Raw genomic sequence first — 144,179 nt, 5'->3', positions numbered from 1 at the left:
AAACAGGATACCAAGATGCAAATGCCTGGCTGGATGGATTAAATATTCCATCTGCACCTTGAATAAGAGCAACTGTTACCCTTGTGTGCACGGCAGGCCAGGGGCCCAGACTGTCCCCTTTCCACTCAGATGGTCCCTTCATCAACCAGGTATGGACTGTATGGTGGCTCTTTTTCAGAATCCCACAGCCTAGAATAGTCCATTGTGCTGAGTTCTCTCTCTCTGCTGTTTCCTGGAATTTGACACCCTGTGGGTCAGTTCCGGAGGGCAATCCAGCTTCCACCTCTAAATGCTAAGTTTACTTAGTGCCTCTCAAGGCAAGGGAAGTATTTGGTGTTCCTTGGAAGCATAAAAGGATGCAAAGAGCTCAAGCCCTTCCAAGAGCTTACCCATCAGTCTGCCCTCAACTATCCCTGAGCGGATGTATGGTGGTACTGTGGAGGACCTTTACTGGACACTCTGCCAGATAATTGGAGCGGTACTTGTGATCTAATCCAATTGGCAATCGCTTTCACCCTGGCATTTCATCAGTTTGAGAAGATAAAAACCAAGCATGGCAAACCAAGAGACATGCCTTATGAATCTTTCGATCCTCAAGTTTATATAGATGTCATTGGAGTCCCACGAGGAATGCCAGATAAATTTAAAGCACAAAATCAAATAACTGCAGAGTTTGAATCTACATTGTTCTGGTAGGCAACCATTAATAAAACTTTAGACTGGATAAATTATATTTATTACAATCAACAGTGCTTTGTGAATTACTCTAGGAACACTATCAGAGCAATAGCTGAACAATTAAGAGCCATCAGCCAAATGGCTTGGGAGAACAGAATATTCTTAGACATGATATCAGCAGAAAATAAAGGAGGTGTTTGTGCAATAATTAAGATCTAGCGCTGTTAATTTATTCAAAATAACACTGCTCCAGACCACGCCTGGCAAATTTTGTATTTTTAGTAGAGACGGGGTTTCACCCTGTTGGTCATGCTGGTCTCTAACTCCTGACCTCAGGTGATCCACCCTCCTTGACCTCCCAAAGTGCTGGGATTACCGGTGTGAGCCACCTCGCCTGGCTCCTCCTTTTTTTTTTTTACATCTCATGTTGGTATTTTTAGATCTTGGTCAAGTTTTTCTTTCTGATTCACAAACATAGTCCCCTGCATCTTCTTTTTTTTTTTTTTTTTTGAGACGGAGTTTCGCTCTTGTTACCCAGGCTGGAGTGCAATGGCACGATCTCGGCTCACTGCAACCTCTGCCTCCTGGGTTCAGGCAATTCTCCTGCCTCAGCCTCCTGAGTAGCTGGGATTACAGGCACCCGCCACCATGCCCAGCTAATTTTTTGTATTTTTAGTAGAGACGGGGTTTCACCATGTTGACCAGGATGGTCTCGATCTCTTGACCTCGTGATCCACCCGCCTCAGCCTCCCAAAGTGCTGGGATTACAGGCTTGAGCCACCACGCCCGGCCGTCCCCTGCATCTTCTATTAATATTATTTTAGCAAGGCCAGGAGCAGTAGCTCATGCCTGTAATCCCAACACTTTGGGAGGCTGAGGCAGGTGGATCACGAGGTCAAGAGATGAAGATTATCCTGGCTAACACGGTGAAACCCTGTCTCTACTAAAAATACAAAAAAAAAAAAAAAAAAAAAAAAAAAAAAAAAAGCTGGGCGTGGGCGTGGTAGCAAGTGCCTGTAGTCCCAGCTACTCAGGAGGCTGAAGCAGGAGAATCACTTGAACCTGGGAGGTGGAGGTTGCAGTGAGCCAAGATTGTGCCACTGCACTCCAGCCTGGGAGACAGACCAAGACTCCACCTCAAAAGATAAAAAAAAAAAATTATTTTAGTAGATAGTAGAATCCAGTTTGAGTCCCCTTCACACAGGGTAAAAACAAAGAATTCAAGCTTGATTTTTCTCTGTAAAACTGTAAGCCAGATTTATCATGCCACCTAAGAAACAACCCATCCTTTCCATATTGTTTTGTGGTGCTACCTTTATCAAATATCAAGACTCACTCTTGTAATCCCAACACTTTGGAAAGCTGAGGCAGGAGGATCACTTGAGGCCAGGAGTTCAAGACCAGCCTGGGCAAAATAGCAAGACCCCCATCTTTACAAACAAACAACAAAAACAAATTGTTTTTATTTAATCACACTTGTTTCTCCCAGGAATTAAACGATTACTAATCATATCATGAGTGTCAGAATGTCTTCAGATATGTATCAAGCCCCTAGAACGCTTGTCTATGTAAGTCCTTTCACACGGATTTTTTTTTTTTTTTTTTTTTTTTTTTTTTTTTTTTTTGAGATGGAGTTTCACTCTCGTTGCCCAGGCTGGAATACAATGGCACGATCTCGGCTCACTGCAACCTCTGCCTCCCAGGTTCAAGCGATTCTCCTGCCTCAGCCTCCCTAGTAGCTGGAATTACAGGTGCCCACCACCACACCCAGCTAATTTTAGTATTTTTAGTAGACACGGGGTTCGCCATGTTGGCCAGACTGGTCTCAAGCTCCTGACCTCAGGTGATCTGCCTGTCTCAACCTCCCAAAGTGCTGGGATTATAGGCATGAGCCACTGTGCCTGACCCTTTTCACATGGATTTTTCAGGCTTAGGGGTTTCTTCCTTGTCCTTTCTTCGGACTCCACAACACAGGTGCCAAGAATATGGGGTACCTTTATCAGGTACCCTAGTTATTGTATGGAATTGGTTGACAATCTCATTTTGCAGGAACTCGTGTCTACGCTTCCATTCCTTTGATTTGAATTCTTAGTACGTCTCATTTTCCATGAACTGGATTATTTCAAGTTTTTGATCTCTAGCCTAAAACTGCTATGTTACTGCTGATACTTGATCTCCAAATGTTAATCCCCTCACTAGGAAGCTCCATATCCCGCCCAGTTTGTCTTCTCTCTGGTAGGTCCCTGTTAAATCTCTCTCACTCTACCTGCCTGTGCAAAGATGAGATAAAAATGAAATTTTCAACCATAATGTCTATCAAAGGAGGGTAGAGGCTGGTAAATAAAAGCCTTTTTGTCTACTGAACATTTGGATGTGTTTGGATATGCAAAACTGGCTCCAGATCTTAGCTTGGAAGTAGACAGCAGTGAGAACTGCCGTGTTCTGTATAAAGAACAAGAATTTGCATTTGGGGGCTGTAGTTTAGGAAGGAGAAGGTGCTGAAATAATACAAGACCCAGCAGAGAAGAGAAACAAGCTAGCCAGTGTGTTGCTGAGTACCTATATGAGCTGGAAGCCAACAGAAAAATTCCTTGGAAAAGAGCTTTTTTTTTTTTTTTTTTTTTTTGAGACAGGGTTTCGCTTTTGTTACCCAGGCTGGAGTGCAGTGGCACTATCTAGGCTCACTGCAACCTCCACCTTCTGGGTTCAAGCAATTCTCCTGCCTCAGCCTCCCGAATAGCTGGGACTACAGGCGTGTGCCACCATGCCCAGCTAATTTTTTGTATTTTTAGTAGAGATGGGGTTTCACCATGTTGACCAGGATGGTCTCGATCTCTTGACCTCGTGATCCACCCGCCTTGGCCTCCCAAAGTGCTGGGATTATAGGCATGAGCCAACGCACCCAGCCCAGAAAAGAGCTTTTAAGAAATATGTAGGCCAGGGGCCAGGCGCAGTGGCCCAAGCCTGTAATTTTTGTTTTTTTTTGGGAGGCTGAGGAGGAAGGATCACTTGAGGCCGGAAATTCAAGACCAGCTTGGGCAGCATGATAAGACCTGGTCTCTAGAAAAAAAAATGTTAAAAGTTTAGCTGAGCATGATGGCATGTGTCTGTGGTACTAGCTACTTGGGAGGCTAAGGTGAGAGGATCACTTGAGCCTAAGGAGTCAAGCCTGCAGTGAGTGAGCCATGATCTTGCCACTGCACTCCAGCCTGGGCAACATACCAAGAGCCTGTCTTAAAAAACAAAAACAAAAACAAAAATGCCTCATGTTGGCTGGGTGAAGTGGCTCATTCCTGTAGTCCCAGCACTTTGAGAGGCCGAGGCAGATGGAACACCCGAGGTCAGGAGTTTGAGACCAACCTGACCAATATGGTGAAACCCCATCTCTACTAAAAACACAAAAATTTGCCAGATGTGGTGGTGTGTGCCTGTAGTCCCAGCTACTCAGTAGGCTGAGACAGGAGAATTGCTTGAACCTGGGAGGCAGAGGTTGCAGCAAGCCAAGATTGAACCATTGTACTCCAGCCTCGGTGAGAGACTTCATTTCAAAAACAAAGAAACAAAAAAATGCTTCATTTTAACAGATACTAACATCTGTGGAGGTGGGCATGGGGTGGGAGGTGAGCAGTGGGGTGGGTGAGTAGTGGTGTCATAAGCATGTATAAATTGAAACAGGTAATGAAATTAACCAGTGGATTTACATGGTGCAGAATGGAAACTTGTGTAAGAAATAAGGTGACAATCCATGCTCAGTGGAAGTCAGAGGCAGAGGAGAAGGACAAGGAGAAGGAGAAGGAGGAAGAAGAATGAAGAGACGGAAATACCTAATACTTAGAAGGCATGCAAGGATTTGTTCTAAATGCTTTGTTTATACATGTAAGAGTGACTATGAGAATGTCATACCTTCCCCAGCGCCTACCTCCACCCTCCCAGAGAGTCACAGAAATCTTAGGGAGGGCCTTGAACTTCCCATAGTAAGTAATTAGCATTCAAGCCAATCCTGTCTAGATGTCATTTGTAGGAGACTTCAGATAACACCTGGGTAACATTTAAACTTTAGCCCTTACTTCTAAGAATGCTCCAAGGGAGGCTTAAGCCATGGTACAATGATATATCACAGCTTCCTTCTAGCATCTATCTAGCTCTAAAAGTGTCCGAAAACTCATCATTAGAACATACGTTTCTTGTATTTTCAAGTGTATCATAACAATTGTGTGTATTTAAATAGACAAACGTTCCTTTTGTGGACCTTTATTATGTATACATACACACAGTTTTTCTTTTTTTAAGAAACAGGGTCTTATCGCTCACTGCAGCCTCAAACTCCTGGGCTCAAGGGATCCTCTTGCCTTAGCCTCCCAAGGTGGGCACAAGTTTGACTTTCCACAATGAACCAGAACCTCCACCCCCTCCACTTTTTTTTTTTTTTTTTTTTTTTTTTTTTTTTTTTTTTTTTGAGGCAAAGTCTCACTCTGTTCCTCAGGCTGTAGTGCAGTGGCATGATCTAGGCCTACCGCAGTCTCCGCCTTCTGAGTTCAAATGATTCTCCTGCCTCAGCCTCCTGAGTAGCTGGGACTACAGGTGTGCTCAGCCATGCCCAGCTAATTTTTGTATTTTTAGTAGAAACAAGATTTCACCATACTGGCCAGGATGGTCTCAATTTCTTGACCTCATGATCTGCCCGCCTCGCCTCCCAAAGTACTGGGATTACAGGTGTGAGCCACCGTGGCCGACCTAGAACCCCTTTTAAAGTCACCCTTGAAGCACTCCTGTCTTTCTTCAGTGGTTAAGGCAGCTCTTGGCTGCCCTCTTCTGGGATAAGGTCTCCAAGCCACCCATTCCTGTTGACGAGCAACCCTTTTAGGTCCCACCCTGCCTGTGAGCTAGGGCTGGCGGGACCATCACAGCTGTACAGCTTGATTTTCTTTTACTGTACCATAGGATCTGAGCAGTGCTATTTTATCTATAAATACAACCTCCTGGGCTCAAGCTGTCTTCCCGCCTCAGCCTCCCAAGCAGCTGGGACTACAGGCATGTGCCAATGCAGCCAGTTTATTTTTTATTTTTTCATTTTTTATAAAGATGAGTCCCCCTATGTTAAACCAGGCTGGTCTTGAACTCCTGGAATCAAGTGATGCCCCCACCTCAGCTTCCCAAAGTGCTGGCATTACAAGCGTGAGCCAACCTTCCCAGCCAGCATATATATTTTTGTCTTTTAAATGTTTTAGCTATCTTACCAACAAAGAAGATTTTCTGGGGGGAAAAAAAGAAATACTGAGGACTCTCAGATGATAAAACCTTAAGCGAACTCAATAAAAACAGATAACATTATCTGGCACTATCTATTAAATTTTCTTATCTAAAAATATCACATGTAGATTGTGTGCCATAACCACTAATAAATATCTCAGAGTTTTTTAAAAAAATAATTTCTCACATCATTCTGACACGGCTAATTTTTGTCTTTTATAATTTTTAAAAATATCTATATTTTTTTCTGGCCAGGTGTAGTGGTTCACACCTGTAATCCCAGCACTTGGGGAGGCTGAGGCAGAAGGATTGCTTGAGTCCAGGAGTTTGAGACCAGCCTGAGCAACGTAGCAAGACCCTGTCTCTACAAAACATTAAAAAATAAAAAAAATTAAAAATAGCCAGATGTGGTGACACATGCCTGTAATCCCAGCTACTTGGGAAGCTGAGGTGAAAGGATCACTTGAGTCTGGGAGGTCAAGACTGCAGTAAGCCCTGATCTTGCTACTCCACTCATTCACCCTGGGTGACAGAGGGAGACCCTCTCTCAAAAAAAAAAAAAAAAAAAACAACTATGCATCTATATATTATTAGTACTTTTTTTTTTTTTTTTTTTTTTTTTTGCTTTTGAGACAGAGTCTTGGTCTGTTGCCCAGGTTGGAGTGCATTGGCACAATCTCGGCTCACTGCAACCTCTGCCTCCTGGGTTCAAGCAATTCTTGTGCCTCAGCCTCCCACTAGCTGGGATTACAGGCATGTGCCACCATGCTTGGCTAATTTTTGTATATTTATTTATTTTTGAGACAGAGTCTCACTCTCACCCAGGTTGGAGTGCAGTGGCTTGATCTTGGCTCACTGCAACCTCCACCTCCCGGGTTCAAGCAATTCTCATGCCTCAGCTTCCCAAATAGCTGGGATTACAGGCATGCACCACCATGTGAGGCTAATTTTTGTGTTTTAGTAGAGACGGAGTTTCACCATGTTGGTCAGGCTGGTCTCAAACTCCTGACCTCATGATCCTCCCGCCTCAGCCCCCCAAAGTGTTGGGATTACAAGCATGAGCCACCTCACCTGGACTTTATTTGTGGTTTTTTTTTTTCTTTTTGAGATGGAGTTTTGCTCTTGCTGCCTAGGCTGGAGTGCCATGGCACAATCTTGGCTCACTGCAACCTCTGCCTCCCAGGGTCAAGTGATTCTCCTGCCTCAGCCTCCGAAGTACCTGGAATTACAGGCATCCTCCACCACACCTGGCTAATTTTTTGTATTTTTAATAGAGACGAGGTTTCACCATGTTGTCCAAGCTGGTCTTTAATTCTTGACCTCAGGTGATCCACCCGCCTCAGCCTCCCAAAGTGCTGGAATTACAGGAGTGAGCCACTACACCTGGCCTCATTTCCTTTTTGTATAAGGTGAGAGACACAGATCAAATTTCATTCTTCTGCATATGATATCCCATTTTCCCAGCACCATTTATTGAAGAGATTTTTTTCCCAATGTATGTTCTTGGCACATTTTCAACAATAAGTTCATATAGATGTATGGATTTGTTTCTGTATTCTCTGCTCTGTTCCACTGATTTATGTGTTTCTTTTTCTGCCAGTACCATGCTCTTTTGGTTAGTATAGCTCTGTAGTATGATTTGACATCTAGTAATGTGATTTTTCAGTTTTGTTCTTTTTGCTCAAGATAGCTTTGGCTATTCTGGGTCTTATGTGGTTCCACACAAATTTTAGGACTTTTTTTTTCTATTTCTGTGAAGAATGTCGCTGGTATTTTGATAGGAATTGCGTTTAATCTGTAGATGGCAGCAATATTGATTCTTCCAATTCATGAACATAGAATATTGGAATAACAATATTGATACTTTCAGTCCATGAACCTGGAATGTTTTGCCTTTTTTGCATATGCTCTTCAATTCCTTGCATCAGTGTTTTGTAGTTTTCATTGTAGAGACTTTTCACTCATTTGGTTAATTATTCTTCTTGTTCTTCTTTTTGTTAATTCTTCTTCTTCTTGTTTTTTTTTTTTTTTTTTTTTTTTTTTTTTAAGACAGTCTTGCTCTGTCGCCCAGGTTGGAATACAATGGTGTGATCTCGGCTCACTGCAACCTCCAACTCCTGGGTTCAAGCAATTCTCCTGCCTCACCCTCCTGAGTAGCTGGGACCACAAGCACACACCATCATGCCTGGCTAAATTTTTTTGTATTTTTAGCAGAGATGGGGTTTCACCCTGTTGGCCAGCTGGTCTCCAACTCCTGACCTCAGGTCTGCCTGCCTAAGCCTCCCAAAGTGCTGGGATTAGAGGTGTGAACCACTGGGCCTGGCTGATTAAGTTAATTCCTATGTAATCAATTTTATTTATAGCTATTATAAATGGGATTCCTTTCTTGATTTCTTTTTAATATTGTTTGCTATTGGCATGTAGAAATGCTACTGATTTTTGTATGTAGATTTTGTATCCTACACTTTACTGAATTTATCAGTTGTAATCGTTTTTTTGTGTGTGTGGAGTATTGAGGTTTTTCCAAATACAAGATCTCTGCAAATAGGGATAATTTGGTTCCTTGCTTTCCAATTTGTTTTTTGATTTTGTTCATTTTGACACCGTGTCTCAGTCTGTCTCCCAGGCTACGGTGCAGTGGCATAATCTTGGCTCACTGCAGCCTCCACCTCCCACCTCAGCCTCCTGAGTAGCTGAACCTGCAGGGGTGCACCATCATACCCAGCTAACTGTGTGTGTGTGTGTGTGTGTGTGTGTGTGTGTGTGTGTGTGTGTATTTTGTATAGAGATGGAGTTTCACCATGTGGCTGGTCTTGAACTCCTGGACTCAAGCAATCTGCCCGCCTTGGCCTCCCAAAGTGCTGAGATTTCAGCTGCGAGCCGCTGCACCAGCACTTTCCCATTTGGATGCCCTTTATTTCTTCCTCTTGTCTCTTGTCTGATTGCTCTAGCTGACACTTCCAGTACTATGTGAAATAAAGTAGTGGAAGTGGGAATTCTTGTCATGTTCCAGATGTTAGAGGAAAGGTTTTCTTTATTTTATTTTATTTTTTCTTTTTTTTTAATTGCATTTTAGGTTTTGGGGTACATTTGAAGAACATGCAAGATAATTGCATGCTATCTCACCCCAACTCCCCACCCCCCGCTGTCCCTCCCCTATTTCCCCTTAACAGACCCCAGTGTGTGATGCTCCCCTCCCTGTGTCCATGTGTTCTCATTGTTCAACACCCGCCTATGAGTGAGAACATGTGGTGTTTGATTTTCTGCTCTTGTGTCAGTTTGCTGAGAATGACGGTTTACAGGTTCATCCATGTCCCTACAAAGGACACAAACTCATCGTTTTTGATGGCTGCATAGTATTCCATGGTGTATATGTGCCACATTTTTCCTGTCCAGTCTGTAATCAATGGGCACTTGGGTTGGCTCCAGGTCTTTGCTATTGTAAACAGGGCTGCAATGAACATTCGTGTACATGCGTCCTTATAGTAGAACGATTTCTAATCCTTTGGATATATACCCAGTAATGGGATTGCTGGGTCAAATGAAATTTCTATTTCTAGGTCCTTAAGGAATCGCCACACTGTCTTCCACAATGGTTGAACTAATTTACACTCCCACCAACAGTGTAAAAGTGTTACTATTTCTCCACATCCTCTCCAGCATCTGTTGTCTCTAGATTTTTTAATGATTGCCATTTGAACTGACATGAGATGGTATCTCAATGTAGTTTTGATTTGCATTTCTCTAATGACCAGTGATGATGAGCATTTTGTCATGTTTGTTGGTCTCATGTATGTCTTCTTTTGTAAAGTGTCTGTTCATATCCTTTGCCCACTTTTGAATGGGCTTTTTATTTATTTATTTATTTATTTATTTTTGTAAATCTGTTTTAGTTCTTTGTAAATTCTGGATATCAGCCCTTTGTCAGATGGGTAGACTGCAAAAATTTTTTCCCATTCTGTTGGTGGCCGATTCACTCTAATGACTGTTTCTTTTGCCGTGCAGAAGCTGTGGAGTTTGATTAAGTCCCAATTGTCTATTTTGGCTTTTGTTGCCAATGCTTTTGGTGTTTTGGTCATGAAGTCCTTGCCTACGCCTATGTCCTGAATGGTTTTGCCTAGATTTTCTTCTAGGGTTTTTATGGTGTTAGGTCTTATGTTTAAGTCTTTAATCCATCTGGAGTTAATTTTAGTGTAAGGTGTCAGGAAGGGGTCCAGCTTCTGCTTTCTGCACATGGCTAGCCAGTTTTCCCAACACCATTTACCAAACAGGGAATACTTTCCTCATTGCTTGTTTTTGTCAGGTTTGTCAAAGATTGGACGGTTGTAGATATGTTGTGTTGCCTCTGAGGCCTCTGTTCTGTTCCATTGGTCTATATCTCTGTTTTGGTACCAGTACCATGCTGTTTTGATTACTGTAACCTTGTAGTATAGTTTGACATCTGTTAGTGTGATGCCTCCAGCTTTGTTCTTTTTGCTTAGAATTGACTTGGCTATGCGGGCTCTCTTTTGGTTCCATATGAAGTTTAAGGTGTTTTTTTTTTTTTCAGTTCTGTGAAGAAGGTCATTGGTAGCTTGATGGGGATAGCATTGAATCTAAAAATTACTTTGGGCAGTATGGCCATTTTCACAATATTGATTCTTCCTAACCATGAACATGGAATGTTTCTCCATCTCCTTGTGTCCTCTCTTTTTTTTTTTTTTTTTTGAGATGGAGTTTCGCTCTTGTTACCCAGGCTGGAGTGCAATGGCACAATCTCGGCTCACCACAACCTCCGCCTCCTGGGTTCAGGCAATTCTCCTGCCTCAGCCTCCTGAGTAGCTGGGATTACAGGCACGTGCCACCATGCCCAGCTAATTTTTTGCATTTTTAGTAGAGACGGGGTTTCACCACGTTGACCAGGATGGTCTCGATCTCTCGACCTCGTGATCCACCCGCCTCGGCCTCCCAAAGTGCTGGGATTACAAGCTTGAGCCACCGCGCCCGGCCTTGTGTCCTCTCTTATTTCGTTGAGCAGTGGCTTGTAGTTCTCCTTGAAGAGGTCCTTTACGTTCCTTGTTAGTTGTATTCCTAGGTATTTTATTCTCTTGGTAGCAATTGTGAATGGCAGTTGATTCTTGATTTGGCTCTCTTTAAGTCTGTTATTGGTGTACAGAAATGCTTGTGATTTCTGCACATTGATTTTGTATCCTGAGACTTTGCTGAAGTTGCTTATCAGTTTCAGGAGATTTTGGACTGAGACAATGGGGTCTTCTAGATATACAATCATGTCGTCTGCAAATAGAGACAATTTGACTTCCTCCTAGAGGAAAGGTTTTCAATGTCTCACCATTCAGTATGATACTAGCTATGGATCTGTTGTATATGGCTTTTACTATGTTGAAGTACATTCCTTATGAGCCAAGCCTTTTTGAGGGTTTTTGTCATTAAGGGATATTGAAATGTATCAATGCTTATTCAGCACCAAGTGAAATGATCATATGGTTTTTGTCCTTTATTCTGTTGATAGGACGTTTCACATTGATCCCAGTATGTTGAACCACCCTTGCATTGCCAAGATAAATCCCACTTGGTTATGAAGAATGATCTTTCTAATGTGTTGTTGAAAATGGTTTGCTAGCCAGGTGCAGTGGCTCACACCAGTAATCTCAGCACTTTGGGAGGATGAGATGGGTGGATCATGAGGTCAGGAGTTCAAGGCCAGCCTGGCCAACATAGTGAAAACCCGTCTCTACTAAAAATACAAAAAATTAACCAAACATGGTGGCAGACACCTGTAATCCCAACCACTTGGGAGGCTGAGGCAGGAGAATCACTTGAACCCTGGAGTTGGAGGTTGCCGTGAGCTGAAAGCATGCCACTGCACTCCAGCCTGGCCAACAGTGTGAGACTCTCTGTCTTAAAAAAAAAAAAAATCGATTTGCTAGTATTTTGTAGAGGATCTCTGCATCAATATTAATCAGTAACATGGCCTGTAGTGTTTTTTTGTTTTTGTTTTTTTTTTTGAGATGGAGTTTCGCTCTTGTTACCCAGGCTGGAGTGCAATGGCACGATCTCGGCTCACCGCAACCTCTGCCTCCTGGTTTCAAGCAATTCTGCTGCCTCAGCCTCCCAAGTAGCTGGGACTACAGGCATGCGCCACCATGCCCAGCTAATTTTTGTATTTTTAGTAGAGACAGGGTTTCACCATGTTGACCAGGATAGTCTTGATCTCTTGACCTCGTGATCTACCCGCCTCAGCCTCCCAAAGTGCTGGGATTACAGGCGTGAGCCACCGCTCCCGGCACATTTTTTTTTTTTTTTTTAATATGTCTGCTTTAGGTATCAGGGTAGTACTGGCCTTATAGAATATGTTTGAAAGTGGTCCCTCCTCCTCTATTTTTTGGAATAGTTTGAGTAGGATTGATATTAGTTCTTCTTTAAATGTTTGGTAAAAGTCAAAGTCAGCAATGAAACCATTGGGTCCCAGGCTTTTTTTTTTTTTTTGGTGGGAGAATTTTTATTGCAGCTTTGATCTCATCATTATTAGTCTGTTTCAGTTTTGGATTTCTTTATGATTCAACCTTAGCAGATTGCATGTGTCTAGGAATTTATCCATTTCTTCTAAGTTTTCAGGTTCATGGGCGTATAGTTGCTCTAAGTAGCCTCTAAAAATCCTTTGAATTTCTGCAGTATTGGTTGCAATGGCTCCTTTTTCATCACTGATTTTATTTGGATTTCTCTCTTTTTTCCTTAGTCTAGCTAAAGATTTGTCAATTTTGTTTACCTTTTAAAAAATTAACTTTTTGGCCATACACGGTGGCTCACGCCTGTAATCCCAACACTTTGGGAGGCTGAGGCTGGCAGATCACCTGAGGCCAGGAGTTCAAGACCAGGCTGGCCAACATGGTGAAACCCTGTCTCTACTAAAAATACAACAAATTAGCCAAGCATGGTGGCAGGCACCTGTTAACCTCGCTACTTAGGAGGCTGAGGCAAGAGAATTGCTTGAACCCGGGAGGCAGAGGTTGCAGTGAGCCAAAGTTGTAGCATTGCTCTTGAGCCTGGGCAAGAGCGAAACTCCACCCCCCCCGAAAAACCAAAAAACCTAACTTTTTGTTTTGTTAATCTTTTGTATGTTTTTCTTCATTTCAATTTTATTTGTTTATGCTCTGATCTTTATTATTACTTTTTTTTATACTAATTTTGGGTTTGGTTTGCTCTTGCTTTTCTAGTTATTTAAGATGCATCATTAGATTATTTGAAGTTTTTCTACTTTTTCTTTTGTTTTCTTTTTATTTTTCTTTTGAGACGATCTGCCTCGTGTCACTGCACTTGCTCTGTCATCTAGGCTGGAGTGCAGTGGCACAATTTTGGCTCACTGCAACCTCTGCCTCCCGGGTTCAAGTGATCCTCCTGCCTCAGCCTCTCAAGTAGTAGCTGGGATTATAGGCAGGCACCACCATGCCTGGAAAATTTTTGTATTTTTAATAGAGATGGGATTTTGCCATGTTGGCCAGGCTAACCAAACTCTTAACCTCAGTTCATCTGCCCACCTCAGCTTTTCTTTCTTTTCTTTTCTTTTTTTTTTTTTTTCGAGAAAGAGTAAAGAAGAGGAAGAAAGAGAAAGAGGAAGAGGGAGAGAGGATGGGGGTATTGCTTTATTGCCCGGGCTAGAATGCAGTCTAAATATGGGTATGCCTATAATTGTCCTTAATAATGGAGACATAAAAGAAAATGAGGGAAGAGAATAACAAACAAGGAGCCAACCAAGATTTCTTTTAAACTTCTAAGTTGATATGATGTGGTACTGATAAGAGTGTATATTTTGTATATTTAAAGTGCAGAGTTCTATAAATGTTAATTACATTTACTTGTTCCAGATCTGAGTTCAAGTCCTGAATATCGTTGTTAATTTTCTGTCTCATTGATCTGTCTAATATTAATGTTGAAGTCTCCCACTATTATTATATGGGAGTCTAAGTCTCTTTATAAGTCTTGTATGTCTGCGTATTCCTGTATTGGGTGCGTATATATTTAGGATCTTTAGCTCTTCTTGTTGTTGCATTGATCCTTTTATCATTATATAATGTCCTTCTTTGCTTCTTTTGATCTTTGTTGCTTAATTGTAACTTTTGCTTTTTATTTATTTATTTTAGCTCTCTGTTTGGTTGGTAAATCTTTCTCCATCCCTTGTTTGGAGTCTTTATGTATCCTCGAATGTGAGATGGATCTGGATGCAGCATACTGATGGGTTTTAGTTTTTTATTCAAATTGCCTGTCTTTGGATTGGGGGATTTAGTCAATTTAAATTTAGAATTAATAATAATATATGTGAGTTTAATACTGCCATTAGCTGGCTATTTTGTCCATTAGTTGATGTAAATTCTTCATTATATTGATGCTCTTTTTGATAATTTTTTTAGAAAGGCTGATACTGTTTGTTCCTTTCTATGTGTAGTGGTTCTTTCAGAAGCTCTTGCAAAGCAGGCCTGGTGGTGATGAAATCTCTGAGTGCTTGCTTATTCACAAAAAACTGTATTTTTCCTTCACATGTGAAGCTTAGTTTGGCTGGATGTGAAATTCTGGGTTGAAAGTTCTTTTCTTTAAGGATGTTGAATATTGGCCCCCACTCTCTTCTGGCTTGTAGGGTTTCTGCTGAGAGATCTGCTGTAAGTCTGATAGGCTTCCCTTTGTGGGTAACCTGACCTTTCTCTCTGGCTGCCCTTAGTATTTTCTCCTTCATTTCAACCCTGGTGAATCTGACGATTATGTGCCTTGGAGTTGCTCTTATTGAGGAATATCTCTGTGGTGTTCTCTGTATTACCTGGAGTTGAATATTATCCTGCCTTACTAGGCTGGGAAAATTTTCCTGAATAATGTCCTGAAGCGTATTTTCTAGCTTGGATTCATTCTCTTCGTCACATTCAGGTACACCTATCAAGCGTAGATTAGGTCTTTTCACATAGTCCCATATTTCTTGGAGACTTTGCTCGTTCCTTTTTACCCTTTTTTCTCTAATCTTGTCTTCTTGTTTTTATTTCATTGAGTTGGTCTTCGACCTCTGATATCCTTTCTTCTGCTTGATCAATTCGGCTGTTAAAACTTGTGCATACTTCACGAAGTTCTCCTATTGTGTTTTTCAGCTCCATCAATTCACTTATATTCCTCTCTAAATTGTGTATTCTTGTTAACATTTCGTCAAATCTTTTTTCAAAGTTCTTAGTTGCTTTAGATTGGGTTAAAACAAGTTCTTTTAATTCACAGAAGTTTCTCATTATCCACATTTTGAAGTCTGCTTCTGTAATTGGAACACACTCGTTCTCCATCAAGCCTTGTTCCGTTGCTGATGAGGAACTGGGATCCCCCGCTGAGGGAGAGGCGTTCTGATCTTGGGCATTCTCAGCCTTTTTTGGCCGTTTTCCTCCCTTCGTTATAAATTTATCCATCTGTGGTCTTTGAATTCACCGTCTTTGTAATTAGGTTTCTGAGTGGACGTCCAACTTACTGATTCTCAGCGCCGAAATCTGAGCAACCCACTGCACCGACCAAATCAGCGGCGTTAAGATTGATGGTGCTTTTCCGACTCTGCACCAAGAACCGTCGCTCCAAGGCGCTGGCAAAACCGCCTCGCCGGTCACAAGAGTCGTGCTGGCGACCCGTGGGGCTCCTCCGCTGGGAATATCCTGGTGCGTGAGCAACAAGAATTCACGTGAAGGTGTGGCGTCCTCTCATTCTTTGCGCTTTCAGTGGGAGCTACAATCCCGAGCTATTAGTGATCAGCCGTCTTGGATCTCTCTCCCACCTCAGCTTTTCAACGTGCTAGGATTACAGGCCTGAGCCACTGCAGCCACCTTGAAATTTTTCTACTTTTTTGATGTAGGCACTTAAAGCTTTGAACTACCCTCTTAGTATTGCTTTCACTGTATCTCATAGGTTTTGGTATGTTGTGGTTCCATTACCATTTGTTTCAAGAAATTTTAAGATTTCCTTTTTAATTTAATTCATTGACCCACTGGTCATTAGGAGTATATTGATTAATTTCCATGTATTTGTATAGTTTCCAAAATTCCTTGTTATTGATTTCTAGTTTTATTCCATTGTGGCCAGAAAAAAATTCTTGATATTATTTTGATTTTCTTGGATGTTTTAAGACTTTGTTTTGTAGGGCCAGGCGCAGTGGCTCACACCTGTAATCCCAGCACTTTGAGAGGCTGAGGTGGACAGATCACCTGAGTTTGCGAGTTTGAGACCAGCGTGGCCACCATGGTGAAACCCATCTCTACCAAAAATACAAAAACTAGCTGGGCATGGTGGCAGGCCCCTGTAATCCCAGCCACTCAGGAAGCTGAGGCAGGAGAATCGCTTGAACCCAGGAGGTGGAGGTTGCAGTGAGCCAAGATGGTGCCACTGCACTCCAGCCTGGGCAACAGAGTGAGACTCCGAATCAAAAAAAAAAAAAAGACTTGTTTTATCACCCCATATAGGTCCTATCTTTGTGAATGATCTATGTGCTTAGGAAAAGAAAGAAAGAAAGTGTATTCTGCAGTTGCTGGATGAAATACTCTGTAAAAAACTATTAGATCCATTTGGTCTATAGTGCAGATTCAGCCCAATGTGTCTTTGTTGGCTTTCTGCCCGGAAGATCTGTCCAATGCTGAAACTGGGGTGTTAAAGTCTCCAGCTTTTATTATATTGGGTCTATCACTCTCTTTAGGTTTAATAATATTTGCTTTATGTATCTTGGTGCTCCAGTGCTGGGTGCATATATATTTACAATGGTTATTTATATTCTTTTGCCTAATTGATCCCTTTATCATAATATAATGACCTTCTTTGTTCCTACTTAAAGCCTTTGTCTTGAAATTTATTTTGTCTGATATAAGTATAGCTACTCTTGCTCTTTTTTGGTTTCCATTGGCATGGAATATCTTTTTATGTCTCTTTATTTTTATTCTATGTGTGTCTTTATAGGTGTAGTGTGTTTTTCACAGGCAAGAGATCACTGGGTCTTTTTTGTTTTAAATCAATTCAGCCACTCTGTGTCTTTTGATTGGAGAGTTTACTCAATTTACATTCAATGTCATTATTAATAAGTAAAGACTTACTCCTATCATTCATTTTATTTGTTTTCTGGTTGTTTTGTAGTCCTCTCTTCTTTCCTCCTTCCTGTCTTCCTTCCTCTTAGTAAAAGATTTTCTCTGGTGGTATAATTTAATTTTTTGCTTTTTATTTTTAGTGTGTCCATTGTATTTTGTTAAATTAGAAATTACCATGAGACTTGCAAATACTATCTTACCACCCATTATTTTCAGCTGATAACAACTTAACTCTTCCTGCATACACAAACAAACAAGGGGCCAGGCCGGTGGCTCATGCCTGTAATCCCAGCACTTTGGGAGGCCAAGGTGGGTGGATCACTTGAGGTCAAGGGTTCGAGACCAGCCTGGTCAACATGGTGAAGCCCTGTCTCTACTAAAAATATAAAAATTAGCCAGGTGGCAGGCACCTGTGATCCCAGCTACTTTGGGAGGCTGAGGTAGGAGAATCACTTGAGGCTGGGAGGTAGAGGTTGCAGTGAGCCAAGATTATACCACTGCACTCCAGCCTGGGCAAGAGAGTGGGACTCCATCTCAAAGAAAAAACAAAAACAGAAAAAGACTCTGATGCATTCTTTAGTATGTTAATTGCATTTTTTAGCTCCAGAATTTCTGCTTGATTCTTTTAAATTACTTTGGTTGCTTTGATTCTACTTGATTCTTTTAAATTACTTTGATCTTTGTAAAATTTATCTGATCAAATTCTGAATTCCTTATCTCTTTTATTTTGAATTTGTTTCCTCAAAACAGCTTTTTTAATTCTGTGTCTGAAAAGTCACATATTTCAGTTTCTCCAGGATTGGTCCTTGAGTCCTTATTTAGTTTATTTGGTGAGTTCATGTTTTCCTGGATGATATAAATGTTTATGGATATTTGTCAGTGTCTGGGGATTGAAAATTAGGTATACATTTTAGTCTTCACAGAGTGAGCCTGTTTGTACCCATCCTCCTTGAGAAGACTTTCTGGGTATTTGAAAAGACTTTGGTGTTGTGATCTTAGCATTATCTACATAAGGGGGCACCCCAAGCCCAGTGACATTAAATTTCTTGCAGACTCATAGAAGTACTGACTTAGTAGTTTATATGGTTTGGATTTGTGTCCCCACCCAAATCTCCTGTTGAATTGTAATCCCCAGTGTTGGTGGTGGGGGCCCAGTGGGAGGTGATTGGATCATGGTGGCAGATTTCCCAGTTGGTGCTATTCTCATGACAGTAAGTTCTCACAAGATCTGATTGTTTAAATGTCTGTGGCACCACCTGCTTCTCTCTCTCTCTCTCTTCCTCCGCTGGCCATGTGAAGTGCTGGTTCTCCCTTTGCCGTCTGCCATGACTGTATGTTTCCTAAGGCCTCCCCAGAAGTTACTTTGCTTCCTGTACAGCCTGTGTAACCATAAGCCAATTAAACCTCTTTTCTTTATAAATTACCAACTCTCAGGTATTTCTTTATAGCAATGCAAGAACTGACTAGTACAATGGTTTTGTATAAGATCCAGAAGAATTCTTCGGATTACCAAGCAGAGATTCTTGCTTTCTTCCCTTATGTTCTCCCACACACAAAAAAAGTTTCAGCTGGGTGCAGTGAAATCCTATAATTCCTGCACTTTGGGAGGCTAAGGCAGGTGGATCACTTGAGGACAAGAGTTCCAGACCATTCTGACCAATGTGATAAAACCCCCATCTCTACTAAAAATATAACAATTACCTAGCCATGGTGGTGAGCACCTGTAATCACAGCTACTCAGGAGGCTGAGGCAGAAGAATCACTAATCACTTAAACCCAGAGGTGCGGGCTGCAGTGAGCTGAGATAGCACTATTGCACTCCAGCCTGGGTGGCAGAGAGAGACTGTCACAAAACAAAATTTTAAAAAAGAATTTCTCTGTGCTGAGCTGGCTGGAGCTGGGGGGTAGGTTGACACAAGAAGCCCTGCAGCTGCCACCAATGGGACTGCACTGGGTCAGACCTAAAGCTAGCACAGAACTGGATCTTGCCTAAGGCATGCTGCAACCACTACCTGATTACTGGCTGTTTGCTCAAGACCCTAGGGCTCTACAATCAGCAGACGGCAAAGCCATCCAGGCTTGCATTGTTCCCTTCAGGGTGGTGAGTTGCCCCAGGCCCTGTTGGGATGGGGTTGGGGGGCGTCCAGAGATGCTGTGCAGGAACCAGGGACTGGAGTTAAAAACCTTAGAGATCTACCTGGTCTTCTACTGTGACTGAGCTGGCACACAAACAATGAGACACAGCACTTCCCACTTGTCCCTTTTACCATAGGCGAGGGAGCCTCACCCCATGGCTGCCACCACTACAGGCCCATGGGGAATATCGCCAGACTACTGCCGATGCTTACTTAAGGCCCAGGGGCTCTTTAGTCAGCTTGTGGTGAATGCTGCCAGGCCTGGTATTCACCATTCAGGGCAGTGGGCTCCCCTCCGGCCCAAGGCAGATTCAGAAATACCATCCAAGAGCCAAAACCTGGAACTGGGGACTTCAAGAGCCCGCTTGGGGCTCCACCCCACTGTGGCAGAGCTGGTACCTAAGCTGCAAGATGAAGTTCTTCCCTGCAACCTTTTGTTTGTTTCCTTGTTTTGAGATAGGGTCTCACTCCAACACCCAGACTGGAGTATGGTGGTGCAGTCATGGCCCACTGCAGCCTTGACCTCCTGGGCTCAAGTGATCCTCCTACCTCAGCCTCCTGAGTAGCCAGGACTACAGGCGCATGCCACCATGTCTGTTTTTTTTTTTTTTTCTTCTTCTTCTTCTAGAAATGAAGTTTCACCATGTTTCGTAGGCTGATCTTAAACTCCAGGGATCAAGTGATTCGCCCACCTCAGCCTCCCAGAGTATTGGCATTATAGGCATGAGCAGTCATGCCCAGCTGAGAAAGTTCCTTCTGCTTTTCTCAGGGAGAAGTAGTCTCTCACCATAGCCACCACTGCTGGAAATGTGCTAGGTCACACCTGCAGCCAACACATCTCAAAGTGTCACCTAAGACCCATGGCACATAACAGTATTGCTGCTGGTTATCCAGGGCCCAGGGACTCTTTAGTTACGAGGGGATGGCTCCTTCTTGATCCGTTCCTTCAGGGCAGTGGTTTCCCTTCTGGCCCAGAGTATGTCTAGAAATCTTGTCTGGAATCCAGGGCCTGGAAAGGGGGCCTCAAGACTCTGCCTGGAGCCCTATCCTACTGTGGCTTAGCTGGTATCCAAGTTGAAAGACAAAGTCCCCTTTCCTCTTTCTTTCCTCTCCTCATGTGAAAAGAAGGGATGTCTTTCAGAGTCGTGAGCTGTGCTGCCTGGGGTTGGGGGAGGAGTGGCATAAGCCCTTAGCCACGCCTGCTGGTGTCTCAATAGTTTGCATTCCCCCCACGTCCACTGGCTCTGGGCCCAGCTCAACACTAGGACTTGCCTAGCAGTGGCAGTCCTCATGGCCTAGACTGCCTTTCAATTTCCTTTAGGGCTTCAGAGCACTTTATCCCGAGTCGGTGACACTTGCTAAAACTCAGGTTCCCACCGCTGGGGTGGGTGATTCCCCTCTGGCTAGGTTTTGTCTAAATGCTCCCTCTCGGGTATCAGCTGAATTCAGCCCAGTTTGCTTTCCACTGTGACATGACTGGTCTGTTGTTCTTTACTTAAAGCAACAAAATACCAAGAGAAGTAAGAAAGAGGCTGTAAGACCGAGTGTGGTGACTCATGCCTGCAATTCCAACACTTTGGGAAGCCAAGGCTGGCAAATCGCTTGAGGTCAGGAGTTCCAGACCAGTCTAGCCAACATGCTGAAACCGCATCTCTGCTAAAAATACAAAAATTAGCTGGGCATGGTGGTGGGCGCCTATAGGCTCAGCTACTTGGGAGGCTGAAGCAGAATTGCTTGAACTCGTGAGGCAAAGGTGTGAGCGGAGATCATACCACTACACTCCTGCCTGGGCAACAGAGCAAGACCTCATCTAAAAAATAAATAAAATAGAATAAAAAAGAAAAAGACTATAAAAGAAAAGAAAATAAAAACCATATTTTTGTGTTCTTAAGGGTACGTTATTCTTACTTTTTGAAAAAGGAATCCCAACTTTCATTTTGCACCACTTAGCCTCCTAAATGATGTAGCCTGTGTTGCCTCGAATGGAAGCTTTCGAACAAATTGCCTTTTTAGGAAAGAGGGGAGCAATGAGGAAAATAGGAAGATGGGTAGAGCAGGGACCTAGGGGCTCCTCTTAACCTTACAGACTTCATAATGTCCTGGCGGCCAAAGGGACATATCCTGATATAGGAGAGTTAGAGAGCACAGACAGAGGCAAGTAATGACAGGGGGTAGTCAGCAGGGCAGTTTGATATTGAAAGTTGTATTGTGTCCAATCTAGTGTCTTCTGACCAGGCCAACAAGATGATGGCTCCAAGTGGCCCCTCATGAGAAAGTAAAAGAGTGGTTCAGAAAAGTCCTACAACACGAGGACTCTTATAAATGGCAGGAAACTCATGATCTAAGGTTTAGGGCCTAATACCACTGCTGACACTGGAAAAGCATGAGGGGGCTCCTCTGAATTTGGATTCTGCGTTTGCTTGACCAATAGAATATAACAGAAGTGGGCTGGGTGCAGTGGCTCATGCCTGTAATCCCAACACTTTGGGAGGCCAAGGCGGGCAGATCATGAGATCAGGAGATCCAGACCATCCTGGCTAACATGGTGAAATCCCATTTCTACTAAAGATACAAAAAATGAGCCGGGCATGGTAGCATGCGTGTGTAGTCCCAGCTACTCAGGAGGCCAACACAGGAGAATTGCTTGAACCCTGGATGCAGAGGTTGCAGTGAGCTGAGATTGCACCACTGCACTCTAGCCTGGGCAACAGAGCCAAGACTCCATCTCAAAAAAAAAAAAAAAAAAAAAAAGAATATAACAGAAGTGATGCTACAACAATTTCTACCCCCACACATTAGGACACTAGCAGGATCCACTTTCTGTCCCTCTGAGATGGTGGTCCTTGGAATCTATCTATTATGCCATGAAGAAATTGAAGCACTTGGAAAAAGGGCTACATAGAAGGGAATTATGGCCCGGCATGGTGATTCACGTCTGTAATCCCAGCACTCTGAGAGACAGAGGCGGGCAGATCACAAGGTTAGGAGTTCAAGATGAGCCTGGCCAGCATAGTGAAACCCCATCTCTACTAAAAACACAAAATTTAGCCTGGCATGATGGTGCATGCCTGTAGTCCTAGCTATTCAGGAGGCTGAGGCAGGAGAATCACTTGAACCTGGGAGGTGGAGGTTGCAGTGAGCCAAGATTGTACCACCTCACTCCAGCCTGTGTGCCAGAGTGAGACTCCATCATAAAAAGAAAGGAAGGAAGGGAGGGAGGGAAGGAGGAAGGGAGGGAAGGGAATAAAGAAATTATGTCCCCCAGTTCATCTCTGGCTAAGTTCTAAGCAACGGTTTGTACCATATTAACAGTCATGTGAGTGAGCCATCATGGAGTGGATCTTTCAGCTTCTGGCTGAGCTGCTCCAGTTGACACTGCGTGGAACAGACATGAACCTCCCTGCTGAACCTTACTCAAACTGCAAGCTTAAGCATCAAGTAACTGATTGTTGCTTAAGGCCACTGAATTTTCACATGTTTCGTTATGAGGAAACAGATACTGTAATACACTTCCCTGAATTCTACTGTGGGAAAGACAGATTTGATGTGGAGCTGGGGTTCTACCATTTCTACCTATTAGAAGTCAGTAGAGTATAGTGGTTAGGCACATAGATGCTGGAGTTATACTATCATGATTAATATTCCCAGTTCCACTACCTTCCAGTTGTATGACTGTATGCAAGCTACTTGTACTCTCTATACCTCAGTTTATTTGTTTGTAAAATAGGGATATAATGACAATAATATTTTGTCAAAGTTAAAGAAGGTAATGGCTGGGCACGGTGGTTCATGCCTGTAATCCCAGCACTTTGGGGTCACAAGGTCAAGAGTTCAAGACCAGCCTGGCCAATGTGGTGAAACTCTGTCTTTACTAAAAATACAAAAATTAGCTGGTCATGATGGTGGGCACCTGTAATCCCAGCTACATGGGAGACTGAGGCAGGAGAATAGCTTGAACCCAAGAGGTGGAGACTGCAGTGAGCGAAGATCACACTGTTGCACTTCAACCTCTGGATGACGAGAGTGAAACTCCATCTCAAAAAAAAAAATTTGTATTATTTTGTTAGTTATGAACATTACAGATGAACTCTGCATTGTGGGAACACAAAACACAGGTAGTTTATGCTTTTTTCTGCACATTTCTGTATTTTAACATCTCTCGAAGTTAAAAAACTAAAAAATGTAATATGTGTTTATTATTCAAAATCTGGGAAATATAAAACAGTGAAACAGTTACCTATAATTTCACAGCCTGGAGGTAATTAATAGTAAAATGTCAGTATCAACTTCATATTGAGGGGAAAATGTACTGATCTTCCAGAGATTTTATGAAGATTGAAACAGCGGCATCTGAAAGCACAGGAAAATATTTGTCCAAAGACAAAATTACTACAAATTTAGTTTAAAGATGTCATTGGTTTTTATTTGTAATTCTAGAAAATAGAATGAGTACTCTGAGGGGCTGAGCAGAGGAGATTGTTCTTTTTTTTTTTTTTTTGAGACAGTGTTTCACTCTTTTTTGTTTTTTTTGAGACAGAGTTTCGCTCTTGTTGCCCAGTCTAGAGTGCAATGGCGCGATCTCGGCTCACCGCAACCTCTGCCTCCTGGGTTCAGGCAATTCTCCTGCCTCAGCCTCCTGAGTAGCTGGGATTACAGGCACATGCCACCATGCCCAACTAATTTTTAGTATTTTTAGTAGAGACGGGGTTTCACCATGTTGACCAGGATGGTCTCGATCTCTTGACCTCGTGATCCACCCACCTCGGCCTCCCAAAGTGCTGGGGTTACAGGCTTGAGCCACCACGCCCGGCTCAGTGTTTCACTCTTATTGCCCAGGCTGGAGTGCAATGGCACAATCTCGGCTCATTGCAACCTCTGCCTCCCAGGTTCAAGTGGATTACAGGAGCCCACCAACATGCCCGGCTAATTTTTGTATTTTTAGTAGAGACAGAGTTTCACCATGTTTGCCAGACTGGTCTTGAACTCCTGACTTCAGGTAATCTGCCTGCCTCTGCCTCCCAAAGTGCTGGGATTACAGGCGTGAGCCACTGCATGTGGCTGAGATTGTTCTTAAAAGCAGAAAAGAGCTGAAGAAAAGAGAAACATAGGAAAAAAAGGAGACAGGCCATTTCAAAGTTGTTTTACTTGCAAAGGTTAAATCAGAGATAACTTTATCTTGCTAAAACTGGTTTGCTTGGGGATTCAGCACTTCTCTCTTTCCTGATTTCTCAGAAGATCAGATAAACAACTTAGTTTCCGGTTAGTGCCATGGAACTTGAGCATGAGTAACTCCATTTTGATTTGGTCTGATGGCCTAGGATGGAAGCTCAGTCCAATCCAATGACCTCCTTTAAGTTTTATTTAATACAGGCTATGTGAAGAAAAGATATCAGATCCTTCAAATTAAGTCAGGTGACAGGATGGGATAGTTAGCACAGAGACAAAAGAGCAAAATTCTAAACAAATCACACCATTACAACACGAAACTAATAATATACAGCACACTTTTAATTTCATATAAATGCTTCAGAACTTTGCCATTTGAATTAACATAACTATTCATTTTATGAAATATCCACTTGCATAAACAAATTTAAGTTTTCCTTCAGGTGTACAAATGGCAGAACACTTTTTGTTAACTTATTTCTTCACCTTCTTTATTAGTAATAAAATTATCTCTTGGGAGGCAGAGCAAGATGGCTGAACAGAAGCCTCCATTGATTGGCTTCATAGGAATACCAGCTTCTGACCAGGCAGTGGCTCACGCATGTAATCCCAGCAATTTGGAAGGCCAAGGCAGGTAGATCACCTGAGGTCAGAGGTTCGACAACAGCCTGACCAACATGGTAAAACCCTGTCTCTACTAAAAAAAATTTAAAAATTAGCTGGGCGTGTTGGCAGGCACCTATAATCCCAGTTACTTGGGAGGCTGAGGCAGGAGAATTGCTTGAACCCAGGAGGCAGAGGTTGCAGTGAGCCAAGATCACACCATTGCACTCCAGCCTGGGTGACAAAGCAAGACTCTGTCAAAACAAACAAACAAACAAAAACAAAAAGGAATACCAACTTCTACATCAGCAGTAGCCTAACAGTACTCACCCTGTGCCTGTGGTAGCTGTGGACAATGCAAGAAACCCCCGTGCCTAGGGAAAGAGGAGGGATGAGTGAGAAGGACCTTGTCTCAGGCCTTGGATGCCAGCTCAGCCATAGTAGAGCAAAGCATCAGGTAGATTCCTAAACTTCCTTCCTGAAGTTTCAAACTTCAGACTCCCAAATGGCATCACTGAACCCACCCACGGCCTGGGACTACTCATGGCCCTGAAGGGAAGGACACAAGCCTGGCTGGCTTTGCCATATGCTAATTGTAGAGCCCTAGGGTCTTGAGCCAACATAGCCAGTAGCCAGTTAGTGGTTACAGCATGCCTTGGGCAAGATCCAGTACTATGCTGACTTTAGGTCTGACACAGTGCAGTCCCAGTGGTGTTGGCCATGTGGCTGCTTGTGTTACCTCAACCCCAGCTCCTGGCAGCTCAGCAAAGAGAGAGAAATTTGTTTTGTTTAGGGGAAAGTAAGGGGAGTGAACAAGAGTCTCTGCCTGGTAATCAAGAGAATTTTTTTAGATCTTATTCAAGACTACCCAGGGGGTACCTCTACAAGTCTGCAAGGATGACAGCATTACTGGGCTTGGGGTGCCCCCTAATACAGATATAGCTGCAATGACCAAAAACTTAATAGCAACACCCAAGTCCCTTCAAATACCTGAAGAGAAGCCAGGCACAGTGGCTTATGCCTGTACTCCCAGCACTTTGGGAGGCTGAAGCGGGTGTATCCCTTGAGCCCAGGAGTTTGAGTCCAGCCTTGGCAACAGAGCAAGTTCCCCGTCTCTACAAATAAATTTGTAAAGGAGCTGGATGTGGTGGCTTGCACCTGTGGTCCCTGCTACTCAGGAGCATCTTTTAAGCCTCAGACATCCAGGCTACAGTGAGCTGTGTTCATGCCACTGCACTCCAGCTTGGGTGACAGAAGGAGACTCTGTCTCAAAAAACAAAAACAAAAACAAAACAAAAAAAAAGAGAGAGAAAGTACACAGACCCATGACAGCTGAAATTATAAATTGTAAATGTGGAATCAGGCCAATCAGCATGATTCTGGGATTTTCTACAGAAAAAAACCCCCAAATGTAGAGGTAAACCTCTGAAAACAAAACCATTATTAAGGAATGGTTGAAAACAGTCATTTATGATAATAAGCATGTGATAGACCAGGGAGTTTTAGAATATCCGAATTCAACCAAGATTTGGTTATTATGAGATACTCAGATTTAGTTATCTTCTTAATTCATTAGCATTTCTAAAATAAAAATACTGTAAAGAGAGTTCTTATCAGCCTAGGAATTCCCTGCAATGAGGAAAGGTAAGAGGAAGGGCTAAGCAGGAACTGAGACAGCCTGCGGAGAAGTGGGAATGGATGATCTCATAGACAACCTACCCAGTGCTGAGTGGTACAAACTTCCCCTGAGGGTAATCTGGGAATTTGTGAGGGTGTTTTTGATTGTTACAAAGAAGGGAATCTACATGTAGTCAACTTAATTTTGTTTAATATATAAACAGTAAGTATTTCTTGCATGCCTTAAATGTACACTGAATTTTCTAAGAATGCAACTACTGAATAAAACTGAAGAACTGTACTTCCTTTTATGGGAAACTTTACCAAGAAACATTCAGAACTTCAGAAAATAATACCGGTAGACTGAGGCAGGTAGATTGCCTGAGGTCAGCAGTTTGAGACCAGCCTGGCCAACGTGGTGAAGCCCATTCTCTACTAAAAATACAAAAATTAGCTGGGCATGGTGGTGTGTGCCTTAATCCCAGCTACTTGGAAGGCTGAAGCAGGAGAATTGCTTGAACCCAGGAAGTGGGGGTTGTAGTGATCCAAGATCATGCCACTGTACTCCAGCCTGGGCAACAAGAGCAAAACCCCATCTCAAAAAAAGAAAAAAAAAAGGAAAGAATACCAGTAATAACATGTCACCTAATTTTATTTAAGTCAATACCGTTAGAAGCAAAATGCTTGTTCCTTGGTGCCAAAAAGAACTAACACTCAAACAAAGAGTTTTCTCAGCAAGGCAATTTTACTTTCTGCAAAAAGGGTGCTTCTCAGAAGCCTGATTGTCACAAGAACACCACTAACACAAAGCAGAGGTGTTTTATCCCTGACACATTGAGTTCTGACTTCTGTGTCCTATCTCCATTGGCAGAAGCTGGACTGCACAATCTAGACTGATTACGATTGGCTAAAAACTTAAAATTTTCCTAAATAGGTAAACTCTCAATGGAGAACAAAGAAAGGAAGGGGGTTGTTTATGGGAAACTGGGAGAAAAATAACATTTCCAAATAAGGAAGAGGTGTAGGCTGTAAGCCGAGAAACGCCTGACCATGTTCAGATATGTCTGAGCAGGCTATAGACCAGAACAAATAACTTGGTTAAAGTACAAGGACATAGAATGTACTTATTCCCTTACTGTATTTTAACAGCTACATAGAGCTTAACAAACAGTTATTCGCAAAATGCAAGGAAGCTTGAAGGTAGCTAGTTTTTAAAATAAACTATTATTTCTAACACTTATTATTTATTCTTTTAACAATAAGGGAAACTTTGAAGAGGAACTTTTTTTTTTTACTTTTCACAGTCCAGTATACCTGCTTTTGTGCACTTGTAGCTTTTCAATGAGCCACATATGTGCACAGATGTATGTCTACCCCATTATGCATTCTTTGTGTGTGTGTGTGTGTGTCTGTGTGTGTGTGTGTGTGTTTGAGATGGAGTCTCGCTCTGTTGCCCAGGCTGGAGTGCAAAGGCATGATCTCAGCTCACTGCAACCCCTGCCTCCCAGGTTCAAGTGATTGTCCTGCCTTAGCTTCCCAAGTAGCTGGGATTATAGGTGTCTGCCACCATGCCTGGCTAATTTTTGTACTTTTAGTAGAGACGGGATTTCACCATGCTGGCCAGGCTGGTCTCAAACTCCTGACCTCAGGCAATCCACCCACTTGGCCTCCCAAAGTGCTGGGATTAGAGGTGTGAGCCACCGTGCCCAGCCCCCATTATGCATTCTAGTGAAACCATGACTAAGGCTTTACACATTGAACTGTGTGTTTTACCAATCACTTCCGGTTTATTTACTATAGTGAAGAGAACAACGCAAACGTTTATTATTTAAAGAAAAGGGAGGTGTTAGATCTGTAGAGTTGGCAGGGCCCGGTAGTTCACACCTGAAATCCTAGCACTTTAGGAGGCTGAGGCAGGCGGATCACTTGAGACCAAGAGTTCAAGACCAGCCTGGCCAACATGGTGAAACCTTGTCTCTACTAAAAATACAAAAATTAGCCAGGCATGATGGCGCATGCTTGTAATCCCAGCTACTCAGGTGACTGAGGCAAGAGAATCACTTGAACCCGGGAAGCAGAGGTTGCAGTGAGCTGAGATCAAGCCACTGCATTCCAGCCTAAGTGACAGAGCAAGACTCCATCTCAGGAAAAAAAAAAAAAAAAAAGAAATCTGTTGAGTTGAGACCCACTGGCCTAGAGTAACAGCTTTTCACTTTGGGACCAATAGACTCCTTTCAGGACAGAATGAAAATTAGTAACAATCCCATCTACACATAAGCACAAACCTTTGCATAAACAGTCTGTGCTTTATTATGTGCAAGTGAGCCTACTCTTAGTGGGGATATTTGGAAGATATGGTAATGAAGGAAGGCATTATAAATAGTTTAATAACAGAAAACTTTTTTTCTGAGACGGAGTCTCACTCCTGGTTCAAGCAATTCTCCTACCTCAGCCTCCCAAGTAGTTGAGATTACAGGCACATGCCACCACACCTGGCTAATTTTTGTATTTTTAGTACAGATGGGTTTTCACCATGTTGGCCAGGCTAGTCTCAAACTCCTGACCTCAAGTGATCCACCTGCCTCTGTCTCCTAAAATGCTGAGATTGCAGGCATGAGCCACCAAGCCCGGCCAACTATTTCATTCTTTCTCAGTTTGTACACTTAAATCTTTTCTCTAAAATGGTTCTTGTCTGTCCCAGGACAAAATCTTAGGCATTTTCTGTAGTTTTTTTTTTTTACTGTCAGTTTCAGACAAGAAAAAAGCCGGTGTAGTCAACTAATCCATATTCCAATCTCTCACCAATTCAAGTTCTCCTTGCCTCAAGCTCAAATATATTTCATGTTTTATTGGTTGTAAGGAAGGAAGCAGAGATAAGGAATGGAAAGGTCTTACACAGTTATAGTCTAGTATTGGTGTCCTCTAGATTGAACAGGTTTTAAATGCTGATTCTTTCCTATAAAGAGCTCTTCTAGATACTCTCCCACTTGGAAAATTCCTTTGTAGAGATGAAGTCTCTCTACGTTACCCAGGCTGGAGTATAGTGGCTATTCATAGATGGGATCCTGGTGCTCTACAGCCTCGAACTCCTGGGCTCAAGGGATACTCCTGACTCAACCTCCCAAGTAGCTGTGGTGTTTCAGGGGTAGGACACCACACCCAGCCACTTTGCGAATTTCTAATGTTAAAAACCTTTCTTTTTGTACCTATCTCTCTGCTGGAGTCACCACATCCTTACAAGTGGTCTTCTTGGTGCAAATCCAGCTCCCTTATCCAAGTCCATATTTGGCTTTGGCTTACGGGTAACTCATGCATCCTCTACCTCACCAACCACTGGGTGCAGACTGTTCCCAACACAGTCCCCACCCTTAGCTCTTTTGTCAGAAAAGCAGGTCAACACAGCCTTGCTGAGTCAGGTGCTGTGTGGCTTCCAAGCTTCAGAGGCAAATGTGAACCTAGCTCACTTGTTCTTCTAAAGCCCTTTAAAGAGGAGGCTTGGCTAGAGAAGGGACTAAGCTCTAGCCTCCCCTTCCCCATTGCCCAGGGCATTTGGCTAGTGGGGAGAACACCACCACACTAATATAGTGTGTGTTTAAGATTCATTTCGTTCCTTCTTAGAACCAAATTTTGACTTTTATAAACAGAGATGAGGCCATGGGTGTCTTACTGCTTGTTGCATCCTCAGCATTTAGCCCAGTTCCTAAGTCAGAGTAGGTTGTATATGACTAATTGTCTAATGGACGAATTACTATGCCATTACTAACTAAGTTTTGTGCATGTAAACTAAAGCAAAAAACAACACAGAAAATCTTAGGTAATTTTTCTGTTTTCGTTTTCTTTCTCTCATCCTCCAATTTTACTTTTCATTCCAATTCTACTTTTCTCTCAACCTTTGATTCACCAACTTCGTTTCCTCCCTCAAAGTGACAGTCTTTTTTCACCCATTCATTTTACACTTCTAGAAGTCTGGCTGGATTTATCGTTTGCAGTAGAAAAGAATGCAGTAGAAAAGAAAAGGAGACGTCCCAGAGTCTTTTTCAGATTCCCTTTCATTATGCTGAAGTGAAAAGAGCTTCTGCTCTGGGCAATAGAGAAAAACTGGATAAAATAAATTGCTTCCTTTTCAATTATATTCCACAAAAGGGATCCTGCTTTTAAGGGAAACTTATTTATAAATAGAGCAAGTGAATCTGAATCTTCTTTGGTCTAGCCATGCTGTTGACACAAAAAGAAAGAAAAACACCAGAATTGTTACACTTACCTTATGGGTTGTGTGCAACGGCCAGTTTCTTTACCAAAAGCTGAAGGTCTTCCTCAATAGACTTTGGAGATCACGGATGAAAGAAAACACTGCATTGTATTAGTCACTTTATAGGACAAAGGCCCTGAATTTATAGGTACTCCTTAGAATGAAAATAACAGAAATCCAATACAAACTAGTGAAGAAGTAAGAAAATTTATTTGCTTCCATTACTGTGAAGTCCAGAGATGATGACTACTTCAAGAAGGAAGGACTAGATTCAAGGAATAAAAGGATGTCAGGGCTCTGATTATTTTTGTTTCTGAGAGCTACATGGCAGACGGAATAGAAATCTCAGATTTTGTCCACTGGCGATCCCCAATTTACATCGTCTCAGTTTTAGTAACACCAGTAGAAACTGAGAGTGTCTTCCTGATAGCATCTGTGGCAAAATCCCAGACAAAATTATAATTGGGTCAAGCTTGAGTCACATCCTCAAATTGATACCATGGCCATGAAGATGGTAGATTTTCATTAGGCAGGTCTAATACATATGTCAACACCTTGAATTGGAGTGGTGGGGGAGAAATTAGTAGTCAGGTGGGGTCAGTCCCACTAATATACACAATGGATTTTCTCAAGAAATCAGCATTCTGTTTTCAGAAGAAGCAAAGACGTACTGGTCAGCACCCCTATTTTTTTTTTTTTTTTTGTAAAGTCTACACTTTAAACTTCTTCCAAGTTTGAGGATTTAAAAGACAGCAATTCCTCAGACTGCTCTGTTATCCATTTTTAAATTTTTACTTATTTACTTGTTTTTTAGACCGAGTTTTGCTCTTATTGCCAAGCTGGAATGCAATGGTACGATTTTGGGTCACTGCAAACTCCACCTCCTGGATTCAAGTAATTCTCCTGCCTCAGCTCCCAGGTAGCTGAGATTACAGGTGTGGGCCACCATGCCCAGCTAATTATACATACATATTTTTTAGTAGAGACTGGTTTTCACCATGTTGGTCAGGCTGGTTTCAAACTCCTGACCTCAAGTGATTCACCTGCCTCGGGCTCCCAAAGTGCTGGGATTACAGGGATGAGCCACTGTGCCCAGCCTTATTTTAATATTTAATAAATTCCCCTCTCTTTGGAGGTCTAGACCTTTGAGAAGGCTCAAAAAAAAAAAAAAAAGGAAAAAATATTTAATAAATTCTATTCTATCAGAAATCACCTCTGGGCCAGGCACGATAGCTCATATCTGTAGTCCCAGCGCTTTTTGTTTTGAGATGGAGTCTGACTCTGTCATATAGACTAGAGTACTAGCTCACTGCAATATCCCCCTCTTAGCCTTAAGCAATCCTCCCACCTCAGCCTCCCGAGTAGCTAGGGCCACAGGCAAGCACCACCACGCCCAGCTAACTTGCATTTTTGGTAGGGGTAGAGACAGGATTTCACCATGTTGCCCAGACTGGTCTTGAACTCCTGAGCTCAAGTGATCTTCCTGTCTCACCTTCCAAAGTGCTGGGATTACAGGCATGAGCCACTATGCCCAGCCTAATGCTTCAATTTTTAAGGTGGAAAATCACTTGAGCCAGGTGTTTGAGATCAGCCTGAGCAACTTAGGAAGACCTCACCTCTACTAAAAATTGTTTTAAAAGAATAAGCTGGGTGGGATGGTGTGCACCTGTGGTCCCAGATGCTGAGTCCCAGGGCTGAGGCAGAAGGATTGCTTGAACCTAGGAGTTCTAGGCTGCAGTGAGCTGTGATTGAAATACTGCATTCTTGAGACCCTGAATCAAAAAAACAAAGAGAGAGAAAGAGAGAGAGAGAGAGAGAGAGAGAGAGAGAGAGAGAGAGAGAAAGGAAGGAAAGGAAGAGAAAGAAAGAATCTATTTCTAATAAAAATCACTAATACTCTGATTTACAAGCACTTTTAAATTTTTTTATTTTTATTTTTTTATTTTATTCTTTGAGACAGTATCTTGCTCTGTTGCCCAGGCTGGAGTGCAGTTGTGAGATCTTGGCTCACTGAAGGCTCCACCTTCTGATTTCAAGTGATTCTCCTGTCTCAGCCTCCCAAGTAGCACAGATTACAGGCACCTGCCACCATGCCCAGCTAATTTTTGTAGTTTCAGTAGAGACAGAGTTTCTCCATGTTGCCCAGGCTGGTCTTGGACTTCTGACCTCAAGTGATCTGCCCACCTTGGCCTCCCAAAGTGCTGGGATTATAGGTGTCAGCTACCAAGCCAGGCCTTATTTTATTTTATTTTTAATTTATTTTATTTTTTCATTTTTTTGAAACAGTCTGTCTCTGTTGCTTGGGCAGAAGTACAATGGCACGATCTTGGCTCACTACAACCTCTACCTCCCGGGTTCAAGCGATTCTCCTATCTCAGTCTCTGGAGCAGCCTCCGGAGTAAGCACCACTATGCCTAGCTAATTTTTGTTTGTTTGTTTCTATCTTTAGTAGAAACAGCCTTTCAGCATGCTGGTCTCGAATCTTGACCTCAAGTGACCCACCTGCCTCAGCTTCCCAAAGTGCTGGGATTATAGGTGTGAACCACTGCACCCAGGCTATAAGCACTTTTAAACATTTCCCTTTTTTTTGTTGTTGTTTAATCTTTTTTATTTTTTAGCTCAAGTGATCGTCCTACTTTGGTCTCCCAAAGTGTTGGGGCATGAGTCACCATGCCCAGCCTGGAATCTTGATGGAACTATCAAACAGTTGGGACAAGCTTTGGTAACTTTATGGCTTGGAAAAACAAAAAACTAGAAAGGAAAAAGAAGGAGGGAAGAGACACAAATAGATGCCAAGTAGCTGTAAAAATGAAGTGACAATCAGTAGTCTTAGTTATTATTGGAGTAAATGCCGGCAATGTAGGACAAAGACTTCCATAGTAACACTGAATAATACTGATGAACAAAGGAAGCAATCCTTTATCATCCACTGGTACACCAAAATAGGAATAGGAAATCCACAGATAATCCAAGCATTTCATTTTAATAATGCTTCCAGCTTCTCTCCCAAGTCTTTAAACAACATTTTGACAAGCACAAAAAATATTCTATATGAGTTTCAGTTCCTGTTTTTTCCCTGCCAATTTTGCGACATAAGTGCTAATAAAAAAGAAAAGCTAAGAACCTTTATTGTTCACTAAATGGATCGCTGCTGAAAAGAGAATAGGGATATAGATAGGGGAAGGTGAGATGACTATAAAAAACTTTGAATAAAGTGGAGATTTAGTGATCTACAGGTTATTTTATATATAATTAGATACTAGTGTTATGCACAAAATTATTATTTTTCTTTTTTGTACAAGATTTATGCATAAGGATATTCATCATAATATTAGCTTTAATTGCAAAAAATTTAAAACAGCCTAAATGTCCATTGACATGAAATCAGTTATTTAAATCAATATTGATGCAATTGTACTACGGAATACTAGGTAGACATTACAAGTAATAATGCAGATTTACAATAATTTTTCAGCTTTTTTTTTTTTTTTGAGACAGAGTCTCACCTTAACACCCAGGTTGGAGTACAGTGGCACAATCTTGGCTCACTGCAACCTCTGCCTTCTGGGTGCAAGGAATTCTCCTGCCTCAGCCTCCTGAATAGCTGGGACTAGAGGTGCATGCTACCATGCCTGGCTAATTTTTGTATTTTTAGTAGCGATGGTGTTTCACCATTTTGGCCAAGCTGGTCTTGAATTCCTGTCCTCAGGCAATCTGCCTAGCTCAGCCTCTCAAAGTGCTGGGATTACAGATGTGAGCCACCCTACCCTGCCTTTTTTTTTTTTTTTTTTTTTTTTTTTTTTTAAAGACAGAGTCTAGCTCTGTTGCCCAGGCTGGAGATTGCAATCTTGGCTCACTGCAACCTCTGCCTCCCAGGTTCAAGTGATTCTCCTGCCTCAGCCTCCTGAGTAGCTGGGATTACAGGAGCATGCCACCATGCCCAGAAAAAATGACTGACGTTAACACTGGAGTATACAGCTTACTGTGAAAATTTCGCCAAGTTTCATTTCTTGCTGACTTCAGTTTGTGATCTGAGATTCATACTATGTATTTCCATAGATATAGGAAAACAAAACTAAACAAAACCAAAGTGTTTTTTCTACTGTCTCACTCAACATGACTAGACTAAAGACTTCTGTGATCTCTGTTCGTGAAGAAGTGTGTGGAGATTTCTCCCTACCAACAACCAATCAATTCTGTCGTGGAATCTTCAGGGGACACTAGTGCCCTTCCATTCAATTCTCACCCTGTCTACCTGGTTGTTTTATCTGTGCTTCTGACCTCCTGGTTGGCTATAAATCTGAGTTCCCATGGCCCTCTCCTTGAGTTTGATTAATTTTCCAGAGTGATTCACAGAACTCAGAGAAACACTTACTTATGTTTACTGGTTTATTATAAAGGATAATACATGGGAATCAGTAAGGGGGAAGAAGCTTCTGAGACCTCTTTGAACACACCACTCTCCAGGAGCCTCCACATGTTAAGCTGTTCAGAAGCTTTTAAAAACTTGTCCTTTTGGATAAAACGAATAAAAACAACAAACGAAAAACTTGTCAGCTAGGCATGGTGGCTCATGCCTGTAATCCCAGCACTTTGGGCAGCTGAGGCAGGTGGATCATCTGAGGTCAGGAGTTTGAGACCAGGTTGGTCAATATGGTGAAACCCCATTTCTACTAAAAATACAAAAATTAGCCAGGCATGGTGGCAAGTGCAGGTAATCCCAGCTACTTGGGAGGCTGAGGCAAGAAACTCACTTGAACACAGGAGGTGGAGGTTGCAGTAAGCCGAAACCAAGGTGCCACTGCACTCTAGTCTGGGCAACAGAGTGAGACTTTGGGTTTTTATGGAGGTCTCATTACATGGGCATGATTAAATCATTGGCTTTTGGTGCTTTGGTGATCAACTTAACCTCTAGCCTCCCCGGAGGTTGAAGGATGAGGCTGGAAAATGTCAACCCTCTAATTACAAGGTGGGTTCTCTCTGCAACCAATCCTATCCTAAGGCTATCCAGGAATACCTAGCCATCAGTCAATTTACTAGCATACAAAAAGTCACTTACCAGTTTAGAGATTTCAAGGATTTTTAGAGTTGCATGCCAGGAAGCTGGGACAAGACCAAATATGTATTTCATAATATCACAATGTCCCAAATTGAACTCATGATTTTTGTCTTCCATCTAACTTGTTTTTGGGCCTCAGTTAACTCACCATTAACAGCCACCCGAGTGCCTAAATTAGAAACTGAGTGTCGTCATTGACATTTTTTTTCTGCCTTGTCTTCACAAACGTTTGAAACATCACATTTTCTGAGTTCTATATTCTATTCTTGAATCGATTCATGTTGCTCCACCACTCTCTGCTCATTCATTTATTTACTCATTCAATTCCCATCAAACCTAGAGTGTAGTGAGTGAGGCAGGTATTAAATAAATAATCGTATTTTATTTTATTTTACTTTATTTTGAGACCGGGTTTTACCATTTTGGCCAGGCTGGTCTTGAACTCCTGATCTCAGGTGATCCGCCTGCCTCGGCCTCCCAAAGTGGTAGGATTACAGGCATGAGCCACCTGGCCTGGTCAATAATCTTATTTTAAAATGTTTCTTTTCTTTTCTTTTTTCTTTCTTTCTCTTTTTCTTTTTCTTTTCTTTTCTTTTCTTTTTTTTTTTTGAGAAGGAGCTTCTTCTTGTTCTCCAGGCTGGAGTGCAATGGCTCGATCTGCCTCCCAGGTTTAAGCGGTTCTCCTGCCTCAGCCTCCTGAGTAGCTGGGATTATAGGCACCCACAACCACACCCAGCTAATTGTTGTATTTTTAGTAGAGACAGGATTTCATCATGTTGGCCAGGCTGGTCTTGAACTCCAGACCTCTGGTAATCTTCTGCCTTGGCCTCCCAAAGTGCTGGGTTACAGGTGTGAACAACCATGCCTGGCTAAGTAAACTTACAAATTATTAATAACTTTAATTTATAATTATGATCAGTGCAATAACGGAGAGCAGGGGAACCAGGTAGTCAGTACAGCTGTCTATAAAAGTGACATTTAGGCTGAGACCTAAACGCTTGTAAGAGCTGGTGACACAAAGTGGAAGAGCACATGTGTTTCAGGCAGAAGCAACAGTGTGCGTGATTTTTCATCAGGGATAATCATGGTGTGTGGGAAAAACTGAAAGGAGGCCAGGGCAGTCCCAGCCACCATCATCTTTCACCTGGATTACTGCAATAGGGTCTTAGCTTCTTTCTCTTCCTGTAGTCTCATTTTTCCAGGGGATCACAAGAAGTCTCTTTTGAAAGCATAAATCAGGTCATGTCTTTCTCCTGCTTAAAAGACTTTCCAAAGACTTCATGATAAACATCTAATCTTCCTAGCACAGTGTTGAGGCCCTTGTGATGCTATCTCAAACCTCTCTGGGTTCCCAGCAGCCTGGGTAGTAACAGTTACTTCTCATCTTTGGAAATGCCTTGCTGTGGGTATTTATTTATTTATTTATTTGAGAGAGAGTCTCACTCTGTCACCCAGGCTGGAGTGCAGTGGCATGATCTTGGCTCACTGTAATCTCCGCCTCCCAGGTTCAAGTGATTCTTCTGACTCAGCTTCCCAAGTAGCTAGAATTACAGGAGCACGCCACTACACCCAGCTAATAATTTTTGTATTTTTAGTGGAGATGGGATTTCTCCATGTTAGGCTGGTCTACAACTCCCGATCTCAGGCGATTTGCTTGCCTTGGCTGCCCAAAGTGCTGGGATTACAGGCATGAGCCACCTTGCCCAGCCCCTTTGTGGCATACGTTCATCCTTGTGCTTCTAGTTATGCAACAATTTCTACCTGGAAGGCCCCTGCCTCCTGGAATTCTGTTCAATTTGCAAGACTTAGCTTATAAAGCTTTTTCTTGAAAAGACATCCCACAGCACCCTGTACATGCCTCTATAATATCACCCAGCAAAACATCTTGAAATGTATTCACTTGACAAATATTTATTGAGTGGCTACTATTCTATGTACTGTAGGGTACAGCAGTGAACATAGATATTATGTCAGTTTTATCCCTCAGGTGGTAGGAATTTGGAGGCAGGAACTATATCCTAATCATTTCTGTATCCACAACACATAGCACAGCAACAGTACCTAACATGAAATAAATCTGAACTGAAGTGAGACAGGATTCAAGCCTAGGTCTGTTTTAACTCCAAAGCCCATGCTCTTTCCACTACTATGTGGAAACCATATCAATCTAAGTCTATTGAAGTGAAAATAGTAGCATTCTTAAGACAAACAAACCATAGGATAGCTTGAGCAGTGGGTCACTTGAGCCCGGAAGTTTGAGATCAGTCTGGGCAACATGGTGAAACCCAGACTTTATAAAAATACGAAAACCACTGTATTCTAGCCTGGACCACAGAGTGAGACTCTGTCTCAAAACAATAATAATTTAAAAAGTTTAATTTTGAAGTAGAGTAGGATCTTACTTCTAACATACACTTTTTCTTGATTTTTTTTTTTTTTTTTTTTTTGAGACAGGGTCTAACTTTGTCACTTAGGCCGCAGTGCAGAGGCGTGATATCTACTCACTGCAGTTTCCTTGACTTCTGAAGTTCAAGCAATCCTTCTGTTTCTGTCTGTCAAGTAGCTTGGACTCCAGGCACAGGCCACCATGCCCTGTTAATTTTTGTATTTTGTGTAAATACAGGGTTTTACCATGTTGCTCAGGGTGGTCTCAAACTCCTGAGCTTGTCATCCACCAGCCTCGGCCTCCCAAAGTGCTGGGATTAAAGCATGAGCCACTACACCTGGACTGAATTTTTTAAAAAGCTGGTTGGTGTGAAAACAAGTCCTAGTCTCACTAAAGTTGAAGTGGTCTATGACAACACTAGTTCTGAAACTTAAACCTCAATACTAGATACAAAAATGAGAAATCTTTTTAAAATGAATATTTCTTAGAGGCCAGGGGCGGTGGCTCGTGCCTGTAATCCCAGCACTTTGGAAGGCTGAGGTGGGTGGATCACGAGGTCAAGAGATCAAGACCATCCTGGCCAACATGGTGAAACCCCATCTCTTAGAAATACAAAAAATTAGCCAGGTGTGATGGTGCTTGCCTGTAGTTCTAGCTACTGGGGATTGCTCTAAACTAGAAAATGGGAGTTGCAGTGAGCTGGGATCCTGCCACTGTACTCCAGCCTGGTGATAGAGTGAGATTCCATCTCAAAAAAAAAAAAAAAAAAGTTTCTTAGAATAGAGACGGGGTCTTATTATGTTGCCCAGGCTGAGGTCAAACTCCTGGACTCAAGGGATTCTCCTGTCTCAGCCTCCCAAAGTACTGGAATTGTAGGTGTGAGCCATCCAGCCCACCTCAAAATGAGAAATCTTTAGTTTTAATTTGATCTCCATTTTCTTTGATTGGCTTTTGACCATGTCGTTTAGCTTGTCTGTATCCCTATATGCTCATTAGGCAATTAGACTCAATATTTTAAGAAATAGCCGGGCGCGGTGGCTCAAGCCTGTAATCCCAGCACTTTGGGAGGCCGAGGCGGGTGGATCACAAGGTCAAGAGATCGAGACCATCTTGGTCAACATGGTGAAACCCCGTCTCTACTAAAAATACAAAAAAAATAGCTGGGCATGGTGGTGCGTGCCTGTAATCCCAGCTACTCAAGAGGCTGAGGCAGGAGAATTGCCTGAACCCAGGAGGCGGAGGTTGCGGTGAGCCGAGATCGCGCCATTGCACTCCAGCCTGGGTAACAAGAGCGAAACTCCGTCTCAAAAAAAAAAAAAAAAAAAAAAAAAAAAAAAAATATTTAAGTAGAGTCGTTGGGAGGGTTGCCACTTAGTTGCACTGGGAATCTACGAATTCAGTCAAGTTTCTGAAAGATATGATGGATTTCCTTTCCTAAAATGGGTAACCAAAGTTAAAAGTGGAGGATGCTATGCAAAACTGAACTTGGAAACCTAAGAAAATAAATAATAGGGAAATTCCACCACCTGTATTTCCCCTTCTCTTCAATCATTCATTGGCCATACTTCATTTCTTTCATTCCGGAGTATATTAGATGGAAACAGGAAGTTGGGGTTGCAATGTATGGTGCCATATCTAGAGGACATAACAAACAGAATACTCCTAAGACCTGCCCCACATGTTTACTGTATACAGAGTCAGGAAGGAGCAAAGTAGCCCAGTGCTGGACTGGGTTTCTCCTTGTGTCACCCAGTCTTTAACAAGGTTCAGGGAGTCAACTACGTCTTCAGGGTTCCCTGTATTCTTTTCCATTTCCAGAGATGCAAGATATAACCTATTGAAATAGACCACAACTCTTTTTAAACACTATAAAATGTATTCTTCACCTTGCCTACAAGAATTTACGTTTATATTCTTGCTGTAGGTTCAAAATAATAAACCCACGTATAGAGGCAGTGTTTTGAAAGTAATATGTTAGAAAAAAAATTTAAAAATTGTTGCTGGTAATTGTGAACATGTTGTGTGTTCTTGCATACCTCCTAGTACAGAGGGAGAGGCACAGAGGTGGATGTGCCAATTAGGGAAACTGGGCCACCCGTAACTGGAGTAGGGAGGAATATTTGTCAATACATGCATCTCTTTGGATTAAGAAACATGTAGTAAATCTGGGTGTGGTGGGTGACACCTTTAGTCCTAGCACTTTGGAAGGCCGAGGCAGGAGGATTACTTGAGCTCAGGAGTTTGAGCTGGGCAACAAGACCCTGTCTCTACAAAAAAAAAAAAAAAAAAAAAGGATCACTTGAGCCTGGGAAGTCAAGGCTTCCATGAGTTGTGATCATGCCACTGCACTCCAGCCTGGTTTACAGAATGAGACCCTGTGATAAAACAAACAAACAAACAAACAAAAAATTCATTGGCTAAAGCAATGTTAGTTCTCTTCCCTTTAACTACTATAATGCTATGTGCATTAACAGATTAAAATAATATATTATGTGATAAGTCCCTTGTTTAGATTTCACTAAATGAATAAAATAAAATAATGGAAAACATGTTACTGGTCGGAGATAGGAGACAGGTCCTTGTATTTATTAAGTAGCTTTCTTTTTCTTTCTTTTTTTTTTTTTTTTTTGAGATGGAGTCTAGCTCTGTCACCCAGGCTGGAGTTAAGTGGTGTGATCTTGGCTCACTGCAACCTCCACCTCCTGGGTTCAAGCTATTCTCCTGCCTTAGCCTCCTGAGTAGCTGGGATTAAAGGCACATGCCACCATGCCCGGCTAATTTGTGTATTTTTAGTAGAGACGATGTTTTACCACGCTCATCAGGTTGACCTCAAACGCCCAACCTCCTGATCCACTCTCTTTGACCTCCTAAAGTGCTGGGATTACAGGTGTGCTTTGTTTCTTAAAATTTTTTTTTTAGTCCCCTCAGAGTGGATACAGATATAGCTTTTTTTTTCCTATAATTAGAAAAGTAGGCCAGGCACACTGGCTCATGCCTGTAATCCTAGCACTTTGAGAGGCCATGGTGGGTGGATCACCTGATCCTGGATTGAGTCCAGGAAGCAGAGGTTGCAGTGAGACAAGATCACGCCACTGCACTCCAGCCTGGGTGACAGCAAGATTCCATTTAAAAAAAAAAGTAATACACTCCGTCTCAAACAAACAAACAAACAAACAAACAAAGGGAAAAAAAAAGTAACCTGAAAACTATTTGCCGGGCGCGGTGGCTCAAGCCTGTAATCCCAGCACTTTGGGAGGCCGAGGCGGGTGGATCACGAGGTCAAGAGATCGAGACCATCCTGGTCAACATGGTGAAACCCCGTCTCTACTAAAAATACAAAAAATTAGCTGGGCATGGTGGCACATGCCTGTAATCCCAGCTACTCAGGAGGCTGAGGCAGGAGAATTGCCTGAACCCAGGAGGCGGAGGTTGCAGTGAGCCGAGATCGCGCCATTGCACTCCAGCCTGAGTAACAAGAGCGAAACTCCGTCTCAAAAAAAACAAACAAACAAACAAAAAAAAAGTAATACATGCTCTTAGTGAGTATGAAGAATAAAGAACTTCTACTAGTCTGCCATCTAGAAATAAGCATTGTTAACATTTTGTGTCTAGTCTGTCAAAACTTTTCCTTTGATAATACTTTTTTATTTGACAATAATGGGATATTACATACACAATTATGTAATCTATCTCCTTTTTCTTTTTTTTTTTTTGAGATGGAATCTTGCTTTGTCAACCAGGCTGGAGCGCAGTTGCTAGTGCTTGGCTCACTGCAACCTCTGCCTCCTGGGTTCAAGCGATTCTCTTGCCTCAGCCTCCTGAGTAGCTGGCATTACAGATGCGCACCACCATGCCTGGCTAATTATTGTATTTTTAGTAGAGACAGGGTTTCAGCATGTTGGTCAGGCTGGTCTTGAACTCATGACCTTGTGATTTGCCCGCCTTGACCTCCCAAAGCTGTGGGATTACAGGTGTGAGCTTCTGTGCCTGGCCCATTTTTCTTAATAGTATGTTGTAAGCATCTTTTCATGTGACCATCTTTTTTTTTTTTTTTTCTTTGAGGTTTCGCTCTTGTTACCCAGGCTGGAGTGCAATGACGCAATCTCGGCTCACTGCAACCTCTGCCTCCTGGGTTCAAGCAATTCTCCTGCCTCAGCCTCCTGAGTAGCTGGGATTACAGGCACGTGCCACCATACCCAGCTAATTTTTTGTATTTTTAGTAGAGACGGGGTTTCACCATGTTGACCAGGATGGTCTCGATCTCTCGACTTCGTGATCCACCCGCCTCGGCCTCCCAAAGTACTGGGATTACAGGCTTGAGCCACCGCGCCCAGCCAATGATTATCTTTTTATAAGTATCATTGTTAATGGCTTCATATTCCACTCTATGGATGTAATATAATTTACTTTGTCAATTTCTTTATTTATAGACATTTAGGTTGTTTCTCTTTTTTTGTGTGGTTTTCTTCTTTCATTTTCTTTTCTTTTCTTTCTTTTTTTTTTTTAAGGCTAGTCAAGTGAAACAGTGGGAGTGGAGAAGAAACAAAAAAATCTGTAACCAGTTGATTAATTAGTTGAAAACAACACTGCACTTGGACCAGCCTATTTTTCGTGTCAGATTTTAAACAAGTTATCAATGAACAGCTTCATAAATTCTTGGGCACCTTTCCTATTATTTTATTTTATTTTTTATTTAATTTAATTTTATTTATTTTTTTTTTTTTGAGACGGAGTTTCGCTCTTGTTACCCAGGCTGGAGTGCAATGGCGCGATCTCGGCTCACCGCAACCTCCGCCTCCTGGGTTCAGGCAATTCTCCTGCCTCAGCCTCCTGAGTAGCTGGGATTATAGGCACGCACCACCATGCCCAGCTAATTTTTTGTATTTTTAGTAGAGACGGGGTTTCACCATGTTGACCAGGTTGGTCTCGATCTCTTGACCTCGTGATCCACCCGCCTCGGCCTCCCAAAGTGCTGGGATTACAGGTTTGAGCCACCGCGCCCGGCCTCCTATTATTTTATTAAAACAAATTCCAAGATGTAAAATAACTGCTTAAAGGGTATCTTAAAGACTTTAACGTTTTTATGAAAGCCAAATTATCTTCCAGAAATGCATGCTCATATCAAGAGTTTCATTCTTTATATGGTTAATGTAAATAAGTGCCTAGTGCCTAGCCCTTATATCCGTCTTTTTTTTTAGACAGAGTCTCACACTGTCACCCGGGCTGGAGTGCAATGGTGTGATCTTGGCTCACTGCAACCTCCACCTCCCAGGTTCAAGTAATTTTCCTGTTTCAGCCTCCCGAGTAGCTGCGATTAGAGGCGCCAACCACCATGCCCGGCTGTTTTGTATTTTTTCTTTTTTTGAGATGGAGTGTGAGAAGTAGAGAAATTTTTCTTTAAAGTTTCCAATCTTAAGGTCTGAAGGTAAAGTAATTTCTCACTCCAAGACTCTCTATCCGCTATTATCCCCTAAAGGCCCCTATACTTTTCCAGTTAGTTGCTTTAGCCTACTCAGGCAAGGCTCAGGCCTGGGCAAGTCCCAGCCCATAGTTCATGCCATTCCTTGTTTGGAAGCACTTCCCTGATCATCTAGTGAGCAACTTCCTTTTTCTTTGTTCTCTCTTTCCCTAGCCTATTTAGTAAAGTCTTAAGCTGTTAGCCAATGGGGTCAAGTATAGAATGTGAGGTCCCATTCCAGCCAATGGAAACCAGACACAGCAGCAGGGTAGACGTGTCAGATTATAAATAATCCTGACTTCTTTGTCCAAGTGTGCTGTCATACTCTTGTGGCAAGACTGCTATCAGGGGCCAGTCTTTCTGCATAAAGTAAAACTGACCTCTTTGTCTCATTGTTGATCCTTTTTGTAATACCGATAACCCATTTCCAACACGGAGTTTCACTCTTCTTGTCCAGGCTGGAGTGCAATGGCACCATCTCAGCACACTGCAACCATCTTGGCACACTGCAACCTCCGTGTCTTGGGTTCAAGCGATTTTTCTGCCTCAGCTTTCCGAGTAGCTGGGATTACAGGCATGCACCATCATGTCCGGCTAATTTGGTATTTTTTGTTTGTTTTTTTTCTTTGAGACTGAGTCTCACTCTGTCGCCCAGGCTGGAATGCAGTGGTGCAATCTCAGCTCACTGCAACCTCCGCCTCCCAGTTACGAGCGATACTCATGCCTCAACCCCCTGAGTAGCTGGGATTACAGCTGTGTGCCACCATGCCCAGCTAATTTTTGTATTTTTAGTAGAGATGAGGTTTCACTATGTTGGTAAGGCTGGTCTTGAACTCCTGACCTCAGGCGATCTGTCTGCCTTGGCCTCCCAAAGTGCTGAGATTAGAGCTGTGAGCCACTGCATCCAGCCTAACTTTGTATTTTTAGTAATTTTATTTCTCCGTGTTGGTCAGGCTGGTCTGGAACTCCCAACCTCATGTGATCCGCCAGCTTTGGCCTCCCCAAGTGCTGGGATTACAGGTGTGAGGCACTGAGCCTGGCTGACTTTGTATTGAGACAAGGTCTCCTCTGTCACCCAGGCTAGAGTGCAGTGAAGACTGAGGTAAGAGAATTACTTGAACCCAGGAAGCAGAAGTTGCAGTGAACCAAGATCACACCTCCAGACTAGCTGGGACTACAGGGGCCTGCCACTATGCCCAGCTAATTTTTGTATTTTTAGTAGAGAGAGGGTTTTGCAGTGTTGGTCACCTGACCTCAAGTGATCCTCCTGCCTCAGCCTCCTGAAGTGTTGGGATTAGGAGCGTGAGCCAACGGGCCTGGCCTGCCCTTAACTTTTTAAGAATGGGTGTTGGTTATCTTTTCCTTAATAATTTGTAAGAGCTCTTTATATTTTATTATGCAAATAAAATCTACACTGAAGATAATAACAGAATATATATATTAACTTGTTTGTGATATATTACAATTGTTTCTCTGTTTCACTATTAGTTATTCGGCTTTATAGTGTCTTCTGTCACATGGAAGGCAGAAATTGTCGGTCCAAGTTAGCAGTTTTATCCTTGTTTTGTTTCTTTTATTTTTTCTTGGTTTGACATCATGCTTACAAAAAAAAGCACGAGCAGGTCCTCTCTTAATACATAAGTTGCTTCTACAGAAACAATGTGGTGTAGAGAAAACAAAGTGGATCAAGCCCCTATCAGACTTGAGTTTAAATGGTACAGCCAAGTTGTGACGCCCAACCTCCATATTCTGTAAGTTAAATATGTCAATCTCAACCAGTTTCCTTACCTGCAAACTGAGCAAAATAGTACTCACCTCAGAGGGTGCTGTAAGGATTCAAATGCCTGGCTTGGGCAAGGCATCCAGCAAGTGTTAATTCCCTTTCCTTTGCTCCCCAGAGGAGCATTATTAATTGCTCCAAGTGGCCAACTCCCGATAAAGATTAAAACAAAAGGTTGGGGACAATAAATTTTGGTGAGTTTACTTACATTCCACCAGTTTTTCAGGTATCTCTTAGAAACATTCCACTAAACGACAGACCCCATAATGCATGCACAAATACCATGAAGTTTCTACGTTACGAAGTCCTTGTGGCTTAGGGGAGAGCCAAAATCCAAATGTTTTTTATTTTCCAGACTTTCCCTCTTTGAGACAACCTCCCCACACCTTCCCTCTAAACAAATGCCAACTTCCCAGGTTTTAAAGGGAGGCTACGGTTGGTTATAAGGCGAAAAGGTGTCACAATCAGAGAAACAACTGTGAACATTATTGATTATTTTAGACATTCGAATGGGCTGTGTGGTGGTCTGAGACTCTGGCCGTCGAAATAATTCGCCTACGTGGAGATGCAGCAGAAAGAAATACAGCACGATTGTATCTAGCAGCCATTTGTACCCTCGGAGTCTGGGTTTGGCTCGCAGCAGGTCGGCTTTCCTCCGCTGCAGGCCTCCCGTGCGCAGCTCTCACGCCAGACACTGTCCGCGTTCGCCCGCCACGGCGGAGCTTCCCCTCGGCTCGCCCGATCGCTCCGGCCGGCCCGGCCGACGTTCCGCGGCGCACGGCTGGGCAGAGGCGCCGTGCGAGCGCAGATTCACCCAGGCCCGAGCGCGGTACCCGGCGAGGGGCGCTCGCCGCAGCGTCTTCCGAAGCTCAAAGCTCGGAGGAGCTGCAGCGCGGCTTCGGGAGCTTAGACCGCGGGGAAGACGCTGCGGCGCGCGCGCTACCCGAGCCCGCGCGGCGGCCTCCCCGCGCAGCACCCCGCTCTCGCCCTCCCCGTGCAACACCCCGCTCTCGCCCTCCCCGCGGCCCCACCAGCCCGGGCTCTGAGGCAGTCCGGGCGGGGGGAAGTGCGGGAGGAGGGGCTCCTCAGGGAGCGGCGGGGAATTCCCCCTTCCACCGAACGTTCCGGATTGTTCACTGTCCTCACGTCAGCAGCAGGGGGTAATCCCCGACTCCAGCTGCTCCTGACGTCACCGCGCGGAGCCACCGCCCCCCGCGCGCCCCTACTCCGGGGCCTCCTCGAAGCCCCGCCCCCAGCCAGAGCCACGCCTTCTCCCCCTCCCCCAGGCGCCCGACGTAGAGGGCGGAGCTTCTTTGATCGCGGCGTGAGCGGTTACTTGGGCCAGAAGGTTCTCTGGTGGAAGCGCTCTTCCTGCTGTCCCGCCCAGTAGGTTCGTTCGCACCGCTTCTTCCACTCCCTTTCTCCCTCCTTCTTCTCCTCGCCCCGCCTTCCCCCGTTCTCCTCAACCCCTCTAGTTCCTTCCCCGCCTCGCCACCTTCCACGATCTCGCGAGACTTGGCCCAGAACATTGCGGATCGGGTCGGCGCCATTTTGGGACTGAAACTGGTTGTGGGGGAGGGAAAAGCGGCAAAAGGGGATTATTCAAAGTACCGAAAACCTTCTCCCGGGATCGAGCGCGGCGGCACCCCCAGGCCAGGGGCACCTCTGGTGCGGCGGAAGGTAACAGCGTCCTCTAGGCTCCACGCCCGAGTCCGGGGGAGGAGGGGGTGCTCGTGTCCGTGTTGGGGTTTGAGGGGTCGGGAGCGGCGTTGGCGGCGCGAGGGATGAGGCTGCCCGCGGACGGAGGGGCGGTGGGGAGCAGGGAGTGAGAGGGAAGGGAGGCGCAGGTAGGCCCCGGTAGCTATTGACTCGGCCCGGGCGGAGCGGAGGTGGCGGTTGTGAGGAGGGGGTGGGTGGCGGAGCCCCGGCGGCCGGGCGGGGGGCGTTTGGCGTTTGGCGGAGGCTGGGAGCGGGTCCGACGCCCCCCGTGCCCTGCCCGCCTTCCCCCGGCCTCTCGCACACGCTCGCCTGCGCTGGCACCAGTGCCCCTCTCGGGGCTGCGGGAGTCGAGGCCGAGTTGTGGCCTTCGGCGGTTCTTCAGCAGCGCCTCAGCTTTCCCCGCCTCTCGCGGGTCGGTGGCACTCGCCTTGGACTGGGCCGAAGGCGACTTTGTTTCTCCGAGTCCCGCGGGGTCTGCGGGGGACCTGGGCTTTTTTGGGAAAGAACTGTTCTTTCTGTGGTTTATGAAAAGGGCCCGGTACCTTCCACCCCCACGGTTTGAGGGGAGAAATCTGTTTTCTGTATTCGAGGAAGTGGGAACCTACACCGTTTAGCCCCCTGCGCCCTCAGAGGTGGGGGAGTCTCCTCAGGAGCATTTAAGAAGCGGGTTCGTCCCACTTCCCGATCACCTCCCTGGCCTTCCTGGGGGAAATATGTGCCTCCTCTTGGAGACGTTCGGATTTGGAGGGAGCGTCTCTATACTTCCCATTCTGAGTTACGTTTACTAATGCTCCGTGGCAGCACACCTGTCTATTCCTTTTCCTTTGGTACCTCGACTAGGGTTGGAGAAGGTCTTTTGTAAGATTGTGTGTCAGTTTCATAGTTTTAATATTTATTCAAGAGGTGTAAGAAGGTTTGCTTATATAATCCCACAGTATTGGGTCTACACCCCTTCCCAGGTGAAATCAGCCCTTGCCCTCCATAATACCGTCACCTACCGTTTTTCCCTCCCTCTACTCCGATGTCGTGTTAATTCAGTAGACTTATCGGGTGCTTGCTTGGGCAAAGCGCTTTTCCCTCCTGCAGGGTTGTACAGAAGTGATTTTCTTTCCAGAGGTTTTTTAAGGTGGGTATTGATTTCTTTTAGCTCAAAATCAAAACTCAATATATAATTTTTTTTGTGACTTTTACAGGTGATTGAATTACTCAGATATGAAGATCATCTTCTAGGTTTTGTGTAGAAGGCCCCGGATATTTTAAGTGGCCATTTTGGATTTACAATGTTTTTGGATAATTTTGCCCCAGAAGTTTATTAAAATTGGCAAGAATCGTCTATGAAGTGAATTGATAGTAGTGAACAATTCAGCAAGCCACTTAAAAAGAGACCCAGGCAGCCTTTCTTCAGTATTTTGGTTCAAACGGATTATATAACTGGTTACAGTATTTCAGCTGGTGGTAATTTTTTGTCTTCCCCCTCCCCCACTCCGTTGTTGGGGTTCTTCAGCCGAAACTGTGAGAGACGTTGATTTGTATACTGAGTAGTTGCAGCAGTTTCAAATGACTGAGTATTGTTGAAGTTTCATGGCAGTTTATTTTTACCTTTATTGAAAGTTTTAGGAATTTTTGACTTCAGCTCTGTCATGTCACAATGGGACACTTTTTCTAAATGAAGACATTGAAAGAATCCACCGTTTTTTTCCTTTTATCTTTTACTTACGTGGAAATTTAAGATGTTGCAGTTTCCCAACAGCATGGTAGTATTGAGATAGCTATGTGTGTCTCTGTAAATGCTGATGTTTAGGAATGCTCTTCAGATGTGAAATTTTCTTTTTGTTTCTGCTTTTTGGCTCATAAATTGGATATTTCATCTAGAGTGGACAAGTACAACAGTGGCAAGTACATGGAATAATACAGAAGACTGATCTTAAATCTAAAGAACTTGGCTTATTCGGGAAATAGCCATATGAAAACTTTAAAACAGAAGTATGGGTAGCTGACTTGAAGTAACTCTATGTCAAATAGTCGTAGGTTAAATATCTTCAAAGAACTTCGGTATTATTTCAGAGGATACAAAATAAAAATACAAACTGGAAAACATAAAGATTACAGAGAAAAAACCAACACCTTCCTGTGCAGTCCTGTTGGAATTTGTAAGTACTATTATGGTGAGCAAATCAAATGTTCATTTGTAAACTGTAATGAGAGTCGAGTTTATCCTGTGTTATTCTTGGAAGCCTTTCAGTTTCTTGCGAGTATTGCTTGGTTTCAGTTTCCTGGACAGTCTGAAAACAGCTATTAACCATTGAGTAAACTGAAATTCAGAAAAAACATTTAAGGTTTTGGAATATTTCAGATTGAAACAGTCCTAAGCTACAAGTTTTTGTGCTTTTAAGTAAAAATCTAAACTCATATGGTCAGTATTCGCCTTAGGCTTTGATGATTCATTCATAGTGGTAGTAAGGTAGAAAAAAATCCAACAAATAATTCACCACGTGTCTTCCTGGCCAATTTACATTCTAAATATATGTGTCTTGATAGCCAGTTTACTTTTCAAATGTGAGTTTAGCCTGTATTCCAAATGCAGTGTAGTGTTGCATTTGGAGTCACATAGTTGGTTATATTACAGGTAGTGGCTTTTAATGTATTTCATCAACCCGCTTGTTTTAAGGCTTAACTGTTCTATAGAAATTAAGCTTTTGAAACAGTTTGTTGAAATGGTTTTGTATTTCAAATTATTCCTTAAGACATTGCTTTCAAAAAAAGAGGGTATTACCAGGACCAGAAGTTGAGAGGAACTGCACAACTAAATTAAGAACCTTTAAAATAACTTAAAAAAATATGAGTATACTTTTTTTTTCACTCAAGTGGTAATGGTGGCCTAAGTTTATAAACAAAGCTTTTTTTAAAAAAAGTTGTGAATATTAATTGCTATAATAGAAATTGTTTTGACAGGTGGGAGAGTTATCTTTAGTGTTTGTATTTTTCAGGATTAAATGGTGTTTTCAGTTACCATTAATTACGACATTTAATTTTTCAGTGAATCACAGACATTCAGGAGTGTTTTTTTAAAGAGATACACTAAAATTTAATTATTTTCCTCTATTGACAAAATTTAATTTTTAGGCAATTAATACTAGTATTTCAATTAATTATCTTTCTGAGATGAAAGATTGTAATTTTTTATTTTTTTGAGGGGATGGAGTTTTATTCTTGTTGCCCAGGCTGGAGTGCAATGGCACGATATCTCTGCTCATCTCAACCTCTGCCTCCTGGGTTCAAGTGATTCTCCTGCCTCAGCCTCCCCAGTCGCTGGGATTATAGGCATTTCACCACCACATCTGGTTAATTCTGTGTTTTTGGCAGGGTTTCTCCGTTTTAGTCAGATTGGTCTCAAACTCCTGACATCAGGTGATCCCCCTGCCTCGGCCTCCCAAAATTCTGGGATTACAGGTGTGAGCCAGTGTGCTTGGCCAAGATTATAATTTTTGAACCTTTGCCAAGGTGGCCTAACATAGTAACTTGTCAGTTGCTTATTTTGAATTTTTTTTTTTTTGTTGTTGTTGTTGCTTTAACTCTTGAAATTCTGTTAGCAGTAGAGCCAAAGAGGTGGTAGCGTAAAATAGAGCATTTTTCTTCTCTGACATTTAGAGAGTTCAGTAATTCCTTTTGTCATAATAGACTAGGTACTATGTGTTTTCTCTGTCAGACCTGTGTGTAGTAATTCTAAATGTCAACCTTGATTTATAAAATTCGTGAGAAGATTCTACTCCCTTTCATTTGGGAGAGTCTGTATGTTGTGCATTCCTCAATTCAATGACTTTTTCAAGTCACTTGTCTAAGACTGCTTCTTAAATATGATTAAGAAGTTGAACTGGAGTCAAATGATCATTATTCCTAGAAAACCATGTAGCATTTATTATTTGTGATTTTTTTTTTTTTTTTTTTGAGATGGAGTCTGACTCTTGCGCCCAGGCTGGAGTGCAGTGACGCAATCTCTGCTCACTGCAACCTCCGCCTGTGTTCACGTGATTCTCCTGCCTTAGCCTCCCAAGTAGCTGGGATTACAGGTGCCTGCCACCATACCCGGCTACTCTTTTGTATTTTTATTACAGTCGAGGTTTCACCATGTTGGTCAGGCTGGTCTTGAACTCCTGACCTCAGGTGATTTGCCTGCCTTGGCCTCCCAAAGTGCTGGGATTACAGGCATGAGCCACTACATCCGGCCTTCTTTTCTTCTAAATTGCTATTACTGAAATTGTTACCTTAAGCAGTAGTGTCAGGATAAAGATTACTCCAGAGATGGTTTTTTTTTTGAGATGGAGTTTCCCTCTTGTTGTCCAGGCTAGTGCAATGGTGCGATCTCAGATCACCGCAACCTCTGCCTCCCAGGTTCAAGTGATTCTCCTGCTTCAGCCTCCCGATTAGCTGGGATTACAGGCATGTGCCGCCATGCCTGGCTAATTTTTCAGTATTTTTTTTTTAGTAGAGACAGGGTTTCTCCATGTTGGTCAGTTTGGTCTCATACTCCCAACTCAAGTGATCTGCTCACCTTTGCCTCCCAAAGTGCTGCGATTACAGGCGTGAACTACCATGCCCAGCCGAAATCAGAATTTTTAACAATTAAATTTAATCCGTAAATAGTCCATAACATTTGTGAACAGTTCTTCAAGGACAGATTTACTTGAACATTTTGACAGATTATTTTCAATATTTTTTCTGGAGATTGAAATAAATAGTTCCACCCGTTAGTAATTGGAGCTATTGCTGGACTGCTGCTTTTCCCCAAAAGTCAAACCACATTTTCTTTTATCTTCCCTACTCTTTATGTTTTCCTTTTTTCTCCTTTTCTAAATGGTAGGTCTAAAAATAATAGTGGCCAACATTTATGGATGGTGATGGTGTCATATGTTTTGCTATGTAATTTATGTGGCATATTTTACTTAATTCTTAATCCTGTGAGGAAAGTACTATTATAGTCACTGTGGTATGGATGAGAAAATAAGGATTTAGGGAGGCAGAGACTGGGAGAAAATTAACTTTGTTAGAATTGTCATCTTGACCAAATAAATGTTCAGGCAGTTCGATTCCAGAGCATATTACTCAGCACTATGCTATACTTGCAGTGCTTTCTTTAGGATTTTACTTTATTCATTTGTTGATTTGAACACTGTCTTTGATATTTTTGGTTTTTTTTCATGTACTGCTTCTCTTTGGTTGATGTTGTTTTACAGACTACTAACGGAATTTGGAAGTAGTTTAAGAGATAACTGCTGTTTTTGCTATTTGCTAGTAACTTTGGGTGATATCTTTGGTTAGCTAAAATTAAATGTGGATGTGTGTGTGTGTGTGTGTGTGTGTGTGTGTTTTATGTTTGAGACAGGGTCTGGCTCTCTTACCCAGATTGGAGTGTAATGGCATGATTGTAGCTCAGGCAGTCTTGAACTCCTGGGGTCAAGGATTCCTCCTGCCTTGACCTCCCAGAGTGCTGGGATTAGAGGCCTCAGCCAGAGTGCCTGGCCTTAGTGTATTTTTCTTTCACCCATAGCCTCTTTCCACAGGCATGGAGTATATGCATAGCTTTATTTTGCTGTGTCTCTGTTTTTTGTCTTTTTTTTTGAGGCAGAGTTTTACACTTGTTGCCCAGAGTTTACACTTGTTGCAATGGCTTGATCTTGGCTCAGTGCAACCTCTGCCTCTCCATTTCAGTCGATTCTGCTGCCTCAGCCTCCTAAGTAGTTGGGATTACTGGCATGTGCCACCAGGCCCAGCTAATAATTGTATTTTTAGTAGAGATGGGGTTTCACCACATTGGTCAGGCTGGTCTTGAACTTCTGACTTCAGGTGTCTGCCTACCTCGGCCTCCCAAAGTGCTGAGATTACGGGTGTGAGCCACTGCACCTGGCCCCTTATGTCTGTTTTTTGAATTGCAATAGTTACATGAATTTTTTTGCTTGAAGCTGCTGATATGTTAAAATTGACGAAGAGAGGAATAATGTTCAGAACAGGAAGACTGAGCAGAAAGAAAAGATTCGGGCGAGCTGCAAGAAAGGGATAATTGAGGAGGACTTCTAATCTGAAAGTAGAATAAGCAAGTGAGGAAAGATTCTAAAACCAGGCCAGATTATTTAACTTTTTTTTTTTTTTTTTTAAGGCAGTCTCGCTGTCATCCAGGCTGGAGTGTGGTGGCATTGTCTCAGCTCACTGCAACCTGTGTCCCAGGTTCAAGCGATTCTCATGCCTCAGTATCCCGAGTAACAGATTTTAGGTACTAAGCACCACGCCCAGCGAATTTTTTGTAATTTTTGTAGAGACGGAGTTTCACCATTTGAACTCCTGACCTCAGGTGATCACCTGCCTCAGCCTCACAAAGTGCTGGGATTATAGGTGTGAGCCATTGTGCCTGGTCAGTTTATTTAACTTTGTTTAACCAGACCATCTTTTCTGTTTCTTTTTTGATAAAAATGTTTATCAAATGCTTAGGTATTTTATATCTATCAGTGTTGAGGTAACAGTTTAGATCCAGGTAAGGTAGTGATGTAGAAAAAGGGTAATGGCTTAGAGTTTGAAAGGGGACTTGGTTTAGGATATGGAATATCTAGAAAAAGACCTGTGTGACTATATATTCACCTAACCTCTTTTGGCCTTGATTTCTTCATTAAACTGACGGAAATGTATATGGAGGATTTTTGTAAATTGTGAAGTGTAATACAGAGGTAAAGATTTTTTTTGTTCTGAGACAATGTCTCACTCTTGTCGCTCAGGCTGGAGTGCAGTGGCACAATCTCGGCTCACTGCAACCTTTGCCTCTTGGGTTCAAGTGATTATCCTGCCTCAGCCTCCTGAGTAGCTGGGATTATAGGTGCCCACCACCACGCCCAGCTAATTTTTGTATTTTTTAGTATAGACAGGGTTTCTCCATGTTGGTCAGGCTGGTCTTGAACTCCTGACCTCAGGTGATCCACCCACTTTGGCCTCCCAAAGTGCTGGAATTACAGGTGTGAGCCACCATGCCCGGCCAGATGTAAAGTTTTGATCGTATATTAAGATTCTGTTTAATACATTTTACATGTCAGACCAGTACTTATCATACTCTCTCAAACAAGTTCTTCCTTTTTGAGATGGAGTCTTGCTAACTGTTGCCCAGGCTGGATTGCAGTGGCTAATCTTGACTCACTGCTGCCTGCCTCCAGGGTTCAAGCAATCCTCCTACCTCAGCCTTCCTAGTAGTTGGGACCACAGGCATACATTACCGTGCCCAGCTATTTTTTTGTATTTTTGGTAGAGATGGGGTTTCATCATGTTGCCCAGGCTGGTCTTGAACTCCTGAGGTCAAGCAATCTGTCTGCCTCAGCCTACTACGGTGCTGGGATTACAGGTTTGAACCACTGTGTCAGGCTCGATTTCTTCCTTCTGTATTATTTCTGCTATTGGCATTACCTGCATCCCATTTATGCCAACCTGAAGATGGCGTTGCTGACTTCTTCTCTTTTATGTTTATGACATCTATGCCTTCCCATTTCTAGTTTCATTTATTATACTAGCTTGGTCCTTGACTCAGGAAGCAAGTTATTAACTCACCTCTTTGCCCTCAGTCCCATTCTCCCTTTCCAAAGTCTCTTCCATGGCCAGAGAAACCTGCCTACAATGTAGATCTTGATTGAGTTACTTAACAGCCCATAGGCTCACATATTTGTCATATTTAGAGCAGGTTGAAAAGAGATATATTCCCTGCCCCTCACCCTCTTTTTAAAATGTTCACTAGGCTGTTTTAAACCCCTGCCTTAGGTGAGTCTTGTGCCTCAGGCTCCCAGAGCGTTAGGATAATAGGCATGAGCCACTATGGCCTGTCGCCCTCCTTTTTAAAAATAATGTTTGTATGTTAGAGATTCTTTTTATTTTTTATTTTTGAGACAGAGTCTTGCTCGGTCACCCCAGCTGGAGTGCAGTGGCACAATCTCAGCTTACTTCAACCTCTGCCTCCTGGGTTCAAGCAATTCTCCTGTTTCAGCCTCCTGAGTAGCTGAGACTACAGGTGCCTTCCACCATGCCTGGCTAATTTTTGTATTTTTAGTAGAGGCAGGGTTTCACCACATTGGCCAGGCTGGTCTCGAACTCCTGACCTCAGGTGATTTACCTACTTTGGCCTCCCAATGTGTTGGCATCACACGCGTGACCTACCTCACCCAGCTGGTTCTTTTTTCTTCCTCCCCAGCCTCTTAAGTAGCTGCAACTATAGGTGTGCGTCACCACGCCTGGCTAATTTTTGTGTTTTTAGTAGAAATGGGGTTTCCTCATGTTGGCTAGGCTGGTATTGAACTCCTGAGCTCAGGTGATCCACCTGCCTTGGCCTCCCAAAATGCTGGGATTATTTTCTTCTTTTTTTTTTTTTGAGACAGAGTCTCACGCTGTTGCTCAGTCTGGAGTTCAGTGCTGTTCCCGGCTTGTCAAAGATTCTTAACACAAATTCTTTTTGGTTTTATGGAATGGGAGACTGTAGTTTCTTTTTTTTGTTTTTGAGATGGAGTCTCACTCTGTTGCCCAGTCTGGAGTTCAGTGGCATGATCTTGGCTCACTGCAATGTCTACCTCCCAGGCTTAAGCAATTCTCATGCCTCAGCTTCCCAAGTAGCTGGGATTACAGGCATACACCAGCATGCCTGGCCAATTTTGTGTTTTTAGTAGAGATGGGATTTCACCATGTTGGCCAGGCTGGTCTTGAACTCCTGATTGCAGGTTATATACCCGCCTCAGCCTCCCAAAGTGCTGGAATTACAGGTGTGAGTCATCATGCCGGACTGAGACAGTGGTTTCTGAGAGTTCTTTGAAATTGGTAATTTTGTGGGCATTTCAATGCATTTTTCTGGAAAGTAGGTCCATTACCTTCAACAGAAATGTTGAAAAACAAAATGTTAATAGTTACTTATAAACTGTTTTATGGTTGTGACTGTTTTTCAGTTTTACCTGCTGCTTGCTTTTCCCATTTTGTCAGCTCCCCACCAATCAGAATAGTTAACAGACTTTCTGCTGTATAGCCCTGCAAATAATTGCTAGTTGTTGGATCTTTCTTTTTTTGAGACAGAGTCTTGTTGCCCATGCTGGAGTGCAGTGGCCCCATCTCAGCTCACTGCAGCCTCTGCCTCCTGGGTTCAAGCGATTCGACTGCCTCAGCTTCCAGAGTAGGTAGCGTACAGGCGTGTGCCTCCATGCCTGGCTAATTTTTGTATTTTTAGTAGAGACCGGGTTTTGCCATATTGGCCAGGCTGGTCTCAAACTCCTGACCTGGTAATCTGCCCACCTCCACCTCCCAAAATGCTGGGATTACAGGCATGAGCCACTGCGCCCAACCCGTTCTGCATCTTTCTGTATAGAAGATATGTCATTCAGTTTCTTGTTCTTTTTCTTTTTTTCACAGCCTGGTGGGTGCAGTGCTTTTGATCTTTTCATTTTCTTCCCTTTAATTATTTTATTAGTTTTTTGAGACAGAGTTTCCCTCTTGCGCAGGCTGGAGTGCAGTGGCATGATGTCGGCTCACTACAACCTCTGCTTCCTGGGTTCAAGCGATTCTTCTGCCTCAGCCTCCTAAGTAGCTGAGATTACAGGCGCCTGTCATCATGCCCCCGGCTAAGTTTCATGTTTTTAGTAGAGATAGGGTTTCACTGTTTTGGCCAGGCTGGTCTTTCCCTCCTCATCTGAAGTGATCTGCCTGCCTCGGCCTCCCAGAGTGCTGGGATTACAGGCATGAGCCTCTATGCCGGCCTCTTCTCTTTAATCCTTATTTGTTTGTTTATTTTTGAGCCAGGATGTCACTCTGGCACCCAGGCTGGAGTGCAGTGGTACAGTCATATCCCACTGCAACCTCGACCTCCTAGGCCCAAGCAGTCCTCCTGCCTCAGTCTCCCCAACTAGTGGGACTACAGGTACATGTCACCATGCCCAGCTAATTTTTTTTTTTTTTAATGTTTTATAGAGACAGAGTTTTGCTGTGTTTACCAGGCTAGTCTTGAACTCCTAGGTTCATGTGTTCCTCCTGCCTTGGCCTCCCAAACTGTTGGGATTACAGGCATGAGCCACTGTGCCCAGCCCACTTTAATTCTTAATTCAGTTTTCAAATTATAAAGACATATTTAAATTTTTTTCCTACACTTTTTGTGCAAAAATAAGTTTTTAAGACTCTTTAAGTTTTCTTTGAAAGTGAGAACCTGGTCTTGGCTTGTGGCTCATACCTGTAATCCAGCACAAAAAATTTAAAAATTAGCCCAGTTCTTTCTTGCAGACCCCCAGCTACCTGGGAGGCTGAGGTGGGATGGTCACTTGAGTCCAGGAATTTAAGGTAGTAGTGAGCCATGGTTGTACCACTGCACTCTAGCCTATGTGCCAAATGAGAACTCCCCATCTCAAAAAATAATTATGATCAAAGTGTATTATAAGGGAAATACTATTCTATGCTTTGATATTAAAGATTAACATTTCAAGAGTTGGTGTCTGCTTGCTAATATTTTTTAATAGGGGGATATGAATTCAATTTTTTTTTTTTTTTTTTTTTTTTGGAGATAGGGTCTCACTCTGCCATCCAGGTTGAAGTGCAGTAGTGCCATCACAGCTCACTGCAACCTCAACCACCCAGGTACAGGTGATCCTTTCTTTCACCTCAGCCTTCTAAGTAGCTGGGACCACAGGTGAGTGCCGCCGTGTGCAGCCGATTTTTTATTTTTTGTAGAGATGTGCTGCTGCCGTATTGCCCAGGCTGGTCTTGAACTCCTGGGTTCAAGTGATCCACCTGCCTTGGCCTCTCAAATTGTTGGGATTACAGGTATGAGCCACTGAGCCTGGCCTTGAATTTATTTTAAAATTAAGTTTATTGGTCGGGTGAGGTAGCTCTTGCCTGTAATTCCAGCACTTTGGGAGGCTGAGGTGGGCAGATCATCTGAGGTTGGGAGTTTGAGACCAGCCTGACTAACATGGAGAAACCCTGTATCTACTAAAAATAAAAAATTAGCCTGATATGGTGGTGCCTGTAATCCCAGCTATTGGGAAGGCTAAGGCAGGAGAATCCCTTGAACCCAGGAGATGGAGGTTGCGATAAGCCAAGATTGACCATTGCACTCCAGCCTGGGCAACAAGAGTGAAACTCCTCTCTAAAACAAACAAACAAACAAAACACCCAAAACACAAAAACCAATTAAGTTTATTGAATTGAAAGCTGATGTGGTGGTTCATGCCTGTAATCTCAGAATTTTGAGAGGCTGAGGCTGTCAGATAACTTGAATCCAGGAGTTCAAGACAAGCCTGGCTAACATGGTAAAACCCTGTCTTTACGAAAAATAAAAAAATTAGTTGGTCATGGTGGTGTGTACCTGCTGTAATCCTAGCTGCTCAGGAGGCTGAGGCAGGGGAATCACTTAAACCTGGCAGGTGGAGATTGCAGTGAGCCAATATCATGCCACTGCATTCCATCCTGGGTGACAGATTGAGACTTTGTCTCAAGGAAAAAACAAATTAAGTTTATTGGGGTATAATGTACATAACTGTATGTTGATGTGAAGAAATACCTGAGACTGGGTAATTTATAGATGAAAATAGTTTTATTAGCTCTTGGTTCAGCAGGCTATGTAAGAAGCTTGGTATTGTCATCTGCTTGGCTTCTGGTCAAGCTTCAGGGAGCTTACAATAATGGCAGAGGTGGAGCAGGCATGTCACATGGTAAGAAGGAGCAGAAGTGAGGGAGGATGTACCACACACTCTTTAAATAGCTCTTTAGTGAACCAACAGCAAGAACTCATCACCAAGAGGATGGTGCTAAGCCATTCAGGAGGGATCTGCTCCCACAATTCTATACCTGGCAATAGGTGCTGCCTTCAGCATTGGGGATCAAAGTGTATATATCATGGGACAGATATCCAAACTGCATCAGTAACAAGAAAATTCTTTTTTTTTTTTTTTTTTTTTTTTGAGACAGGGTCTCACTCTGTTGGCCCAGGCTGAAATGCAGTGGCATGATCTTGGCTTACTGCCATCTCTGCCCTCCAGGTTCAAGCACTTCTCTTCCTCAGCCTCCCGAGTAGCTGGGATTACAGGTGCCTGCCACTATGCCAGTCTGTTTTGTATTTTAAGTAGAGATGGGTTTCACCATCTTGGTCAGACTGGTCTCGAACTTCTGACCTTGTGATACACCCGCCTTGGCCTCCCAAAGTGCTGGAATTACAGGTGTGAGCCACTGTGCCTGGCCAAGAAAATTCTTTAAAGTGTATACAGTTGTATAGCTCCAAAATCAAAATATAGAATATTTTCATCATCCTAAAAAGTTAACTTGTATTCTCACCCTTCATCCTCAGTCTCTGTAAACTCCCAGTCTGTTTAGTGTCAAAGTCTTTTCATATTGTGTATTATCAGGAATGCCAAAGGAATTATACAGTGGATTAGCCTTTCTTTTCTGTCTTCTTTCATGTATGTTATTGCATTTATTGTAGTTGATCTTTTTATTTCATTTTATTTATAACTCCTTGTGGGAACACCTGTAAAATGTAGTTGATTTTTATTATTGCTGAATAGTATTCTCTTGTGTGGTTGTACTGTTGTAACCAAGTGAGTTGTAAGGAAAGCGCCACACTCTGAGATTGAATCAGGAGTTCTTTATTGCCGGCGACCAAGAGATGGCTAAGGCTCAAAAATCTCTCCGCCCAGATGAAGGGAGTATGATTTCTTTTTATTCCTATTCTAGGAGAGAGGGGAGGGGGAGCCTAGTTGAAGCAGAATTTTACAGAGGCAGAACAAGCAAGTTAGATAAAGAAGCTGGTAACCAGGAGGCAGGAGGTTCCCAGGATTGTTGGTTACCAAGGTGGGTATACACAAGCGGTTCCCGTGATTGCTGGTTACCAGGGAGGGTATTCACAATAGCCAGTGAACTTGCCAAGCAGGATGTGGTTACAACGGTTACAAGGTACTGGCTATAGTGTGACCCAGCTGTGCACCTGAAGGAGAAATGGTAGGGAGAGACTAAGATGGAGTTTGTCAGACTTACATCTAAAATAGAGTCTGTTAGACTATCACAGTACCACGATTTTTTACCTGTTTTCTCGTTCAGAGACATTTTGTTTCTCGTTTTTGGCTGTGGTGAATAAAGTGAACAGGAGTGCTTGTGCATGGGACTTGGTGTGGACTTACGTTTACATTTCTCATATGGAAATACCTAGCAGTAGGACTGCCTGGGTTATGTGAATTTTGTGCCTTCCCACTAGCAATGCATGTTAGTTATTATTGCCAGCATTCTTTTAAATATTTTTTTGGCACCCATCTTTGGTTAGGTCTTTTTTTTTTTTTTTTTTTTTTTTGGTTTCGAGACGGAGTCTTGCTCTCTTACCCAGGCTGGAGTGTGGTGGTGCAGTCTTGGCTCACTGCAACCTCAAGCCTCCTGAGTAGCTGGGATTACAGGCGCACACCACCATGCCTAGCTGCTTTTTGTATTTTTAGTAGAGATGGTGTTTCAGCATGTTGGCCAGGCTGGTCTCGAACTCCTGACCTCAGGTGATCTGCCTGCTTCAGCCTCCCAAAGTGCTGGAATTACAGGCGTGAGCCACTGTACCCTGCTGGTTAGGTCTTTTAAATTTTAACCATTGTGTATAGTTAGAATTAGCATTGTGTCTTTAATTTGTATTTCCTTAATGATATCATTTTTTCGTATGTTTTGGTAAAGTGTCTGTTCAAATATTTTGCCTGTTTATAAAAAACAAACAAACAAACAAAAACAAACTGGGGCCTGAGCACAGTGCCTCATACCTGTAATGCCATCACTTTGGGAGGCTGAGACAGGTGGATCGCTTCAGCCCAGGGGTTCAAGACCAGCCTGGGTAGTGTGGTGAAACCCTGTCTCTCCAAAAAATATAAAAGTTAGCTGTGCACAGTGGCCTGCCCCCTGCAGTCTCAGTTACTCTGGAGGCTGAGGCAGGAGGCTTGAGCCCAGGAGGTGGCGGTTTCAGTGAGTGGAGATGACGCCATTGCACTCCAGGCTAGGTGACAAGAGGGAACCCTGCTTTAAAAAGAATGGGACTGTGTTAATGAATTGTAAGAATCTGTGTATTTTGGATACATGTTGAGCAAATACTTTCTTTCAGACTGTGGTTTGTTTTCATTTTCTTAATGTAGTGTCTTTTGAAGAGCAAAAATTTTAAATACTGAAATAAAATGCCTGGTGGCTCATTCCTTTAATCTCAGTACTTTAGGAGGCTAAGGCTGGAGAATCGTTTATGCCAGAAGTTCAGAACCAGCCTGGGCAATGTACTAAGACCCTTATTCTCCAAAAAATTTAAATTAGGTGGGCATGGTGGCATACCTCAGCTACTTGAGAGGCTGAGGTGGCAGGATTGCTTGAGCCCAGGAGTTCAAGGCTGTAGTGAGCTATGATTGTGGCACTGCACTCTGGTTTGGGTGACAGAATGGGACCTTGCCTCTTTAAAAAATAATTAAAAAAATTTTTTTTTATTTTTTATGATTTGTGCTTTTGTGTCTTAAGAAATCATTGCCAAACCCAAGATTGTAGGGTTTTCTCTTATCTTGTAGAAGTTTTGTAATTTCGTTCTTACATTTTAGGTCTTTGATTCATTTATAATTTTTTGCATGTGGTGTGATAAAAGGGTGTTGTTCAATTTGTGGGGGATGAGGTACACAGGGTCTTACTCTGTTGCCCAGGCTGGAATGCAGTGGCATGATTATAGCTCCCTGCAGCCTTCACTTCCTGGGCTCAAGTGATCCTCTTGCCTCAGCCTCCTGAGTAGTTGAGACTACAGGTGTGTGCCACCATGCCTGGCTAATTAAAAAAACGTTTTTTTGTGGAAATGGCGTCTCACTGTGTTGCCCAAACAGGTCCCAAATACCTGGACTCATGGGGTCCTCCTGCATTGACCTCCTAAAGTATTCGGATTACAGGCGAGAGCTACTGTGCCCAGCCCCCATTTTTTTGCATAAATGTCCAGTTGTGCAAGTTACATTTGTTGAAAAGATTTCGTTTCTCACTCTATTTCTGTACTCATTGAGAGAATGTGTGTGTGTGTGTGTGTGTGTGTGTGTGTGTGTGTATTATGCTAACTCCATGGAATACTAGTCCATAAATAAAATAGTATTTTACATTTTCTTTCTGCTTTAACATCGAATGTCTTACATTTTCTAAAATCTTATATAGGAAATTTGTAGTAATAGGGAAATTGTTTTTGTGGGTGTGTGAAGTAAGACTTGCAAAATAATGTCATCTTGAATTCATATATCAATCTTTTGAGTGGCTTGAAATGTTAGGTATCTAATTCATACTTGCACGTACTTAGAAAATGACAACATTTCTATATTTGAAATGAGAAAGTAGGATGTAAAAGTATCAACTTATTTACTGTAATATATTATCTCAACAGTGGATTTGGGACTCTTCTCTCTTGAGTGCTAATTATGTGCTAGAGATTTCCTTTGCCTCAGCAAATGTTTGAGTGTCTGTGGTATCATTGGTGCTAGGCATTTTCTAGTGAAGAAGGCAAAAATGTAAGATTCCTCTGTCCATGTAGTTTGCTGTGAAGTTCTGTGAATAGAGAATAAAAAGAGTCCTTGAATTTGAATTACGATTTCATGCCATCTGTTACATAATATAATAGCAATGTGATACTGATTAATGTAGTCTTTATGACTTAATTCTTACTCTTTAAAACAGTGCTTCACATAGTTGTTATTAAAGTCAAGTGAAATAATTAATGCTAAATGTTTTGAAGTTGTAAAATAATACAGATAGTGGCGTTGTGGCTGGTCACAGGTGGTAGTGGTTGAAGACTATATGATCAACCAGGAGGGAGAGATTATGAATTGGAGGATAGGTAAATGTAAATGGAAGGGACAGAAGAAGCAGAAACATACACATTTTATTTATATATATATATGTAACATGTATGTATAGATATAATGTATATTTACATACATACATATGATTTAAAATTATTGAGGCTGGGCTCAGTTGAGGTGGTTGGATCACTGGAGGTCAGGAGTTGGAGACCAGCCTGGCCAGTATAATGAAACCCCATCTCTACCAAAAAATACCAAAAAAAAAAAAAAAAAAAAAAAAAAAAAAAAAAAAAATCCAAATTATTTGTTCTGCCTTCAAAATCTCCCAAATACTGATTTCTATCTCACTGCTACTAGACTGTCCAAGCCTTTTGTTTTCCGTTTTTTGTTTTTTTTTTAGATGAAATTTTGTTCTTGTTGACCAGGCTGGAATGCAATGTTGTGATCTTGGCTTACTGCAACCTCTACCTCCTCGTTCAAATGATTCTCCTGCTTCAGCCTCCCAAGTAGTTGGGATTACAGGCATGCATCACCATATGTGGCTAATTTTTTTTTTTTTTTTTTTTTTTAAGACAGTCTTGCTGGACTGTATATCCCCCAGGCTGGAGTGTAGTGATACTATCTCCGTTCACTGCAACCTCTGCCTCCCAGTTCAAGTGATTCTCATGCCTCAGCCTTCTGACTAACAGGTGCCTGCCACCGCTCCCAACTAATTTTTGTATTTTTGGTAAAGGTGGGGTTTTGTCATCTTGCCCAGGCTGGTCTTGACCTCCTGACCTCAGGTGATCTGCCCACCTTGGCCTCCCAAAGTGCTGGGATTGTAGGTGTGAGCCATCATGACCCGACCAGCTAATTTTGTGTTTTTAGTAGAGGCAGGGTTTCACTGTGTTGGTCAGGGAGGTCTCCAACTCCTGGCCTCAGGTGATCCAGCCACCTTGGCCTTCCAAAGTGCTGGGATTAGAGGCATGAGCCACCATGCCTTGCCCAACTTTTTTTTCCCACTAGAACTACTGTGGTAGCCTTTAACTTTATTCCTGTACCATCATGTACTCTAGTTTATTATTCACAGAGCAGAGTGACCCTTTAAAAATGATATTCAGGGGTTCAAGACAAACCTGACCAACATGGAGAAACCCTGTCTCTACTAAAAATACAGAATTAGCTGGGCATGGTGGTGCATGCCTGTAATTCCAGCTACTCAGGAGGCTGAGGCAGGAGAATCACTTGAACTTGGGAGATGGATGTTGTGGTGAGTAAAGATTGCACCATTGCCCTCCATCCTGCGCAACAAGAAACTCCATCTCAAAAAAAAAAAAAAAAAAAAGATTCAAGATTGTTTCATTTTTGTGCTTAAAAGGTATTAATGTCTTTCTATTGATTCTAAAAATAGCATGCATACTCTATAGCCCGCCAGGATCTGCATTGTTTATTTGTTCCTTCTCTTTCTCTGGAACATTTGCTTACTGTCTTACTGCCCATTGGTGTTTGGCTTTCTTTCTGTTGAACACACAAAGCATTTTTCTTTACATTTGTTCCCTCTTCCTCTGTTCATCCCTTGTTAGCTCAATTTTAGCTCAGACCTTACCTTTTCTGAGATTCCTCTAATAGTTCTGTGTAAAGTGGGCAGCTTTATTCAGTACTCTTTGATTTCTCTTACTATTCTATATCATCCTATTTCATTTAAAGCACTGTCTATCATTATCTTGTTTACTCTGTGCCTGTCTTATCGAATAAGCTCATTGAGAACAGGGACTTTGTCTTATTTGTTTACTGTTGTGGTCTCAGTGCACTTACTTGCATAGTAAAAGAGAACTATTAACGTCTTTAAATAATTTAGCCTTGTGTTTTTTTAAGCGGGGGTATTGGGTATATGTGGTTGTTTTTATTATAGAGGTATTATTTTTAACTGCTTAGGGACTAGGTGGAATTTGCTACTGAATTATAGGAGAGTTGATTTGTTGTCATTTAGAAGCTGTTTTATTGCTGGGCGTGGTGGCTCACGCCTGTAATCCCAGCACTTTGGGAGGCCTAGTGGGAGGCTGAGGCATGTGGATCACCTGAGGTCAGGAGTTGGAGCCTACCCGGTCAACATGGGGAAACCCTGTCTCTACTAAAAATACAAAAGTTAACTGCATGTGGTGGCAAACGCCTGTAATCCCAACTACTGGGAGGCTGAGGTGGGAGAACCACTTGAACTCAGGAGTCAGAGGTTGCTGTGAGCTGAGATCCTGCTACTGCACTTCAGCCTAGGTGACAGATCAAGACTCCATCTCAATTAAAAAAAAAGAAGCTATTTTATGTACCTAAACTTAAATAATTTGTTATATGAGCTTTTTGTCTGCTAGATTCAAGAATGGCTTTGGATTTGCTATTAGCATTTTTTTTTTTTCTGAGACAAGGTCTTGCTCTGTCACCCAGGCTAGAGTGTGGACTGTGATCATGGCTCAGTGCAATCTTGACCTCCTGGGCTCAAGCAGTCTTCCTGCCTTAGCCTCCTGGGTAGCTGGGAGTACAGGTGCATACCACCATGCTTGGCTAATTTTTGTATTTTTTGGTAGAGGTGGGGTTTTGCCATGTTGCCTAGACTGGTCTCAAACTCTTAGGTTCAAGTGATCTGCCTGCCTTGGCCTCCCCAAGTGCTGGGGTTACAGGTGTGAGCCACTGTGCCAGGCTGCTTTTTTTTTTTTTTTTTTGAGACAGAGTATCACTTTGTTACCCAGGCTGGAGTGCTGTGGTGTGACCTTGGCTTACTGCAACCTCTGCATCCTCAGTTCAAGTGATTGTTGTGGCTCAGCTTCCCAAGTAGGTGGAATTACAGGTGTTTGCTACCATGCCTAGCTAAGTTTTGTATTTTTAGTAGAGGCAGGGTTTTGCCATGTTGGCTAGGCTGGTCTTGAACTCTTGACCTCAAGTGATTTGCCTGCCTCAACTGTCCAAAGAGCTTGAGTTACAGGCGTGAACTTCCTCACCTGGCCTTGCTCTTAGCTTTTGGAAGGGACTGCCTGATAACGGCTTGTTTGCTGTGACCCTTGCCTTTAAAAAATTCTCCCCAGTTTTGAAGTGTGGAGTCAAAAGGCTTGTCAGGTAATTTTTCCTCTCAGGTTTGAAGAAACAAAATACATTTAAGTTTCAAGGACTGGTTTTGAAATACATGAATGAACAGAATATAAGACTTCTAATTATCAGAAAGGCCATGGTAGTTCATTTGTAGTATGTCTTTATTTGAGGAGGGAACTAATTCAGATAAATGTCCACAGAGCTTTAATTATTGTTATAAAGTTTACCTGTATGATCTTGTTTTGGTACTGTGTAAGAAAATCATGCCACAGATCCTTTGCAAGGACCTTATTTACTAAAGCTCTTAGAAGGCTGCTAAACTTGAGGCTATTACAGGTGATTATCCTCAGGAGAGTGATGAAATTGTTTCTGGAACACTGGCTAGATTGAAAATTACTTGAAAAATGCACTCAGCTGAGCTGGGTGCCTTAATTTTTTTCCTTTTAACTTGACTGGTAGTTTCACATTTTTCACATGAATTATTCTTGTGTCTATCTCTGTTTGAAATGAGTTCCTTTTCTAGGAACAAATGGAAATGGTGAAAGTGAATGCAAATGTTTTCACTTCAGTCCTGTTAAGTACTTCTGAGTACTTAATTTGCGGAGAGGACAATAGTCTGTTTGAGGATAGCACTGGATTGCCACGGTAGCTCACACTGCTCATCTTTTACCTGTCCAGGTGATTGAGACCTGTATTTTGTACTGTTTGACATAGCAGTAGCACAAGCCAGTGCCTGAGTAAAACTTAAAATTTAGGAGTTACTTACATATCTATTATGAAGGCTCATGTTTTGTATTAGATAAGATCTCTGCCTAATGTATCCTATGTTATTTATAGTATGCATATGTATGTGTAGTGGTTAAGAGTGTCAGCTACTACTGACTAGTACTGTGACCTTGGGAACTTTAAAATGGACTTTATATAGACACTTTTCTTGTTTGGAAAAGAAGGTAATAACAAGTTTCTGGGGATGGGATGAGAGGACTAAATGAGATGAATTCTAAAGAAACTGCTGGCCTGTAATCCCAGCACTTTGGGAGGCAAAGGTGGGTGGATCACCTAAGGTCAGGAGTTGGAGACCAGCCTGGCCAATTTGGTGAAACCCTGTCTCTACTAAAAATACAAAAATTAGGTGGGCGCAGTGGCAGGCGCCTGTAATCTCAGCTACTTGGGAGGCTGAGGCAGGAGAATCGCTTGAACTGGGAGGTAGAGGTTAACAGTGAGCCGAGATGATGCCATTGCACTCCAGCCTGGGTGACGAGTGAAACTCTGTCTCAAAAAAACCCAAAAAACAACAACAACAGAAAAAAACAACTGCCTGAGCTGAGTGCCATGGCTCACTCCTGTAATCCCAGCACTTTGGGAGGCCAAGGTAGATCACTTGGGTTCAGGAATTTGAGACCAGCCTAGGCAACATGGTGAAACCCCATCTCTCCAAAAAAATATAAAAACGACCTGGGTGTAATAGTATGCGCCTGTAGTCCCACCTACTTGGGCTGAGAGGGGAAGATTGCTTGAGCCCAGAAGGTGGAGGTTGCAGTGAGCCAAGATCATGCCACTGCACTCAAGCCTGGGCAACAGAGTGAGACCCTGTCTTAAGGAAAAAAAAAAGTGTTCTGTATGTGTGGTACATAGGATTAGGCTCATTTAAAAATTAATTGGTTGAAACTTGTTTCCTACTCTTGGGATGATTGGTCTTCAGCCTAACTCAGTTTCGGTGGGTGGGGAGGTTGTGGGTTGGGTGGTAGGAAGCTGGGCACAGTGGCTAACACCTGTAATCCCAGCACTTTGGGAGGCCAAGGCAGGCAGATCACCTGAGGTCAGGAATTCAAGACCAGCCCGACCAACATGGAGAAACCCCTTCTCTACTAAAAATAAAAAATTAGCCTGGCGAGGTGGCATATGCCTGTAATCCTGGCTACTGAGGAGGCTGAAGCAGGAGAATTGCTTGAACCCGGGAGGCGAGGTTGTGGTGAGCTGAGATTGCATCACTGCACTCCAGCCTGGGCAACAAGAGTGAAACGCCCTCTCAAAAAAACCCGCCCAGAACGGTTTAAGTATTCAGGAAATGGTAAAATATGAGTCAGACTAAAAAGATTTAAAATTGTTTTGAATTTATGCACACAGTACAAATTAGAGAAAGTGTACTACAAGAGGTTTAGGTAAAAGTCACCCCTTTAATCCTGTTGCTCAGCAGTTGTTCCCCTCTGAGAAGTCTGTTGTTAGTTACGTATGTATTTTAGAGTTAAATGTAAAAACACATTCTTTTGCTTTCTAATACAAGTTATAGCATCATGTCTACTTTGCTCTACAGTCTTTTTTTACTTAAGGAACTTAGAAAGTTATTCCATATTAATATGTGTAAAGTTACCTTGTTCTTTTTACTGGCTGCATGGTAGTCTGACTGGACCTCTATTGATGTACATTTGGCTGTTTCTTGTTTTTGTTTCTTTTTTGCTATTTTGAGTATTGCTAGTGAATAGTTCTTGTAAGTAAAAGGCAAATTACTGTAAGTGAATTTGTGAGTGTAATTTGGGGAGGTAAACCAATGTAAATTTCTAGTACTAGTGAAGTGTCAGATTTTTTTCTTTGGCATTTTGTCTTTTGTAAAAAAAATTTTTTTTTACTTATGGATGCGTAATAGTTACACATATTTAAGGAGCACATCTGATTTTGATGCATGCATACAGTGTGTAATGATCAAATCAGGGTAATTGGAATATCACCTCAAGTTTTCATAATTTTTTATATTAGGAACATTCTAACTCCATTATTTTAATCCTGAATATGTAATTATTGTTAATTGTAGTTGCCCTGTTGTGCCAGTAAATACTAGGTCTTATTCCTTCTATCTAACTATTTTTGTACCCACTTTGTCTCTCCAACCTTCCCACTACCCAGCCTCTGGTAACCATCGTTTTACTCCATCTCTGTGAGTTCAGTGTTGTTGTTTTTTTTTTTTTAACCTCCTACGTATGAGAAAGTGGCAGTATTTATTTTTCTGTGTCTGGCTTATTTCATTTAACATAATGTACTCTGGTTCCATCCTTGTTGGAAATGACAGGATTTCATTCTTTTTTTATGGCTGAATAATATTCCATTGCCATATACATACCATATTTTCAGTGTCCATTCATTCGTTGATTGACAGTTAAGGTTGATTCTCTGTCTTGGCTGTTGTGAATATTACTGCAGTAAACATGGGATTACAGATGTGTTTTCCATATACTGATGTCCTTTCTTTTGGATATATACCCAGCAGTGGGCTTGCTGGATTATATGGTAGTTCTGTTTTTAGGATTTGAAGATTTTTTTTTTTTTTGGCTGGGGAGGGGATGAGAATGAAAATTTAAAGATCCGTTTCTTTGAACATTATTTGTATCCTTTGCGTATTTTTCTAGTGAGTTCTCTTTTTCTTTTTTGAGACAGGGTCTGTTGCCCAGGCTAGAGTGCAGTGACACAGTCACAGCTCACTGACCTTCTGGGCTCAAGCGATCTTCCCACCTCAGCCTCTTGAGCAGCTGGGACTATATGCACATGCCACCATGCCTGGCTAATTTCTTGTATATTTTATGGAGATGGGGTCTTTTTATGTTGCCCAGGCTGGTCTCCAACTTTTGAGCATGAATGATCTTTCTGCTTTGGCTTCCCAAAGTGTACCACATCTGGCCTATAAAATTAATTAATTAATTAATTTTTATTTATCTATGTATTGACAGAGTTTCGATCTTTGTTTCTTAGGCTAGAGTGCAGTGGCGCGATTTTGGCTCACTACAATCTCTGCCTCCTGAGTTGAAGCAATTCTGCCTCGTCCTCCCAAGTAGCTGGATTACAGACACACACTACCACACCTGGCAAATTTTTTGTAGTAGAGATGGAGTTTTATCTTGCTGAGCAGGCTGGTCACAAACTCTTGACCTCAGGTGATTTACCTGCCTTGGCCTCCCAAAAGTGCTGGAATTAAACGCGTGAGCCACCATGCCCAGCAGAAATTTTATTCTTAACATTTTGTTTAATTTTTTAATTCTAGGAAGTTGATTAGCCTTGGACATGCAAATTATAAAGCCTATTTTGTTGTTGTTACTGAAGTTACAGTTTTAAAACTGAATTTTGTACCATAATGTAGATGAAAAAAGACTGGAGCAAGATGTATTTGGTTGTACTTGAATTGAAGCTCATTAGGAGCTAGTTGTGATGACTTAGCCACAGCCAGTTTAAGCCCAAAGGTTTATTTGTGAAATGAATATTAAAATAAGTTTTTCAGCTGTGCATGGTGGCTCACGCCTGTAATCCCAGCACTTTGGGAGGCTGAGGTGGGCAGATCACCTGAGGTCAGGAGTTTGAGACCCTCCTGGCCAATGTGGTGTAAACCCTGTCTCTACTAAAAATACAAAAATTAGCTGGGTGTGGTGGTACACACCTGTAGTCCCAGCTACTTGGGAGGCTGAGGCAGAAGAATCTCTTGAAACCAGGGAGGCAGAGGTTGCAGTGAGCTGAGATTGCACCATTTGGCTTGGGTGACAGAGCAAAACTGTCTCCCCCCCGCCCCCCCACCCCCCAAAAAAAAGGCTTTTCTTACAAGGGTTGAGTTATGTAAGACATCTGCACATAGGCTCTCAGTATTTCCTTTTCCTTCTATATGTTGGTTACTTTTTGTCAGCATTTTCTATCTCTGCCTACCCACTTTTGTTTTCAAAGTCAAGATTTATTTTTTTATTTACATAATTTTTTTTAGAGCCAAGGACTCTCTGTCAGCCCAGCCTGGCCTCAAGTGATCCTCCTGTCTTGACCTTCCCGAAAGTGCTGGAATTAGGTGTAAGCCACTGTGCCTGCCTTCAGAGTCAAGATTTCTTTAGACTGTTCTTTACTGATGTGGAGTTTCAACAGAAAGTAACCAGTTATGAAATTAATTTGTTATCAAATTCATAGTAGAGCAAACTTAATCTTGTGGATTTCACATTTGTAATTTCAGGATGAGCATTACCTTAGTGCACCTTTGCTTTTCTACCTATTTTGTATTGTACAGCATCAGATGCTATAAATGCCAACCACCGAACAAATTTGCCTTCATGGTGCTAAAAGGACTAGGATTTTAACAAAATTGTCATAATCATTTTTTTTTATTTTTGGCGATAGGGCCACACTCTGTCGAGGTACAGTGGGTACAGTGGCTGCAGGGGTACAGTGGAACAATCAGAGATCACTGCAACCTTGATTTGCCAGGCTCAAGCCATTCTCCTGCCTTAGCCCCCCAAGTAGCTGGGACCACAGGCGTGTGCCACCATGCCTGGCTAATTGTTTTGTATTTTATTATTTTATATATATTTTTGAGATGGAGTCTCACTCTGTTGCCCAGGCTAGAGTGCAGTGGCGCGATCTTGGCTCACTGCAACCTCTGCCTCCTGGGTTCATGCGATTCTCCTGCCTCAGCTTCTTAAGTAGCTGGGATTATAGGCATGCACCACCACACTCAGCTAATTTTTGTAGTTTTAGTAAAGATGGGGCTTCACTGTGTTAGCCAGGCTGGTCTTGAACTCCTGGCCTTAAGTGATTCACCTTGGCCTCAGACTCTTCACAGAGCTGGTATATAGGCATGACTCACCAGACCTTGCCTGTTTTGAATTTTAGTAGATAAAAGATTTCACTATGTTGCCCAGGCTGATCTTGAATTCCTGACCTCAGGTGAGCCTGGCCATCACCCCCAGTTCGTTTTTGTTTTTTTTTTTTTTTTTAAGTAATTTATATAGTAGCCTTACAGTTTATAAGGCTTCCCTATACATTATCCTCCTGCATTTGAGGAGGAGGAATCATTTTAGAATCTTTGTTTCCATGCTCAGAGCAGGAAGTTTTCTGAAGCAGTCCAGTGGGCTTTTTGAAGGTGGTGAAGAGGCGTCACAAAATGATAAACAAACAAACAAACAAACAAAAAAACACGTCTTTTTGCTGCTGCTGCTGCTGCTTTTTTTTTATTTTGAGACGGAGTTTCGCTCTTGTTACCCAGGCTGGAGTGCAATGGCGCGATCTCGGCTCACCGCAACCTCCGCCTCCTGGTTTCAGGCAATTCTCCTGCCTCAGCCTCCTGAGTAGCTGGGATTACAGGCACACACTACCATGCCCAGCTACTTTTTTGTGTTTTTAGTAGAGATGGGGTTTCACCATGTTGACCAGGATGGTCTCGATCTCTTGACCTTGTGATCCACCCGCCTCGGCCTCCCAAAGTGCTGGGATTACAGGCTTGAGCCACCGCGCCCGGCCTCTTTTTTTTTTTTTTTTAAATGCAGAGTCTTGCTCTGGCCCACGCTGGAGTGAAGTGGCACCATCTCAGTTCACTGCAACCTCCACTTCCTGGGTTCAAGCAGTTTTTGTGCCTCTGCTTCCCAAGCAGCTGGGATTACAGGTGCCCACCACCATGGCTGGCTAATTTTTTGTATTTTTGGTAGAGATGGGGTTTTGCCATGTTGGCCAGGCTGGTCTCGAACTCTTGACCTCAGGTAATCCTGAGATCAAGCCCATATCAGCCTCCCAAAGTGCTGGGTTTATAAGTGGGAGCCACCATGCCTGGCCTGCTTCAATTTTTTGCTTAAATTTTTTTTTTCTTTTTTTTTGCTTGATGTCTCATTTTTTTCTTCATTTGTAGGGAGGTGCTGTTTTCTTTCTAGAAGTTGTTCTTTGCCCTTGGTTCTGAAGAATACATTTATCTTGCTATTTCTTAATTTCTTTGTTTCCTTTTTGTTCATGGTTTTTAAAACTGATCTTGCGTTTGCTACTTTTCTTAAAATGTTTGATGATTATTAATATTTAAGAATGAGGCAATAAAAAGTTGTTTGAGAGTTATGTGTATGTGAACAGTGCTTATTGAACGGCTGTTAATGTTGTAGGACCCTGAAAAACCAAATATCTTCTGGTCCCAGAACCCATATTTGCTCCTTATTTATGTTTTTGAGAGAATCTACCTTTCCTTTTTGTTTTGGTGGTGTTATGTTTGTGTGTTAGTTCTTATTCATGTAGACTATTCTGCTTTCAGAGTTTTCAGCTACTTCTTTTCAATCCCAGTTCCCACTGTGCTATTCTTTGTATCTGCAGTTTTATAGTCCTAGATCATTTCAGCACTCTAGGGAGCAGATCAGTTTTCCACTGTATTCTACCTCTCACATGCATTCTAGGCCTTGGCTTTCATTATCTTGTTAGGCTTCCATTTACCTCATTCCAAAAATTTCATGAAGTGGCTCATGGCCTTTTCATTATCACAGTTTTGTTTTATTTCTTTATGATCCTTTAACTCCATTGTTCTTTTTTGACTTTTTAAAAATTAACATTAATTAGTACTTTTTTGCCTTTTTAATAGGATCTTTCTAGTCAGGATGCCATCATGAACTTGAAATCCTGTTATATTTGTAATGAATACTAATGAACAGAATAAGCAAGTTTAGTATCTTGTGTAAATTGAGTATTTTTTAATTTCCATTGTGGTAGTAATCATAGTTTGCTTAGTTTTCTATAGATCTTTACGAATATTTATTAGGCCAGGCGAGGTGGCTCACACCTGTAATCCCAACACTTTGGAAGGCCGATGAGGTAGATTCCTTGAGGTCAGGAGTTTGAGACCAGCCTGGCCAACATGGTGAAATCTCATCTCTACTAAAAATACAGAAATTAGCTGGGTGTGGTAGCATGTGCCTGTAATCACAGCTACTCGGGAGGCTGAGGCAGGAGAATTGCTTGAACTTGGGAGGCGGAGGTTGCAGTGAGCTGAGGTTGTGCCATTGCACTTCGTCCTGGCTGACAGCAAGACTCTGTCTCAAAGTACATAAATAAATATTAGTAATTATGTAACTCTTTTTGGTACTCCAAATGTCAGTTGCTTCACATTTTGGTTTTTATCCAGTCATCAATATATTGTTTGACTTTGCAGTTGTGACAGTCTTATGCTTAAAGTATTTGTTTCCTGAGGTAATAGGCATTTGTTAAACAGGAAAAATCTTACTTTATCTCATGATGATAAAGTGGGATTTGATATGAATTGATCATGATTTCAACTTTAACAAACAAACAAAATGAAAGAGTACATTTACAGTGGCAGGGTACATTCAGTACAATTCTTTTCTGTGTTCTTTCAGAATATTATATCAATTCCACGGTATTTATGTTCTTTTAACATATAGAATACTTGTGTGTAACCATACTCCTTCCTGTGTTGTAGATACAACAAAAAGCTGTGTCATAGTATTTATTTGGTTTCTGACTTGTTTTTTTTTTTTTTTTACAGTTTTATTTATAGTTTTGTATTACTAGTGTTAGAACTAGGGCTAGACTTTGAGATATATGAATATTAGGGATGAACCGAACCTAATGAAACTGAGGAGGAGTAGCCATAGAGATACAGGGGAAACCAGGAATGTGGTACACTGGGTTAGCCCTGGAAAGGAAAGTGGCCGTAGGAGTCAAATATTACTCAGTGAACTGAATGAGATAAGAATTTAAAGCTGATACTTCCCCTTCACTTTACACATTGCTATCATATGTATTTTCTGAAAGCATACTTCTAGAGATGTAATTGTAACCTTAAAACTCCTAAATACTTCCTTTGTCTGCTACATTAAGTTCTGATTTCTCATACTGCTGTGTGCTGTTCAAGACCCCGTACTGTCCCCATACTACTTTCTCTACTTGAATTTAGATATACCTGGATTGTATTATTAAGTGGTGTTTCGTTGACATATTTGTTCCTGGCTTGATGGTACGTTGAGAGTTTAATGACTAGACCTAGTGGTTCTAGATGTATTTGTAACAGAATGGTTTTTTTTTTTTTTTGGAACTCCTGACTTGAAGTGATCTACCTGCCTCTGCCTCCCAAAGTGCTAGGATTGTAGGCGTGAGCCACTGAGCCAGGCCCTGACTTGAAATTCTTAAGACAAAGTGACTGTTTGTTGCCTGCCTGCCTTCCTGCTTTTCTGCCTTTTTCCCTTTTTCTTTGCCTCCCTTCCTCCTCTGTTCCCTCTCCTTTCCTTCCCTTTCCTTTCTCTTTTTTTCTTTTTTTCATTTTAGAATTACGCTGCTGGCCAAGGCATGGATGCAGGCAGGGAGAAACAGTGATAAATTCCGTGTTCTTTATTTGTTAGCGCTTGAGAAGGTAATTTCATTTTCTGCTTAATTAACACAAAATATAAAGCATTGTAGTTTTTGTGTCTTGAGTAAGTAAGTTCGATTTTTTTTTTTTTTTTTTTTTTTAAATTAGAGTCTAGTTCTGTCGCCCAGGCTAGAGTGCAGTGGCATAATCTTGGCTCACTGCAACCTCCGCCTCCTGGATTCATGCAATTCTCCTGCCTCAGACTCCTGAGTAGCTGGGATTACTGGCGAGCGCCACAATGCCTGGCTAATTTTCTGTACCTTTAGTAGAGATGGGGTTTCACCATGTTGGCCAGGCTGGTCTCAAACTCCTGACCTCGTGGTCTGCCTGCACTGGCCTTCCAGAGTGCTGGGATTACAGGTGTGAGCCACTGTGCTCGGCCTTAATTTTTGTATTTTTAGTAGAGACGTGGTTTCACCATTTTGGTCAGGCTGGTCTTGAACTCCTGACCTGCAGTGATCTGCCCACCTTGGCCTTCCAGAGTTGCTGGCATTGTAGGCGTGAGCCACTGTGCCTGGCAGCATTTTTTTTTTTTTTTTAAAAAGCCTATCTGTTCATATCATTTGAACAAATGATGACTTTTGAACAAGTGATGACTTTTGGTAAATATTTCAGAGAAAATGTTGCTTGTGTCTGCATTTCTAAGAGGATTTGAGGCAGCAACCTTGTATTACATTTACTTGTTTTTTTTTTTTTTTTTTGAGATGTAGTCTTGCTCTGTCACCAGGCTGGAGTGCAGCTGGGTAATCTTGGCTCACTGCAACCTTCTCTTCCTGGGTTCAAGCAGTTCTTCTTAGAACTGCCCTTAGCCTCCTGAGTAGCTGGGATTACAGGTGTGGTGCCACCACGTCTGTAGAGAAGGGAGTTTTACCATGTTGGTCAGGCTGGTCTCAAACTCCTGGCTTGAAGTCGTCCCTCCTCTCCGCCTCAGCCTCCCAAAGTTCTGGGATTACAGGCATGAGCCACTTTGCCTGGCCTACATTTACTTATTAATTCTATTAGATTACTTATTAATTCTATTCTCAGGACTGCCCTCTCTTGAGCCTTGTATCAAGCTTCCAGTGCTTAGGCCATATTGCTCATATTATTATTAGCTGTTCAATAAATGAGTTGATTTAAATTTTATCCCAATGAGTTCATATTGTTTGCAGTGTATTTCCAAACTAAAACACAGCAGTCTTTAAAACAAAAAAGGATTTCACAAGCTGATTAGAATACATTGCAGGAATGACTTAGCCTGCTTCAGTGTTGTGAGGAAAGAGCAGCTCAATAAGTAGGTATTTGTTTACCTTATGGAGAGTCAAGCTTACTTTTTTTGTGGTAGTGAAGTTTATATGAAAGTTAAGTTCATTGTAAGTTTTGAAGTTCAGTTATATTTTGTGTTGCATCTTTAATATGTCTCAAAAATTGAGAATTAAAAGCATCTTGTTTACAGAATATAATGCTTTTTCAGCTTCATTTTTTTTCTTTTTAGGAGGCTGAACATACCATATTTATGTATGTTTATGCACTTACATGTATAGCAATTTCATATGGAATAATTTAACAAATAGAGTAATTTTTTAACTTCCTGTTTCGATTTTTATGATAAAAGTATAAGTAAAACATAGAAAGGGTCTGGTGCTGTGGCTCACACCTGTACTTTTCATACTTTGAGAGGCTGAGGCGGGCAGATCACTTGAGGCTAGGAGTTCAAGACCTGCCTGGGCAACATGGCAAACCCCTGACTCTATTAAAAACACAAAAAAATTAGCCAGGCATGGTAGTACACACCTGTAATCCCAGCTACTCGGGAGGCTGAGACACGAGAACTCCTTGAACCTAGGAGGGAGAAGTTGCAGTGACCCAAGATTGCACCACTGTACTCCAGCCTGGGAGAAAGAGCAAGATTCTGTCTCAAAAAAGAAAAAAAAAGCATAGAAAGGTCCTGACAACTTAAGAGGTGAACTGAAGAGGATGGGGTCTAACAAATTTCAGATAAGAGGAACATTAAAATGGAAGTTTTTAAATGTTGGGAATTTCTGATAACCTAGATTTCTTAAAAATGTATGACTGCAGTTTCATATTTCAGATAATCTGATCTGTATTTAAGCAGATAGTTTGATAACTAACAGATAAGACATTGGACCAAAAATCTAAAACATAGGGAAGCAATAGAATTTTTTACTACCGTTAGAGGCTGTGTTCCTTAGGTGTTTTTTTCTTTTTTAAATAGTAGGGCATTTACCATCCTTACCTGATGACCATAACTTTTAGTATTTATTTGAAGACAGATTTCTATGCAATGCTTAAGTACCATTGAAGCAGAATCAACAAGGGAAGTCTGTAAATCACTTCGCACCTGTAGATGTCTACTACATATTAATGCAGTTTTGTTAATTATGTTAAAACAGTGAAGCAGACAATTCAGTGGAATAAAATGTTTTTAAAAGTTAAAACCTTAAAGAGTTTGCTTTTGTTTCATCTATTCTTTTGAAAACAAGCAATTCAAGAGGAACCGGAGGGAACAAATAGCTTCTTTCCGATTTGGATGCCTTTAAAAAAAAAACCAAAAAAAAAAAAAAAAACACTGTCTCACTGTGTTCTTCAGGTTGGAGTGCAGTGCTTTTCACAGGTACCATTACAGCACTCTACAACCTCAAACTGCAGGACTCTTGCAATCCTCCTGTCCCAGCCTCCCAAGTATCTGGGACTACAGGTCCTTTGCACTGTGCTGACTCAGGATGCCTTTCATTTCTTTTCTTGCTGTCTACTACAGTGTTTAATAGAGCTTGTGAAAGCAGGCATTCTTGTCTTGTTCCTGATCTTAAGGGGAAAGCTTTCAGTCTTTCACCGTTGAGGATGATGTGCTGGGGGGTTTTTTGTAGATGCTATTTATCAGGTTGGGCAAGTTTCCTTCTTGTTTGTTGAGTATTTTTATAATGCAAGGGGCTGGATTTTGTCTAATGCTTTTTCTACATCAATTAAGATGGGCATTTATTATTTTTCATGTTAGTGTAGTGTATTATTGATTTTTGCATGTTGAATCACTCTTGCATTCTGGGGAAAATACTACTTTGTATGGTGTTTGATCCTTTTAAATGCCGCTAGATTTGATTTCCTAGTATTTTATTGAGGATTTTTACTCTGTACTCTGGTTGTATTCCTTAGTTTATTGAGGTTAGAATTCCTTAGCTATTGGTTGATTTGGGTGTTTTTGATGGCCTTTGTGATTTTAAAGCTTAAAGTTTTCTGAAATTATAAAGACAGTTTGTTATTCATTCTGATGGAATAAATTTGAGTTTTTCTTTGAAAATGTGGCACAGTTTGGTAGGGTCAGAAATAAAAGAAATAGAAAATATAACTAGAAAATGAAAACATAGAAAATATAGCAAGACATAGAAAATGTCCCATCTATTTGTGTGTTTTTTGTCAAAGTGTATTCTTTTTCAGTCTGAAGAATCTTTTTTTTTTTTTTTTTAAATTAAAAGTTAGGCATGTGCACTTAAAGATTTACACTTAGGTTTTACTTTTTTCAGAACCATCTTTCTTCTGGGGAAATTTTTATTCTCCATGGATGTCATGAACAAATTGTAAATTGGGTGACAGAGAAAAAAAATTAGGATTTTTGTACCAGCAGTATTTATGTATCTTAAACTCTATGTCTACATGGGATCTTCAAATAGAATTTAGTAGATTTATTTATTTTTAATTTTTAATTTTTTTTAAGCTAGTCAAATTTAGCAGTGGGCGACCAGTAGAAGATTTTTAATAAGCTGTGGAATCCTGACTCCTGAATTGTTAGTGGGACTGTTGATTTTGCCTTTTTTGAGGTGGAAGGTAGTTGTCTCCTGTATGTACCTGGTTGTTAGATATGTAAAGGAAATATTTAATACATAAACGTTTTATTTCTAAAGTTGTTTGTATTAGGGCTGCCAGAACCAAATACCACAGACTGGATGGCTTAAACAGCAAATTTGTTTTCTCAGTTTTGGAGGTTCTAAGTTCAGGATACGAGGCATCAGCAGAGGGTTGGTTGCTTCTGATACCTCTCTCCTTGGCTTGAAAATGACTGCATACTTGCCGGCCCTTCACATGATCCTTTTATCTGCATGTGTCCGAATTTCTTCTTACAAGGGCACAGTCTGATGGGAATAGAACTCACTCTAATTGTCTCATTTGTAATCACTTCTTTAAAAACCTTATCTGCAAATATGCTACATTTGAGGTATTGGGGGTTATGAGTTCAACATACAAATCTTGTTGATTGGTATACAGTTCAAAGCATAGCATACACAGGGAAAGGAAGATGAGATAAAATCAGATGGCACAATGCAGTTAAGATGAGTGGTGTGGAACTTGTGATACTTTAATTTGCCCTGATATACTTGTGTAAGTGCCATAACAATTAATAATTGCTCTTTTAACCTTTTTTCAGAACATGAGTTAACTTCTTTTTTTTTTTTTGAGGTAGGGTTTTCTCCGTCACCTGGGCTGGAGTGCAGTGGTGTGAACATAGCTCACTGCAGCCTAGAACTCCTGGGCTCAAGCAATCCTCTTCCTTCAGGCTCCCTACTAGCTGGGACTGCAGGCATGCACCACCACACCCAGCTAATTAAAAATATTTTTTTTGTAGAGATGGGAGTCTTACTATGTTGCCTACGCTGGCCTTGAACTCCTGGGCTTGCCTCAAACACTTGGGCTCAAAGATCCCTCCATCTCACCTCCGAAAGTGCTGGGATTGCAGGTGTGAGCCTCCATACCAGGCCCATACTTTAGGAACTAGATTTAAATTAAAGTTAATGTAAAGACATTGCAGAAATGAATGGGTGATTTTAGTGATTTGCCTCCAGGGATAATTTTTGTTACATAACTGTTTACTTAACCATTTTGTATAATACCTTTTTGAAAAGTGATCAACTTTAAAAATTTTGGTTAAGTTCTCTGAAGTTTCTTATGAAATTTTTTATTTGGTACAAGCTTTTCATTCCTACTGAATTACTGAAACTACAATTTTAAGGGTTTTCAACATAAAGTTGTTGGAAAAGTGTATCACAAAGCACCGTTTAGTTTTCATTTTTATTCCACAGGACTTTGAAATTTAATGCAAATAGGAATAAATAGAACTCTGAATGCCTGAATTTTTGTGATGTGTAGTATATTTTGGTTAACATAGTCTTAAAACTTGTATTTTGTTCATGAGTGTTGTTCTAGAATTTCTCTTAAGGTTTTCAGGTTGTATCAGGTTTTCTCCATCATCCCACAGGAGCATTTAAACATTTTCACTTCCATTGTCAATTTTACACTAGTTGTATTTACTTTTTATATCTGATGACAAGATCTTAACATTTCTACATTTCTTTCTTTCTTTCTTTCTTTTTTTTTTTTTGGAGATGGTGTTTTGCTTTTGTTGCCCAGGCTGGAGTGTAGTGGTGGAATCTTGGCTCATTGTAACCTCGATCTCCCAGGTTCAAATGATTCTCCTGCCTCGCCTCCTGAGTAGCTGGGATTACAGGCACATGCCACCATGCCCAGCTATTTTTTTTTTTAAATTTTTTTTTATTTTTAATTTTTTAGTAGAGACAGGGTTTCACTATGTTGGCCAGGCTGGTCTCGAGCTCCTGACCTCAGGTGATCTGCCCACCTTGGCCTTCCAAAGTACTAGATTACAGGCATGAGTGAGCCACTGTGCCTGGCCTATGTCTTCCTTTTAAAACATCATAACCACCATACTATTACTACATCTAAAGTGACTATTCCTTAGTACCATTTAGTAATAGCCAGCTTATGTTCAAAGTTCGGATTGTTTCATAATTTTCTTTTTCATAAGGTTGGCTTGTTCACATAAAGCATTCATACTAGGTCCAGGATGTATTTAGTTTATCTGCCCACTAAAAGCCACTATTTGTTGTAGAAACCAGCTCATTTAACTTTTAGGTTACCCCATGATCTGGATTTGATATATTACTTCCCCTAGATGTTTTTTGACTTGTTCCCCATCTTGAATGTCCTGGTGATGGGTAGTTAAATCAGATTTCAGATTTTGTTTTGGGTGGGCACAAGACTACATCATAGATGGTACTCTGTATTTCATTTTGGGTTGTATCAGGAAACACTTGATGTCTACTTATCTGGTTTTTTTTTTTTTTTTTATTAAAAGCTATACTGAGGTATACTTTATGAAAACATCAGTTTTAAGTTTATAATTTGAGGTTTGACAAATGTGTACAGTTGTAATAACCACCACAATCAAGATAATAGTTACCCAGAAAATTCTCGTTTCTTAACAGTCATTCCCCTTCCAAGCTGATCTATTTTCTATCACTATAGTTTCGTCTTTTCTAGATTTTCATTACAAATAGAATCCTATAGTAGTATGATCATTGTATGTAAAGGTGATAATTTTTGGCCAGGAGCTGCAGGCCTAATTCCTTCCATTTTTATGTGACAGGGACTTGCCATGAGGTGTTGAAGCCTTGTTTCACTGAGTTGGAGAGACTGGACCTAAATGGCGCAGCATGACTTTGCTCCAGCCTGGCTTAATTTCCCTACTCCACCATCATCAACAAAGGTACTCTTTTCGCATCTCTCTTTTTGTCTTTCTGTCTGCTTCTCTTGCATTCATTTTCTATACAAATGTAATTAAGTCATGGAGGAGTAATAATATCTTTGCAGAGAAGTACTTTTTATGGCCAGGTGTGGTGGCTCACGCCTGTAATTCCAGCACTTTTGGAGGCCAGGGCAGGCGGATCACCTGAGGTCAGGAGTTCCAGACCAGCCTGACCAACGTGGAAAAATCCCATCTCTACTGAAAATACAAAATTAGCTGGGTATGGTGGCACATGCCTGTAATCCCAGCTACTCAGGAGGCTGAGGCAGGAGAATTGCATGAACCCGGGAGGTGGAGGTTGCGGTGAGCTGAGATTGCGCCATTGCACTCCAGCCTGGGCAACAAGAGCAAAACTCCGTCTCAAACAAAAACAAAAAAACTGCAAAATTTATATTACCAACAAATTATATTTAATTTGTTGGTTCTATTAAATTTTTTTTTTTTTTTTTTTTTTGAGGCGGAGCTTTGCACAATCTCTGCTCACTGCAGCCTACGCCTGCAGGGTTCAAGCGATTGGTGTGCCTCAGCCTCCCGAGTTGCTGGGATTAATAGGTGTGGGCCACTATGCCTGACTAATTTTTGTATATTTATTAATAGTAGAAGTGAGGCTTTGCCGTGTTGGCTAGGTTGGTCTTGAACTCGTGATGTCAAGTTGTGGGATTACAGGCTTGCGCCACCGTGCCCAGCTCGTTCTATTAGTTAAAAAGTCAGTTTTTTTTTTTTTTTTTTAAATTATACCATCAGTGAACTAAGCCATTTATTTCAAAGTTGTCTTTGGTAGTAATCAGACTTTCACAAATTTTAGTTTATAACAGTCACATGCTTTGAACAGAGCATCTTACCTTTTTCTATACTGTTTTTTACTCTTAAATGGATTGCCTTGTTAATGATAACATACATTGTGTACTTCATTTCGCAAAGTGCTTTGCTGAACATTGACTAATTTGTTCATAATTCCATGAATGTGGTGATTTAGAATTATTCTTAGTTCCTGCTGTACAGATTTTAAATATTGAGCTCCTTTATCTATGATGTAAAGTAAAATGATTGAGGTGTAGAGTATAAAGGGTTTGTGCACAGTCACTTTGGGATGAGGGTGATTTATCTGAGTTCTCTGTCTTTCCTCATCTTTCTGTAAAGCTCTTTGCCTCATTTGGTATTAAACCTATCTGTTAGTCTCCATTAATTCCCAGCTGATTGCTCTATTGTTTTCATTAATGTCTGGGGGCTTAAATTGATCTGTGCTGTGATCCACTTTAGTTATGGCAGGAGAGGTTTTTGCGCCCAGTCTCCTGAGGTTGGTTCTGACCCTAGTGGGGCTCTTTTAAGTATCTCTTTCCCAGGTTCATTCAGAACTAGCTGGCCTATTATTCACCTTAGTGCTTTTCATGGAGAGAAGCTACCTGCCTCTTATTTTTTTTACTACCAGTATCTCTGTTGTTTTTGGGAGGGCTCTTAGTGTTTGAATAAAGCTAGTTCCTTTGAGAGACTGCTTCTCACTCTTGACAAAATCTTTGAGTCACTACTCCACGCAGTAGGTGATGCAATAGCCTGAGTCTTCTCGGTTTGTTAAAGTGCCAAACTACTGCCCTATTAGATAGCTGGAGCAAGATCTTTTGGGACCTCAGTGTTCCTGTGCTCCTGAACCTGGTGTAGAGCCTTCATTCTATGAGTGGGGTTTGGGTGAAATAAAGGAGCCCTAGATTTCTTGACTGTAGTTACCAGGAATGTAACTTCTTCAGCTGGAATTGGAGAGGGCAAGAAATGTTGACAGCCTGCCTCTTCTAGTAAGGGGTACCCCTTGTTTAGAAGATTGAGGGGAGGGAAATCTGTCTCCTTGATCACAGCTGCCCAGATTAGATGGTGGAAGGGGTAGTGAGTTGTAGCTCAAGTGCTGGAGACTCTTGGAATTGAGTTTTAGTAGTTCTAAACAAGTACAACTGTCAATAACAAAACAAAACACCGTGGCTGGGTGCGGTGGCTCACACCTGTAATCCCAGCATGGTGGGAGGCAGACGCTGGCAGATCAGTTGAGGTCATGAATAAAAGACCAGCCTGGCCAACATGGCCAAATCCCATCTTTACTAAAATACAAAAATTAGCCAGGTGTGGTGGCCTGTAATTCCAGCTACTCAGGAGACTGAGGCATGAGAATTGCTTGAACCCGGGAGGCCAAGGTTGCAGGGAGCCGAGATTGCACCACTGAAGTCCACGCTGGGTGAAGGAGGGAGACTGTCTCAGAAACAAAACAAAAAACACTAAAAGTCTGCAAATGATTCTAGGCCACATAGCAAAGGAAGAAACATTTATTCAAGAAAATCTGAAAACTTTGTATTTCTGTACTTTTTTTTTTTTTGATAACCTGCTTTACTTTTTCCCTATCAAGATTTTTTCAAAGCCTTTTCATATATCTGGAACCCTTTTTTCCCCTGCATAAATAAGGCTTTTGAATGACTCATGACTAAAATTTCAGGAATAATGTGAACTTTGTAATATCATTATATATTAGGACTCACTAAGGAATGTTCATTTTACTTACATAAGTAAAAATAGAATCGTTTTTTACAGATACATTTACAGACATTCAGGGTGGTTGATTGCAAAATACTAAAATTGTCTGTTTTTAAGATGTGCTAAGAAATTTTTGAAGCAGATGCTAGAAATGAGTTTTTTGTTAGATATATTATATGACACTAGTGATTTCTTTTCTTTGTTTTACCCGAGCGAGTCAACGAATGCGCCACACTCAGAGATTGAATCATGAGTCCTTTATTATGCCAGCGACCAAGAGGTGGCTAACGCCCAAAATTCTGTTGGCCCTAAGAAAGTTAGGTGGTCTTTCATACCCTAGTTAAAGTGGAGGAGGAACCTAGCTGAAGCAAATTTTTCACAAAAGCAGAATAAGCAAAAAGTCCAAAGACAAACTAGTACATGAGAAATAAAATAGCGCCAGGTGCAAGGGGTAAAGTTGTCATAAAAGACATACAACTTATAGATAGTGGGGGCTCTGGGCACTTGACAGTACCTGCATTCCCAGACTCTGTTGGTAAGTTGGCCTTTTATCAACAAATGCATTCCTGAAGGTGCCCAGTATCAGCCTGCCCCAGCTATGTACTATAATTACATACTTAATGGTGGGAAAATAACTAAAATGAAGAAGCTAAATGGAATCTGTCCGGCTCAAGAAGCTAACATAAAGCCTGTTGAACAGCTTTTAGTCTGAGTTAGTTTTAGCTGACAAAAAAGCAGGTTATCACTTTTTTTTTTTTTGGAGATGGAGGTTTGCTCTTGTGACACAGGCTGGAGTGCAATGGTGAGATCTTGGCTCACTGTAGCCTCCACCTTCCAGGTGGAAGTGATTCTTGTGCCTTAGCCTTCTGAGTAGCTAAGATTACAGATGCCTGCCACCACGCCTAGCTAATTTTTGTATTTTTAGTAGAGAGGAGGTTTCATCATGTTGTCCAGGCTGATCTGGAACTTCTGACCTCAGGTGACCCGACCTGCCTGCTTCGGCCTCCTGAAGTGCTGAGATGACAGGTGTGAGTTAATAGTCTGATTGCAAAATGGAAAATAGTGGCATATTCTGATAAAAAGTCAAAACTTTGTGATTAAGTCATTTTGTTAGTAGGGGATCTTTATAAGATGGACCTTCCTTCCACCACTATCTAGTATGTAGACATAAAACACCTACAGGTGGTCAGAGATCCACCTGTAACTGTTTAAATACTTGCCTCTACATAATGAGACGAGAATACAAAGAGCCAGTATAATAATAACTATTTTCAGAAATAGCATATTAATTTTCTTGGGCCAGATGTGATGGCTCACACCTATAATCCCAGCACTTTGGGAGGCTGAGGCTGGGATCTCTTGAGGCCAGGAGTTTGAGAGCAGCCTGGGCAACATGGTGAAACCCTGCCTCTCTACAAAAGTAAATAACTAAATAAAATAAATAAAAATAAATGAAAATTTTCACACAGATTGAGTTTATTAAAGATTATCTTTCTTATAAATACTAGTTAATTTCTTATCACTTACGAAATTTTTTATAGTAATTTATACTTTTGGTTCAGTCATGATGGAAGGTAATTTCTGTAGGTGTTTTGGCTTTTCTAGACTGTAAGACCTATGCAAAAGGAAAAAAAAAACCATCAAAAACTATTTTTCTTCTCTACTCTCAATGCAGAACATATCTGTGACCAAATATTTTGGAGTTCTCCCCCACCCCCCACCCAAAGCAGTAGCAGACATTACCTGGGTGTCCTATAATTTATTTCAGTTCTGACTGACACTGTCTGCTTGGCATAGTGTCAGATCCCACAGTCCCCCAAGACTACCTTCACTTCAGTTGCTAATAGCCAGTACCAGTCACCACTACTTCTCACTGGTTTCAAACCAGGGTTTCTGCAACCACCGCATTGGGTCTGAACAATTTGCTAGGATGGCTCAAAGAATTCAGGGAAACAACTTTTGCTGGTTTATTATAAAGAATACAGGTGAATAGATTGATATGGTGAGGTATTGGGTGACGGGAGATAGTGTATGGACTGTCCATGCCCTGTCTGGGTGTACCACCCTCCTAGTACTTTAATGTGTTCAGCATTTGGTCTGTGATTGGGGCTGGAAGTTTATACCCTCTAATCCCTTGATTTTTCCTGTTACTGCCCTATGCTGAGACTATCAGGGGCCCCAGTCTAAGTGACCATTAACATAAACTTGAGTTATCACAGGGACTTGATAACTTGATTTTAGCTCAGGTGATGTGCCTGCCTCTGCCTCCCAGAGTGCTGGGATAACAAGTGTGAGTCATGGCGCCTGGCCCGGAAACAATTACAATTTGGAATTTTTTTCCCCAATAAGGACTTACCAGGGCCTAATGAATTTTGGCCATGTGTTGAAAAGATACATTGAAATGACAAAATTCTTCAGTAGAATAGAATTTTAGGGTTTGAAGATGGATCTTAGCAATCATCGAAACCTTATTTTACACAAATTTTGGAAGGTTAGCTAACTCAATTGACTGTCTTCACATAGCTAATTACTGTGAGCCTAGATTCTAATCTTTCCATAGGACTTATTTTGGAATTCTGTAAAATAAGTAAAAATTCATTGACTGTATGTAAAAAAGGGACTTCAGACCAGGTGTGGTGGCTCACAGCTGTAATCTCAGCACTTAGGGAGGCCAAGGTGGGTGCATCACCTGAGGTCAGGAGTTTGAGACCAGCCTGGCCAACGTGGAGAAACTCTGTCTCTACTAAAAATGCAAAATTAGCCAGATGTCGTGGTGTGTGCTTGTAATCCTAGTTACTCGGAAGGCCGAGGCAGGAGAATCACTTGAATCTGGGAGGCGGGGGGTTATGGTGAGCTGAGATTGTGCCATTGCACTCCAGCTTGGGCAACAACAAGAGCGAGATTCTGTCTCTCTCTCTCTCACACACACACACACACACACACACACACAAAGCATCTGGAAAGACTGAAACATTAAAAAAATTGTAAATATTTCTTTCATTTAAATGTTAACTTGAGGTTAAGATTAGTAATTTAAAAAATAAAAAAATAGAGACAGTGTTTCACTATCTTGCCCAGTCTGGTCTCGAATTCCCGAGCTCAGGAGATCATTCTGCCGTAGCCTCCGAAAGTGTTGAGATTGCAGATATGAGCCATTGAGCCTGGCTGATAATTGTTAATGTGCATTGAACTTCTTAGTGCTTTTTGGAACCTGACCCTTAATTTGTATAGTTCCTCATAATGATGATGATTTTGATTCTTAGAATTTGGAACTGAATTTTTCTGATTGAAAATTATCTTTAGAAAACAGTTGACAATTCCAACTCTTTTTCTTTTTTTTGAGATGGAGTCTTGTTCTGTCACCCAGGCTGGAATGCAGGGGCCTGATGGTGGCTCACTGCAACCTCTACCTCAGGCGTCCTCAAACTTTTTACACAGGGGACCAGTTCACTGTCCCTCAGACCGTTGGAGGGCCGCCACATACTGTGCTCCTCTCATTGACTACCAATGAAAGAGGTGCCCCTTCCTGAAGTGCAGCGGGGGGGGGGGGGGGGGGGGGGGGCGGATAAATGGCCTTAGGGGGCTGCATGCGGTGGGCTTAGTTTGGGGACGCCTGCTCTACCTCCTGGCTTCAAACAATTCTCCTGCCTCAGCCTTCTGAGTAGCTAGGATTACAGGTGCTCACCATCACACCCAGCTGATTTTTGTATTTTGTATTTTTGGTAGAGGTGCTGTTTCACCATGTTTTCCAGGCTGGTCTTGAACTCCTGACCTCAGGTGATGGACCTGCCTTGGCCTCCCAAAGTGGTAGGATTATAGGCATGAGCCATTGTGCCCGGCCCGATTTAAACTCTTAACTAGCAGTATTTGAGATTTGTTTCTTTGCCCAGAGTGGTTTTGACAAATGCATACCTTCTGGTGATACTTTTATTATACCTTCTCATCTTATTCTTTCCTCTTTCAGAATCATTGTTTATGAATTCTATTTGTAATTAACCTCATTTTCTGCCATAGACTTGTTTACCCACATCATTTCTCTTTAATCTTGTCCTGAGTAACTGGAACAGACATGAATTACTATTGCATTCTCTATTTAAATTAAATGGCAGCATTTATTTTTTTGTTTGAAAAGATGACATGAAGACTTGAACTAAGGGTAAAAATGTTTTCAGAACTGTACGACAATAGTTTTGAGATGTATGGAACTTTAGCCCCATCATGTGGTAAAATTTTGAACTGCATGGGGCTGATTATAAATCTTTGATTTAAAGCATTGGCTTTTAAACTGTTGTGACCTGTAGTGAGAAGGATGTTTTACACAGTAAAAAATTCATATTCCTATGGTGGACTAATGTTTTTTTCTGTGGTTTTCTGTTTTTCTCTTCCATTAAAAAAATGCCAGTCGTGACTGATCTTGTAATTCATTAATAAGTCCTGACCAGCAGTTTGAAAGTATTGCTGAAAAATACTGAACGGAAGCAGTTACAGATACTGAAAAAGTTAGATAAGTAGCAAATTCCATTTGTTATGCTAGGAAGGGTAACAAAATAATGCCTGTAAACAGGATGCTGTATTTTCATAATTATCTGATGAAAGGTTTCAGGGATGTGGTATTAAAAGGGTAGATGAATGGTATGAAATAGAAATTTGGAGAATTTTTTTCTTTTTAAACAGAACAAAATTTAAAATGTGTTATGGTGAAACTTTACTATGATGAATGCATTTTCATATTTGCATTCACTAATCTGTAGTTATCTCTGTAACTAGTGTGTAGTAGCAGCATTTTTTATTCTTTTATGGCAGTGTTAAAAAAATTAGTAGTATTGTACCAAAACTTTCCTTTGACAGTGTAAGCAGTGTCAGCTTTCAATGAAAATGTATGCTATTTATACTTTTAGGCTAAAAGGATCAGAAAATTCAATCAGATTGCTAGTTGAGTTCATTGAAACTTTTATTTTGATTTTTGCTGTTCTGAAGGCACGTAGGCAGTGTTCGTTGAAACTTCTATGGAGGTTTACTATGTAGATTTTTTGGTTTATTGTCTATTTGGGTATTCTGGGCTTTAGAGAAAATTTTAAAACTTTTTTTCCCCCAATTTTAATTAAAAAAGTTTTTTTAATTAAAAAAATTTTAAATTTAATTTTTAATTTTTTTAATTTTAAAAATTAATTTTTTTAATTTGATTTTTTAAATTTAATTTTTATATTTTTGTAGAAACAGGTTCTCACTGTGTTCCCCAGGCTGGGATTTTATAGCCTTGAGACACTGCACCTGGCCTTAGAACTATTTTTAAAAACAGTCCAGAAAGACAACGTAAGAGGGAAGATGGTCTCTGCCTTACCTGTTGTAATAAAATACTATATAAAAGTAACAAAAATCTTAACATGGTAGACACTCTTATCTCCCTCTATCCCACCATTTACAGGTGGGGGAACTCAGGCTGAGAGATTAAGACATTTGCTGAGAAGTACTTGAGCTGGACTAGGAAGCTGAATGTGTCAGACTTGAAAATTCATTAGTTTGATAACTTTCTTTTCTTGATTAGGATAGTAGACTAGGTTTCAGAAGTGAAATGTTAGGATGCATATGCCAGAATATATTTTTATCCTAGTTTGGATAAACAGATGAAATAGCTGTTTTTTTTTTTTTTTTCCTTTTCTTCAAGGATACCATCTCTAGTGTCTTTCTATAGCCAGTCGTAGGGAATTCATCTCTTTTCAGTGGCCGTATAAACTATTGAGTGGATTTACATGAATTATATAATTAATTACCTATTAATGGACTCAGCTGTAGAAATGCCTGGGCATTTCTTGAATATAACGGTAAGGTAAATATCTAGCAGCAGAATTGCCGGGTCAGAATGTGTGTACGTTTTGGTAGGTAATGCCCAATTGCTCTCCAAAAAGTTTGACTCTACTTAAAATCCCATTACAATTTTGTTTTTTTCAGTCTCAGCAACCCTGGATGTTTTCATTTTTACATTTTTGTGAAATTAGATGAATGGTGGTATTTCATTTTGATTTGCATCACTTAATTACGATTAAGCATGTTTTTGTGTTAGAAACTTTCAGAATTGCTTGTTAATGTAGTCTGTTTCTTTTCTCTTCTTTTCTTTTTTCTTTCTTTTCTTTCCTTTTCCTTTTTCCTTTCTGTCTCCTATGGTTGCCAGGCTGGAGTGCAATGGAGCAATCTTGGCTCACTGCAATCTCTGCTTCCTGAGTTCAAGTGATTCTCCTGCCTCAGCCTCCCGAGTAGCTGGGACTGTAAGCGCATGCCACCACACTTGGCTGATTTTTGTATTTTTAGTAGAGATAGGGTTTTACTATGTTGGCCAGGATAGTCTCTATCTCTTGACCTTGTGATCCGCCTGCCTTGGCCTCTAAAGTGCTGGGATTACAGGCAAGAGCCACCATGCCCGGCCCATGATGTAGTCCATTTCATAGTGATTTATAGCTCTTTTCATATTACAGGTTGTGTTTAACATTTATATTTTTTATTTAAATTTTTTTTGTATGCCACCTCAGAACTGAGCAGATGCCATTTATAATACAAATATTTCTCTGTCTCTGAGGGGAAAAACATCACCCCCCACCCCCAACTCATTCTTTATTTTACCCAGATTTCAGCAGGAGAAATGTCTTTAAGGAAATTAAAAAAAAAATCAAGCTGTAGAAAAATATTTGCAGTATAAATGGTATCTGCTTATTTCTGGGGCATAATACAGAAAAACTTAAAAATACTATATGGTGCTAGAATCCATTGAAATACACGCAAGACTGAAAAAAAAACTATGTAACTATAAAGACTTTAAAGATGACATAAGTACAGATACACATTTGCATTTTGGTCCCTAATGAGTGAGAGAGAAGTAAGTGTACATAAACATATGTGTGTGTTTTCTAACCTAGTAATAAATAATTGTCTGGCCCTGGCATGGTGGCTCATGCCTGTAATCCCAACACTTTAGGAAACCGAGGTGGGTGATCACTTGAAGTCAGGAGTTTAAGACCAGCATGGCCGATAATTGTGTAATCCCATTTCTACTAAAAATACAAAAATTAACTGGGTGTGGTGGTGGTGCCTGTAATTCAAGCTACTCCTCAAGGCTGAGGCACAAGAATCACTTGAACCTGGGAGGGGGAGGTGGCAGTGAGCCATGATCGCGCCAGTGCACTCCAGCCTCCTGGGTGACAGAGTGAGACTCCATCTCCAAAAAAAAAAAAAGAATTATCTGTCTTTTTCAACCATTACTATCATTATATTTTTCCCAATGGGCAAGAGATGCCAACTTTGTTCAAATTTTGCATTTTGATTACAGGAGAACCTGACTATGTTTTCATGTGATTGGTGACTCTTCATGTTTTTGAGAATTGCCTTTTTGTATCCTTTACTCATTTTTCCCATTGGGTTGTCTTTATTTGTATTGATTTATAGAGCTCTGTTTTCTTTTCTTTTTGAGACAGGCTCTCTCTGTCTCGCCCAGGCTGCAGTGCAGTGGTGTGATCTCAGCTCACTGTAGCCTCTGCCTCCTGGATTCAAGCAAATTCTCCTGTCTCAGCCTCTTGAGCAGCTGGGACAACAGGCGTGTGCCACCACATATGACTAATTTTAGTAGAGACGGGGTTTTCCCATGTTGGCCAGGCTGGTCTTGAATTCCTGACCTCAGGTGAGCTGCCCGCCTTGGCCTCCCAAAGTTCTGGGATTACAGGTGTGTGCCACTGTTCCGGCCCTTTTCAAACATTTTTTGATAATTTTCATGCATTTTATTTTTAGATTACTGAGTCCACCTGTTTAAATTCTTAAACTGTTGGGAGTTTTGATTGTGGCTTTTATCAGATTAATTGATTAATATTGGGGCTAGTGACTTTTATACATTGTTAGAACTTTTTTGTATTTCTAGTTTTTTGGAATAGCGTTGTATGTTCTTTTATTTTGATACCTTTTTAAATACGTTTGGTTTGGGGAAAAGGAATATGGAAATAACTTTAAGGGACTTAAAACTCAAGATTCATTTGACAATTTATCTCTGATGTAGAAGAGAACTTTGAGCTGTAGTGGAAATGTTTGTATCAAGTAGTGTGTGATACACTACACTTAATGTTTTGTTATACAAGAAGCATATCATGTTTTAACTTGTTTTCCATTGTAATGGCATTTTACCTTTATGTTTTTTGGAAAAAAAGATACTGAACTCGTTCTAAGAACGTGTGCTTGTTTCCATTAGGTAGAAGAAAATTGACCAACAGTGAATCCATCATACACATTTAGAGTTACCCAATTATCAGATACCTTGAAAATAACTGCAAAATGTTTCTCTTATTTGAAATTGTTGGAAATAAGTGAAACTGGAGTATTACTGGTCTTTGAAGTTATATTTAGGTTTTATAAATGCTTACCTGTATTTTTTATAATTTGTTTCAGTCGTCATTGAATTTTGAGAAACATTCTGAAAACTTTGCATGGACAGAGAATCGTTATGATGTGAATCGTCGACGACACAACTCTTCAGATGGCTTTGATTCTGCTATTGGACGTCCTAATGGAGGTAAAATTTACTAAGAAATGATGTTTATGGCTAACTTTATGATTTTTAAAGAAGATTTTGATGGGATTCACTCCTTAAGCCTAACTCTCTTCTTTGAATTTGTATTACTTTACTATTATCAAATAAAGGTAACTTTGGAAGGAAAGAAAAAAATGGATGGCGTACACATGGAAGAAATGGTACGGAAAACATAAATCATCGTGGGGGATACCATGGTGGGAGTTCCCGTTCTCGTAGCAGTATTTTCCATTCTGGAAAAAGCCAAGGACTACATGAGAACAACATACCTGACAATGAAACTGGGAGGAAAGAAGACAAGAGAGAACGCAAACAGTTTGAAGCTGAGGATTTTGTAAGTTTCCTGTAACTTTTATACAAATGAAGTTTCTGTAAGTGCTGTTATAGCATCAAGGCACTATTATGGTATTTTATCAGTAAAGCTCATTTTCTACAGGGATCACACTCCCATAGGTATTTGTCCTATATGTGTATTTTTATGTATCTATGTATGTATGTTTGTATGTTTTTGAAACGGAGTCCGCTCTGTTGCCCAGACTAGAGTGCAATGGCCCAATCTCAGCTTACTGCAACCTCTGCCTCCTGGCTTCAAGTGATCCTCCTGCTTCAGCCCACCAACTAGCTGGGATTGCAGGTACCCGCCACCAGGCCCAGCTAAATTTTCTATGTTTGTAGCGACAGAGTTTCACCACGTTGATCAGGCTGTGCTTGAACTCCTGACCTCAGGTGATCCGCCTGCCTAGGCTTCCCAAAGTGTTGGGATTATAGTCATGAGCCTGGCCTTTTGTCCAATTTTTAATCCTTGTATTTTGTGAGGGCTTTTTGTTTATTATCCTCCTAACCCCCATACCCCATTTTCTTTATCCCATTCTTTCTTTTTAAGTCTTGTGTTGCTGTTTATTCAGAGTCTTAACCATGTGGGTTTAAAAAGTTTTTGGTGTATTTATGTTGTGTTACTCTTCATAGAAATTTGAACAGTTTTTCTTAGAACTAGTAGGTGAGCTTAGTGCCATATTTTCAAGCACCTCATATCTCTAAAAAGCTGTCAAGATTTGGAAAGACTATTTTATCAATGCATTTTATTTTAGACTGTTGCTTTTAAATAACACTTGGTTATTCGTGTATGACTCTTTAAGTTCATCCCAAGATTGTTCTCCTTGTCTCTTCAGCTATTCCTTTGTTCAGATTTCTTTCTTTCTTTCTTTTTTTTTTTTTCCTGCTCAGGAACGCAAAATAATTGTTATTCCAAGTCAGATACATTATGAATGTTAAGTCTACTACTAAAAATAAATATGGAAACAAAGTCTTTTTTTCCCCCTATTCCTAAGTCTCACGTATGACTTAACTAAATACTGTTTTTTTTTTTTTTGAGTTGGAGTTTTGTTCTTGTCGCCCCTGCTGGAATGCAGTGGCATGATCTCAGCTCACTGCAACCTCCGCCTTCTGGGTTCAAGTGATTCTCCTTTCTCAGCCTCCTGAGTAGCTAGGATTACAGGTGCCTGCCAGCTAATTTTTGTATTTTTAGTAGAGACTGGGTTTTACCGTGTTGGCCAGGCTGGTCTTGAACTCCTGACCTTAGGTGTTCCACCTGCCTCAGCCTCCCAAAGTGCTGGGATTACAGACATGAGCCACTGCGCCTGGACAAAATACTATATTTCTTAAATTGCAGAAAAATTGATCTAGTGTACAGTCATATTTATCTAGATCGTGTGATTCATGAAATTTAAAAGCTAGATAGAATTTATCTTTTTTATATATTGTCAATTCTTATTCAGTATATTTGAGTGATTCTTGAGTCAGTTGGTGTTCTTGGCACTCAGAATACATACCAGATTAAAATAGGCAAAGTCCTTACTCAGTTTCTGTTCTCTAAGCAAGTCATATTTTGTAGTGAATTTAGACAGGAAGTGACATTTAATTTAGGACATAATAAGAAGCAAGCTTTCGTTAAGGAAGAGAGGGAGAGCTCATGCCAAGATGGGAGCATCCTTGGTTTATCTTATTTTTTTCATGTTTGTGTGTGTTGGGGGGGTGGTGGTGGTGGTGGTATTGAGACAGGGCAGGGTCTGTATTCTTTTGCCTAGGCTAGAGTGCAGTGGCATAGTTACAGCTTACTGTATCGTCAAACTTCTGGGCTCAAGCAGTCCTCTTGGCTCAGCCTCTCTGGTAGCTCCCTCTAGGGCTACAGATGCACACCACCACACCCAGCTCACTATGTTGGCCTGGGTGGTCGTGAACTTTTGGCCTTAAGCAGTCCTCTCACCCCTGCCTCCCAAAGGGCTGGGATTATAGGCATGAGCCATCATAGCTAGCCAACCTTTTTATGGTTAAGTGATAAAAGTTAGGATAGAGAGATAAAAAAGGATATAAATTTAAATGGAATTTTTGCAGATCATCAAAGTACAGAATTTTAGTTTGATTACAAGATTAATGAGAAGCTTGTTTAGAGAGGAGTCATGATGTGATGTTAGTTTTTACAGTTCTTAGGTCTTGAATGGATTGTAGTAGGAGAGGAGGAGAGAATGATTCAGGAAAAAATATTGGCTTGAACTGGGTAGTTGAGATAAATGAAAATAGATAGTTTTTGGATATGACTTAGCAGTATGGATGGAAGGTTTCAGTAAGAGGAAAAATTTGATTGATTGGATTAGGGAAGGAAGTGGTGAGGGATAGAAAAATGAAAGATTACTCTTAGGTCCTATTATCAAGTAACTGTGTAATTACTCTGTATTCCCATGTTAGTGATCTGCTTTTTCCAGTCAGTAATCACCATAACATTGAAATTTTACAATACAGTTGACCCTTGGATAACACAGAGGTTAGGGGTATTGATCTCCCCTTGGAGTCTAATCTGCATATAACTTGACTGCCTCCAAAACTTAATTGCTAGTAGCCTGATGCTAACCAAACTCTTGATGATAATGTAAAGTTGATCAGTACATATTTTTTATAGGTAATATATACTGTATTTTACAGTAAGCTAGAGAAAAACTAGTTAAAATCATAAGGAAGAGGAAATGTATTTACTATTCATTAAGTGGAAATGGGTCATCATAAAGGTTTTGATCCTTGTCTTCATGTTCAGTAGGCTAAGGAGAAAGAGAAGGGGTTGGTCTTGCTGTTTCCGGTGGCACAGATGGAAGAAAATCTAGATATAAGGGGATTTGCACAGTTCAAACCTGTGTTGTTCAAGGGTCAACTGTATAAACAAACTGGGAATGGTAATAGTACTCTTATAATGTTGTGAGGGTTAAATTAGTAATACAATTAAATTAAAACTGTGACACATAGTAAGTACTCAGTAAAAACTAATTGCTGCTATTACTTTTTATATCCCATCCCCATTCTCAAGATGTGGTTATCATTATTATAATCCTAGACTTGGCAGAGTATAATTTTTAATAAATACTTTAAAGATGCTATGCACATGTAACCACCACCAGAATCTTCTGTTTAGTTTGTATCTCTGAAGAAATCATAGGGGTATGCATGTATACTTGATAATAATCTAAGTACAGTGTTACTAATCATTTTTAGGTGATTATTTATATTAAAATTCATTTTATTTAATATATATTAAGTACCTTCTTTAAATTTGGCAGTTTGTGTGCTAGGAATATGAAAAATACCTGATAGAATACTGGAAAGTTAGGATTTTGGAGGATAAACGCATCTAGCAAGATTAGCTTTGGAGTACTCATTCAGTACTCATCTCACTTTTGTTTTTAGTAATCCTGAACATCACTTGTTGAAATACAAACTTGGACTTGGCTTTGATAGTGAGTATGTTAACTAGTGATGAAAACTTTTAAGAACTGGGGGCTGCTCATACCTGATATCCCAGCACTTTAGGAGGCTGAGGTGGGGGTGTCTAGTGAGGCCATGAATTTGAGACCAGGCTGGGCAATGTAGCAAGCTTCCACATCTACAGAATTTTTATTAAAAAATTAAAATTCTTATTAGGCTGGATGTAGTGGCTCACTCCTGTAATCCCAGCACTTTGGGAGGCTGAATCAGGTGGATCACTTGAGGCCAGGAGTTCTAGATCCGCCTGGCCAATGTGGTGAAACCCTGTCTCTACTGAAAATACAAAAGTTAGTTGGGCATGGTGCTGCTCGCCTGTAATCTCAGCTACTTGAGAGACTGAGACAGGAGAATCGCTTGAACCGGGAGGTGGAAGTTGCAGTGAACTGAGATCACATCACTTTACTCCAGCCTGGTTGATAGAGAGAGACTGCATCTCAAAAAAAAAAAAAAAAAAAAAAAAAAAAAATTTTAAAAATTGATCTGATTTTCCTCTTCTCTGATCTCAGCCTTATGCTAAGGAGGAATTATTTCTCAGACTGATGCGAAGACCTCCATTCTTTTGAGCGAGTGTGTGTGTGTGTGTGTGTGTGTGTTTAAATCAGTTTATTAAGAATGTTAAGGAATAAGACAGTGGCTACTCCATAGACAGAGAAGCCTGTTTTTAAATTCTGACTTATTTCTTAGTTATGGGTAAGGAAAATATTAAACACTCTAGTTTTCTCTGACTAGCAATGAGTATAGATAGTAACTATTTTAATGGTTAGCAGAGTAAGCTGAGAATAAGGTTAATGGGTAATTCATCTTTAATACTGGCTGAATGTCTTTATCTGCAATGCTTGGGACCAGAAATATTTTGGATTTTTGATCTTTTCACATTTTATATTTAGTAGTTTGACATTCTTTATCTGAAAATACAAAATCCAAGTGCTTCAGTAAGTAGGCAGAGCATCACACTGGTACTCAAAAAGTTTCAGACTTTACAGCTTTTCTGTACTAAGAACCTGTAGCTAAGAGTTGGTCATATTTGATTCATCAGTTACAGCATGTATGATTTTGAGATTGCTTTTAAAGGATTTATTTTTAAAATGTGAAATGTTTATTCCAACTTTCTTCCAGCCATCTTTAAATCCTGAATATGAGAGAGAACCAAATCACAATAAATCTTTAGCTGCAGGTGTGTGGGGTAAGTAATTTTTTATCTGTATTTGAGGGGCACAAAATGTTGATATTTATAGATTTCACTTTTTTGTGTTTTTAAAAATAGCAGACTAGAATAAAACTTTATTTTAAAAATATTTGTATTGGATGTGCTTAGCTACAAAAAAGGTAACACATCTTTAAAAAGGAGGTTTGAAATAGAAGAATTTGATTTGAAGTAGTTGCTTTGCACATGTTAGTGTCATTAAACATACTCGAATATGACTTTTAAAAAATGATTATAAGTTTTGAGAGCAGCCAGATAATCCTAAAGAAACAAAAACTTAGTTTAAATTAATTTTTAGTCGTTTGAAGTTGAAAACTTTAACTGTTAAAGTACTTTTGATCATAGTGTGACATGAAGTTAATGTTTTTACCTGTGAAAATGGTTATATGTATATTATAGACTGTTAAAGATAATTGAATAAATTTTCTTGTGGAGCTAGTTTATATTTGAAAGTATTTGCCTCGATTTTCAAAGCTTAATGAGAGTTCTTCTGGTTATAACCTGGTAATAACCCACCCCCCATTTAAAAAAAAAAGAGTGCTTGACAGTTCAATTTGATAGCATTTTAAAGAGGATTACACTGAACTCATAGTACAATTTAGACAGCTTTTTAAAGATTCAAGTGAAGTTTAAAATAATGGAAAAAAATTTTTAATACTAAGATTTGACATCTGAAAAATAAATTTAATTATTTGATACTAAATTCAGAGGTGCTCGATCCATGTTGGAACTTAAACACATATTCATTTGTATTTTTCTATTGAAAATCAACAACTCACTAAAATGAAAGGATTGTGGCTTATGACAGCATACTAGTCGTAATAGTAAAGGCATTATTTTAAACTTTGCCACTTCCTGTGCTATATTGTATGTATGAGGTGAAACTTGGGAATTATTTTGTTTCTTTTGCTCTCCCTCTTTATTTAAGGGCTTTTTGAGGGTGGGGGTGGGGGTGGTCAGACACTTTTGTTAGAACCATGTGAATGGCATTGTTTTTTCTGTATTGCAAATTAGTATTTCTGCCACTCTCCCCAGGCCTACACGCCCAGACACACACATACCCAACCAAAAAAATCTCCCAAGCTCCTCTCTTAGGTATGTTTCCTTATTATTCAGTTTTTCTGGGAACAGCTGATTGCATAAGAATATAGAACCACCTGGAAGGTGTTAAATAGAATCTCTTAAGGAATTAGGAATAATTTGGATTTGATTAGAATGAAAGTAAATTTTAAAAATCAAGAATGCCAGTGAGTGTTTGTCATATAAAACTATAGATACTATTGGTACTGATCCTGGGTTGATTTAATAATCTTAGAAATGATTTAGAGACAAAGACATATTTGAAAATAATAATAAAATGTATTAATATAAAGATTTTGGTTCTACTGTTTCAGGGTTGGTCTAAGGATTTTGAGTACTAGTTGAAAAGATGTTCAAAAGGAAGATGTACTCTTTACTGTGTTTAGGTAAACTAAGAAATGTGTCTGCATAAACAAAAAAAGAAATGGTTAATTGTGGAATGGTTAATGGTTAAATTCCCAGTACTTCCCATAGGAATACAATGAAACTCTCATTGTATCACACTTTACTATTCCTCTCTCACTTTCCCCCCTGGGTTCCCAAGTATTGTTTTCCCTATTGCAACATTTAAAATAGCTATGTTCCTGAGGAAGACGAGAATTTTAGGAAAGACTTCAATAGAACTTTTCTAGTGCTACTTCCCTCCAGGTAAGTAAAAATTTACTAACGAAAATATAATATTTATAAAAAGAAAAAGCAATTTGTCCCTGAAACTATAATTTTGTAAATAAAAAACTGGCAGACTTAAACATGATACCCCAATTTGAGAAATACCCTGTGGGGGAAGTAATTAAGCCATTTATACTATAGCTACATAAATTGAATTCTGCTTAGAACCTAGTTGGATTTAGTGGAAACACCTTCATGCAGCTTATATCTGTGATTTCTATAGTGTTTTTATCTTAACCAGGATCAACTGTTTGATGCATAAGGTTATTGGTTATTAAATAGTCCATCTCCATGCTCTTAATAATTTAAAACAGGAATTCAAGCTGCCATGAGAATTTAATATAATTGATTGATTCATTTTTTGGGTGAGGAAGAAAGAGTGATGTACGTTCAAGTGTTTGTTTACAATTGAGTTGAGTTGCATTAATAATTAGTGGCTACTGATCATGTGTTTTCAGAAGTCCTATAGGCTGTTTTTGTGTTAGTATGTTGGCAACATATTACTGGCAGAGCTTAACATTTGCTTATGATATTAAATAATGAGAAATTTTAGTGACTAATAATTAGCTTAAGCATGGTCTTCTTCCAGCTCAGCATTTGTATTGTTTTCAGCTTCTTGGTAGTTTGATGAGCTTTCTCAATTTTAGCTCATATTTGATAGACTACTTAAGAGCATAAAGGTTCATTGTTCAGAGTTCTTTTGGTTTGTTGAGCATTCTAAATCAAAGCAAATTAGTGACCAGTTAATACAGTTGTTTTCTAGAGGATTCTGATGATATTTGCCACAAGCATACAGATTGAGTGAAATAATTGCATTCAGTGAAGTAAATTATAATGAAAGCCAATGGGGTTGATTTTACTAATAGGAACTTTGGTAAACAGAATTAAGGGAGGGGAAAATTCTTCATCGAGTTTCTTTGACAGTATTCTGTTGATGAATTGCTTTGTTTTTATATTGAAATGACCTTCACTTTTTAAAATATCTTATGAAAACGGTGTTTTAAGAAGAAAAAAGTCATGCAACGTGTTCAAGGTTGAAAAGGGAAAATTAATAGGATTTGAGTAGACAACTTGGTAAAACTAGACACAAGTACATTTTATTTGGTTTAAGTTAAAATTACTACTTGTTCACCATGGACATTGTTTATATTTGTGAAGTGCATTTCTTTAAGTGTGTTCTTTATATTAATAATGTTGGGAACCCCCATTAAAGGGAAAATACCATATTGATTGCTATTGATATAAATTATAACAGTGACTCATTTGACTAAAACTCATAGTATTGTAAACTGAAATAGATTTGCCAATTAAATGAGAACATTAAAAACCATTCAGGTGTGGCTGTTCATGCCTGTAATCCCAGCACTTCGGGAGGCCAAGGCGGGCGGATCATCAGAGGTCAGGAGTTCAAGACCAGCCTGGCCAACATACTAAAACCGGTTTCTACTAAAAATACAAAAATCAGCCAGGCGTGGTGGCATGTCTGTAATCCCAGCTACTTTGGAGGCTGAGGCATGAGAATCGCTTGAGCTAGGGAGGCAGAGGTTGCAGTTGCAGTGAGCCACTATTGCACCACTGCACTCCAGCCTGGGCAACAAAGCAACGCTTGTGTCCAAAAACAAAAACAAAAACAACACACATTAAAAACCAACAAAATTCAAATAGCACCAATCGTTACAAAAATGATCTTAGATTATGTATTTTTTGGTATTAAGATTAGTGTTCACAATAGGAACTTGTTTAAATTGTTATGGTATAGATTCGTTACATTTGGTCTGTGTATACTGTTGTCGTATGTGAGCCAAGTTTTCAAATTATTTGAAAGCTTGCTGGGTGCAGTGGCTCATGCCTGTAATCCCAGCATTTTTGGAGCATGGAATGGGAGGATCACTTGAGACCAGGAGCTCAAATAGTAAGACCCTCATCTCTACAAAAATTAAAAAAAAAAAAGCAAAAAACCGGACATGGTTGTGTATGTCTATAGTCCTAGTTAACTTGGGAAGCTGAGGTGGGAGGATTGCTTGACCCCATGATTTCCAGGTTTCTGTAAGCTATGATTATGCTGCTGCACTGCATCCTGGGCAACAGAGCAAGACCCCTTTCTCCAAAGAAAGAAAAGAGAAAACTTGATTATTTCAGATACTAATTATCCTTCACTTGGCTACATGCTTTTGTTTATACTTTAAATTTGCCTCTTGTGTCAAAATAATAGGAAACTAAATTAGTAACTGGCATCAATGTGACGGTGACTCTTGACGTCACTTGGTGTAGTGCACACTTAAAAGCCTCTTATCCCAACCATTCAGTGTAGGTTTATTAGTATTTTTAGTTGGAATGATAAACATTTTGAAATATGTGGCACAAGAATAATTTCCATTTTCTTCATTAATATAATGGTTAAGAGTATTGAGTTTAGAATCAGATGTGGCCCCAACATTAGATCTTTTGCTTATTGATTATTTAGATTTTGGGCAGATTTCTTAATCTGAGTGAATTTACTTATCTGTGAGGTGAGGATGACCACAAAAATCATAATGAGAAAAGCATTGTTAAGGTTAAATTATCTACTATGTAAAAATCTTCGGTTATGTCACAGGCGTTTAATAAATATCAGCTAATTATGTTGTTCAAATCCAATAAATGAAAGAGATTCTAGTTGTAGAATTGTTAAAAGGCAAAAAATGGATTTCTAGGTAGTGGGCCAAAGAATGAAGTAGTTAAATGTAATGATTGAGTTAGAAACTTCATGTATGTAGAAGGTAGCTATATGGACAGTGTAGTGAAAAAGAGATGCAGAATTGAAATGTTAGCTCTAAATTATCTCTGTGGCCAATTTACTTTGTATTATATGTGGCACTTTTTAAATTCTAATTTGTCTTCCTGAGAATTGGGCCAGTTCCCCATCACCACTGCAGTTATAGAAGAAAACGAATTCTTCCATTCATAGCTGTAGGGAGAGCATGAATAACAAGACATTACAGTTATATTTACTATTTAAAGTCAGTTACAGGGCCAGGAGTGGTGGCTCAGGCCTTGAATCCTAGCCCTTTGGGAGACTGAGGTGGGAAGATCACTTAAAAGCCAAGAGTTTGAGACCAGCCTGGGCAGCTAGTGAGACCCTGTCTCTTCAAAAATAAAAAGATCAGTTATTGTCAGGCTACAGTTATTTGTGAGGATATCATATTTGCCTTCAGTTGTTCTCAACTTAAATTTGAACATGAGAATACCTGTGTAGGTGAGCTTTAGGTATCAAGTACATGAAACTTATAGAAGGAATTCACTGATTTTCTCATTCTTTTATATAAGTGTTGAAGTCATTCATCAATATATAAGTTTTCTCTTTTAAAATAAAAACATTTGGGGTCTTGTTCATATAGTTAATTAACCAAGTGACAAAGCAAATACTGGATAATGTTTGACTCTGAGACCTTAAATATTTGGCAGGGTTTTTCCAGGAGAAGTTGTGGAGAAAGTCTATGAATAAATGAGCCAATTTATAAATAATATAAAATGGGTATAAGTGATGCAAATTAAGTCTTGCCTTTTAGTGCCACATCACTTCGTCCGTTACTTATAGGTTATTGTTACCATTAAGAACACTTCTTTTTCTTAAATGAGCAGGTTTATGTCAATTATTCAGAGTTGTTATACAGTACATAGATGGGTTTTTATCATGCCTGTCTTAAGTTTTTCTTATTCTTACAGGTCAACCTAAAATTCTTTTTTTTCCCCTTGCTGTCTAATTCCAGGTTAAGCAACCTGAAATTCTTGGAAAAGGGCACCTTTAATTTGAACTGTAATTGGAATTCTATGTTAGTGACAGTGTATGGCTTTTCTATGTTTTTTTCCTAGTAATTATTTGAATATGAAACGTTTCCCAGCAGATCTCAGACAAGAGGTATTGTTTTTCATTTTATAAGTGAGAGATTAAGTAACTCGTATAAGGTTATACAGCTGATAAGGTTGGAGCTAGTATTCAAATTCTGATGAATCTGGTACAAAAGTAGGTATTCTTCTGTGCTGTAATATTTAAATGTGAATTCTTTTTGTTGATTTTGAGGCAGGGTCTAGCTCTGTACCCCAGGTGGGAGTGCATTGGTGCAATCATGGCTTATTGCAACTCCAGTCTCCTACCTAGGCTCAAGCGATCTTCCTGCCTCATTTAAAAATTTTTTGTGGAGATGAGGTCTCATTGTGTTGCCCAGCCTAGCCTTGAACTCCTGGGCTCAAGTAATCCATCCTACCTCCAGAAGTGCTGGGATTACAGGTGTGAACCACCATGTGTGGCCTATATATGATTTTTTTTTTTAGATGGAGCCTTGCACTGCCACCCGGGCTGCAGTGCAATGGCATGATCTTGGCTCAGTGCACCCTCCACTTACTGGATTCAATTGATTCTCCTGCCTCAGTCACCCAAGTACCTGAGGGATTACAGGTGCCTGCCACCATGACTGAGTAATTTTTTGTATTTTTAGTAGAGACGGGGTTTCATTATGTTGGCCACGCTGGTCTCGAACTCTTGACTTCGTCATCAGCCCACCTCGGCCTCCTAAAGTGCTGGGATTACAGGCATGAGCCACTGTGCTCTGCCTAATACGAATTTTTAATAAACACAATATTGGCTTATCTCTCCAATTCCCTCTCAGTCCCTGTCATCTTTCTTCAAAGACCTTTTTCATCTCTTACTCTGCTACCTACTCTTCTGCGAGTGATTTCTCAAGTTTCACTTTTCTTTATAGGATATTTCGTCATTCTTTGCACTGAAGACCTCATTGAGGAACCAGCCAGAATATTTCTTATTCCTAGGTGTCTAGGAATCCAGTTTTAGGGAAGGTGAAATTTGTACTCAGGAACTATATTGAGGCTTAAAGACAGTATATCTACTTGCCTATCTAGTTTCTCTTTTGCTTCCTTGTTTTTGTTTTGAGACAGGGTCCCACTCAGTGGCCCAGACTGGAGTACAGTGGTGCCATCACAGCTCACTGCAGCCTCAACCTCCTGGGCTCAAGCAGTCCTCCTATGTCAGCCCCCCAGTACCTGAGACTACAGGTGCACATCACTATGTCTGGCTAATTTTAAAAAATTTTTTCTGTAGAAACGGAGTTTCATTGTATTGCTCAGGCTAGTGGACTCCTGGCCTTAAGCAGTCCTCTCACCCTGGTCTCCCAAAGTGCTGGGATTACAGGCATGAGCCACCATACCAGCCTGCTTGTCATTGATTGCATATGTTTAAAAATTTTTTTTTTATCTTGTATCTTCAACCTTCCATATGGGATCATTTTCCTTCGGCCTAAAGTATGTTCTTTAGAATTTATAAGGATCTTTTCTTGAATTATTTATTTGTCACACTTGCATTTCTGCTCTCTGCCATATCTGTCATTTTCAAGTCCCAATCTCAAGGTTGTACATGGTAAATTAGATCCTTCTTCAACTGTTAGGTTCTTTTGTGTAAATTGAAACTTTTTACTTACTTCTCTAGAAATGTGTGTTGAAATTATTTTTTTGGATTTGACTACTGTTATTTTGTATAGTTGTGTTTGGTTTCCTCTCTTAGAGTAATTTTAACATAAGAATTTAGAAGAAGATAAACTTACGTGCTTAGCCACATTGAACTAGAAGTCTCTGTTGGCCATGTTTAGACTTACTTGTGTACAGTGATAGAACTGCCCCTGCTTTAATACCTTGATTCCTCTCAGATGAGATTACCTTTCTCCACTTCGTTAGCATTGATCATTCTTCGGATTCCTGGGTTTTACTTTAGTTTTTGAGTTACATGCTATGATTTTCTCTTATAGTTTATTAATTTCAAGAATCTTTTTTTTTGTACTTTATCCATACCATCATCATCTGTTTATCAAAAATAGTGAGAAATCTTAACATTGTGTAGTACAATTCTTGACTGTACTTTGTTTAAGATCTTTATTTGTTTTGTTAACTTCATTGTGTAATATCATCAGAAAAGCTATACTTTGGTGGTAATACTTTGTGTTTTTATGTGCCAGAGATGTCCTTTTTAGCCCATGATACTGGGCTTTTTTTTGACTGTCGGGAAGTTTGAATCTTTAACCTATTAAGTCAGCATGTGTTTAGTTTTTGGAAATAGGAACCTTTCTCAGGTTATTTTTAGCCTTTGTTCTTTTTATCCTTTAGCATTTCAAGTAGGTGAGGCACCATACCAGCTTTATTTTTTGGAGAGGCTGAATCCTCCCATGAACTGGAAAGGCCCTGTGGGTTTCCCTAGGAGTTCATATTTCGTTTTGGGTTTTGAGATGATGCATTAGGAAGCTTGATTTAGGTTTTGGGGAAGGAATCATTACAGATATCTACCCAGCCCACTAATACACATGATCTTATTTAATGTGCAGAACTCATTTTAATTTAGAATTTCTGGGATTTCTCTCTTTAATTCTAAGCATTCCAACTGTGGAACATGCTTTCAGTTTTTGTAAGGGAAGACATAATTTACTGAAACATCTGTTTGATTACATACACACATTGATTAAATTATAGGAATAGTGTTTATTTTTAGCAACTGCAGTAGTCTTGAGAAAAGTCTGCCTTTAGCAATTATTTGTATTACAATCTTCAGAAATCAGGATTGAGTTGGTTGCTCTGTATTCATATAATGCTTTGAATGTAGATAAATGGTCAAATACATGAATGAATTTATATCGTGAAATACAGTTCTCTTTTTTCTTAGTCATAACTGAAGAATTTAGACATAAAAGGAATATAATTTCTTACTGGTAATAACTTTGTAAGTCGAGTAAAAAGAATGAAAAAGTTAATTTTAATTCTCTTTTCAAATGGGGAAGGGAAAAATAGAAATGTGTTTTATATTCTAAGTCTTAAGAGTCATTAGGATGAAATTTGCAGTTTTTATAGTGAATGCAACGCAAGATAGAATGTAATTTGTCTTGGTTTTGACATTCTGGGCCCCTGTCTAGCAGAATTTATCTGTAGTACTTGACATTGCCCAGTTCTTCCTATACTCTGGGATAATGTTTTAGCTTTACTTGTTAAGTTTGAATATAGTTTGTACTTATTTAGTTTAATTATTTTACCCAGGAGACAGCTATTAGTTAAAAAAAAAGTTTGGAATATACTGTTCTTTTGGTGGTTTTATTCAGTACTAAAATTTGAAATTGTGAGTGACCCTTGGTCGTGCTTTATTTATGCAGAATATCCTCCGAATCCTAAATCTAGAGCTCCAAGGATGCTGGTCATTAAGAAAGGTAATACAAAAGACTTACAGCTGTCTGGATTCCCAGTAGTAGGAAATCTTCAGTCACAGCCAGTTAAGAATGGAACTGGTCCAAGTGTTTATAAAGGTTTAGTCCCTAAACCTGCTGCTCCACCTACAAAAGTAAGTTCTAAATTACCACAAATGTTAAGTCTTGAGTTGATGCCAAATTATGTACTATAGGGGAAAATGTTAAAGAATTTAAAGTGTGTATGGAGGTACTTCACGTGGTGCTGAGTTCTAGGTGGCAAGAGTTGACCCATATGATGTGGTGTGTGTGTTTCTGTTCTTAGTAGTAGTAAGTGAAACTTATAATTTCTTTTTTTGCTAGATGTATTGGTGATGTATTAATGATAATATATAATGTTTTAACTGGTGCTCAGTTTTAGGTTTTGAAAACTTATGTTTATGTAGCTTTGGAAAAAATAGCAATTTAGTTATCTAAATGCTCAGTTTTGATTTTATTTGTAGAAAAAGAAAGGGACAGAGAACTATGCAGGAATAATGCAGTATGATACAAAAACAATTGTTTTTATGAGTCTAGTGTATTCGTTTTTGTTTTATAATAGTCACTGTTTTTGTCTTTCTCCTATAGCCTGTTTTTGATAGCCATTAATGTTTGTATGTTTTTCTTTAGCCTACACAATGGAAAAGCCAAACGAAAGAAAATAAAGTTGGAACTTCTTTCCCTCATGAGTCTACATACGGTGTTGGCAACTTTAATGCGTTTAAATCAACTGCCAAGAATTTTAGTCCGTCAACAAATTCAGTGAAAGAGGTATGGCATTAAAAATTACTCTTGGAATGTAACATTTTAATCATGATAATTTAGCAAAGATTAAAAGTTAGAAATTCATTAAATGAATACATTAAAATGAAATAATTTCATTCCTTTAGAAAACTGGATTCATATACTTCATTTGTTAACCAGTTTTGCACTTTGGGAAAGTAGGAATCATTTAAAATATTTTAAATGAAAATTCCCAGCTGGGTGTGGTAGCCCATGCCTATAATCCAAACACTTTGGGAAGTGCGACAGGAGGAGCACTTGGGCCCAGGTATTTGAGACCAGCCTGGTCAACGCAGTGAAAACCTGTCTCTACTTTAAAAAAAGAAATGCACTGTTGGTCCCAGATCTTGGGAGGCTGAGGTGGGAGGCTGAGCCTCGGAATGTCAGGGATGCAGCAAGCTGTGATTGTGCCACTGCACTCCAGTCTCGGTAATAGAGTGAGACCCTGTCTCAAAAGGAGTGGGTGGGGAGGAATTTCCAAACATCTAAAAAACATAAAGAATAATTTTTTGTGGGGTGGTGGAATAGTGTCTCTGTTGCTCAGGCTGGAGACAGTGGTTCAGTTGTGGCTCACTGCAGCCTGTGTCTCCTGGGCTTAAGCAATCCCCCTGTCTCAGCCTCCTGATCCTCTAGGACTACAGATGCTTGCCACTGGGCTGGCTAATTTTCTACTTTTTGTAGAGAGGAAGGTCTCCCTATGTTGTCCAGGCTGGTCTCAAACTCCTAGCGTCAACTGATCCTCTCTCCTCAGCTTCTGAAAGTTACTGGAATTATGGGCATGAGCCACCACACCTGGACCAAGAGTAATTTTAAAGAAAATAATTATGAAGATTGCAATGTTATTTGATACTTGTGATAGTTATGCTGTAGGAGTGAACTTAATAATGAGGATTTATATTGTATAATGTCTTTTGGGGATGATGGACACTTTATTAGTGTTAACATTGAAGTGGAGAGAGAGGAGGAACAAGAGAGAAAGGTGTGTATTGTTATGGTACTGACTGAATACCTGGAGTTCAGTATTTTTTTTTCATTTGATCAAGGTTTTGAAACTCCCAGAACAGGGAGTTCCCTGACTAGTCTAGTGTTAAAAGACACCCGGAACACTTACATTGTTATACCTGAAATTGCTTTGGGTACCATATTGGAACATCATAACCCCTCATATACTACTTTTTATTTATGATCTCAGACACAGAATTTTTGAACTTTGAGGGAAGGACTAGCATTCCTAGCTGGTTAGTTCTGCTGAGATTAGTTATAATATACAAACATTAATGCCAGCAAGTAAGCATTGTTATGGTTTGTTTCCGTGACTATTAATTCCTGTGACACCGAGTTCTAACTTTGTTTCTGTTCCACTGTAAAAACACCAAAGAACCAAAAACAAAAGGATTCTCTCTTTCTCCTCCCCTCCCTGCCCTCTCACAAACATCTTCCCAGGTGAGATCCACTCTCGATTAACCCTATGTATGTGTATAAATAATTATAAAATAGATCTTATTGGAGCTGTTACTGAACTCTAGAACTCTGAGTAACACAGTTTGAAAAGCTGCTCTTTTATGTATTATAGAAAAGTTCAAATAATTCTAGGATGTATTTATAAAATAATTATGCCTAATTTAGAATTGTAGTTCTGAGTATTATCAGACCTTCATTGTTTGTGGGATAAGAAAATTCTTGTTGACTCATTCAGTAGGGGAAAAAATAGAATAGAGAGAACTAGACTTTCACATGGACTATCAATTTTATTTTGTGAATAAAGGTAAAATAGGAAGCTGTGGTAGTAGTGAATTTTATGTTGACATTGATTCCTTGACTACATATTTATCATTATTTTTTAATTTCCTCTTAGTGTAATCGTTCAAATTCCTCTTCTCCTGTTGATAAACTTAATCAGCAGCCTCGTCTAACCAAACTGACACGAATGCGCACTGATAAGAAGAGTGAATTTTTGAAAGCATTGAAAAGAGACAGAGTAGAAGAGGAACATGAAGATGAAAGCCGTGCTGGCTCAGAGAAGGTAATTGAATTTATAGCAATATGTGATATTAATATGTCATTGAAATACTTGGGCATGTATTTGGACCTTGGAATACATTAGAATCATCTCCTTGGAAAGAAGACTGGAAAGCCATTTGCATAAATGATGACTTATCTTCTCCTCTCGACTGCCCCTTCTTTGATTTGTTTGAGACGAAGTCTCACTCTGTCACCCAAGCTGGAGTGCAATGACATGTCTTGGCCTACTGCAACCTCCGCTTCCCAGATTCAAGCTTGCACCTCAGCCTTCCCAGTAGCTGGGACTACAGGCATGTGTCACCAGGCCTGGCTAATTTTTGTGTTTTTTGTAGAGACAATGTTTCACCATGTTGGCCAGATTGCTCTTGAACTTTTGACCTCAGGTGATCTGCCTGCCTTGGCCTCCCAAAGTATTGGGATTACAGGCATGAGCCATTGTGCCTAGCTATGACTTCCTTTCTAAAGTAGATTTGCTTCATTCTGTAGTTCCTATGGAAAAGTAAATTTAAAAACATTCTTGTTTATATCTGTTTTCTTTTGCTTCTCCCATCTTGCCTGCCTTCATGCTTTTAGTTTTGTCATTGTTGTATAGCTATGAATACTTAGGGCAAGAAAGCTTTGGATATCCATCCCAGCTTAGTTTTTAATTTCTAAACTTAATAATTGAAAGTATTACATTGATTGATTGATTGAGATAAAGTTTCACTCTTGTTGCCCAGGCTGGAGTGCAATGGCATGATCTCGGCTCACTGCAACCTTTACCTCCTGGATTCAAGTGATTCTTCTGCCTCCGCCTCCCAAGCAGCTGGGACTACAGGTGTTGTCACCATGCCCAGCTAGTTTTTTTGTATTTTTAGTAGAGATGAGGTTTCACCATTTTGGCCAGGCTGGTTTCAAACTCCTGACCTCAGGTGGTCCACCCACCTCGGCCTCCCAAAGTGGCTAACAGCTGTTAGCCACTGCGCCCGGCCACGTTTATGTATTTTCAATGGAAGCTTAGTTAGGAAAAAGTTTTTAATAACTGTATTCTTTAGAACTCATTCTTTTTTTTTTTTTTTAAACTCCCTAAAAAATCAGGATGACGACTCATTTAATTTACATAACAGCAATAGTACTCACCAAGAAAGGGATATAAACCGAAACTTCGATGAAAATGAAATTCCTCAAGAGAATGGCAATGCCTCGGTGATTTCTCAACAGATCATTCGATCTTCAACCTTCCCACAAACTGATGTTCTTTCAAGTTCACTTGAGGCAGAACACAGGCTAGTATTTGTTTTTACTTTTTTCTCAACATTTTCTGTATTCAGGATTTCAATAATAGAGTTTTTGTTTGATTTAACAGGTTTATTGAGATATATCTTATGACAAAAATTTCACCCATTTTGATGTACAGATGATTTTTTAATATATTCAAAGTAGCCCTTTGTTCATTTGCATTTACTTTTCATTTGCACTCTATCTTAGGCAGCTACTCTTTTTTCTCTTTCTATGGATTTGCCTTGTATGGGTATTTTATATAGGTGGTAAAATAATAGTATGTGATGTTTGATGTCTAGCTTCTTTAACTAAGTATAATGTTTTCAAGGTTTATTTGCATTGTAATCACCTGTCAGTACTTTGAGTTTTTTTTTAATTGTTGTATGACTATACTGCTTTTTTGTTCATCAGTTGATGAATATCAGTTGTTTTCTACCTCTTTTAAAACAGTAGGCTCTAGTCCAATATAATCTACTCTGACTGATTTGGATAATGCTGCTGTGAACATTCATATATAAGTTCTTGTGTGGATACGTTTTTATTTCTGTTGGGTAGATACCTAGGAGTTGAATTGCTGGGGCTTAGGTTAGCTCTGTGTTTCACATTTTTAGAAACTGCCGAACTATTTTCCAAAATGACTACGTCATTTTACTTCCTCATTAGCAATTTCTCCACATTTGTGCCAACATTTGGTACCATCTATCTTTGATTACAGTCATTCTAGTGGGTATGAAGTATGATTTCTTTTTATGGTTTTTAGTGTACATTTCCCTAATGACTAATAGTGTTGAGTATCTTTTTATGTGCTTATATGCCATTTATCCTCTTTGGAGAGAAATACCTATTTAAATACTTTGCCCATTTAAAAATTATGTTTTCTCATTACTGAGTTGTAAGAGTTCTTTATATATTTGGGTATAAGTCTCTTATATATATGATTGGCAGATAATTTCGCCCATTCTGTGAGTTTTTTCATTCTCTCAGTAGTGCAGCCACCTCCTAACCACAGTTGCCTTTTGAAATGAGGTCTTCCTGTGTTGCCCAGACTGGAGTGATCCTCCTTAGTAACTGGGATCACAGGCTTGTACCACCACACTGAGCTTCAGTGGTGCCTTTTGAAGGGCAGAAAGTTTTAATTTTGATGAAGTCCAGTTCATTATTTTTTTCCTTGTATCGTTTCTGCAAGTTTTCTGGATGATGTGAGGTAGGAGTCCAAATTTATTCTTTCTCATGTGTTTCCCACGTGGATAGCTAATTGTCCCAATATGTGATTTATTTTTTGAAACAGTGTCTCACTCTGTCATCCAGGCTGAATGGAGTGCAGTGGTGCAATATCAGCTTACCGTAATCCTTGCCTCCCGGACTCAAGTGATCCCCCCACCTCAGCCTGCCAAGTAGCTGGGACCAATGGTGTGTACCACCATACCCAGCTCATTTTTGTGTTTTTTGTAGAGATGAACATTTTGCCATGTTCCGTAGGCTAGCCTCAAACTCCTGAGTGGAAGTGATCCTCCTGCCTTGCCCTCCCAAAGTGCTAGGAGTACAGACATGAGCCATAGTGCCCAGCCTGTGGTTTAGTTTTTATTGTAAACTTTGTTTGTTTGTTTGTTTGAAATGGAGTTTTGCTCTTGTTGCCCAGGCCGGAGTGCAATGGCGTGATCTTGACTCACAGCAACCTCTGCCTCCCGGGTTCAAGCAGTTCTCCTGTCTCAGCCTCCCAAGTAGCTGGGACTTAAAGGCACACACAACCACACCCAGCTAATTTTTGTATTTTTAGTAGAGACGGGGTTTCATCACGTTGGCTTGGATGGTCTTGATCTCCTGACCTCGTCATTTGCCCGCCTCGGCCTCCCAAAGTACTGGGATTACAGGCATGAGCCTCCATGACCAGCCAAGGCCAGACATTTTGTCCATTTTGTTCACTATTGTATCTAGCACCTAGAATGGTGCTTGGCACATTACGTTGCTTAAATTTGTTAAATGAATGAGTGAAGTAAACATTGCAGTATTTTTCTACCTGTTTTGTAAATCTGTACTTATTTTGAGGTAATATTTTACTTTTTATTTCCAATTTTTTCAAATGCTTAATAGTTTAGTTTATATTTCTACTGCCAAAGGGTATACCCACCCCATTTTAAAAAAATATATGCGGTGTCACTGTGTTTCTTAGGCTAGTCTCAAACTCCTGGAGTCAAGTGATACTCCTGTCTTGGCCTCCTAGAGTGCTGAGATTAGAGACATGAACCACCTGGCTAGATCTTCCATTCCTTTCTTTTTTTGAGGCAGGGTCTTATTCCTTTGTCCAGCCTGGAGTGCAGTGGCACAATAATGGTTCACTGATACTGCTCAATTGATGGTCCCTCCTCAGCCGTTCGAATAGCTGGGACTATGGGTGCCTACCACCATGCCTGGCTAACTTTTTTTTGTAGAGACGGTGTTACGCCCTGTTGACCACGCTGGTCTCAAACTCTTGGGCTCAATTAATCCTCTTGGCTCAGCCTCCCAAAGTGCTGGGATTAAAGCCATCATGACCAGCCTTTCCCCCTACTCCCCTTTTTTTCTTAGATCGTTCTTTCAGAATAAATCCTTTATCTTTCTGTCTTTAATCATACATTATTATTTTATCTGCATGATCATTTTTGTTCCCCTTCTCCAAATCATATACTGTTTTGTTTAAATGTGACTGTAACTAGTGTATGTGAATTTGTAGGTATTTGTTTTAATTTTGTTGGGTGGGTATGGTGGCTCCTGCCTGCAAACCCAGCACTTTGGGAGGCCAAGGTGGGTGGGTCACTTTAGGTTAGAAGTTTGAGAACAGCCTGGCCAATATGGTGAAACCCCGTCTTAAAAAACAATGCAAAAATTAGCTGGGCATGGTGACACATGCTTGTAATACCAGCTATTCAGATGGCTGAGGCACAAGAATCACCTGAACCTGGGAGGGAGAGGCTGCAGTGAGCCGAGATCATGCCACTGCACTGTAGCCTGGGCAACAGAGTGAGACCGTCTCAAAAAAAAAAAAAAAAAAAAAAAAAATTGTAATCTTTATATTTTTATATTTGGACTTAATTTTCTCCTAAAATAATTTATTGGGCTGTTGATAAATGCTCTTGAAAATTAATTTAGCTAGACTAATTTATAACTAACGTAACGAGATGTCTATAAATTCACTTGTTTAGATAAAATATAATTTCTTACTGTGCATTTAATGTGAATGGATGAATAAGTAATGACACTATTTTTATTGCCTCCTAAATTGTGGAACTTCAGGCTACCACATAATACAGTTTATGACTTGTGACTGATAGGCTGAGTGATGGCTGAAATGTCAAATACAGAAAAAATTTAGTAAACATGAATTCTTTTTTAAAAAGATTAACCGTAATTGAAATTTCAGGCTGATTTCATCATTCTATGAGTCAAATACAGAAAAAATTTAGTAAACGTGAATTCTTTTTTAAAAAGATTAACAGTAATTGAAATTTCAGAATGATTTCATCATTCTATGAATCATCTTGTTTCTCCCCCTCCCCCATTTGAATCCACCATTCTATAGTATGGATATAAATTGTGAAGCTATTTTTCTGTATCAAGGTCTATGTGTGTTCACGTCCTCTCTCTTTTGTCTCCTTTTCTCTTTCCCTTCCTCTCTTTTCCTCTTTTTCCCTCTTCCCCTCTTCTTTTTTCTTCCCTCTTCCCCCTCTTTTTCCAAATAATGCTGTTATCAGAAGAGGAAAGAAAACTCTAAGTATTTATGTTCTTGAATGTATTTATAAATGTGTAGGTAACAGTTTACTAGGAGTGAGTTTCATTGGTCAAATGACATACATATTTAAAATAATCAGTTACATCCAAAAACATTCTGGTAATTTGCACTCTCACTAATGATCATTCAAACAATTCTAGTCACACAATTGGTGGAAAAGGCCTGTGTGTAGAAAGCAGAATAATACACAAATCAGATATTCTAATGATAGTAAAAGATGAGTTACTGCCTAGGGAGGTAGAGACTAGACAACAAAAGAATACAGTTAGAAGATTTTGTAACCCACAGAATCTATTCATTAAGGCCATAGTGAGAAAGTTGACACCTAATATCTTCATATTTCCCTTCAGAACTTAGTAGCAAAAAACTGTTGGCCCATACCTTTAGAAAATATTTATTACAACCTCTAATAGACATATTGAATGTTTTAACTATTTTACTTTTTAGTCTGCAGAGCAGAATTTAGTGCAGGAAGCATTTTGGTGGCTTCTTGTTTCATTCAGGAAGTCTTAGGAAAGAGAGACTTTAGTTTCATAACTTAACAGAATTTGGTTCTCCGTGACTACTAACAGGAGAAAATGGAGAGGATGAGATTTAGAAACTAAGGCAAATCAAGATGAAAACATCTGGCTGGGCACAGTGGCTCACACTACTATCACAGCACTTTGGCAGGCTGAGGCAGGTGGGTCACTTGAGGCCAGGAGTGTGAGACCAGACTGGCCAACATGGTGAAACACCATCTCCACTAACAATTCAAAAATTAGCCAGGCTTGGTGGTGTGTGTCTGTATTTTCGGCTCCTGAGAAGGCTGAGGCACAAGAATCTCTAGAACCCAGAAGGTGGAAGTTGTGGTGAGCTGAGACTGCGTTACTGCATTCTCTAGCCTGGACGACAGAGCAAGACTCCATCTCAAAAAATAAAAAAGACCAAAACATCCTAAATTGGAGTAAGCTCTAGAGCGAGGGAAAGAAACCCATACTGCATGAAGAGATAGTATCAGTGATAACCTACTTGATTATTTTAGTATGTGTTTTAAATTTTTTTGAGACTTCATAGATTATTATTATTATTTTTTTTTTTTTGTCTTTTTGAAACAATGGATACTTCTCTTTATTTAGGTTACTCTAAAAGTTTTAACCAAGTTTTTTGTTCCCACCTCCCCCACCATCTATTCCTGTTTTGTTACAAAATCAGGCAATCATATTTATATATTTAATTTTATTAACTCTCATCTAAATTAGATAATGTAATTTTATAACTAAACAGGTATTGTTTAGGGGGAAAAACTTGGTTAAAGAGAGAGAGACTTAGTTATGCATAGGAATACCATTATCTAGTGTGGACATGAAGATGAAGGGGATAGACGATAACATTTTGTTGCCAAGAATAGAATAAAATTGTGGATTCAAGATTTTAGATTTGGTAGCAGCTAGTTGGAATAGAGGGATAGTTTTGTAGAAATGTTGCACATGCTGAAAAAGATCCTAAGACAGTAAAGGGAGGAAGTCAGGGTGTTAGTTGATATAGAACTGTTTTTATTTAAATTTCTTAGCTTGAGTTTTCTTGATGTTTAAGTAGAATATGTGTTTGTAAATGTTTCAAAGACATGTATCAATACCTTTTTTCCCCATTCTAAGCTAAGAGAGTTCATGGCTTCTTTTAGATTTTAGGTTTTTTTTTTTTTTTTTCCCATGTCAAAATGCAGTGATATTTGTTTTCCATTGCTTTATATTTTGTGTAAACTTTAGTTGTGCTTTCTTAAGTTATATACATATAAATACTAATATGAGTTGAATTTAACAATCATGGGGCAGTGATAGGTTTTTTAAAGATAATTATTTTCCAACATTAAAATACGAAATATTCTTATTTTATTGTCAAGTTTTAGCAACTTTATCAGGGTATTGAGGGTAGCCTCAACATCAAAGGGATAGTTGTCAGCTGGTTTAAGCAAGTACCAAATGAATTAGTGAAAATAAATGCCAAAGAAATTCATTGCGTTTAGGGATAGAGATCATTATGACTTGGGTACCAGTCAGAGGTTTTCTTTTCTTCCTTCCTTCCTTTTTCCTTTTTTTCTTTTCTTCCTTTCCCTCCCTCCCTCCATCCTTCCTTTCCTTTCTTCCTCCCACCCACTCATATAAATACTTGTTTTTTAGAGACATGGTCTCATTATATTGCCCAGGCTGGTCTTGAACTCCTAGTGTCAAGCAGTCCTCCCGCCTTGGCCTCTTGAATTGCTGGGATTAGAATGAACCATCATGCCTGGCCCTAGTCAGAAAGTTTTACTTGGGACCTAAGTTAAATCTTGAAAGGGTTAGACACAAATATGGGCAAGGGTGCTAGATAGTATTTTGGAAAAAGAAGGGATGTAAAGACATGGTTACAGTGTTGTATATACCTAGTTTGTTTTAAGGGTATTGAGTGGAATATTTTGACAGGAGTAGGCAGTTTATTTACTGAAGTTAAAGATCATATTGAAAAGGCAGGACTTAATTATTTGTAATTATAATGCATTGGTATGTATTTGTATCTAAGTGTATCTGAACATATACGGAAGTACAGTAAAAGTTATTACAATCTTATGGGATTATGCATCATATGTGCAGTTATCTGACTGAAATGTAGATATGTGGCACATGTTTGTATGTTTATGGGGGAAAGGGAAACAAATTGCTTGTTTTTATTTTTTTGTAGAAACGGGGTCTCACTTTGTTGCTCAGGCTGGTCTTACTTGTGGGATCAAGTGATCCTCCCACCTTGGTTTCTTAAAGAGACTGGAATTACAGGCATGAGCCACCCTGACTGGTTAGATTATTTTGAAAGCTATTTCAGGAACAGTTAAAAGCTACAGCCTCTTCTGGAGAATTAGAAATACTTGTGTTCTGTTATATTCTCTTTCATAATAGTTCATAGTTTTTTTCCATCTGCATTATTGCTTAGTTACCATTCAGTTTAAAAGTAAACAGGTAAAAGTTTGGATCCAGCAAAAAAGTAGTTAGATTGTTTGGCTAGTCTAGTATATTCTCTGTGTCAGGTGTCAGTGAATGGAAATGCTATTCCAAAATGAGGCCATCCAGATTAAAGAGTAAAGAACAGTGCATTGGAAGAAGTTGTGGCTAAAAGAAATGGAAGAAGAAATGATTAATGCTGATTGTGACATTTTGGTTCAGAAGCAACAAGGTGCTGTGGAATACATACTAATTTGGGAGGCAGAAAACCAAAATTCTGTTTCTCTTTGCCATCAAGTAGGCATCACATTTTACTTAATGTGATCTTCATTCTTCATCTGTAAAATGTGAATATCACGTTATGTTTTATTCAGGGTCTCAGATGTTATGAGAGACTCTTTGAAAAAAGGCGTAAAAGTCTGCAAGGGGGCTGAGTGCGATGGCTCACACCTGTAATCTCACCACTTTGGGAGGCCGAGGTGGGTGGATCACAAGGTCAGGAGTTTAAGACCAGCCTGGCCAAGATAGTGAAACCCCATCTTTACTAAAAATATAAAAAATTGGCTGGGCGTGGTGGTACTTGCCTGTAATCCCAGGTACTCGGGAGGCTGAGGCAGAGAATTGTTTAAACCCGGGTGGTGAAGGTTGCAGTGAGCTGAGATCGTGCCACTGTACTCTAGCCTGGGTGACAGAGTGAGACTCTGTATCCAAAAAAAAAAAAAAAAAATCTATAAGCTGTTAATGTGTAGCAGGCACAAATTAAAGATGAGCAGGTGTAAATAAGAGGGGAATTAAAAGTTTGTGGAACAATGTAATTAAATGATAAAACCAAAAAATATTAACTGTTTCTTAACATAACTCCGTCAAGTTCAAGACTCCTTTTCAAGCAATGATAACAGTCATTTAGATCATCCCTGAAGAACTGAGGGCCCTGGCAATTTAACCATGTCAGTGCTGTCTTTTTTATACTAACTGAAGAAAAATAGGTCCCCTCTAAAACTTGTTTTAAGATTAGGAAACCAGGAAGTCAGAAGGAGCCAAAGTAGGGCTGAAAGGTTCATGCCTAATGATTTATTGAAACTTTGCAGAAGTGCCCTTGTTTGATGAGAGGAATGAGCAGGAGAATTGTTGTGGTTGAGGACTCTCTGGTGAAGCTTTTCTAGGCATTTTTCTGCTAAAGCTTTTCTTCTCAAAACACTCTCATACTCTTTTGCTTTGAGTGGATCACTTCCACTTCTTGGTAACTAGTGCTTTGATTGTGATTGTCTTCTGGATCATACTGGTAAAACCATGTGCAGTTCTTTGAAGAAATGCTACAGAATCTTGATTCCAGTTGTTTAAACTTTCCATTGAAACCTCTGTTTTTATCTGCAGATGACCTGGGCACATACTGAGTGGAAAGTTTGCTCAACTTTAATTTTTCAGTCAGAATTATATAAGCCGAACCAAGTGAGATGTCCTGTCTGTGGTGTTGGCTATTTCTGTTGTTAAATCGTTGGTCCTCCTCAGTTAGGATATTAACAATATTAAATTTTTCCTTACCAATTTATGTGGATGGTCTGCTGCTGCTTCTTTGAGGCCTTCATCTTCAGAATTACCTCATCTCTTCTTAAAATGGGTTATCTATTTGAAATTGCTGGTTTCCTTGGGGTATTGTCCCCATAAACTTTTCATAAAGCATCAACAATTTCACCATTTTTCTACCCAAGTTTCACCATAAATTTGATGTTTGCTCTTGCTTAGATTTGGCAGAATTCATGTTGATCTGATAGGGGCTTTTCTCAAACTGATGTCTTACCCTTTGTGGTGCCTTAAACTAGATCCTGTTGAAACATGTTTATCACAAGTTAGCACAAATTTATTTTGGTGAATAATTTTTTCTTGAAATTCTTTTATAATTTTTCCATGATACACATTTTTAAATGAACTTTTTGAAGACTCCTCCTAGGAGTAACAGAAGTACTTAGGGGTTTCATTTTTAAAAAACAAACCCTTTCATATCAATATAAGATATGTAGCCATATAAGAAACAAGCTTGGAGGTTTCCCAGTCAAATGCAGTAGGTATTGCTGCAGTGTTTATGATCACCCAAGTAGAAAACCTAATGAGTAACCAGAAATACGGTGGATTTTGGTGGTACTGAAGAAAAAAGAAAGGGGTATTGTTACTTTTAGTGTAAGAATTTAGCAGACTTGCTTCAGGTCTGTTATAAGTGTCCAGCCTGAGAAGAGCCTTTGACATCAAAGATTAAGCAGTCAAGGGATTCATTCTAATTTTACTATCAAAGTTTATTAGACTTAATCTTACCTGTTTATTCATATTCAGAAAGATACTCAAAACCTGAGCTCAAAAATCCTTTTGATGTGTCTTGGGGACTTTGTATAATGGATCTTGGATCATGTTTTTTTACACCTAATATAAACGAAACTGTCCTGTTCAGGGTAAGCTTTAAATTAAACTTAATAGTCTCTCCTTTTCAGGTTGTTAAAGGAAATGGGCTGGCAGGAAGACAGTGAAAATGATGAAACATGTGCTCCCTTAACTGAGGATGAAATGAGAGAATTCCAAGTTATTAGTGAACAGGTAAGAAAACCTGAAATCGTACAATTTGACTTTTAAATTGCCCTTATTTAGAACAACATAATTACATGTAAGCTTGGAGTGAGGGAGATCGTAAAATTTTTATTTAGGAATTTATCACGATATGTCAGAATTGCCTTTAAAAAAAAAACAAAAAACAAAAAACAGAGAGACAGGCTTTTGCTGTGTTGTCCAGCTGGCCTCTAGGACTCCTGGGTGCCAAGTGTTCCTCCAACCTTAGCCTCTGGAGTAACTGGGACTACAGGAACGAACCACTGTACCTGATTGAATTGATTTTTACAAGTCTGCAATGGTGACTTTAAACTGTTGAGTGTGCATAGGAATTAGTGTAAGTGATGTCCATGATAGTCATTTTCCAGACCTTTTGTGTTTTGTTTTGGCTTTGTGTGTGTGTGTTTGTGTTTGGGTCAGGAAGGAACAAGAGTGATAAGAAGTGTAGAGTGTGTTAGTAGCTTCCTGAGTAACTTTACCTTTTATCCTTTTCTTGCACAAGTGCATTTCATATTCTAAAACATCTTGCTTAATGTCCCCCTGGTTACCTTTCTGAAAGAATATTAGGGAATGTTTGTTAGAGCATTAGGAAGTTGAAATCTTTTTTCCAAATCCATTATTTTATTTTATTTATTTATTTATTTGGTCTTTTTTTGTTTTCTTTTTTGTTTGTTTATTTTATTTATTTAAAGAGTTGGTGTCTCACTCTGTCATCTAGGCTGGGGCGCAGTGACCAGTCATAGCTGATTGCATCCCCGAACTTACGGGCTCAAGCAAACAAACTCTTGCCTCAGCCTCCTGAGTAGCTGGGACTATTGGCTTGTGCCATTACTCTAGGCTTATTTTCTGTCTTTAAATCGTTTCTAATTTGGGCCAACTATCTTTTTTCCTCTTTGATGATTGTTTGACCGAATTCTTGTTACCAACTAACCTTTTAGTTACGATTTCTCATTTTCAGAACTGTATTTTTTCTAGTATCTATGTCTCTGGTTAAGTAAGAGGAGATTTTGTAACTTTGTATACTTCGTTCTACTTTACAAACTGTGAATAAAGCAGATTGTGGGGGTGTATTAATTTAGGTCAGAATAATAAAAATAACAGATATAGCTTAATTGTTTCTGATTTTATTCTGTGTAGTCCCTGAAGGTATTTATTAGTTTTCACTTGAGGTAATAAAAATGTGGAAAAGTTTAGTACCTTAATTAGTGTGACAATTACTACTCACATCTACTTTGTCTGGATCCAGAATGTTTTTTGGAAATATCATTACTTGTGAAATTTTTGGGATATGATACAATTTTATTATATTTATGCTTATATTTAATTATTATAGTAGGTATACAACTCTTGAGGGATAATATATTTATTTTGCTTTTAACGTTTTAGTTACAGAAGAATGGTCTTAGAAAAAATGGTATTTTGAAAAATGGCCTGATCTGTGACTTCAAGTTTGGACCCTGGAAGAACAGCACTTTCAAACCCACAGTTGAGAATGATGACACAGAAACAAGTAGCAGTGACACATCAGATGACGACGATGTGTGAAAGATTTCCTAACAGCTTTAGAAATCTTAGTGTGATACATCTCTCATACAGTTTGGGGTGAATTGTAAAAATGAAGAACTATAATTTATGTAGTGAAATACCCCATTAGAAGAGGATTTTTTGGGGGACTTCAATATGAAGAAAACCAAGAATGTTTTGTTGGGCTGTGTTGAACATTATTTCTTTGTAAATGAATGTTGTAGGAATGAGGACTTTGGTTGGTCCAGCATTGACTTTCTTCATCACTGCAACATTTCTCTGACTAGCAATGTGACGATGTAACAAATGAGATTTTCTCATTTAATAATAAAAAATTGTGTAATGTTTTGCAAAGCTTCTGTCTTAAAATGTCCAGGTCTTAAGAAAAAAGGCAGCTTACACTGTTTTGCTTGCAGAGTCTTATCTTTTTCGTACAATGGAAATCCTCAAGTCCACTTTGTGCGGTCCCCTTCTCCTCCCCCCACAAAAAACAGAAAAACAAAAAACCAAAAAGGAAAATGTAGCATGTTGGCTAAAACTGGAGCAAAGTGCACTAAAACAATATCCTGAACTGAGCTGTTGTACTGTTCACCTTTTAAAACATAATGCTCTTTAGCCATTTGTAGTCCAGTAAATGTTACAGGAAAAGACTTGCCACATTTTCTTCCAAATTTTAAGAGGTGATTTTCAAAAGCTTTATTTGGGTATGTTGTCAGACCAGGGTTTTCAGAGTTGATGGAAAAGAGAGTCTTGTGGGAAAACTTATTTTGATAAATTATTACACATGCAGAAAAACTGATCACACTGACTGGATCTGTCCATGACATGGAAAATAAACTGGATTTTCAGAATATTGTTGTTTAGTGTTCAAGGTATTGTTTCTAAACATAAACACACTCTAAACATGCTTTATTCACTTGTTAAAGTCATACTTTTAAAGTAATACCTTATTAAAGAAGGCGATTACTTTCTGAGATTAGAAAAGGAAAGCTAAGCCGTTTCATTATCAAATACACAGTTTATTAAATGAATGACTGTTAACCAACTATTTTCATTTGCACATTAATTTTGGAATTATTTCTGTTCCGCTGCTGACTGAAAGAATATTTTGGCTCTGTGTATATTTGTATTTTGATTTTCTTGTTTTGTTTACCCTCATTTGCTTTTAGCTCCCCCTCATGTTTAAATATATTCTAATTGTAAAGAGCATAATCTTAGCGCAAACATGTTTGAGGTTTTATGTCAGATCTAATTCTGTTTGTTGTTTTTTAAAATGGTATTTTCTCAGATGGCTGCAGTGTTTTTTTGCTATTTCTTCATAAATACCCTACCTGGACTCCCCATTTCACCAGAAGCTGTATTTTTTTGTTCCCTCTGAGACTGGTGGTGATGGGGAAATTAAAACAAAAACAACACACTAGCACACTCCCACAAAACTTGAGGAAGTGTTAGAATGGTAATAAAATATTTAATATACCTTATTCTTAAAATAAGCTTTTACTATATAATTTGTCACAATTCAATCTAATCAGCTAAAGTTAAATGTAGTTAGTATTAGCCACAGAATGTAAAGCATGCTTTCACAAAGCTGTCAGTATCACATATTGAATGTCTTTGAGACTCTTAGATTGTACTATTTGCTTAATAGATTAATGAAATCTATTAGATACAACCTGTGTTTGCAAAAACAAGCTAGAAGGAACCTGAGGAATGTTGTCTACATTTGAGATCTACCTTACTATGTTTTCTATTTTCAGAAAAGATTCTGTAATTTTGGTTTTTGGCATCTTTCTTATATTCAGACAATTTTTTTTCCTGCCTTAATTCCCATTTACAGCAGTTAACTCATGTTTATTGTGTTTTCATGCATTGTGATATGGAATGTTTAGTAATTTACTCTTTATAAATATGGTAAAGTACAGTGGTATGGTTATTCTATGCATTAAGCTAATGACATTAACAAGCTTGGTTATGAGGGGTTGGAGCCATGCACGTAGTTTAAGAGAACAGTTTAAGTTTAATGTACTTTTAGCTTGCTGTCTAATGGGCAGCTGCTAAAGAGCTTGGACCATATTGTTTGAAAAGGAGCCTACAAGTACAGAAACTGGTTAAATTAGGTAGTGTGGGCTTGCTGAACTCAGAACTAGGCCATGGAAGTCTGAAAAGTGATCTTGGCTATGGAAACGCATTTTTTCTGTAGCTTTATTTATTTATTTATTTATTTAAACACTCTTGAGGTATAAGTTGACTTAAACAGGTAAAGCATACAATATACAGTGTTTTCACCTACAGCTAAGTGAACATAATTTATTTCCCCGAATTTCTTGGTTCCTTTTAAGTCCTTGTCACTAATTCTCTACCTGCCCCCTTTATTTTGGTATAAAATGTAATTTAGGAAAATTCTTAGGGTTAATGATTTAAAGTAGCATTTAAAAAATTATTTGCTTGATTTTAATATAAGGATTACAATATTAATTTCCACAGATAATTTGTTAGAATTGAAATAAACTTAGTAGTGTTAATCTAAAAAACCAGATTGACTTAATAAAATCAGATTTATATTAATGAAATTCAGTATGTTGAAGGATCTGGCTCCCCATAAAATACTTTTAGTCCTTTTTTTGCTAGTGTTTATATATGCCATTTTAATGTGGTTATATAAACATTTTAAATTTAGGAGTATGTTAACTTGTTTTTAACACCCCATCTTTAATCTGATATTAGATACTTGAATGCTCCATAATTATGTAAACTAAGTTGATGCAGATAATAAGGGTAGTACAGGCATGGTAGCTCATGCCTGTAATCCTAGTACTTTGGGAGGCAAAGTCCAGCAGGTCATCTGAGGTCAGATGTTTGAGACCATCCTGGCCAACATGGTGAAACCCCGTCTCTACTAAAAATACAAAATTTAGCGGGGCGTGGTGGCACATGCCTGTGATCCCAGCTACTCAGGAGGCTGAGGCAGGAGAATCGCTTGAACCTGGGAGGTGGAGGTTGCTGTTAACCGAGATTGTACCATGGCATTCCAGCCTGGGCAACAGAGCAAGACTCTGTCTCAAAAGAAAAAAAAAAGTTACATGTATTTATGTAATGGGACATGTGGACCTGAAAAATTTGTAGTTCAGGACTTGAGAATGTATTGTAATTACCTAGTTTGACAGGTTTTGTAATTGTGGATTTTTGTTCACTTGTACAGTTAACTTAGAAACTTTAATTTCATTCCACCTACCGTTATGGAGTATTTGTTCTGTAGAACTACTCTGGCACAATGATTGACGCTACAGTGTATTATATCATTAGGTCTGGTTGAAGGACACTGCAGAAGCACGTTCAGTGCAACAGTGTCCCAACTTGAAATATATAAGAGCATGTGTAGTGTTGGGGCCCACACTTACCTACACCATTGGTATCATTGGGGACCTTCAAAAAATACTTGTGTTTGTGGTGACTTTGTAATATTTAAAAATCCTGTCCCACGCACTGCTTTTTTTTTTTTTTTTTTTTTTTTTTTTTTTTTTTGAGACAGAGCCTCACTCTTGCCCAAACTGGAGTGCAGTGGCCTGATCTTGGCTCACTGCAATCTCTGCCTCTTGGATTTGAGTGATTCTCATGCATCAGCCTCCCAAGTAGCTTGGATTACAGGCACTCACTACTGTGCCCAGCTAAATTTCATATTTTTAGAGATGGGGGTTTTGCCAATTGGTCAGCTTGGTCTCAAATTCCTGACCTCAAGTGAGATCTGCCCCCTCAGGCCTCCCATAGTGCTGGTAGTATAGGCATGAGTCACTGTGCCCAGCAACCAGTTGTATTAACATACAGTATAGTGGAAGTAGTCACACCTGGGTTTGAAACCACACTTTGCCCCTTATTTTACTATGACTTTTTTTTTTTTTTTAAATTTAAAAAGAGTCTTGCTCTGTCACCTTGGCTCGAGTGCAGTGGTGCAATCTCTGCTTACTGCAAAGTCTGCTTTCTAGATTCAAAAAATTGTCATGCCTCAGTCTTAAGTAGCTGGGATTATAGGTGCACACCACCACGCCCAACCTAAGTTTTCTGTTTTTAGTAGAAGTTGGGTTTTGCCATGTTGGTCAGGCTGGTCTCAAACTTGGCCTCACATGATCTACCTGCTTTGGCTTCCGAAAGTGCTGGGATTACAGGCGTGAGATGCTGTGCCCAGCTTTAGCTGTGACTTCAGATATGCAGCTTAATATATTCTACAGTGTTACTGTGAGGATGAAAAGAATAATGAAAAGCACCTGGTGTAACTCCTGGTTCATAATGTTCCATAAATTTAGCTGTTAATTTCCTACTAGTGAAAGTTCAACTGGACCTTTAACCTCCCCCAGTAGCAGGTAGTACCTATTTTTAAAAAATTAACTCTTGTTAAATGGGCAGCTACTATACTAAGTGGTTTTAAGTAGTGTGAAATATCTGAGTTTTCACAGTAAATTACAACTGTTTTATCTGTGCTTCATTTGGTATTATGCTCAGTTATGACCTAAGCTTGATTTTATTTGGCCGTTAAAATGAGTTTTATCAGAGGTCTGAAATATAATCACTGAAATGGTTAAGTCACAGTCCTGTGAACTAATTGCAAGAATGGGTTTTCCTGCTTTCAAATCTTTCAAAATAGAATTGCCTTTGTTAGTCATGTCACTGAATGCTTTTTGTAGAAATAAGGTAGGTAAGCACATTAATTAAGCAAGGGTTTAACCTGATAATTGCACTCCATTTCTCTCAAGGTTTTTCCTCATTTCTGGAATGCTAAAGGTGAGCAGAGGTAATGAGCTGGAGAATTGTGAAAACAGTATGTAAACCGCCCCCCCCATTTTTAATTTTATTAATGAGACAGGGTCAGGTGGATGTGGTGGCTCAAGCCTGTAATCCCAGCAGTTTGGGAGGCCAAGGCAGGTGGATGACGAGGTCAGGAGTTCAAGACCAGCCTGGCCAACATAGTGAAACCCCATCTCTACTAAAAATACAAAAATTAAGCCAGGCATGGCAGCACATGCCTGTAGTCCCAGCTACTCAGGAGGCTGAGGCAAGAGATTCACTTGAATTGGGAGATGGAGGTTGTAGTGAGCCAAGATCACTCCACTCCACTCCACTCCCGGCTACACTGCTTGACAGAGTGAGACTCTGTCTCAAAAAAAAAAAAAAAAAAAAAAAAAAGTGACCAGGTCTTGCTATGTTGCCCAAGCTGGTCTCAAACTCTGCAGGGCTCAAGCGATCCTCCTGCCCTGGCCTCCCAAAATGCTGGGATTACAGGTATGAGCCACTGTGCCTGGCAAGACTAACTTTTTTGCCTTACTTCAGTTTCTTAATCTTCTTTTTTTTGAGACGGAGTTTCGCTCTTGTTACCCAGGCTGGAGTGCAATGGCGCGATTTTGGCTCACTGCAACCTCCGCCTCCTGGGTTCAGGCAATTCTCCTGCCTCAGCCTCCTTAGTAGCTGGGATTACAGGCACACACCACCATGCCCAGCTAATTTTTTTGTATTTTTGGTAGAGACGGGGTTTCACCGTGTTGACCAGGATGGTCTCGATCTCCTGACCTTGTGATCCACCCGCCTCGGCCTCCCAAAGTGCTGGGATTACAGGCTTGAACCACCGCACGCAGCCCAGTTTCTTAATCTTTTAAAAACTGGGCACTTGATAACCTAAAACTAGTTGTCTAATAGACAGTGACACCTTGAGAAAATTAGATTGTATGTATGTGTGTCGCCTTTTGTGTAAGAGGTTTATGATTCTGTAATGTAATTTTTTACTTAGATGCCAGAGTGTACCTTTCCTCTGTAAGGAATATAATTTTGTCATAGTTTTAGTGCCATTTTAATTTTTTTTTTTTTTTTTTTTTTTTTTTTTTTTTGAGAGAGTTTCACTCTTGCTCAGGCTGGAGTGCAGTTGTGTGAACATGGCTCACTGCAATGTCTGCCTCCTGGATTCAAGCAATTCTCGTGCTTCAGCCTTCTGAGTAGCTGGGATTACAGGTATGTGCCACCATGCCTGGCTAGTTTTTGTTTTTTTAGTAGAGATGAGGGTGTCACCATGTTGGTCAGGCTGGTTTCGAACTCCTGGCCTCAAGTGATCTGCCTGACTCAGCCTTCCAAAGTGCTGGAAGTACAGATGTGAGCCACCACGCCTAGCCCTAATGTGGTTTTCTTTAATGGCTGGAAGGAAGGGAAAATTAGCAGAAGGGAAAACAATGAAATGTCAGTCTGAGTACTGTAATAAGCAGGTACAGTTGCATTATGAGTAGTTAACTTGGTGAGGTGAAGAGGTATTTATTCTCCCTCAAATCTGGGCTTAATGTCCTGACATTGTTTGGCTTTTTAAAAGTTATTTTCATTTATTGAATGTTGGAGTGTCATTTGACAGAATGAAAAGAACCTGGCTACTGAGAAGTGAGTCTAGGAAATTCCGTATCCCCAAATAGAGACATAGAGGCTCAGGTCATCTATTAAGATGTCTGCAATTTCTTTTTTGAAGATTGTTTTCTAAATTGAGTGTTGGCAAACTTTCTGTAAAAGGCTAGATGGTAAACATTTTAGGTCATGTGATTTTTGTTTCTATTCAACTAATAGTACCAAAATACCCACAGACACTAACCAAATAGGTGTGTCTTTTCCAGTAAAACCAACTGGGTAGGGACAGTAGATTGCTGGTCCTTATTCTAAATATTAAAAACTAGTCCCCAGGAAACTTAAGGAAAGTGAAAGTTGGGTTGTCATACTTGATCTTTACACCATTACCTTTGTGATTTTTCAGTCATGCAAAATGCTTTTCTCCATCCCGCCCAGTTCTGGGGCAATATTTGAAAGCCTACAATTTTTTAATTTTAATACAGACATTCTGAATGTAAGGAAGCTTAACTTTTAAGACAATATTTTTCCCATTTGTAAAACATGATTGTAATGTGTCCACACAGGATGAAATATAGTGTGTCCTAAATCACAAGGAAGGAAGTGCAAATTTATCAGTGCAATATAGAGAATTTTACTTGGAAAGTGAGAAAACTTATGAAACACGGAGAGTTTTCAAAGGACAGACCTACTTCCCTTTCTCCTCTAAAAGTGATGTAATTTCTTCTGTCACTCTGCCTGCATTCTCTGCTTTGAGTATTTATGAAGATAAAAACTTGTTTTCCTCAGTTGGATTGTGCTAACACACAATAAGGACCACTTATTTTAACAGAAGACCCCTGCCTTCTTTTGGTGGAAGTTACAGCTTATTTTTCTCCAAAGTGGAGAATTGTTGAAGAACATGAATTGAGAACTAGAGGCATCACTTTACCAGCAGCAGGAAACAATAAAATAGGATAAGAGCTTTGAAACAAGAGGGTAGGGTTTGATATTGAAGTTACTGTGATAAGGCATCAGGTTGCCGTAATTTTGGGGTCTGTACTCAAAATTGAGTAGGTTCTGGTGAGACATAATAGCTCGGCTAGCAGAGAGCTTTAGGTGATGGAGTTAATAACCTTAACACATGCTTCAGACTAACAGAACTAGGCATAGAGGGCAGTACTCAAATTCTTTCTAGGGTGGGGAAGAGGGAGTAATTTCTGTGATGGGGCAAAGATGTGAAGTGAGTGTATTGGACCTGAGATCTGGGAATTAGGAAACACCTTCCTCAGCCAGTGAAACCACTCCAGAGGTACCACATGATATCTAAATCCATAGAAAAGAATAAAGAACAAGTGGCTGCAGGAAGCACTGAGAACACTCCTAGACCTAGCTAGAGGCAGGGCTAAAGGAAGTTCAAATAGCCCAGTCTGTCTAACCTCCACGAGAAGGGATCTGATCCATGATGGTGAGTAAATAGAGAAGGCCTTCACTAGTTACATTAAAATGTGATCAATGGTTTCTTTGGTAGTAAATATTTCTTGTAACTGCAACTTTCCAAATTAGAACAATGTTTTGCTTTCTCTATTGTATACATTTTTCTCCTTTTACTAAATTAAAGCAATAAAGTCAGTAAATAAGGGCCTACTAGGCTAGGCCTTGTACTGAGAGTACAAAGAAGAAAGATGACCCTTATGCTGAAATTGATCACAACCTTGTAGAACAGACTCCTGCAAATGAGTTTTTCAGTATGTACTGTGTACAGAGCATAGGGAAGAGTAGGACAGCTCAGGGAAAGCTTTCCAGAGGATGTCATCGTTTGGTTTTAGTGATTGATTAACAATAGGCACGCTATAACTCGTTGGGTTCAGGAAACCTTTTGGAGTTCAATATAGGTATAAGGGGAGGAAAGGGAAATGAGGCTGGTGACACAGCAGGAGCCAGATCATGAAGGATCCTCTGTCATTTTGACCAAATGTTTTTATCCTGCAAGCAGTGGGGAGCCATTAAAGATGTCAGAACTGGAATGTCAGACTTAATGTTTCTTCCATTTAAAGACCCTTAAGTAACACTAAGATCCATACATATGATTTCTTAAAACTTCAGGATAAGGCAGGAGGGAAAACTTGTAGATACGTAATTCAGGTGTCACTTTAAGTGAACAGTCATCTAGAGGAGTATATGTAAGTAATGAAAGAGGCAAACTTCCTGGTGTGTTGGGATGGGGGAAATGTTGAACAAGGATCTGGCCTGAATTAGAGAAATTGCCTTGCAAACAAAGTTGCTGGGAAGTTTACATAGAAAAAAAAAAAATTGCCTATGACAGTCCCTCAGTAATACTCTATCACATCATGACCTCATAAATAAATATGAGGTTCTAATAAGTAATTTGTATCTCTTTTAATAAGTCTATTCCAAATTCCAAAGTAATTTATACTGATAATTAGTTGAGTAATTATTGAGCAATTACTATAAACAAAATGTAGTGCTAGTAAATGAAGAGACCCAAAGATATAAAAAATGTGGTCCTGCCTCAAGAAACATCCTCTATTTCATCTACATCTGTTTCCATATATAACTAAGTCCAGGGAAGACAAGCCTTGGATTTTCTCTATAGCTAGGCACGTTCTCAGAACCTGGAAACGTGTGTCCAGAAAAGCAAAATACTTCTTTCTGAATAGATGCTTTTGGCATTTCTAAAAATGTAATAAATTTATATGTTTAATGTGATTTTCTGTGGTTTGTTTCACAGTGGGAGAAAGAATTTTACCATTTGCCAAGCCATGTCCACTAAGGCCAAGAACTGCTACTATTAAAGATATTTAAGATATAACAAAAGAAAAAAAAACTAAAAAACCTCCAAAACAAGGTATTTAAAATGTTTTGACTTCATAAGACATAGGAAAAGAGTAATTCCAAAAATACTCTAAGCAAGGGCAGCATTACCAGAATCATTCCTACATTGACTGAATGCCTTCTATGTGCTTGGTACTATGCTGAGTGTTATTAAATAAATGCAGAGCCCACCAAAGTGACTTCTATGAAGATAGTCATCCAGTAGTCATTTGGATGATCCAGTTTTAGCGTGTTAAAAAAAATCATTTGTTTATTAAGATGTGACTTTAGTGAGAAATTCTAAAGTAACGCTAAGGCTGGGCATGGTGGCTCACACCTATAATCCCAGCACTTTGGGAGGTGGAGACAAGTGGATCACCTGAGGTCAGGAGTTTGACACTAGCCTGGCCAACAGAGTGAAACCTCATCTCTACTAAAAATACTAAACTTAGCTGGATGTGGTGGCAGGTGCCTGTAGTCCCAGCTACTCAGGAGGCTGAGGCAGGAGAATCACTTGAACCTGGGAGGCAGGGGTTGCAGTGAGCTGAGATCATGCCACTGCATTCCAGCCTGGGCGACAGAGCGAGACTCCGAATCAAAAAAAAAAAAAAAAAAAAAAAAGTAGCAAAAAGCACTGGTTGTTAGTCTTGATCTTTAGCTCTTTGGTGTACAAGTGTTCTGCTGAAATTGCAGTTGCTAACTTTGACAAATTTTCAAGCCGTCCTGTTCTTTTTGACTTGGAGGTAGTTATGAAGAGAAGTTAGATTGTCCTAGCATATCTCTTAATGCAGGCTGAGTTGTATTTATTTCACAGACATTTGTCTTGCTGAACCTGATTAGCATAGGCATCCTTGGGTCTCAAAAAGTCCAGTGACCAATTGACTCCAGGATTCTGAGCCAGGCTTCTGACCAGGCTGTTCTGAGCAAAAGATAAATGTGTGTGTAGGGGTCCCCAAAGATAAAGCAAGTAGACAGTAGGTAGGAAAGCTGACTTCCAGTATTTGAAAGGCTGTTAGGAAAAGAGGGATCAACTAGGTAGTTTTTGTGTGACTTGGGTTAAGTTACCTGGCTTGTATGTGCCTCAATTCCCTTAGATATAAAATGGTATACTATTTCGAGCTATTCCATTAAATTGTTGGAAGGAACTGAAAAAAAAAAAAAAAAAAAAGGTGAAACCATGAATGAGACACTGGCACATAGTCAATGTTCAGCAATAGTAGCTTTAAACAATTCTCCCATATGGCTCCATGGAAAGAAATCTAGCAAGGTGTCTTTCTAAATAAATGTGTGTTGCATGGATGAACACTAGTTTTATGTTTACCAAGAAGTTTTAAACATATTCTCCAGTGATCTTTGCACCAGTTGCGGGGATGTGGTTGAAAGAATTATTATTCTCCCTTTTCTTTTTCTTTTCTTTCTTTTTTTTTTTCTGAGATGGAGTTTTGCTTTTGCTGCCCAGGCTGGAGTGCAATGGCATGATCTCGGCTCACTGCAACCTCCACCGCCCAGGTTCAAATGATTTTTCTGCCTCAGCCTTCCCAGCAGCTGGGATTACAGGCGCATGCCACCATGCCCGGCTAATTTTTGTATTTTTAGTAGAGACGAGGTTTTGCCATGTTGGCCAGGATGGTATCAAACCCCCGACCTCAGGTAATCTGCCTGTGTTGGCCTCCCAAAGTGTTGGGATTAAAGGCATGAGCCACTGCACCCAGCCTATTCTCCATTTTCACAAACTGAATCTCAAGGAAGTTAGTAATTTGCCCGTCGTCACCTTGCAGGTGTGTGAGTGCACTGGAACTTGAATGAGGTCTAATTTCTTAATTCAGGGTTTGTCTTAGTCCATTCAGGCTGCTATAACAAAAATTCAGTAACATCTGGGTCTTATAAACAACAGAATTTTATTTCTCACAGTTCTGGAGGCTGGAAAGTCTAAGATCAAGACTTCAGCAGATTTAGCGTCTGAAGAGGACTCACTTCCTCACATAATAGAAGGGTGAAGGAAGCACTCCAAAGTCTCTTTTATTAAAAAGGCACTAATCCCTCTCAAAGGGATTAGTCACCTAATCACCTCTCAAAGGCTCTGCTTCCAACTACTATCACATTAGGGGAATAGGTTTCAATGTATGAATTTTGGGTGGACATAAACACTCAGTCTATAGCAATGTTCTTTCCACTATATCAAATCAAGAAGTTTTGACCTGAAGGTTGTTATAGGGAGAAGTTACATTCTCTGCCTATCTCTCAATGCAGGGTGGGTTGCATTGAAGAGGAATGCAATGAGGGCTGATCCAAGCATGTTGAAAGGATGCAGATTCCTGTTCGCTGAGGGAAAATTATTCTTTCTACCAGAATGCTTAAAAAGATTTGCTTAAAAGGGAATGAGTAGTGGTAGTGTTTGAGCAGGAGATGTGTGACCAATCTTCCTAGATATTGTGGAGGATCTTGCATTTGGAAAAATCTTGACCAAGATGACTGTAATGACCTTTTAAATTTTGGTTTTGTAGTTTTAAGTACATGAAATTTGTTGACTCATATTTTTTTGTTGTTTGTTTTGAGACAGGGTCTTGCTTTGTCACCCAGGCTGGAGTGCAGTGGCACGATCTCAGCTCACTGCAACCTCTACCTCCTGTGTTCAAGTGATCCTTGTGCCCCAGCCTCCTGAGTAGCTGGGATTACAGGTGTGTACCACCATGTCCAGCTAATTTTTGTGTGTGTTTGTAGTAGGGATAAGGTTTCACTACATTGGCTAGGCTGGTCTCAAACTCCTGGCCTCAGGTGATCCACCTGCCTCAGTCTCCCAAAGTGCTGGGATTACAGGTGTGAACAACTGTGCCCAGCCATGTTGACTCATGCTTTTAAGATTGTCATTTTTTTTTTATTGCAGCTCATCAAAATGTCATGTCATATAAACTACTTCTCCCTTAGATATTCTAGTGTAATTTATTTGCTTCATGCTTTCTAAATAGCAAAGTATGAGTAGTGTGACCTGGAATATTTAGCTTTAGGTGTATGTCCCATTGCAATCACATAGAATATTAAAAAGATGTTCTCAAGGTTTGAAACTGAATAAAATTAATAATTTTTACTGTTTCATACAGAACATCCGTCAGTAAAGCTGGCATTTTCCCCCTTTACTATTAAAAACCTTGGAGCTAAGAAATATAATGATTACTAATACTCTTTGGTTCCATCATGAATATTCTAGATTCATATTAAGATACCAGCAGTTTTATCCATTTCTTGTGCACCATCACTGCAAGTGTTTGAACATAATTGTTTCAGTAAAAATTGTGTAATTCAAAAAGGTTATTTAGTGCTTTGACTATTTCAGCATCACTTATGTTTGTTGGCAAGTATTCGCATAAAATAAGATATTCTTTGATAACTGGTTGGTGCTGGTATCACATGAATACAAGTAAAACAGCAGGTCCGGCCACATCTGTAGATTTGCCCAATTGTAAAGCAAGTACAAGTCTGCAGATAAGCCGTTAATTGAGTCTTCATGTTTGCAACTACATTTTTAAATTGACAAATTATCTAAAATTAACTATCACAGTAGCTTTCTTTATACTTTGTTTATTTATAATTTTGCCCAGTTTATTTGAAGTAAATTTCTCTTTTTCCATGAGTTAGAAAATACTTTGGTGTCAATTTCATTCTTTGAACATTTTTAGATGTTGATGGTGCAGCTATTGATTGAGAAACCAAGTCTTCTAATCTTTATTTTTAGCCAGCTTATCTTAACTATAATAAAAATAAAAATATATTTTTGCTAATTATACTTTTTGTTTTTAATTTTTTTTTTTGGATGGAGTCTTGCTTGCTCTGTCACCCAGGTTGGAGTGCAGTGGCACAGTCTTGGCTCACTGCAACCTCTGCTTCCCAGGTTCAAGTGATTTTCCTACCTTACCTTCTGAGTATCTGGGACTACAGGTACATACCACCATGCCCAGCTAAGTTTTGTATTTTTAATAGAGATGGGTTTCACCATGTTGGCCAGGCTGGTCTCGAATTCCTGACCTCAAGTGATCCACCTGCCTTGATCTCCCAAAGTGCTGGGATTACAGGTGTGAGCCACTGTTCCTGGCTGCTAATTTTAGTATAAAATATTAAACTGAAATAGTTTAGGTAAAAATTAAAAATTTAGAAAAGTTCTAAAGAATTTAAAAATATTGCAAAATAAGACATCAAAGTCTATTTAATAGTGTTTTTCTACAGAGGTATAAGAAAAATTTCTGAGTTTCAAAATTATTTATTGGACAGAAAGGTTATAGAGATCATAGTGATATTACTAAAAATAGTTTGTAAGAGCCCTATGGAAGTACAGAAAACAGAGCTAATCTCTAAAAGTGCACAAATTTATGTCCTAAACTTACTCTTTTGATGATTTCTTTAAAAACACCATTTATAAGCCTACATTCCATTAGTCAGCTGTATTAGTCCATTCTCATGCTGCTATGAAGAAATACCCAAGACTGGGTGATTTATAAATAGAACAGTTTAATTGACTCACAGTTCTGCATGGCTGGGGAGGCCTCAGGAAACTTAACAATCATGGTAGAAGGCAACTTTTCACAGGGTGGCAGGAGAATCAGTGCCCAGCAAAGGGTGAAGCCCCTTATAAAACCATCAGATCTCATTAGAATGCACTCACTATCACAAGAACAACATGGGGAGAAAACTGCCCCATGATTCAATTACCTCCCACCAGGTCCTTCCAATGATGTGGAGATTACAAGATTACAATTTAAGATGAGATTTGGATGGGGACACAAAGCCAAACCATACCGCAGCATAGCAACGGCATTGTCACATGTCATATTATAGCCTTTGGAAAATACCTCTCGACATGCAGTGAAAAAAAAATGAAAGCAAAAACATTTTACTATTATAATGAAAAATTTTTTGACCTTAATCAACTCCAGGAGGATCTCAGAGACTCCTAGGAGTCTGGGCCCTACTTAGAGAACAACTGTCAATGAGACTGGATGTGCTCATACCTGTTGTAAATAAGTAACTCGAACCATGACATTCTCCTCTGTAGCTCTAAGGCCACCCCCTTCAGAGCTTGAGCTCACTGACCAAGACCAGTGATCATGATTCATTTATCTTTGTGTCCTTATTATAGCCTCTTGTCCATAAAACATGTAACAGTGGCTGGGTGTGGTGTCTCATGCCTTTAATCCCAGCTCTTTGGGAAGCTGAGGCAGGAGGATTACTTGAGGTCCGGAGTTTGTGACCAGTCTGGGCAACCTTGTGTCTACAAAACCAAAAAATATATAACTGCTTAATAAATGCTAATTGAAAGAATTTGAACTTTTTATTTCAGCAGAAAGTATGATAAAAAAGATTTTTAACGCTCTGGTGCCCTCAGGTGGCATTATATTGCAAAGCAACTTAGAAAAAAAACAAGGCATGTGTTAGTTTAAAATCTTGAGCCCAGTTTGGATTTTAGTTGTCATTTTGTATTAAAAAGACTTTTCTTCTGATTCAAATTATCTTGCACATATCAAACAAATTGTTTGGATGAATTCCATCTTCATCTCCTATTTTATTTTGATACAGGCTGAAATTATGGTGTTAATTACTATATAATTTTTCACTAGATTCATTGAGCTGGCCATTCTATCATACTCTTTCATTTCTTTCCCATTGCCATAAAATGTCGAGTGGTTCTCATTGTTAGTTTTTAGGTAAGAGAAATGAGTTAAATAACTAGCATGGTTCTTAAGCTATCTCCAACCTTTAACTCAAGTCTTTACATACTTTTCTTCCTTATGGATCTGCATTTCTTTTGACAGCAGATACTTATTTTGTATTAGAAATGTGAAACATATTTTTGTATTTTCTATTTGCATTTAATTTAACTTTTTTTTATTATGCCTCTTCCAAAATAGATATGTTTTTTTCTTACTTTGTTAATTTGTAGGTTCATGTACTTGTAATCGAAAGAGTGAAGGTGACCAGATTCAAAGGGAACTCTTAGATATATGAAAAATGTGGGTGCTCTTCCCAATTATGATTAGGAATCTGGCAAATCTGATGACATACTGCAGATGTATTGAGTTCCTTTTACTCTCCAAACTGTTAAAAGTCTTTCAGCCTGGGCATGGTGGCTCACACCTGTAATCTCAGCACTTCGGGAGGCCAAGACAAGCAGATCACTTGAGGTCAGGAGTTCGAGACCAGCCTGGCCAACATGGTGAAACCTTGTTTGTTAATACAATTAGTCAGGTGTGGTGGTGTGTGCTTGTAATCTCAGTTACTTGGGAGGCTGAGGCAGGAGAATCATTTGAACTTGGGAGGCAGAGGTTGCAGTGAGCCAAGATTGTGCCACTGCAGTCCAGCCTGGTGACAGAGTGAGACTCTGTCTCAGAAAATAAAAGTAAAAAAATCTTTCAGATGACTCAATCAACAGCCACTATATTAGAATGAACTGTGAGTGCGATACTTGCTTTAGGGATGTCCAATTCGGGTTCAAGGATATGTGAAGAACCTTGGGGTGTGTGTATGTATGTGTGTGTGTGTGTGTGTATATATGTGTGTGTGTTTGTATATATATATGTGTGTGTGTATATATATATGTGTGTGTGTATATATATGTGTGTATGTATGTGTGTGTGTATATGTGTGTGTGTGTATATATATGTGTGTGTGTATATATATGTGTGTGTGTATATATATATGTGTGTGTGTATATATATATGTGTGTGTGTGTATATATATATATATATATATATATATATATATATGAGGTTTACCAAAGTAGAGATTGGAAGAACTAAAATTCTGTAACCAAGGAAAAGTCTGGGGTACATCCACCAAGGAAGTAGGTTTATAATATGGCTACTCTTCTATTATTTAAACATTTGTTTCATTCATTTGCCCAACAAATATTTATGGACTCTAATACATAATTTTAGCTGTTGTGTATCTGGGAATATTTTTGTATTTGGGAACACAGATATTGAAAAAGGAGGCCTATCCTCCACGAAGCTCTTCATCGAGTGAGGAGACAGCAGTTAACAAGGCAACATCATGAGTACTATGACATGCATAAAAGCAAGTCGATAGAAGAATCTGATTTATGCTGGTACAGTGGTATGTGCTTATAATCCCAGCTACCTATGAGGCTGAGATGAGAGGATTGCTTGAGTTAGAGGCTGCAGTTGCACCACTGCACTCCAACCTGGGTAACAGAGTAAGACCCCATCTCAAAAAAAAAAAAAAAAAAAAAAAGAAAAGGAGAAAAGCAAGGAAAATAATTTGATTCTTGTTTTGAAGAACAATTCGGTGTTAGCTGTATGGTGGAAGAAAGGGTGTTTAGAGGGGCTAGTGTGCGAACGGCATTGGAGGAGTGCATATGGAGGAATAGATAAAGGTTAGAAAGGCTGGTTGTGGTGGCTCATGCCTGTAATCCTAACACTTTGGGAGGCCAATTATGGGAGGATCACTTGAGGTCAGGAGTTCAAGACCAGCCCAGTCAACATGGCGAAACCCTGTCTCTACTAAAAATACAAATATTCACTAGGTGTGGTGGCACATTCCTGTAGCCCCAGCTACTCAGGAGGCTGAGGCACAAGAATTGAACCCTGGGGGGTGGAGGTTGCAGTGAGTTGAGACTGGACCCCTGCACTCTAGCCTGGGTGACAGAGTGAGACTCTGTCTTAAAAAAAAAAAAAAAGGATAAAAAAATAAAAGGCTAGAAAGGAGGTAAAGATCTTGAGAATCTAACTAAACATCTGGAGTGCTTTCCTGGAGGCCAAGGAACTACTGAAGGCTACACGTTGGCCACAGTATAAAGAAAAGATTGGGCCGGGCACAGTGGCTCACACCTGTACTCCTACCACTTTGGGAAATGAGAGTGGGAGGATTGCTTGAGGCCAAGAGTTCAAGATCAACCTGGCCAACATAGTGAGACCCTATCTCTATTATTTTTTAAAATTAAAAAAGAAAAAGATTGCAGGGGGTAAACTGAGAAATAGAGAGGCAGTTAAAATGTTGCAGTAATACTAGAAAGGAATGAAAAAGAAGTAAGTTAATTGTCGTGGGAATACATTGAGATGTTAAGGAGAAATTCAAAAGGAAGAGTGTATTTTTCGGGGGCAGGGGAAAATAGTTCATCTTTAGATGCTGAATTTAAGACATTCAAACTGCAGTTTGTCATACAGATTGAGAAGTCAGAAGAGGTATACTGGAGAGAGGCCCCCCAGCAAAATTGGGAGGGGAGTTGGCCCTGGAAGAAATGAATAGAACTGGCTGAGTTTCCTGTTTTCATGGCTTCTAAGTCAAGCCTTAATCAGGAACAGCTAAAACCCCAACAGAAAACCTGCAATCTTTTTGGCTTGAAGAAGGAGAGGACAGACCTTGAGGTAACCACAGTTGCTGAAGCGCTAGTGAAGGACTTCTAGAAATAAGAAACTTACAGAGGAGGAGCTTCATTTTCAATATCCTTCCTTGATATCCATGGGAGATTGGTTCCAGGAACCCCATGGATACCAAGATCCTAAGATGCTCAAGTAACTAATGTAAAATGGCATAGTATTTGCATATTAGACATATACATCCTCCCATCTACTTTAAATCACCTCTGGATTACTTATAATACTTAATACAATATAAATGCTATATAAATAGTTGTTATGTTATTCTTTTTAATTTATATTATTTTTTATTGTTTCTTCATTGTTTTTTAAATAATATTTTTGATCCATGGTTGGTTGAATTAGCAGATGCAGAACTCAAGGATACTGAGAGCCAACTGTATAAACTCTGCCAGCATCCATTGGGAAGACTTAGTGAACCTTAGTGGATGACTTGGGGCAAGGTACTTCACCCTCAGTTTCTTTATTTTTAAAACGTAAAAAATAATATTTTTCAGAGTGATTATGAGCATTAAAAACAACAAGTACTTGTAAGTTATTTCACACAGTCTTGCCACATAGCAGACTCTCAGTAAATAACTGCTATATTAATCAGGTCTTTGCTAGTGGCAAGTGACAGGAGCTGAACTCGAGTCGGCCCAAGTGGCAAAGGAAGTTGATTGATCAACAGCAAGGTAGAGCAGGAGGTGGAGTCAGGGACTCAGGGTCATTAGGTCTCTCTTTCTCTCACGAAGTCATACCTGGCCTTATCTCCTGACGTTTACCCTTCTCTTCTGTTGATGGCCTCTTTGTTTGGGAGTGGGTGTGGGTACAGGTGCAGGTGTGGGTGTGAGATGCCCGATCCAGGATTATACCCTCCATGATAGGCAGAAGAAAAGCCCCTGAAAGACTAATATCTTAATCTCAGAAACCTGTAAATGTATTTTCTTATAGAGCAAAAGGGAATTAAGACTGCAGATGAAATTAAAATGGTTAATCAACTGATTTTAAAATAGCGAGATTATCCTGGATTATCTAGGATGGCTCAGTGTTATAACTAGGGTCCTTAGAAGCAGAAGAGGAAGGCAGAAGAGAGTCAGAGGAAAATGTGATCACAGAAGGCCAGAGTGATATGATCTGAGGACTCAACTGCTGTGGCTGGCTTTGAAGATGGAGAAAGGGGCCACAAGACAAGGAGTGGGGGAAACCTCTAGAATCTGGAAAAAGCAAGGAAACCAATTTTCCCCTAGAGGCTCCGGAAGGAATGTGGCCCTGCCACTAATTTTAGCCCAGTGAGAGCCATGTTGGACTTTTGAACTACACAACTGTGAGATGATGCATAGTATTGTTTAAGCCTCTAAGTTGTGGTAGTTTGTTAAAGCAACTATATAAAATGAATATGCCATCCCTGCTTTGTTGGAGTGATTTGTATTTTGTGGAGCCTAAAACGTATGCATTTTGGGGGGTCTCTCTTTAAGGAAAATTCAAAACCATGAAAGAAAGAGAATATTTAGAATGAGAAAGGTCACAAAAAATTGCAAAATTTAAAAAGAAGACAGGCAAGAAGTCAGAATAGATGGCTCCACCTATCATTTCCCCATCAAGGGCACCAGTTTAACAACTATCTGTGTAAAAAAAACCCACCTTCATAAGAACAAAAAATCAGGTGAGCACTCATGATACCTGGTTTCAAGTTTGTATTACAGAAAGGGGCACTGAAAGCATAGAAAAAACGGTCTTGAATCATTAATGCCACTGATATTAGTGGCATCTGTGTGCCCACTCAAATCTCATGTTGAATTGTAATCCCCAGTGTTGGAGGTGGGGCCTGATGGGAGGTGATTGGATCATGGGGGTGGTTTCTAATGGTTTAGAATATTTCCACTAGTGCTGTCTTGGACAGAGTTCTCATGAGATTTGGTTGTTTTAAAGTGAGTAGCACCTCCCCTTCACTCTCTTCCTCCTCCTCTGGCATGTAAAATGTGTCTGCTTCCCCTTTTCCTTCTACCATGATTGTAAGTTTCCTGAGGCCTCTCCAGCCATGTTTCCTGTACAGCCTGCAGAACTGTGAGTCAATTAAACCTTTTTTCTTTATAAATTACCCAGTCTCAGGTTCATAGCAATGCAAGAAAGGACGAATACAGCCACCCCTTCCCCAACCCCTGGCAGTGGTGGCATGGTGTGGGGAGTGTTTTGATGCACTTCGGAGAGGGAGATTGAAGCATTTATAAGGCATTGAACTCAGTGCTGCCCTATTATAACAGAAAACAAAACTGGACCAAACTCAGCTGATGCCCACCACAGAGGCAGCATTTAAACCAGCCCTAGCCAGAGAGTAATTGCTGATTCCAGTGATCTGAACTTGAGTTCCTGAAAGCCTCACCATTGTGGGCTAAAGTGTTCTGGGGCCCTAAATAAACTTGAAAGGCAGTCTAGGCCACAAGGACTGAAACTCATAGTGTTGAACTGGGCCCAGAGACAGTGGACTAAGGGGGCATGTGACCTACTGAGATTCCAGCCAGAGCAGCTAATGGAGTATTGGCATCACCCTCTGCCAACCCCAGGCTGCACAGTTGGCAGTTCCAAAAGAGACCACTTCCCTCCACTTGAGGAAAGGAGAGGGAAGAATGGGGAGGACTTTGTCTTGCATCTTGGATACCAGCTCAGCCATAGCAGGATAGGGTACTAGTCAGAATTGTGAGGCCTCCTTTCCGGACTTTAGTTCCTGGATGACATTTCTAGACACATCCTGGGCCAGAAGAGAACGTGTTGCCTTGAAGGGAAGGATCTAATCCTGGAAGTATTTTTCACCTGTTAACTGAAGAGCCCTTGTGCCCTAAATTAGGGTGATGCCCATATACTACATCAAGGGCCTTGGGTGAGCCTCTGAGACTTGCTGGCTTCAGGTAAGGCTGAGCACACTCCAAGCTATGGTTGATGCAGCGCAAGATTTCTTCCATTTGAGAAAAGTGTAGGGAAAAGCAAAGCAGGCTTTGTCTTGCACCTTACATACCAGCTCAGCCACAGGGGAGTAGAACACAAATGGGTTCTTGGAGATCTCTGATTTCAGGACTTGACCCTTAGATGGCATTTCTGGACCTAGCCTGGACCAGAGTGGAGCCCACTGCCATGAAGGTGAGCCCCAGGCCAGGCAGCATTCACCACAAGCTGACTGAAAGGCACTTGGATCTTAGGACATTGGTGGTGGCCTGGCAGTACTCCTTGTGGGCCAGTGTTGGTGGTGGTCATGGGGTGAGGCTTCCCTGCCTTTGAAAAGGGGAGGGAAGCACGGGAAGAACTGCATCTGATGGTTTGAGTGCCAGCTTAGCCACAGTATAGTAAAATACCAGGTAGACAATGTTTTTGACTCTAGTCCTTGGCTCCTGGATGGCACCTCTGGAACTACCTGGGGCCTGTGGGACTTTGCTGCAGTGAAAAGAACATAGGCCTGGCTGGCTTTGCCATCTGGTGATTGTAAAGCCACAGAGCCTTGAGCTCCAGGGCCTTGAACATAGACCATAGCCAGGGAGTGGTTACAGCAGGCCTTGGGTGAGACCTAGTACTGTGCTGTCTTTAGGTCTGACCCAGTGCAGTACTGGTGGTGGTGGCCACAGAGGTGTTGTGTCACATCACCCACAGCTGCAGGTGGCTCATAGCAAAAAGAGAGGTATTGTATTCATTTGGAAGAAAGCAAGAGAAGAGAACAAGAGTCTCTACTTGTAATCAAGAGAATTCTTCTGGATCTTTTCCAAAACCATCAAGGCAATACTTCTATGAGTCTGCAAGAACCACAGTGTTACTGAGCTTGGGGTAGCCCCTAAATCAGATACAGCTTAGATTACAACACGCAAGTCCTTTAGAATATCTGGAAAGCCTTCTCAAGAAGGACAGGTACAAACAAACTCAGACTACAAAGACTACAATAAATACCTAACTTCAATGCTCAGACACTGAAGAACGTCTACCAGCATCAACACCATCCAGGAAAATCTGACCTCCTCACCAAATGAACTAAACAAGGTACCAGGGACCAATCCTGGAGAAATAGAGATATGTGACCTTTCAGACAGAGAATTCAAAATAGCTATGTTGAGGAAATTCAAATGCAAGATAACACAGAGAAGGAATTAATGCAGAATGTTATCAGGTAAATTTAATGAAGAGATTGAAATAATTAAAAATAAACAAAAATTATGGAGCTGAAAAATGCAACTGGCACACTGAAGAATGCATTGGAGTCTCTTAATAGCAGAATTGATCAAGCAGAAGAAAGAATTAGTGAGCTTGAAGACAGGCTATTTGAAAATACACAGTCAGAGGAGATGAAAGAAAAAAAATTAAAAAAACAAAGAAGCATGCCTACAAGATCTAAAAAAAAAAAAAAAGCCTCAAAAGGGCAAAAAATTATTGACTAAAAGAGGAGGCACATAAAGAGACAGGGTAGAAAGTTTATTCAAAAAGATAATAACAGAGAACCTTCCAAACCTAGAGGAAAATATCAATATCCAAGTACAAGAATGTTACAGAACACGAAACAGATTTAACACAAGACTACCTCCATTTAAAAACGAAACTCTTAAAGGTTAAGGATAAAGAAAGGATTTTAAAGCAGCAAGGGAAAAGAAACAGGTAACAAAAAATGTAGTTCCAATATGTCTGGTGGCAGACTTTTCAGTAGAAACCTTACAGGCCGGGGGATATTGGCATGACATATTCAAAGTGCTGAAGGAAAAAATCTTTTATCCTAGAATAGTATATCTGGGGAAAATATTCTTCAGATATGAAGAAGAAATGAAGACTTCCCCAGATAAACAAAAGCTAAGAGATTTGATCAATACCAGACCTGTCCCACAAGAAATGCAAAAGGGAGTACTTCAGTTGTTGGGGGAAACCCCAC

General features: G+C 40.2%; 1 protein-coding gene across 4 annotated transcripts; it reads left to right on the top strand.

Moving 5' to 3' along the window:
- Positions 1-46,766: 46,766 nt before the first annotated feature.
- GPBP1 (GC-rich promoter binding protein 1) lies at positions 46,767-122,096 on the top strand. 4 transcript variants are annotated; one of them, XM_003925833.3, is made up of 13 exons: positions 46,767-46,849; positions 48,372-49,328; positions 81,602-81,721; positions 92,693-92,816; positions 92,945-93,168; positions 97,758-97,824; positions 98,881-98,940; positions 106,776-106,960; positions 107,475-107,615; positions 109,483-109,650; positions 110,727-110,914; positions 120,107-120,209; positions 121,605-121,838. In XM_003925833.3, the coding sequence occupies exons 3-13, from the start codon at positions 81,659-81,661 to the stop codon at positions 121,761-121,763; spliced, it is 1,482 nt and encodes a 493-aa protein (XP_003925882.1). In that variant the 5' UTR covers positions 46,767-46,849; positions 48,372-49,328; positions 81,602-81,658; the 3' UTR covers positions 121,764-121,838. The 4 variants fall into 4 exon arrangements, with proteins under 4 accessions (XP_003925882.1, XP_010334902.1, XP_003925883.1 ...); XM_010336600.2 differs by lacking the exon at positions 46,767-46,849 and adding an exon at positions 46,894-47,139; XM_003925834.4 differs by lacking the exons at positions 46,767-46,849; positions 98,881-98,940 and adding an exon at positions 46,896-47,139 and having other exon boundaries at positions 121,605-122,096.
- Positions 122,097-144,179: the final 22,083 nt, after the last annotated feature.

The sequence above is a fragment of the Saimiri boliviensis genome, chromosome 1, assembly GCF_048565385.1.
Source record: "Saimiri boliviensis isolate mSaiBol1 chromosome 1, mSaiBol1.pri, whole genome shotgun sequence".
In the NCBI taxonomy this organism is placed as follows: Eukaryota; Metazoa; Chordata; class Mammalia; order Primates; family Cebidae; genus Saimiri; species Saimiri boliviensis.
The sequence above is the reverse complement of the archived record's forward strand: the minus strand, read 5'-3'. Positions and strand labels throughout refer to the sequence as shown.

What these genes read in the sequence shown, in the direction of transcription:
- GPBP1 (XM_003925833.3), top strand. Translation starts at nt 81,659, where the DNA reads ATGGCGCAGCATGACTTTGCTCCAGCCTGGCTTAATTTCCCTACTCCA. An exon ending in TATTGGACGTCCTAATGGAG is followed by an intron (nt 92,817 to 92,944) that starts GTAAAATTTACT and finishes TATCAAATAAAG; the next exon opens with GTAACTTTGGAAGGAAAGAA. An exon ending in TCACTTGAGGCAGAACACAG is followed by an intron (nt 110,915 to 120,106) that starts GCTAGTATTTGT and finishes TCTCCTTTTCAG; the next exon opens with GTTGTTAAAGGAAATGGGCT.